The sequence below is a fragment of the Lepisosteus platostomus genome, chromosome 1, assembly GCF_059453375.1.
Source record: "Lepisosteus platostomus isolate fLepPlt1 chromosome 1, fLepPlt1.hap1, whole genome shotgun sequence".
Classification (NCBI taxonomy): Eukaryota; Metazoa; Chordata; class Actinopteri; order Semionotiformes; family Lepisosteidae; genus Lepisosteus; species Lepisosteus platostomus.
Genome location: NC_142611.1, coordinates 2,752,623 through 2,896,801, shown reverse-complemented (window position 1 = coordinate 2,896,801; position 144,179 = coordinate 2,752,623). Strand labels below are relative to the sequence as shown.

Genomic DNA, 144,179 nt, shown 5'->3' with positions numbered 1-144,179 from the left:
TCATTATCAGGGTAAAAAATTCAGACTTTTTAGAATTTAATTAATAGGGAATGTAATATGGAATTGTGTATCTAAAGACATTAAAAATGATATTCATTTAAAGATCGAAATATATGTATTTATATAGCTGGTAGTATTACTGTAATCCAGTTTGGATAACCAAGTGCACTTCCATAATCTGCAAATGCAAGAAACCTATCCATGTAGAAACCCCACATTGTTATGATGATTTTTCTATAAATCTTAAAATAAAAAACATGAAGTAAATATTTCACGAAATCCTCAAAGTATCCAGTTGGCTATTCTCCTCCTCCTTTTTATGCCAGAGTTTTATGGTCTTCTCTCCTACACAATGGAAATTAACTCTAGAATTCAACCGTGTTCTACTGTATCACCCCCAAATCCTTACACTGTCCAAAGATAAGAAAAGCCATAGGAAAAAATCGGATCACATTCATCAACCAGGCCACACAAAGCCAGTAAGAATTAGATGTTTTGAGATGGGTAAGGATAGGTAAGAGATTCTGCTGAGTAACCAATCAATTTTCAATTAGAATTCGAAGTCTCTTTCAGGTCACTGTTTATCTCCAATTACTTTTTATTCCTATCATGACCTAGCAAATTACCATGGAATACATTTCAGTATTAGGGATTACAATGTCATATTTACACCTGTTTCATCAAAAATTATCAGTCTTTAAACAATACAGTATCCCTCTATCTGAAAATTAACCACTGCCCTTAGCTAATTTCATTACCAGAGAAAAAACCTGACAATGGGAATACATGAAAATATTTAAACAGATTATTGTCCTGGTGTTCATTGTTCTCGCTGTTGTGCCATCACTTCATTTAAACCCATAATCACAATCTTCTGCATACTTTTACTATACTTATACATTGATATAATTTCATTAATAAGACTGCAGAGTTTTATTAATTAAAACATAAACACGAGTGTGCTACATTGACTTTCTTACAATATACATTTTTGAATATAGTACAATACAGTATTTGTGTCCTTGTTTTAAGGATGTCAAAATTCTCTCTGACATTAACCCTGGGGGCATAATGATTAAAACTTGCTAGCGACTCCCTGACTCCCCCCCTTGCCCTCTTAAACCCACTCCAAAAGTAATAGAACCTACTTCTGACCTGCTCAATCATCCTGATGTTCTTTATCCCTTTAAGCTGCATCTCACTCTGGAGAGTTATCTAGCTCTGCCAAAGTGACTGATCTGTATAAATGGATAAAAATATTTTATACGGATCAGTAGCCAAAGCTGACAACAAATACCCCTAACTAATCAGTCAGTTGTCCCATTCTCAGTCCACTACGAAAACTAGGAATCAGCCCAAACGAATCCCACGAAAAACCCATCGCTTATCAATCTCTATCCCCTTCGTCTGTCTGTGGGAATATGAACCAGAGTGAATCTGAACAAACCTTTTATGAGTCAGACTTGTCCCAAGTCCATATTCCCTCACTCTTTCTAAAGCATTGAGGACCAGTTGACAGTAGTGCAAAATATTTTTTAAATAATTACAAATTGACAATGGTAAAGGAAGCTACAGCTTCTAATTGGTCTTATATATATTTCGCCGCATGTTAATATGAAGTCATTTACTGTCTTTTCGTACTGCAATACAAACTTTAAAACTTTTAAAGGATATTTTTGAACAAGAAGTTTGAAGGATTCATTTTTTAAAGAAATAACTTCCATGCAATAAGTTGGAATGTGTGCCTCCCTTTCCCTGTCATTCTTCCTTTCATCATTTACAGTGTTTCTGTATAAAACCAGATTTTATTCTGGAATCTGTGTAAACCACAATATACATTATAACTATGGTGTGTAAGTTTAATTTCATCCACAGTTTATTTTGGACCTGATGCAGTAGAACAGTTTTAAATAAGTGATTTGTACTGAGCAGAGAAAAATACATTATACTGTAGATGGTTTGTGTTTTTGTCCCTTCAAGTTACATTCCTAGTTAAAGCCCTCAGAGCTGCATGATTCTGTACATCCATCTGTTTTCTAACTTCTTCTTCCAATTCAGCGTCGCGGAGGAGCTGGAGCCTATCCCAGCAGGCTACAGATGCAAAGCAGGATACACCCTGGACAGGAAACCAGTCAATCACAGTGGACTGAACACATCTACTGCTACATCTACTGCTAGAGTAGAGTAGAGTACTGCTAGAGTACTGCTACATCTGTTCTCTTTCTTTTCTTTTCCCGTTTACAACCGTTTTTTGTGCAATATATGCCAGGGACCTGTGCAATACATTTATGTATAAGTAATACATTTATATTTATATCTATATCTATATTTACATCTATATTTTATATTCATATGTGCAATATGATTTTTCTGCGTACTGTTCTGTTCTAGTTTGTTCTTTGTGTGTCCGGACTGTGAGTAACTCTTTTAGTGCTCCCCTCACTGTACTGATTGTATTGTATGTATTGTACTATTATTATTATTGTATCATTCGTTACACTGTGGCTGTGTTGTCTGTGTTAAGCTGCTGTTGCACTGCAATTTCCCTCACGGGATCAATAAAGTATCTATCTAATCAACCTACTGTACCAGGACGTCTTTGTACCGTGGAGGGAAATCAGAGCACCTGAAGGAAATCCACAAAAACAGGGGGAGAACATGGAAAAGACAACCGAGGAATTGGAACACATTCTTAGAAAGGAGCAAATTTTGCCTTGGGACCTAAAATCCAGCACTGAGTGGGTCTACAGGTCTAAAACAAGCAAATTCATTAAAAAAAGCTCTTGTAAATGAATGGTCTTCAGTACAAAGGGTTGTCTTACAACGTTTCATCTGACTCTGTTTTGGAGTTCTTGAGTGCTGCAATATGCAACAAAGGCAGCCAAAAGTGTCTGAAAAAACATTTTCAAATAGGAGCAAAATATCACATGTTCTAAACTTGCCTTGGGACCCAAAATCCAGCACTGAGCATAAAAAAAGTAGTATGTGAATGCTAACCCTAACCCTATCTGGGGCTTTGACAGAGAAATCCTGCAATCTGTGTCTAACGCCCTCCAATCATCAGAATTTAAAATGTTTCTCAAACCAAAAGGAATGTGTCTAAAGCAATCAATACCATTGAAACAAGCTCTTTAAAATCGATGGTCTTCAGAATGACAGGTTTTCTTACAACTTTTAAACTGACTCTGTTTTGGAATGCAATTCCTGAGTACTGCAATATGCAACAAAGGCAGCCAAAAAGTGTCTGAAAAAAAATCGGATAGGAGCAAAATATCACTTATTCTGAAGTTCCCTTAGGACCCCAAATCCAGCACTGAGTGTACAAACTGTCTAAGTAGTATGTAAATGCTAACCCTAACCCTACCTAGGGCTTTAACAGAGAAATCCTGCAATCTGTGTCTAACGCCCTCCAATCGTCAGATTTGAAAATGTTTCTCAATCCAAAAGTAATGTGTTTAATGCAGTCATAACCATTGAAACAAGCTCTTGGAAACTGACGGTCTTCAGTAGAACAGGTTTTTTTGGAATGCAATTCCCGAGTGCTGAGGGTTTAGCGTTGATTCACTGTGCTACTCTCATGAGAATCATATTTATTAAAAATAGGATTGTCAAAATAACTTTATGACAGATTGAATGTGCTTTGCCTTTCATGGAGAATTAAAAGTGTTGTTCTAGACAATATTTTATTGACATTTGATAGATGTGGTGACAAATGCTACTTCAAGTCTTTCGAAACTATTTTTTATTTGAAAAACCGAGTGGAGACTGTGTCATCTCTGTAAAAATCTGGTCTGCATTTGTTTAATGTTGTTCGCATTACTGTATGTACTTGCTTGAGAAAGCAAAGATACAACTCTTTAGATTACTTAAAAGATGGTACTTGAAGCAGCTCTCCTAGGATAAAAGGCACACTTTTTTAAAAATAGAGATGTACATTCCACATGGCAGTGGGGAAAAATTCCTACATCTCCCCTGAGCTATTAAGACTTTGAAGTTCAGTTTCAATGCAGATAAGACCGTCAGTCATTTGACATGTATCTCCTTTTGTGCTTTTTTTAGATTTCTTACCTCATTGAAAAGTTCTACATAAATGCTTTTAATTAAGGAAATTAAATTATAGAGTCAGATTATATAGTGACTTCTTAAGTAATTTTACTGAATCATGCATTTTCATTATGATTATCCCTATAATATGTTATGCTATACTTCTATGCTTTGGAAATATACTTCTGCTGAATATATGCCTTTCCTTTGACATGAACTGATTTCCTTCTTGCACTCTTGACAGAGTGCTTAATGCATGTCACGGCTAAGAGTGCATTTTTCAAATGATCCAAGACAATGTTGTAAGAAAGAAGATTTAATTGTAAAACATCATTCAATATAATTAGCTTGAATGTATGCCTTTATTTCTCTTTCTCTGTGTTTTTATAGAATGTTAAAGAGAAAATTAGGTCTGATAAAAAGAGCTATTTGTAATGTAATGTAAAATAAAATGTATTACACATATATTTTACATTTATTTCATTTCATGTACTTTTAAAATGGACCTGCTGTTCAGAATAAATTGTTATTTTTGTCTTTAGCTTAGCTGAGCATTTACATTTAACAGATTATGTGTGTTTTCTGTTTTTATTTGTAATATTACTGGTGCATTGCTGATATGGAACATAAGTAAGGTTACAAATTTGCCTCATCTGGCCCATTTGGTAGTCAGTAGCTAATTGATGCAAAGAACTAAGCCAGGATCCATATTATCCTGCAACTCAAAATGGGCAGCCCACTTAAGCTAAGCAGGTGTGAGCCTGGCCAGTACCTGGATGGGCAAAATTAAGGTTGCTGGAAGAGGCGTTAGAGGGGCCAGTAGAGGGCGCTCACCCTGCAGTCTGTGTGGGTCCTAATGCCCCAGTATAGTGATGGGGACACTTAACTGTAAAAAGGTGCCATATTTCAGATGAGACATAAAATGCGGTCCTGACTCTCAGTGGTTATTAAAAATCCCAGGGTGTTTCTTGAAAAGAATAGGGGTGTTATCCCGGCATCCTGGCCCAATTTTAAATTGGTCTTTATCAATCCTGGCCTCCTAATAATCCTCCTCTATGAACTGGCTGCATTACTCTGTTCTCCTCCCTACTGAGAGCTGGTGTGTGGTGAGTGCACGGTGTATTATGGCTGCCGTTGCAACATCCAGGTGGGGCTGCACATTGGTGATGGTGGAGAGGATCCCCATTACCTGTAAAGTGCTTTGAGTGGAGTGTCCAGAAAAGCGCCAAACATAAAGTGCAAAGAATTATTCTTATTACTCTCATAGTCATTTCGCAAAAGAAGCCAAGGGCATCAGATTCAACAACATACAGTAGCTAGGCACTTTGTCCCCTTCCTATAACCCTTGAGATGTCTTAAGTGCAATAGGAATTTTAGCTTTTAACAACTCGTGCTGCTGATTATTACGTCAAATGATGTGTATTATTGTCTGAAACATCATATCTAAGGATAACTGTGATTGTTTAAATATTTTTATTTGATCCACCTCACATTAACCTCTGACAGAGAATGGAAGCAAAACTAAACCTACAGTATGCTGTACATCATTTTCACTGTGAACTGTCACTTATGCGGCACTTATTATGCATTCAGCCTTCTGCCTTTGGCACTGCTTCTAAAGATAAAAACAGGACTCGTGCTTTTACACAAAGGGTGTTTGGGGTGTATAGAACAAGCTGCCCAGCCATGCTGTTGAAGCCAATGCCTTAGCTTCTTTCAATAAAACAGCCGGGTGAGTTCCTTAGCCATTACCAAACTAGACAGGCTGAATGGCCTGTAACCTTGTTGTTGTTATAGCATACTGTATAGTAAGTTTTAAAGCAGTTGCCTGAAATGACTGTTTCTCCAGACATACTCTCTGTCCTGTTACATTACATACAGTACATAGTGTGTAAGAGAGATGGCAGGTAGACTTTGTAAGACAAAGTTTCTGTTTTTACTCAAAAGACAAAGTCACAGGAATAAGTCTAAACAAGTAATAATTAGGGATTTTTAATACATTTTTTAGATAAAGTAAGGGTAAAATGTTTTTGACCTTTAATTCAGATTATAATTGACGTTCATCTGTGGCCCTGTGGAACTTTACCTAATTGATTAAAACTGTTATCACCCTTTTGTGAAGCAATATTATTCCCTTGTTTTTTCAGTTAAATTCATCCTAGGGAACAAAATTAAGACTCTGGGAAAATTACCTGAGTAAACATAAGGCTTGCCAGCATTCGAGTCTGCAGAAACAGTGCATGACCATAAACAGTGAGGAAAACAAAAGCTCTGTAAAAGCATATGTGCTTGTCCTTAGATGTTCTTTAAATAGATTCAGTGGTTTGGCATTAATAAAAACACCTCCATGTCTCTAGTGCCCTCCTGTAACACTCTCATCACCTGCTGTTGAAGACTATGGATCTCCAACATTTCACAGTAAATTCATGCTGAACTTGTTTAATCATTTTCTGTGGACTGGAGGAAAATGGCAAGTCAATTTAAATTTCAAATAGCACTTAAAAATCGTAGACAATATTATTCCCATTTTTTTTCTTTCCACATTCTTTTTCTCAAACATTATTTGAAGATTCTAACAGAATCGGAAAAATCCCTTGCTCAGACGTACTGTATCAGAACACAGGTAGCTCAGAATTTGAAGATCAGAATTTAGAATTCATTTTCTTTCTGGGAAACATCTAAATCTTAATTGGCAAATGAAACAAAATCACAAAGCAAAACGTAGTTGCACTTTATTGTAAACTGCATTATCGGTGGAAAACAGGATTGAAAAATATAAAGATGGAATTGTTATCAGGGGCACTGGGTCCCTGGGTTCAGTTCTGGGTGCAAGCTGCATGGAGTTTGTATGCTCCTCCACGCTTGCTTGGGCTTCCTCTCACAGTCCAAACACACTGGTAGGTGAATTCGCTTCTGGGAAAATTGGCCCTGGTTTGAGTGTGAGTCTGTGTGTGCCCTACAATTCACTGGCCTCCCATCCAGGGTTTGTCAACTGTCCCAGTTGCACCAGTTGCTTGCTGGGATAGGCTCTGGCTCCCCCAAAGCCCTGTATTGGATGAGGGAGTTGGGAAATGGATGGATGGAATCGTTCTAACCATATGTGGTTCCACAAGCCAGTCTAGAGATTCCTAACTTCAACAAACCCTCTCATCCCAAAAGGGCACTTTTGCTGTTGTGTTTTAGAGGCACACAGTGCTTTGCTTTCCAGTGATTTTTAGTCCAGCTTGCTCTGAAACACAGACATTTCACTGAAGACAAGAAATGAGTGGAACACATTTTGTACTATGAAATCAATAAGACTTGTAAATGATTTCTAGATTGAGGAGTGTTGGATTGCTTTTGGGATAATGTCCATTACTTTAGAACCCTGACCAAGCAGATATGCATCAGTCTGTTGCCACGTCTGGAAAATGCATGCCACTTGTCGCATCTGATACAGCTGTACCTTCTGCTGTTACATACAGTAGATAAAATCAACACAGCCATCAGTGAAAATCTACTCAATTAATGTTTTTGTCCATACATTACTAGTTTAGACAAGGGAGTAATCGTGGACAAAGCTGCTTTTGTTTGAAGATTTCTGTATTGAATTTGTTAGGGTGCTAGTTGGAGAAGAACTATTTCACACTCTGATTGGTGCAAATAGTACAAGTGTAACTGCACAAAGTCTCCCCTATTATCCTATGTTTTATATGTCTAATGAATTGCAATGCATTTTACAGTTATAACTTCTGTGTTGGAACCTATGTTAATTTGAAGCCCCGTTTACAGCTCAAACCTCTCATTTTTCTCCTATACACCTCAGCATAACCCTATACTAGTGCCACAAAGTTAGATTCTTTGCAACGGCATTTTCACTTGCATTGAAAAACCGAGATGCAAAACATTTGTCAGACACACGTTGTGTAATGTGTTGGGAGAACAGGAGCAGCACTAATAGAGTGTGGCACGCAAGTCTTCTTAAGAACTTGGCCATTAAGGCGGTGAGCACTAAAGAGCTCCTGCAGCAGCCTCTGTGCGCGACTTCATGAGCATCTTGCACTGTACTGCATTTAACAAAGACGCGGTCATGCATGGTTAGTAGATAATTATTTATTTATTTTAAGAAAATTAAAAAAAAACATGTATGAGGAATTATAAATAAAATAAAACTGGCTTATTTAAGAACACATTAAATAATTAAGTTGCGTATTAAACTAAATGGATGTCATTACTGTGACATTAATTTGCCCAGTTAACAGATTCCAGAGAAAACATTCAAGAGAAGAGAACACATTTGCTTCGTCAGCAAAAATACATCAAAGTATGAAATTACGCATCTCACCTCACACTTAATTCCTTTTCCAAGACATTAAATATAAATGGTGCGAAATCCAATATGATTTTAAGCATGCATTTAAGGAAAGAAATAATTTTGAATTGGAAACTTATAAACACTTAATTAATAACAAGACGTTTTTGACAAGAATTTTGTAATAATTTTGACAATTTTAAGAAAAGGTATAATCTGGTGTTAAATAGAAACTTGCTTCTTGAGACTGGAATATTTTTAAGATTCTGTTTGTACTAATGAGATCTCTTGTTGAAATATGAAATTATTTCAGATTAAGATCTCCAAAACTAAACCCCGAGAGTCAGATACAATGGTAAGAAATGCCTTGAGAGGAGTGAGGACAATAGGCATGATATTAAAACTGAGCTTAGTGCAGTTAACAGACATTTGTGAAGCTTATTGCAATAACATCGTGCACCATTTCACAATGTGTTGGAATTAAAACTACTTGTATGTCTTTGCTGTTTAAGTTTTCACTGTTAAGTACTTTGCTTTTAAAGTTTAATTTATCTTTCTGCATTTTGAAGTCGTAATGAGTACCATAAGTGCTTATTGCAAACATAACTTGTTGCTGAACACAACTGACTCAAAACTAAGAGCAGTGCCTAATGCAGTCTCTGTAGTTCATCAGTCAACTCCAGTGAATTTCTCTTGCAAAGCCAAATTAATCAGGGTCAATGGTCACTAGACGAAATTAACAAAATGGCATCTTTTCATTCGCAAACCTTACAGTGTGTTCTTACAATCAACTGAGCTACTGGCTATGATTTAGAAGCAGTAAGTCCTATTCTGTTCATTGTATGTCCTGCTCATTGGTTAAATTCCATTCCAGGAATCCCAGGAACTACAAGCGAAACAAACAGGACAGTCAGGACCGTTGTCACCGCTGTAGTTCAATTCTATATATATAAGACATGAAGCAGCTCCTCTAAAACGGCCAATTGCTCATTTAAATAAAACACTATCAGTGTGTCTGACTTTCTCTACCTTCAGTACACTGAGGACCTACACCATGTGTAACAATGTAGAGGAGATGAAAGGAAACTCAGTTTTTTAGAAAACCTTATATGTAACATTTGTTTATGTTTCTGATATCAGACCAGGGCTTATTTCAGTTGCACATATTGCAAACAACTTACAGAAGTTTGAAAGAATGCACTGGAAAAAAAGGTTTTCTGAGATATCACAGTTTTGGAAATCACTTTTGAAAATCAAAATGCTTTAAATGAAATACAGTGGATTTAAACATTTTTGTTTTACAGTTAGGTTTTTTTTCTTCAATAAATGCTTTATTTTGATATATTTCTTCAAAGTATCCTGCAGTTGCTAACATGGACAGAAATTGACTAAGAAGGGTGAATTTATCAGATTTTTTGTACAGTTTATAGATACATGTAATACACAGATATGGAACCAGTTATTGTGCAATTGTTTGACCCCACAGTCATTAATGCTGTTTTAATAATAGAAATATTAACTTTGCTATTTTTCTGTGACAACGATTGAATTTTGTATACCTCTATCTAGTCCCTGTGGAATTCTTCTTAGGATTTAATTAGAAATCCTGCAAGGCATTGATCAAGTCAACTCAGAGAACTGTCTCGAAATCAGTGGCGAAACTAATATGTGGGATACATCTAGAAAGAAAGTTTATGACACAAAGCATTACATATCTTTATGCAGGCTTTTCCTGTTGAAAATAAAAAAGGTATTTTAAAAGTACATTTCCAAGAAAAAAATACTTGTGAACAAAAAAAAAAGTGATCAACTCTCTGTTTCTTAAACTGCTTTAAATTAGCATATCCCTAAGTAATCTTTGAATAAAAATAATTGTAGTAACAAACATATTCTTTCTTCCACTGTTGTTAAACCTTGTTGTCATCAAGACTTATTCTGATGAAAATGTAGTTCAGTGTATAATACAGTTTGAGAGACAAATACGAAAGTAGCATGCCTTTATTTTTTGTAGTATGGTATGAACAACCAATATTATTGTTAAAATATACACGAAAATTTACTTCTAAATCTTTGGTTCTATTGATATAAAGTTGCCTTGTTAAAAAAAGAAAATATATAATCCCATAATACTTTCTGATATTAATTTGAAATGCAATATTTTGAAAGTGTCAAAAAATAAAGAAGAATAAACACATGACATGCACAGCAATATACTGCTTGTTAATTGTAAGGCAGTAAGAAATTATATCATACATTTACTATATGCGTTATAAAATATTCTATGTATAAATATTTCAGTTATGTTCTTTAAATATGAAGGAATATTTTAAATATTACATGAAAATAAATTCGCATAAGTGTTCCTGTCCCTTATCTCCCCATTACTTGACAAATCATAATAACAGCGAATCACCAAAAGCAGACCCTGCACAGTGCAGATTTTATCCAGAATGAACATGGAAACTTTTGAAGGAGTTATCCCGTTTGGCGCTGGGAACAGAATGTGCTGATGTGTCTGGCAGCAGAAAGAGAGGATGTACTCTCTGAGTATGCCTTATATATCATTATGACACATTTACACAAATATACTTCCTGCAGTGGAGAAAAAGATCTGACACAAGGAAGCAAAAGCAGAAGTAAGGCATTTACATTCTGTGGAAGGATGCACAAAAGATAACACGCAGAGACGTTCTACACCAGCTCTGCTTATTTTTGATCATTGAAAAATAGCAAGTATTTAAGACCATCTCTGGCAGGTTTAGAAGTAAGTGACAGTTTGAATTGTTACGGAGGGAGATTTATAGCTTATTGGGAAATAATGATGTACACCTTACATTTAATATACAGCAGGCTTGCATGACAAAAAGATAGCCTTGTTAAGGGTGTTGGAGTTTGCTATGTTCAGAAGCTGACACGTCTTTTCAAACCATGTGAAAACGTGTGGGCCAATTCTGAATACATGTAAAAATTAAGAAATGTTGCACAGTGCTGAAGTGTTGGTAATCAGCTTGCCTCATTTCCTGACGTGAGATTTTGACATCAGCATTTATGAAATACAGACACACCTGTTGGTCCAGACTAACTTTCTGAAATACTGACAGGAGAGCCTGATCAATTAAACATCATATGTTTTTGCTGTTAAGCAGAACGTCTGGAGAAACTCATGGGAAAAATAAAACATCAATGATCAGTGCCAACCTAGAACACAGCTGTTATATAATAACAGTTTTCTTAACCAGTGAAGGAAATGTATTCTTCTCAGTTGCTACCAGCAGGGATCTCATCTGTGACCTGGAAACAGCTTGTATTCCAGAAGGTGTCTGTTAGGCTGAGGGAGTAACACACTGTTCTGCAGTGGCATTGCTGAGTGAAGGATGTATAGTACTAAACGTGAGCCACACGGTTTCTAATTTGTCACATGTATATTGGAATTATATTCTTTTTTCTCTAATATAATCCAATTATTTTTTTCCAAAGAATATAAGGTCATTTGAGTACTTGAAGAAACCCCTGTGGTGAGTAGTTTTTCTAACCTTACTTACTAGTCAGTCTTAGGGAGATAAGTGCACAAGTACAAATACTGCAGTATAACATTCATAACCCTTTACCCTTTCTTATTAAATGTACTGCATTGTACTCCAAAAGCTTTTAAATGCAAACACCAAGGCATAGGAATTGCAAATTGCCTTCAAAATAATAATAATAATAATAATAATAGTGCTTTTGAGAAAAATACATAAATGCCTTTTCAACTGTCTGGATTCAAGAAATTATTTTAAATGGTTAACAGAAATTTCTCGAGCTCAAAGTTGTGCATTTTTGGTATTTTCTTCACAGTGATTTTTTATCGTTAAACAGAATCCACTTTCACTTGGTTGTTGTTGGTCATTAAAGGGGATGGCTTGCTCTTAATTCTTTCAGCTGCATCATTGGAGCTGTCGGGGAAGAAAATCCTTGCCGTGCACACCGACACGATGATCCTTTTATACTCTCTTCTGAAGTTCTGGTTCAGCAGTCCATAAATGATGGCGTTAAGGCAGCTGTTGAAGTAGGCCATGAAATAACTGGACACAAAGAGCCACTCTGGAATGATGGGCACGACTGGGTTCACGGCGACTGCCAGCCCGATGAAATTCAGCGGAGCCCAGCACACAGCAAAGAGCACAAACACCACAAACATGGTTACAAAATTCCTAACGTCATGCGGAGTGAGTTTGGGACGGAGGTCCGGTTTCACTCGTCTCCTGACTTGGATCACCAGAATCCATATCCTCAGATAGCAGTAGGTGACAATCATTATAGGGAGGATGAAGTGGAAGAAAACCACGGCGATGGTGTAGGCCGAGCTGACGGACTGCACAAAAGTGCAGGAGTAGACCCTCGGGTCGTATTGCAGCGATCCCACAAACAGGTTTGGCACGATAGCGACAACGGTGAGCACCCAGATGAGAACGACATAGCACAGGGAGTTTTTGTCACTGTACAGCTTATCATACTTGAGGCTGTGACAGATGTAACAGTAGCGGTTGATAGCAATGCCCGTTATGTTAAATATCGATCCGATGACGCTGAGCCCCATGAGGAATCCGCTGATCTGGCAGTGCACGTACCCCAAGTTCCACCCATTGTGGAAGATGGACGTGAGAACCAGAGGATATGGGTATATTGCCACCACCAGGTCTGCGACTGCGAGGCTCACCACAAAAATGTTGCCTGCAAACGAAGAAAACAAAAGATTGGATCAGCCATGAAGCAGGAGAAGCCGCCTTGCATTCGAGCCGTTTGTCTTGTACAGTGAGACCTTGCATAAATGATGTCATTGCAATGTTTCGGTTGTTTGTTCACGTGAGAACGGCCAAAGTCGAATGGACTGTATATTGTTAATTTACTTATATTTACAATAAACATAAATGATAAAGTTATTTAAATATACACGTTTTGTGGTATATAAATGATTTAAAAAAATACAGAGAAATAGTTGATCATAAGAGTGGTCAGACACGTCTTCTAAAATACGTCATGTTTGCCCGTCCTGTTTTTAGAATTGGAGTTCTATCATTCATGTTGTGATTGGATATCCTAAGAAATCAAGTTTTCAAAATAAGTATTATGGTAGGATTTTAAGTGGTTTCCTTAATATCAATTTTAACTAAACAAAAAGATTAAATAGGCATTAAAACATGCATTTATGTCTTCTACGTACAAGAAAAAAAACATTTACATATTAATATTTAACATTTAATATTTAAAAAAAATTTTCGTGAAGTTCACATGCACTACATCGCATGTATGTACACCATTCTTAAAAATGATATTACCGGCTACAGGAAATCCACAGTATTACACAGAATCTATTTTTAATCCTTAAAGTAATTTTCTTGTAATGCATATGTTAATTATTAATAAAATATTGTATAAAGCTACATACACCAAACCTATGGGCATTTTTTCAACAGGTGATGCCTTTAATTTTTCTCACTTTCTCTGCAGCTTCATCATTATTGCCTAAAGCAGACATGGACTCTGAAGACAAGCCGAGTAAATGGAAGAAAGGCAGAGAAATATATATACAGTAGGTCTCAATTGCGTTCACCTCAGGCGGGTTGAATCATTAATTTTCTCTCTCAAAAAGTGCACTTCAGAGCTACTAGTATGGAGGTCTACTTAAGCATTACTTTTTAACTCTGTGGTTGGCATAATATTCTAAAAGATGGCTTCCACAACTGAGATTGAGATTTTTTAAAAACTAAATGATAAACCATCTTGAGAATCCCAGAAACAAAATAGAAACGCAAATAGTTTTGCTTTCTAAATCACACTTCTAAAACTAAAAAATAATTAAAAATAGTTCAAAGATGTGGAGATCAGTCAGTACTTAATTTACAAAATGCAAAACTACAAATTAAGTGTGTGCGATTCATTGGACGCCTGTCAAAGCAGATGGAATCGTGGATTAGCATAAGCAGGATGGTATTCGAGCTCATTACGCCTGGGATAAAACTAACTGGGAGGAATTTAATATTCCAGGAAGACAAACAACCCCAAGCAATTGTCCAAGAAATGTTCAACTGTTTTTAGTTTTAATTTGTGCCTTGTGAGCCAAGTTTCCAGAAATTAATTCCTGTAGCAAATTAACCTTTTTCTTTTTTTGCACAAAGCTCAATAAAGGATACATCCAGATTTGTTCTAACACTGTACATTTTGCACACGACTATAGCCTGACAAGTACTGCACTGATAGTTTGTGACGTCCCCGTTTCCTCACCAAGCCTTGCACAGCTTAAATTGAACATTTTGTTCTGTCGTTAGCTGATTTTCTACACTCAAAGCTAATTAAGTTAATAAAACACTCTTTTAACATGTATGTAATCCACTTAAAATAAGTCATGCACTTATTTTTTCCCATTTAATCTCCAAAGGAAAATTATTCATTAACACAATAATTAAGAATACGTGCTGCATGAGGTTTAGTTGAACAGCACAGCACAGCCTGCACCCCCGTACAGCAGAATACACTACAAAAACTCTTAACACTACATTAGATTTCATACAAGGCTCTCAAAAATAACTAAGTAGGGGTTAAATCCGATGCACTGGAAGAAAGTTTTCACCTGAAGCCTAACCCTACAGTGGACCCTACTAACTCCTCTCACAGAGTTAAGCTGAAAGATGATATAATATGAGCAGTTGTGCTGTTCGAGATGACCTTCCTTCTCTGAACTCCCCTGAGTGAGCCTTGGAGCGTTCATTGTTTGACACAGATTTGTTTGAATTATTTTCTTACTAAGCATCCCAGCAGCACAACACACTGATATTTGTTGAAGCGACTAAGAGACGACGTAAACCTATGAAATGAGAAAGGGAAACATTATTATAGGAGATATGGGACAAACAAAAAATCATTGTGTGCATACAATTGATAAAAGCCTTTATCATATAAATTAATAAAACCTATTTCTGAAAGTAGTCATGTTATTACACCATTCCTACTGAAGCCCCTAACTTGTTTTTAGGAGACTGAGTATAATTATTTTTCGAATTATAGCGGAAACGCAGTCTGTTACAGTACTGATGTTTACGGACACTAGTGTACTGTTATGGCAGTATGACTAGTTTTATTTCTAGATGGTAATATGAACAAAACAAGGACATACTTATGCATTGTGTTGACAAGTTGTAGAATCTGGCTGGACAGTGTTTGCAGGGTGTTATTTGAGAGCGAAATAAAAGAGGCTGCTCTTCTATTTCTCATCATTCCCGACTGTCACGTCTTTATTCTTCTTTCGTTCCACAGCAGTGCGCGGTCATTCACCTCGATGATTATGAATTGAACTGGAGCAGGGGTTCTGAAGTGATGCCTTTAGCAACATGAAGCATCTGTACGTGGGGCATTCTAATTTTCTTGTCAAAGATGCCACACAGAGTTTTGCAAAGGGACCTTGGCTGACTTTAATTAAGTAGCATTCCCTTAAATGTGTCATCTCATTGCCTTCCTAGAAGGATTACAGACACCTGTTGTTTTAAGTTCAGCTAAGAGCACTAAAGACTCAAACCAAATTAAAAGGGGGTCTTAAAGGGAGGATACTATTTCCTCATGTTTATTTTGCTTCTCACATATCAGCTGCTAATCTTTTACAATCTTCCATTCATCCATCCGTTTTCCAACTTCTTCATCCGATACAGGGTCACAGGGGAGCTGTGGCCCATCCTGGCAAGCAGCGGGCACAAGGCCGAACTCAAACTGGATGGGATGCCATTCCATCGCAGGGCAGACACACACACACCAGAAAATAATTAACCTACCAGCATGTTTTTGAACCACTGGAGGAAATCAAAGCACCCGGACAAAGTCCTGGGAATGGGGCCTGTTCATTGTTTCAGCGTTTTCTTGCTTATTCCAGTAATGCAGATTCTTTAAGAGTCTATGTATACTCCAAATCTGAAGACAATGTGGATAATTGGTTAGCTCTATTTCGATCTTTGTTTTTGTCAGTTAAGAAGAATGTCAGCAAACATTCCTGTTGGCTATAGTAAAAAAATAATTTGAATTGCAGACTAAATACTATGGATTCAACTTCATTTTATGGAATCAAGTAATTTACATTGATAAATATCTCAATAAGAATTATTTTGTTCGCTTACTGTATGGTAAATCTCTTTTTTTAAAAAAGCAAATAGTAAATAATATAAGTTTTAACGGTGCAGAGGTTTTATTTTTTGTGGATTTTTTCTCAGCAATAAACTACTTACTCACTTTGCCCTGTTTTTAAAGGCTGAAGTGCATTCAACAACTGTCAGCAGACGAATTTCAGGGTACCAGTTAACAAATGAATATACTGTAACTCATTTGAGGTGTATAAACACAGTTTGTGTATGTGCATGTGACATTTGTATCCCCTTGTCCCTCCTGTCTTCCTGGGGGGGCTGGTGCACAAATAAACTTCAAAGGGCACAAGGTTTCCCCACAGCGGAAAAATGCAAAAACAGCTTTTATTTTCCCGAGTCCAATAAAATCCAAACAATTCCTATACAAAAGGAAGTTCAGAGCAGCTGAAACAGCCAAAGCAAATATATAAGTTCATGGGTTTCTTTAGTACTTAAAATATATTTATTAAAAAGGAGAGATGCAAAGCCATCCCTACCCTAGGAAGCTGAAATGTATAACTTTAGCCAGACTCAGTCACATCCTGTCATTCAGCAAGTTTAAGCTTTTAAAAAACTGAGATACAGATAAACTACATTAACTACATGATTAACTACAGCAAGTTGTAGTTAATCAACATAGTATTTGCTTCCTAAATCCTGTAACCTCTCTATGATTTAGAAACATTGTAACTATGAATGTCTCCCTTTCATGCTGAACTGGGCTCCTCTTCTGGAGAGCATGAGGGTTTTGCAGTCTTGTGGAGTGAATGAACATAGAAATAGAAATAACAGCAGCAGCAGTTTTACAAAACCCCGTCAGTAGAAATGATGTCAGGAGCATGATCAGTGATGTCACAGATCCCAGGTAATGGTGTGAGCAGAGTCACAGACCCAAGTCTACAGCAGCAGTGATGTCACAGACTTATTCTTACCTGTCTGGATATACAATAAGACCTGTTCATCTCAAACAAATCATTGGAAAGCCTGGGTTTTTATTTGTGACAAAATTAAACTACAGCTTTTCTGAGCATTCAAGTGAATGACTGAGAATTTACATATATAGCATCTGAAGTCTGCATTGGTTTTCCCACTTAAAGCTAAAAGCATGGCAGATTCATAAAATATTTTTCTGCTCAAATTGTTGAGAATAAGACAAACTAATAATCTCTTAAAATCACAAATGGTAAAAGTATCACATTAAAAACTGCTTCTCTTTGAAAAGTTAATAAGAAACATTAAACATTAAAAGTGATTTTAACTAGAGGAGAGACAGCTACTAGAATCTAATGCTGAAATCAAGCTCTGGCAAGCTCTTCAATGGAATATAATAAGAGCATACTCAAGCCAATTCTCCTCAACATTAATCCCCATAGAAGCTTAATAACTGAAATATGAGTATCATAGTGTTTTTCATTTTCACTGCTGGGATTTCATAGCTCTTAAACAACTTTTCCTATGCCGTGGCATTACTAAAAATCACTACCTTGTATGTTAACAATGCAGTTCCTTTGCCACGCATGTACAAATTCTTTGATTTTCTTTCATGCTGAGCCCGAAACGACCTAATTGGATCATTAAGTTGCTTAATTAGGACATGCTTTCTTAACCTCTGCAAACGATCATTTAAGTGTAAAAACAGCCAGACTGTGGTGAGATTGGACCATGGTTTCAGACCTGTGGGCATGTTTGTGTAAGAATAATGTTTTGTGGACAGGTAATTCATTAGTGTTTCCAGCCTGCTGTTGAATATTTTTAAGCGTGGGATGTACTGTTGATCTTAAAGCTAGATGCACTGGCTATAGAGTTAACCGACTCTGACCTCTGTTAGCTAAGCAACTGACACCAATATTATCACACTCGCCAGCTGTATAATGTGCCGAACCAGTCCTCTACTACTCTCTGAAATTATCTGGTCTATGACAGAAGGGTTACAAAGACCAGGTGAGAAATCGTCTGTTTATAATATCGGCTATGGATGAAGTGAGCTAGTAACAAAACTTTGAGGCTCCTTTCTGTTTTATTGCTTTGTTCGCATTGTAATTAAGATCTGTGACAAATAAAAGTCTGGGACTTTTTAGGGGAAAATTGATTTTGTTTTCGAAAAGCTAAACGGATACAGAACACTGGTAAAGCAAACAATGTTGAAATAGATGCTTTCAAATTGCTCAGGGTTCTATGAATTTGTTACTGTACAGCATACAGGAAACTGATGCACTGTCAAAATGATTCTTAAATCAAAAAGTTTCTCTCGGACGTAAAGATAGGTGCCCCACAAATTATTGCAGAAATGACTATAATGACCCATAGGACATCAGCTACTGTTTCAACCAGCTTTTGATACAAGGAGAGTCCAGGGGAGCCTGTGGTACCCAGTGTCTGTGCACATTCAATCAAAACTGTAACGGCTGCTGGAAACTACATTTTAGATGAAAGAAAATAACATTGATCCTAGGTTAAAGATCATATCAGACTCACTCTCTTATTCACGCTGTGTTTTTGTGGGACGAATAATAATGACATTAAGATATAAAGACAATATCTTTGTCAGTCATGGTTTAAGATTCAGATTAACACACAGTATGTCAAGCGTGGTTATGTCCATCCATCATTAGTAAGATTTATTTTATACATTGTCCTTAGATGCTGTGTCAGTTTCTCCATCAGTCTTTAGATAAGATTTATTGATCCACAGCTTCACAACTGAAGGATCTGAAACAGCTGAAGGTTTCAGACTGGAATCAGCCCATTGTTCACAATCACCTGTGGGATGTGCAGGCCTGAGTTATAGGATTTGTACGAGCAATCATAAGTGCTTTGACATATTCTCAAACTAGAATATTCTCATGACTGGGAGATCTTATCTGCATATCATCCTGACACAGCAAAGTTCTGTTTATTATTTGAATTATTATAAATAATTAAAAGACTCATATCATTTTGTGATCAGTACAGTCCAATTAAATTTCTTGTTCTGCAACATGGAATGAACTCAGTTTACACGAACCTTTAGCTTCACAACAAAGATTTTTATATAGAGTTTAACTCACAATGCCCTCAGTTCCCTGTCTGTGTGTTTTTGGGATATTCCATGTTAATCCACTCTTATGACATCCTAAAAAAGTAAGTTAAAAAAGCCACCTGCATATTTCTGCATGGATCCTGATGCAGCAGCACCCAAACTCAAAATCTGTGAAACATTACTGAAGCGACTATACTGTATATTTCCATGGTTCACTTTTTCCCTACCATATGAAAATGTATAATCCTGTAAAAAAGCTATTTTTCTCTTCCCCTGAGAAATTTTGCAGACAGCTATTTCCGTTGTTCATGCTTCTTGTAACTAGCAGTGCCAGCAGTAAAACTGATACAGCAAAGAACTGTCAGGGAATCTCCAATTCCCAAGTAAACGTACTGTGCACTGAAAGAAGCCGCCTTCTGAATCACATTTATTGCACATTAAGAACAAAACAATCCAGGGAAATTCCTCTTCCCATGACTTGTCGAAATCAGGAACGTTCCTGTTCCCACGACTTGATAAAATCTTTCATGCATTATCATGGGCCAATGTGCAACCATACCTGCGGTGTCTGTCTTAGCTGGCTGACAGCATGTGTACTGTACATTCACTTTTTCACAGGCTGTTCATTGGGAGAGTTACTTCAGTCTCCCTCGGTCTCTGTAGTAAAGGCACAGCTGGGTTCACAAAGAATTAACATGTATGTAAAAGTACAGTAAATCCTGGGACATGCTTTAGTTATTCGGCTGCCATCAGAAAAGTATTTCATATGCATTTTTGTGTAGACCTTTTATCAGAGCAATGCCTGTATGCGATACAATGTTATACCAGAAAATAAAACAAATATTAAATTGAAAACACCCTGTTGTCCTGAGCCCTGTGACACTGGAACTCTGTGGCTCAAACCTTTGCCAAGTTTATACAGTACGTCGCCTCAATTGACACACTCAGAGACTTCACCTGTTCATTGTGAGGTTTTGCAGTGTATTACTCAGCACAAATCACACAAAAGAAGCGACTGCACCAGCACACAAGGAAAGCGAGTCGTTGGAGCACCTGGTGTTTGCCATGCTTCTTGTGGAGTCTTTAAGGTATTTAGGATTGTGTGCCTTACATTAGGAGTTAGACTGATTGCAAGACTAAGTTGGAAACAGTGAGTAGGCGTTGTCTCTTTCTGTTCAGTTTAATTTTTTTATGAGTGATTTTTGACTTTTTTGAATGAGTAATTGTTGGGTAAGGGTAAGGGTAAGGTAAGTTTTTCTTGGCCTCTTTCAACGACTAAAGTATTTCCATTCTACATTCTACTAGAAAGTTAAAAGGCAATAGATGTGTGACTTTGGTTGCCTGAATTTCCCTTAACCATTTCAAATGGAGAAATCAATATTTTTCTCTTTTTTTAGATCACTTTATTTTTCTGCTTCATAGAACAGAGCTGTTTCTTAGGAAACAATGAACCAATGAAAAGCAAAAAGCATAACATTTCCCTCGAGCCTTAATTTTGACAGTTCTCATGAGAAAAGTCGTTTTCTTGGTTTGGAAACGAGGCGCTTCAAATTTTGTATACCCAAATATGCACTTGTTTCTAAAAGTACTTACACCAATATCCAGAGGGTTAGTTTTACAAAAGAGAAAGCAAAATGCTCATGTTTCTTTAGAAGGTATTAAAAGATTAACAATGTTCAAGACACATTTGTTACAGATGAGCTATAGACAGATTACCACTGAAAAAACACAATTTTCCTCCTGGCTAGGAAGGAATATTCATTAAAAACGCGTCTTTACAATATCAGTTTAATAGTAAAAAAATACTACAACTTTTTCTAAGGAAAGTAAAACAGTATCAACATAACAGACTATTGAAATGCATGTTTAGAACGGAATTAAACTCAAAGCATTTCCTATTCTACTTGGAATATACTTGAAATATACTGTAGAGTCAGGGAAACCTGAGGCAATACAACACTGTTAAAGATGATTCACTTCCAGAACGTTATAGAAGACCGATACTCCTCACCCACACAATTTCTTCACTTTAATGGAGGTTTGGTTTTGAAAAGATAGTGATCATCACCATTTCAAAAACCTTAACTGCTATCATTGTCTCAGTTACTGTATGATTTTACCAGTGTTCCAGCCTTCTGTTGAAATTATAATTAGCAAATAAAAGGGAACAAAGTCATAAAGCAATGCAACATGGAAACTGTTTTTTAACAGTTTGAGTCTCTTGTAATTAACAGCCTCAAAGCCTGCCTCCAAACTGAACTGTCTAAACTGTTTGAAAATCCAGTGTTTTTTAATGAAATGATGGCCCTACAAATTATTTGGACTACAAAACAATGTTTCTATTCCTTAAAAGCTGATTGGATTATTAATTAGATTATTCTTTTAACAAAGAAGACCTGAAAGAGCACTAGTTTTCTGAATGAATCCTTTAACGTCATATTTTTGAAACAAGTGATTGTTATGGAGTTTAAAGGTATTAAACCTTTTTCATAATCAGAAGGCCCTGAGGTTGTGTGCTATTGCACACAACCGCAGGGCCTTCTGATTACGAAAGGATTTATGGATATAATGTTAAGTTAAATACATCAGCATAAGTTAGATATGTCCATTCATATACAAAAGTACAGTATAATGGTATACATTTTAAATGATAAATATTATTGAATTCATTTTATATTTCTGGGCATTTTTTTATTACTCAAATGTATTATATCCAAAAGGACTAGTGGCAGAGATGTCTTTAAATGAACTCTGAAGAAAATTAAGCAAAAAAGAGACACCCAAACAGGGAAAATCAACAAAAACAAAAAATCTTGTTGTGCACAATGATTAAGCTGGGCTTTAGAGTAGCTCCAACCCCATCAAAAGATGTCAAGCTTCACAGGTCACTTTCCTATAGACTGCCGGAAATTAAAAAAAAAAACTGCACTGGGACAGTCGATGTGGAAAAATAATGGCTTTGTTGCCCCAATGATCACTGAGGATTAAAAGTAGAAATGTTTTACACAGATGTACATAAAGGTCAGTGGGGCTTTCTTCCTGCATCTCTTCCAAAGCAAATGTATTTCTCTTTCATTATCATAGGCGTTTCTGGAAGTGGATGTATATACAGTACCAAGACAGGTTTACTGGATACTTTCTATCCTTATTACAATAACCTATAGATGACCCCTAGTTTTCATACTGTGCGTCTTTGTTCCATATGAAATGGAGAGCATTTCTGTAGAAACCCCTTGGGTTATTTTTATAAGCGTAATCACGTTTTTAAGTAACTTGAATCAAAATCTCCATGCTGCAAGCAATTATTTTGTTTCATGCAAGCTTTCCTGCTCTATTGCCGCCTTAATTAATTTCACTCTGTTCTGCTGCTAAATTGTGGATCACAGCCAACTGCTTGGTTTTACACTGGAGTGATTTCAACTAAAAACAGTCTCTGTTTTTACATACTGTATATCCAGGTTTCACACAGAAGGAATAAACAGAAGTAATTACTATTTTTGAAAATAGTGGGCATACTTCCTTCAATTAAAATTCAGCATTATTTATAATTACTGTATGTGGTTCTCTAAACGCTCACTGGTAAAGCAATAAAACGTATCTAGCTTGCAGCCTAGTGTCAGCTTGATTTAAATTTTTTACAGCACATCTGTTCTGCCCAGCTTAGCTGAATTATCAACAGCTTTAAAGTGCATGACTCCATATTGGTTGCAACTAGGAATGCAAATCTTGCCATTTTGAAAGCATTTCTTTCCGGTTTAACAGATAAACAGTATGTACGCAATTGGATCTGAAACGAATTTCAAGCTATAGATTCTATAACAAATCCCAATTAAACGATTCTTTTTTGTTGTTTTTGTTTCGGTTGACTAAAATACTTTTCCAGTATAACGCTGTTCTTTTACTTCTTTTATTTGGTTATTTTTCCCCTTTAAATTGAATCACCAGTTTTTTTTTTTAACCGACTCTCTCCTGAAATTTCGGTTGTGTGTTTTTGTACGTCTGGGCTCACAGCTATAAACCCTGCGACCGCACACAGGGGAGAAAGAGGACATGTCCTCCAGCCGCTCGGTTTGTCACATGTCACAGGCCATGGGAGTTCGGTACCGACTGGAGAAGGGCCAGCCTCATCGCGAGCTGCACTGGGAGTCTCCAGGGGTCGCTGTGGCCCTGAGATCCGAGAGAGATCGGCTAGACTATTCCGAAGCTGCTCCTCGCATGCAGCGGTTCGAACCCGAGATCACAGAGCTCTGGATATGGCACTGCATGCTGACTCAGCTGAGCAGAATGACAAGGGCCCTCGTCCTCTTCTCACAGCAGGTCATTTTAATTACAAAATCAGTGTGTCGCTGTTATCGCTGCAAATGCAGGAAGAGCATTAGAAGAAATTTCAGCAACAATGTAATTTCATGATAACATGAATGGAATATCAAAAAAGGTAAGTTTCCCTAAAATATTTTCGTCTTACAAGGGATTCTTCATATCACAAGTCTCTCACAGTGATGAGACTACAGACTCGCATACTAAATACAACGTTTTTTATAGGTACACTTGTTCTTGTCAGATATGTAAAAACAGTCCAGGCCAGAGATTATGAGTTATAGCATCCCAATTATCCCACCATCTTAATCTGTGCTGTTAGATTGAGAGATAGTTTCTCTTTTTCTTTTTAGGCTCAGAAAAAAAAGGAAGAGATGGCACATAAACCAATCATTACACTCTTTAAATCGAGACCCTTAAGTTCCATCTGGTGCATGGAAGACAGTTTTGAGTTTGACCCAATCCAAATACAGACAGCAACGCAAGCCACTGTCATGAGACTTGGGAGGTAACTGTGGGATTATCGCGTCGCATCTTAATAAGGTCGACCCCCCACCTCCAGCAAAAAGAGCTGCAAATCAAACGCCAAGAAAACCTCCTTTGTGGGACAGGATGAGATCCGCCATCACCTTGAGCTGGAAGCAGTTGTGCTTTACCCCCAAGCTACACAGCCTCCTGCACACGAAGACAAACCACTGCATAGCAAAGCCACGCTTTCTCCCATTAATCTTTCTAAAGGAGAACTAAAAAAAAAAAAGTTTTACTCACAGGACTCGAAGCGCCAAACAACCCCCTTACCAGACTTGTGGTAAGTTTGGGGATGTATTAATGGAACCCTTGCAATAGAAACCCTTCATTTAATCATAAGATTAGCATCTCTTTCAAAGAAAAAAATACAAAGGTGGATAGGACATGTTTTAGTGATATTTCCTTGTTAGTAATGATAAGGTTGTGGGTGTAAATCCTAACTATCTTGCAGTAAGAAAATAAAATATGATGACCGTGCATCCACTTCTAAGAAGGGTTCAGATTGCATAGCATGGAGTACAGATAACAATCGATAGAAAATAATAAGAAGTTTCACAAGCCAATGTGGGGAAAAAAAGGAAATAATTCAAACAAAACGATTCAAAGAGGGATGGTTCCAAAGGACCAAACAGAAATCAGTTTCCTGCTGTTGTTTCTGTTAATTCCATGTCAAATCTTACCACACCAGTCCCCCGTCTATCATCAGTTTGACCTCCAGGTCAGAAAGGCACAGGCTCCCTTGGGGGTCTTGCCTTTCTTGTTTCAGGCTTCATATAAACCCTAAGCCGAGGTTACCAGCTCGAGCACAGACGAGAATGTCGAACATGAAGACATTTCCTACAAAACTCCTATTGAATTTCCTTCGCAGAGTATAGATCACCCTTCGGAGGTCAGTTCCCAGTTTCCCCGTGTGTGCTCTGCCCTGGGGCCGCCGTGGGCAGATTTGTACACTGCGAGCGTCCCGAGGTGGGTATGCTCTAAACACAGGCGTCTCCTCGTCTGCCTGTCTTATTCTGATCTTATTTGCAATGGGGATATTCTCTTTTCTGGTTGGCTGGTCAGACTGCAGCCAAAAAGCGGCTGGCAACTTTATTCAACCTGCACCGGATACTAAACTATTAGTACACAGGTCAAGAAGGATTTGAGGGAAACGTTAAAGCCAAGTGGAACACTGTTTAAACTCGATAGGAGTCAGTGGGTGAGAAGAAAATACAATGAGACAAAAAGTCAGAGTGAGGTTTCTGCAGTAGATTATGGATTTTTGGAGTTATTTTATCATGTGAAATATGACATATTAAATTTAATTCTTCCCTGTACATTGAGAAAGGCAATATGTCGGTTTTTAGCACAGCAAAGACCACAACACACAGCCTGGCTTAACCTAAATTGTTCAGATTTTATGGAAGAATTAGGTTGTAAATTGTCCTCCCAAGTTAATCGACCTTATCCATTTTATTTTAGCTTCACGGTAGAATGAATAAAAGAAAATATATCTTTTTGGACACCCTTATTAGTAGGGCAATCTCATTAATGCATCTGATGAAATCAATGTTAGGCACAATGGTAAAGGCCATGATGTTATACTGAGCAATGCTATCTCATTAATTGCCAGTGGAGCCTACGATGGATAGATGGGATAGACCTCTGGCACCTGCACAAGGTTTCACAGTACGGTCAAAGTTTTCATCTCTATGCATGCCTGTGTGCCCACAGTTGACCCTGCTTTGTTCCCATCATGAACTGCAATACGCTAACCTGGCAAACATTGCCCAACTCTTCTCCAGGTTTCCCTCATTTTGTCTCATAAGAGAAATGCCACTTGCCTGTGAAAAGAAGTGACCCTACTCGACATGCTCTGTGGCCACATTTCAGCCTCTCCTGTACGCAACACACAGCTCTTGTGACTGGGCTCCTTGACCTCTCTTCTACATCATTTCTCTTGCCATCTGTCTGGAGACAGAGACACCTGTGGCGTTTCGAGTTTATCAGCTGAGCAGCCATGAATGCAGAGGGAACGGCATTCAGCCAGCACCAGGCTCCATCAGTGACCTTGCATGACCTCTGCCACATTGGTTTGGCACAGCTGTCACCTTCAGGAAGCCAGAAAACTGCACACCAGCACACCAATGTCGCTGTTCATTGCTTCGGGCCCAAGGTGTCATCAGAGTGATCGCATCGACGCATGTTTTAATTCCTACTGACAATCCACCGGCCTGATGATTTGCAGTGGGTTGTTGCAGTGACCAACATGGCAGAGAGGCGTGGAATGCACATGTAAGCCGTATGCTCACAACACATACTCTCTGTAAATTCGCTGAGCGTGTGGGAAGTCTGCTGCATCAGTAAGAAATATACGCTATTGCATCAGTTTCTATTATCATTTGTAACATTTTGTTCTTTATACCCCTATGCTTTGAATCTCCCTTAAAATGCTGCTTGCTTAACTATATTCCAGAAACTCATAGATCTGCGTTTTGTCTGTAATCCGTCCGCTCAGAATTAAATAGAATATGTTTCTGAAACAGGCGGTACAGTGGCTAGCAATGCTACCTCCCAGAGCTGGGCGTAACGGATGTCAGAAGGGGCGAACCGTGGAGAGGCAGGAGAGCGGAAAAAGACCCTATGCGTAGCGGCGAGACAGGGGTTAGCCCGGGCTCAGCAGTTCAGGAGTCGTAAGAAACCTGTGCCCTCAGGCAGCGGACGTGGGGCGACCTGGTGCTAGGCAGGCCTCAGGACATCCGAACGTCAAAGCTGAGCGAGGAGCAGAGCAGAAGCAGGAAGTAAATAGGCTCCACAACAAGACACACCAGAAAGACATGAATAATCACAGGGAACTAGGAACAGGAGAGAAGTAGAGTGCCCTCTAGGTGTACTGGGTGTGATACTGGGGTCCTGAGTTCTATTCCTGGGGTGCTGTCTGTGTGGAGTTTGTATGTTCTCTGAATGTTTGCATGGGGTTTTTTCTAGGTGCTCTCGTTTCCTACCACAGCGCAAGGACATACTGGGGGGTTAATTGACTCCTGGGAAAACTGGCCCTGGTGTGAATATGACTGGTTGCGTGTTTGTCCTGAAATGGACTGGTGTCTTGTCCAGGATGTATCCTGCTTTGCACCCGTTGCTTGCAAGGATAGGCTCTGGCTCTCCTGCTGGTTAAAGCAGTTTAAAAAATGGATGGATGGATCTCTCTGCTCTAATACTTTGAATACTTTACTTTATTTCAGAAGTATTACATTTATTTACATTCAGCTACTAATCTGCATCAATAACTACAGATCTTCTAGGGCATAAGGAATTATCCCTTTTAATATCTTACTTCCCACTGGATAACCTCCAGTTGTTTTTGGAAAGACACCAAATATTTTCCCTCTTAGGTTGTTAAGATCATGCCAGACACAGTATTACCAGTGTGTATTTATTACTCATGGGTGTAACTTCTTATCCTGTTACTGTCTGTCACACAAACCTTCCTTTCTAAACCTAGGAAATGCTGATTTCAATAGGGCAGATTTTGCAACACTATCGCAGGATTTCAGTTTACTAAAACAAGAAAAGACTGAAAGGTTTTAGCGAAGGCTAATTGAATATCAGTGAAGACATGACCAGAAAACTAAGACTGAGCACTGCTGTAATGCAGAGACAGGACAACAGTCAGTATACAGTATAGAAACTATTTTAATTGGCTAACGTGGAACTTCAAAAGTCAAAGCTTGAATAGAGTGTCTCTCCCATAACTGTTCTTATCAGGGCCACTAGAAACATAATGCACATCATGCATTTGGGCCTGGAGTAAGACTTTCTTTGACTAAAACACAATTTAGTTTCTTTCACTGTGACACCTACCTCCAGTGCATGTCAATATACCCAATGCTCTCTCATAAAAATATTAAGGTCCTTCATTATAGCTAATTAGTCAATTAAAGAACGAATTGTCACTTACAGGAAACACTTTACTGGAGCAGGCAGAGAACCATACCATCTTCAGTAGTACACTAGATAAATGTCACCTGCCAACTACTGTCTATTCTTTTCAACCTGTGCAACCTATGATTAATACCATTCATATAAGGTAGGTTGATCAGCCATTTTGCTTTCACCAGATCTAGACTCTTCTCCCCTGCACAGAAAGGGGTGACCCACTAGAAAACTGCCGTCATCCCTGCTCCTACTGTACGTGCTCTCTGACTGCCTCAATCCAGTGCAGTTTTCCTTGGAGGGAGCTGGCCTGATTGTCTGACCTCATGTCACATCAGGGAGACTGGAACTTCAGAGAGCCACAAGACCTACTGTACTCAACTGAGCGAATAAAAAAAGAGACACAAAGAGACAGAGCTTACTGCCCAACTTTAAGAGCACCTATGTTGGCGTGCCGATGGTTACTGTATGTGGGGGGTCACCGGTTTGTACTTTTGGTGTGAAAAGCAGAAATTGTACTCCCGTAATTTCTTGGTAACATGTAAAGATTCTATATTCTAGCTAATGGGGGTTAGCCAGTTTGACCCCCTGTCTCTTAAACACAGCGCTGTTTGAGAAGCCTATAAATGACTGAATTTCCAAGCGGGACAGCTGGCCCACACCCAGCAGCTTCAATCCCAGGACGCGTCAGCAACCAGAACAGGGTTTCTGACCTGCCAGCAACACCTGAATGCAGGAGGAGTTCACTTCGTCATCTTGCATCTGGGAACTAACACCTTTGAACTCTATAAAAGGATACATCTGCGCTCCCCGTAGTACAGCAAATAAGATTTTGCTACTGCTGGGCTCAGTTACAAATTATGGTCCACACTGGATGCCTTCGCACAATTAATAAAGGTTTTCAAGACTGTGAATCGGTCAGTGTCATTATCGCTGCTTTTCAAAGTATTTACTCCACTGATAACCGATAATATCCTGTTTGTCCTGCAAAGTGTTTTCATCATGTTCTGTATGGGAAAAACTGCTTTTCCAAGTTTAGTTTTCTAAATACGCTCTTCATGTCTCTGCGCAGTGAGTTGAGAAGACCCTTGAGGCAAAATAGATGCTGTTTGCATACAAAGGCTATTGTATAATACAGGGACCAGAGATTCAATTGCTTAGGAAACTGGCTAAAAAATGTCCTTTGGAAAGGCATTTCATTTTTGGTCAGTCAAAGGAAAGTTTAGGTTAGATCAATTCCATTGTAGTTATAGGGAATGTAACATTGTAATCTACTGTATATCTTCAAGTAGAAACCGATCAACCTCATTTAATTTGATATTTGATGAGGCTGATTTTAGAGGAATATTACACATTTTAACTCCAAGGAGACAAATCTAAAACTGCCAAAGAACTTAAATTAGATGTACATAGGGCAATGGTGTGTAAAGTGTATGACAGTGATACAGTATGTAGCCTTGAGGTATCCTTGAGTGCCCCATGTTTCTGGTTTTCATTCAAATTTGTACCTTAATTAGTTAATTGTACAAATTAAGTGGATAAGAAGACATATCAGATGTGGTTTCCAGGTCTTAATCAGGTACTGAGTGATAGGTGTCTCTAAACCCTACAGGAAAAGGACTATAATGATGCAAGTCTAGACGTCTATAGCATAGCTGTATGTTCCTTTTCTGACAGAGTGCTCCAGAAGGCCTTTGGGTTGGATTTTGATGATGTAAACAGGAAAATAAGTATTTGATGTGTGTCATTATGGTAAGAAGTTGTTGAAATGTATTTCGCCCCTTGGTTGCTGCAAGTCACTTCATATTAAGGTATCCACTCAATAACTAATTAGAACAAACAGCTCAATATCTGAGTGATAATCTCAAGATCCACTCGATTTAGTTTTCTGGGGCTTAATCCTGTGTTGAATTCACTCCTATTTGCAATGAGTGAAGATATCACACAGACTATTCTTACTAGTGTAAAGACAGGCCAGCCCATTAAAGTCATGAAGAGATGTTTGATGTTGCTACATGACCTCATGCCATCATGTGCTTTCTCTCATTAGTCTCAGGGTAGCAAACCCAGAGTAGATCAGGATCAGTCTGCAGAGCTGTCTTTCTTTTTAACACCCTTGCTGTCTTGCAATCCAGTCGAAGTGGTTATGCAATGTTCTTCCAAGCTAATTTTGCATGCAGTGAGCACATTCAAATTAATAACAAAATGGCTTCTATCCTTCTGGATGTAAAACCCTTACATGACCCCAGAAAAAAAACCAACAACTGCACAAGCTGGAAGTAATTACTGATGTGAACAGTGCCTGTGTTTTCCACACACCTCAACTATCACTTCTTTTTTTACTAGTACATTGTATTGCAAGAGCACTGATGTAGCTTTTGTCTGTTGTGCTCATAGAAATGGTTCACATGCAGAGTAATACATCTGTAAAAACGTAAATACCTACAGTATGTCTGAACTGATCATTGGCAATACACAATTTGTGCAGCATGCCATCAGCGAAAATCCAGTAGAAATCAACCTTTTTACTTTTTGAAACTAATTTAACAGTTTGTTGAGTTTACAGTGTTTAGTATATTGCAGAATCATTTTAGGACGAATTGTGAAGCTCTTTTATCTTTTTTTTCTCCACTAACATACTGGTATTCGACTTTGACACAAGTACATGCTTGAAAGGTCTGTTCTTCCCTTATTATTAATGCATTGGTGCACTGAACATGAGTTGGAAAATAGAAGCTGGTGCTATTGAAAGTGGTTTTACATGTTGTTTATCCTGAATATCAACTGTCAATAACTCCAGTTACTAGTAGATATAAGTATATATTTTCCTCCATTCAATTTTTCATTTTGTGGGCTACAGACTGTTGTTATGCCCCTAAATAAGAGGCCATCAGCAGACCTGGCTCATCGACAGGCAGACCACTTTGGAATTATTCTAACGTAACAGCAGGAATGCTTAGACTGAGTTATTTACACAGACAGGAGGTCATGATGTTTGAAATCTAAAAACTGAATTTGTTTAACAGCTGCAATAATAAACAAAAATGGACTAAAAAAAACAAAGCCTTTTTTGTCATATATCCATCTGCAACATAAACATTGCATATGTCGGACTAACCTTATGCTGCATAAATCATTCTGCCCTGGACTAGTAAAAACTTAAATTGTCAAGAAAATTACCTACAGACTACTAACTAAATGCTTTTGAGGGGAATTAAATTGATTGAATAATGCTAATAAACTGAGAACATATTGCATATTTGCATGGTACCTAAATGTTTGTACTTACCCAGCAGAATTACCCTATTCTGTATCTTGCGTGCAGTGGACACTGTCTTGAGTATTTCTGCACCTGGCAATATTCTTTCCTCCCTCTCCGTGAGCAGTTCTAATCGTGTTGAATTCCAACATTGTTTCTGAAGCACGATCATCTTTCTTCTACCTCTAAACCCGTCTGTTCCCAATTCACTTTTTTTAGCTCTGCCTCATTCCTACACAGTCTGCTATGCAGAATTAAAGCACACATCAAACATTATTATGTTATAGTTACAATTTCTCAGTGATCCTATCACATATAGGTTTTAGAACATGTAGTTGCACATCAATTACAGGCTCACACGACACCTAATGATTTGTTTGAACCATTCTAGTCTGCTTTTCGCTCTATTTATAGTACTAAGACTGCTCTTATCAGGGTTGTAAATGATCAACTTTTTACATCTGGCTTGGAAGCTGTAAGTATCCGTATGCTTCTGGGTCTTAGTGCAGCTTTTGATACAATAATTCATTCAGTGCTGCTCGATTGCTTGCAAACCTTCTTGTCCATTACTGTCTTTAACTGGTTCTTTCTTGTCTGACTGGCAGGCAGTATTTGTTTCCCTTTGTTCTCATAAATCCCCTATGGCCCCAGTCAATCATGGTGTTCCGCAGGGTTCAGTCTTGGGCCCATGGCTTTTTGTTATTTACATGCTTCCTCTCGGTCAGATGAAATGCAGACAAGGTCTTCAGTCTCATCGGTATGCAGATGATACTCAGATTTATACTAATCCTTTTCCCACTCCGATCTCCCGCCTCCATCATTTATCTCTTGTCTCCGCGAGTTCAAACTCTGGTTGACACCAAAATTCCCTGAAGCTACTGTAAATAGTGACAAAACAGAACGTTTACCGGTGGGCAGCAAATCTCAGCTGGATAAACTCAAAGGTTTCACAGTGATGGTGGATGACTTCCCCCATTCACACATCAGCTGTAGCCAGGAATCTGAGAGTCACAATTGGTCCTCTCCTGTTTTTGGAGTGCCAAGTTAAAAATATGATTAAGATATCTTTATTTCACCTTAGAAATATTACCCGTATTAGGCAATTTCGATCAATGTTCGACACCGAGTGTTTGATTCACACATTCATAACACCAAAGGCTTGATTTCAGCAACTCTTTTCTCTATGTGCTCTCTAACACTCTTCTCAGGAAGCTGCAAAACTGTATGTCCAAAGATCGGCAACTACTGTAGATTACGAACACACACCAGACACTGGCAGCATATCACTCCTACACTTAAGTCACTACATTGGTTGCTTATAAAGTCATGTATTCGATGATATAATGTTATTGTTGACTTTTAAGACCCTAAACAATCTGGCCCCATTGTACATCTCTGTGTACATCATGTTTACTTTGCCTCCTGTGGGCTCCGCTCAGCTGAGGCCAGTCCTCTGCTCACTGCGCCTGGGACTAAATCTCAGACTTTTCGTGACACAGTCTGCTTCTCCTGTTGCTGCTCCACTGTCATGTTATGACCTTCCTCCAACTCTGCGACACACATTCTTTGACTCTGTTCAAGTCTAAACTCAAAACTCACCTACTTATTAGGGCTTACGGTATGGCTGGTTGCTCTGTATGCTCCTTTTAAATATTTTATTTTACTTTTTGTTTTCTTTTTCTTTAGTGGTATATAGACCATACTTGGTTTTTGAAAGGTGCTTTATAAATAATGTAATATCACACCTTCAGTACATACTGTACCTCTCCAATCTCATTACTCAGTAAAATACTTGCAAACATAACTGTATTACTTTTCGGCATACACCTACAGTGTTGTTAAACCCCTTAAAGTCTATTTTCCAGTTTTACCCAATGACAACATTTTACAGCAGTAAGTTTAAGCTTAAAATTGTTTCCCAGAAAACCAGAAAAGCAAGGAAACTAGAAAATCAGCAGTTAAATAAAATTATTAAATTTTTAATAGCTCTTTGGGGTTAGTACAGGCGTCAGTAACCATTGCCTCATTTAATGATATACAGATCCTCTGAAGTTTTCATTTGTGGACACAGCTGCTGGCTTGTGAATAGATTATGTAGAATATAAAAGTGGCTCTTGTGCTACTGCTGAAGAAGATCTTTTAAGAACTTCAGAGGGAATATGGGAAATATTCTACTATATGTTGTCCAAAAAGTGAACCCCCTTAATCCCGAGTTTTTTCATTGCTCACACAGTTTAATTAACCACAGATCTGTTGGAGTGCTTGACTGCTTTATTGCTGCTGCGCTGAGCGATGTCATAATTATCAAGTTCTAAATGTCAGATTGATATGGAAGTAACGGGACAGAGAGCTGACATCACATGACAGGACCCCCCCGCCGCCACACAAACCGAGACAATTCAGATCGTGTCCACAGCTCTGGACTTCTGAAAGAGTGCGCCCTGCATTTCATATTGATGGATAAAATCTATATCAGACCTCTCATAAATATCATTGCTGATTTCGGTAAAAGCCTCAGATGAAAGTAAATCCTGTCAAATTCCTTTTCCCTTCAGCTGACATTTCTAGACATACTGTACAGATAACTTCTCCACCAGATCAATGGAAACTACTGCGTGTACTAGCAGAATAACTACTGATAAGAACAGCAGTAATAACGGTCACAATCGTGTCGGGTATTAAGGAAACGGGTAGCCATTTACTTATTAGTAGCACCAATGAATAATTTGCAATTTAAAATCAGTCTTTTACGGTTTTGCTTGCTCAATCACTCCATCTTCTGTTTGTTCATTTCGTCCCGTGTTACTTTTTGGGGGGCTGGGGGGGAGTACTTTACCTGTTTAACGTTAATATAAGAAATTCTTCATAATAGGAGAAAAAACATATCATGATCCTGAACAGCACTATGTGCTTTAGCGCCGGTTTAAGGCAAAATGACAGGTATTATGAATAGGTGATGTCCAGGGGAAGGACAAAAAGACGTTATTTAATGACAGAACTGCTTAGTTCGTGTATTTCGGTTTCCAGCACACTCTGCTCGTCAGCAATGTCTCGCCATTTCTCGATGTCAGCGAAGTGATGTTGTCGCATCTGGCCGCTGGGCTCTAGTTTGGGTTCAGCTACAGTACGACGTGCACAGAAAATGAGGTTTTGTATTATCAGGTATCATTACAAGGGTAGGGGGGGAACATGCGCCCGTCTTCGTCTTCACGCTTTGCCCGGTAGGTTTATTGTGTTTCTGGGCCATATTATGAGATGAAACCTGCGCTTTTCTAACGAAGACACCCGTCTTAAAGGATTGCATCTTATCGCTCGCTGTCCACCGCACACTTGGCCATTGAATTAGCGAACCCTGACATGTTGCCCATTGCTTCGCTCACAGATGTGCCTCCTGCTCCCTCGCTGGAAATACGCGCCTATGACATTTGCTCGCCGATCACCGCTTACCAAACCCGTCAGCATCCCGCTCCGCTACTTGAGAAAACACAAAATCGGCGACAGCCTTAACTACCCTAAAACATGCTCGGCAAGCACCCCTCGTTATCTGCACGGCCACATCGAGTTTGACACACCACGTCTTCCGACAACGGAGAGAATCTCAGGTATACGGAATGTACAGTACAGTGAAAGTGAATAATGCATTAAGAAAACTTTAATTTTACGCGTCGGAAATCTTGTACCCATTTGTTAGTTAGCTCTATGCTTGGTAAAACAAGCGCTTGATGTTTTTACTCGGCATGTTTATTCTTTTTCTGGAAAACAAAAAAAGAGCTGCGGTTTCTTAATTCGTTTACTTCTTTCTTCCCCCCATATCCGTCGTCATTAGCATCAGTTCGCAGTTTTGGAATTAAAAATCTAAATTATTAGCAAAAGGAAGGAAAAAAAAAACACTTTACAAAAATGCCAAAGGTCTTCCCCACAGGGATCTCCGGAAAACCCAGTAACCATCCAGGAGGAAAGTTCATAAATAACGATGTCGAGTACAGTTCATTCGCAGAACATTTAAATCACGAAATAACATCATACGAGATGACCATTACTTTTGAACTTGGATAGCCAGTAAACCGGAATGTCAAAGTCTTCAAACGAACTCAAATGAGCCTTCAAAATCGCATCATCACCATCAGCATCATAATAATAATAAACAGTGCTTACAAAGTCACAATTAAACTGCAGTATCAACATTACAATTCAATGGCGAATTCAGGCCTGCCACATGAAGGTACACCTTGCTAAACGTGTTACCCCCTTACCTGCATTCCTTAGTTTCTTGTTCTTGTACACGGAGAATATAACCAAAAGGTTTCCCAAAATATCAACCACGATTGTAAAGATCAGAAAGCTGCCCAAAGTCGTAGCGACCCAGGGGGGGCGATTCAAAGTTAGCTCCCGGGGGACCAGTGAAGTGGTGTTCAGATAGCTCCCATTTATTCTCATTTTACCTTGTCTACTTTACTTTCTCAATCAGCAAAAGAAATCATGTGTCCCGCGTGTCTTCTAAGATGTGAAATCAAAGCTGAGGCGTTGTTCTGCAATGACCTGTTCCTGTCGCCATGGTGTAACTTAAATCCTCGGCTTGCCAGCTAACTTTTTTTTGGGGGGGGTTTCAAGTGCACATGTTGTCGGAGACTACACTGTTACAGCTTTGTGTCTGCCCATCACACTGTTGGTATGTGACATCCAGCGCTATCCTCTCGGCTTTCTTCGATTTGTGATAGAAGTGGAGCTGCCTAGCACCGGGGAAGCGCTGCCCCCTTGTGGACACAGTCGGCAGATGCCGGAGCGGAACCCTATTCGCGTCTATGAATTCCTCCAGCTACTGTAGTTCACTCTTCTCCACGCCCAAACCACAGATCAGTAGTGATTCGGGTGCTCGTTCAGTATTACTTCACAGTCGCGCATGCTTTATGCATTCGGGTATTGGTTAATTCATTCGTCTGTGGCAGGAAAAGAGGAAAGACATGGAGAAAGTACATGGAGAAAAAATACCAGCTGTAATCTACTGTATAAAGAAAAACAATCGATTTCTTTTAGGCTATTGGAAAGCGAATAACTGAACAAAACGAACTGCAAACACCTCGTGTTTATTGTTATTAGCAGTAAATATAAAGACAAAGAGATGTGTCAAAATTGCCCCGGGTTGTAAATCATAATTAAATAGCTATGCATTGAATTTAACACGTTAGAAAATGTGAAGCCTAAAGTGCACGATTTCCATGAATGGGTGGTGGGAATTTTTAATTCTTTCTAACGAGACATCATCTCAGCGTCACAGTCAGCGATTGCCACTAAGAACAATGAGGAAAAGGGTATCGGCAGTAAACCTGAAAGACTTGCGCTACCTGGGCTGGTTCCGTGCGAAACACATCTGCCCCACGGTTCCTCTTCCAAACCTGAAACCTAACATTACAATACGGTACACGGACTGCTCTGAACACGGACTGCACGACTGGCTTCCAGTAAAGAGCGAGTGTACAGGATGTCCGATTTCCATCGGATAGAGATGCAAAGGGAAGAGAAAACAGTTTACAAGACGACGTCGCGCTTCAGATGAGTTCCAGCAGGGTCTGCCGAGTCCCAGTGTCCCTCCTGGGTGATGAAAACCGAGCTGACTCTTTGAAGACCCGAGGACAATCGCAGCAGGCCAGTCTGACAGGCAACTAGAAACTAGAGGTACCGCAAAGGGCCGTCGGTATCAATAGCCTTCACGCAAACCAAATCGTGCCTCTTCTCTCAGTGGAACTAGTAAAGGTTTATGCCACGCCGAAAAGACAAGAAAAGAAACACGACGTTCCGGCTGTGGAGCCTTCTCCGACTCCTTCTCTTTCCAGCGGGGGATAAACCTTTACTTGTTCCTGTGCAGCCTACGCATGCAGACGCAGCTCTCTGCTTGAAGCTCTCCTCTCCCTGTTCACTAAGAGCAAGAGCTAAGCGTACTGAAAGGTTTGTCGGGTGTTTTACTCACAGCAAATGTGCCTTAACGCGCCTGGCAGAGGGCTGAGCTCCTGGCCTCCGGACGAGGGGACGGAGACGCGGAGTCGAGGAGGAGCAGGGATCCAGGAGACAGGTGAAGGTGATAACTGGATGACGTTTAGTAACTTTTTTTTAAATGTAAAGAAATGACGTCAGGGGCGATTGCGAACGACTGACGGCTGGGTCTGATTGAACGTGGCCATTTTCTCCCCTCCCGAACTTTCCCTTATAAACTCCATTTTCGCGGTGGCGGGCATAAAATGTCAGGACGAGCACAAAGGGCACAAGGTTAATCAGTTAGACAGTGAACTGGAAACCACAGGAGGTGAGGGAGTAAGTCATCCATCACGTATAGACGAAAACGTCAGCCCCTCACTAATTAACTTACGTTAACAGACAGGGAGGATCTCCAGTGCCCAGGCTTGTGCTTGGATACTGGCCCACTGCCTCGGCTCGTGGGAAGCGAGGACAGGCTGCCCCGGCCTCTCCTACTCACTGGGTCAGAGATTCTGTGTACTGCCTCTTCTCAGACTGGAGGAAGTGAGACCTCCGTTCTTAGTGGCTCGAGTGATAAATAACAGGTCTTCCTCTTAGAATCTCTTACTCTTCCCTTGGCAGCCTGATGCCTCCAAACCATTCCTTATAGAAGGTATCGCTGCACCTCTTCCTTGACAGATTCCAGGGACCCAAGGCACTGCCCCTCTTTCCTGTCTCTTCTCTGTCCTCTCTGCGTTTCTGTGCCCTGTACACACTTTCCCAAGCAAGTGTGAGGATGCAGGTGGGTGTCCACGAAGGACAGTGTATGTAGGCTCCCGAATGTCAGCTGTGTATTTGTTATTGTGTGAAAACAATAAAAGGTTGGAAAGAATCAGTGGGGTTAATCTATACATTTTATAGTGTAATTAACGTTTAACTGTGTTATGTTTTTTCAGCAAATAACATACATTTGTAAAAACAGCTGCATCATTGTACCTTATGACACTTTTTTATTTTCCCTTTCAGACACCAAGGATAAGACAGCTAAAGAGACACTAATTGAGTAAAAACAACAGTAATAGAAACACTTCTTCTTTCCCTGAGCCTCTTGTCTTTAAATAAAGCTTCTACACTCCTGCCTGCTTCTGGAGGCATTGCTGACTCATTTGGCAACAGTGTACAAATATGTTTATTGGCTTATGTTTGATGTTTTTATGACACACACGATCTTCACCAGAGGAGGCAATACCGTTATTTTTAATCAATTGGGATTTTGGTTTCTCCTCTTCGGCAAGGGAGAGATTGTCCACATGAAGAATTTTAATAACAGCAGGTATTTCCTTCACGCGGTGTTCAGCACAGTCCCTTGGCATAAAAACCATGAAGCAAACCCCATTTCCTTTTGGGAGAACAGCTGTATCGATAATGTTCTTTCCGGGCTTGTTTGAAGGATGGGTTAGCTGTTCCATATACCTACCCTACAAGCCTAACATACAGTAAACCAGAGTTTCATTACCCCGCAGGTTTCACCTTTTTATTCATGGTCTTTCTGCACGTTCTCTCTGCACAGCTCTTGCAATCACCAAGCTCTCTGTGATCTCCCCTCTCCTCTGTGATCGTTACTGCATGCCTGGCTTCAGTGTCTGGCTGCTGATTGGATAGTGTCTCTGCTTCACCTGCTCGACAGCCCACCTGGGGCATAGACTGTTATGTTATCAGGCTGACAGTGTAATGTCTTGGTTAGGCTATCATCTGATGGGAGATTTATGCTGTTAACATTACTCATATTAATATAAGATTTCAGCAGCCCCAAGAGTCAAATCCTATTATGTGTTTGTCAAAAAAAAACAACCCACAGTAATATAAACACTTCTTCTTTCCCTAGGCTACCAAGCTATTTTTCTTTAAATGAAACTGCAACTCTCCTGCCTGCTTCTGGAGACGGGTACAAGTTAATAGGGCCACACTGAATATTCTTCACAGGATTGCTGCCTTCACAAAAATGAAGGAAAGATTAAAAAAATGTTAACTGTGTACTTTATTTGTTGCAATGCATTCATTTAAATGACCTAAAAGTGCAGAAAAACAACAAAAATGTGCAAAGTAGACAATTTCAGAACTCTGCAGTCAGGCTCAAGTTTACTGATGTGGGAAACCAGACAAAAGTTCACAGAAGTACTGTACTGTATGTATCTCATATTACATTAACAAACATCTTACTTGGAACTTAAGAATTTTTGTAATGTGCTATAGCTTATGTAAGCATGTTCTGTGAAATGACACTTGGCACTTTTTCTTGTATAAAATTAAATTTTATTTTGTGCAATAAAATGTATCATGTTGTATCAGGTGTTTTCTGACTTATAGATATTTAAAGTAATATTTAAATTAAAGTGATTTCCAAAGCTATTGTGATTTGATTATAAGGAGACTTGAAAACAGTGCATTATCATGTCACAGACTTATTTCAAATCCGTACAGAAAGCTTATTTAAATTTTCAATAAAAAAATGATTTTGCTATAGCTATTTTGTAACCTTCTTTTTTATGCTATCATTTGGCTTATGATCTAAGTCATCTAGCAGAGGCCAGCAGGGAGATCCGATCTCAGTTAACAGGTTTTGAGTTCTGCTGGAAGTTCAGTGCTTAGCCTCTGAAAGTTCATGTCTCTGTAGGTTTCAAACATACAGTGGAGCTGTTCTCTCTTTGTTTCCTATTCAAGGGTCATTAAAAGCCATTTTACCACACAGTCTGATCTCGTCTCAGTAGCCAAGCAGAGCTGGGCCTGGTCAGTACTGGTATAGATGGGAGGCCTCCTTCCTGTATCTTACTCTGTTCCATTTGCTTATACTCATAAGCTCTGTCTGCTCTTAAGGAACTGTGAGTCAAGGCCTGCTGTATACTACTGTATGTGTCCAGGGTACCTCAGAGGTTACAGTATTGCGGCAACGTCACTCTAAGCAGTTATGGTGCACTTAAAGATTTTATGCTCTAGGTCTACTATCTTTTTTCTATGCATTTCAATTATTATTAGTGGTGTTCTACTCAGAAGCACAGGCTGCACGTTCCACATCATTCTAATGACATAACATTATAATAAAATTGCATTAAATGAGCTCTTCACTAATTGCCGTTGGTGATCAACGTACTGTACTTGTGTACTTAGGTCGTACCGTCTCCAGCTTTTAATGAATTCACATGCATTATCAGAGGGAGATTCCGTGTCATGATCTTTAGGAGGATACATCGTTGAGATAACAACTTATACCATTCGTTGAATTTCAAATGTAAGGTTAATGTATAATAAGAAAGTCAAGCAGTGAGGTAATGGGATAATATGCTGTACCGTTAACAGGGATAAAGAGGAGAGAAGAAAGCAGCTGTTTAACTGCCGCAATGAGAAACCAAGATACAGAGCTGTAGGCTTGACTTAACCAATGAGACTACAACAGATGTTCAACTGCCAATATTTTTAGCAACACCTCCAAGAACGTAGTATCTGAAGTCACTTCATGATAGAACGAGACCTTATTTTCAGACCAGTTTCCTGCCTCGTTACATAAATTAGACAGGGCTTGAGAAATATCCTCAATGGCAATTGTCCTGGATCCATTAAAAATAAATAAATAGGATAACTACGGCTCTTCAGCAGGAAACACTTAGGATGCAATTAAAATATTGCTTTTTTAATAGCTGACATTAGACACCAAGATCTTCACCCCAGTTCTCCTTGCAGCCCTGTGTTTTAGTTTTACTAAGTGCTTATTTTACTGTTATCTGGTCCAGCAAGTGTGAAGCTTTGCTTTTTTCGATTACTTTTTTTCCTCATCATGATCATTATCATTTCACCGGGTCTATCGCCATAACAACGATGACAGAACAATGCTCACGCAATTCCAAGCGACTGGCCTCCAGAAATGTACGAACCGCCAGTTTTTCACATAATACATCCATCCTTCTCCACCAGCCTCGTCTTCCTACTTCTCTTCCTCACAAGCACACAAACAGCATAATGAATGTAAGCAAACGTTGCAATCATATACAGTATGTTCAAACGTAAAAATGAGATATTCAGTCATGTCTCTTTTAATGAGAAAACTCATTAAAAACAGGGATACTCAAATGCTGGTCAGGGCATCCGCTCAAAGTTCAAGTGCTTCCTGAAGTAAAAATGCCTTTGCAGGTTTTCGAAGCATTTTTTTAAAAGCACCAGCACTTGGGTACTTGGCTTATCCTGATTAATGGCTGTCTGGTGTATGAAACTTTAAAACTTTGGCAAGACAACAGAAAAGGTTTTCGTAGTAGAGTGACTCTGCTTCAATTAAAGCTCATCTTATTCATTTTAATAATTAAGCCAATAAAGTCTTTGAGAGTCCAGTTAGACTGAAAACCCCCTAGACAGGTCCAGATCCTGACTGAGGCCTCTGATATGTGTATAAAGCGATAAATATAGCTTAGATTTACATACATACCTTTACGTTAAACACGTGGAATCTAAAAAGAAATATTAATTTAATAAAGGCCTTGCACGCCTGTTAGTATTTGTTTTTTAACAAGCATATTTGAATTTCACCCTTCAAGTAACATTTTGTGCCTCTACACACAGTATAAAGTTCTAAATTTGATGTAAAAACATAAAAATCACGTCACTATGGCGACGTCGTTCTCGGCATCTTTCAGGTCGAAGGCGCTGAAAACAAACCGCCTCCGAGCCTTTTCTTTTTTACAGAGGAAGCAGCGCTCTAGAGAAATAACCACGCAATAAAACTGCGAAACCTGGCCTGCCACTGTTGGTTACAGCCAGAAACGTATTACATACCCTTAAGGGACTGTCAAAACATGTCAGAGAATTAAACTATTGTCAGCGTCTAACAAGAAACATTGTCAAACCTTGCTCAGAAGCAGTCCTCCTGCTCTCCAAACCAGCAAAAATCTGTTTCATGCCAAAGGTACAGCAGTGTTTTCTTTCATTTTTCCCCCTGCATGGTTATTAATATCACGGCATCCTAGGTGTATTTATAGGACAGGGATGTCGAAAAGATTTAACGTGATTGCTAGTTAACTTGAAGGAGTCTCTTCCTTATTAGTAGACACCCTTTTTCATTTCTGGAAATAGTGTCGGTAAAGTCAGCATGACTAGATGCGAGGATCCAGTCTATAAATTTGTTGGAATCAGACACTCGCTCCCACCCACAGACGATTCAGAGCTTTTGTGTCTGAACAACGGAACCTAGGCAGAGCAACATCGACGGTTAAAGATTCACTGCAGTAGCCCTGACACATCAAAATAACAACAGCAACAAGTTAATGAACACTAACCTGAGGTTAATTGATGTACTGTAGCTGGCACCGCGGAATGCAGTTTGTGCTGTATGTTGAGCGATTGTACTGTACATCTGACCTCAGTGCCACGGTTAAAATGCGTAATTTATTGACAGGAGCACTGACGATAACCAAGCAGAATGCCCAAGTAAAAAAGATTAAACGTGTCATTTTGGGGAGGAGGTTGGGGTCGTCATGCTAGGACGATTTCTGGTATATCGATGTTTAAGTCTAAAGCTGGACTGAAATATTTTCTAAGCATTCCAAAACAATTTTCCACTAATTTGTATCATTCACTCGGGAACACCACAGTCGCTGCTGTTTCCCGTGCACGCTGCACAGACTGGTGAAATGCACCAGCTGTTGTACCTCCGAGGGGAATTACTGTACCTGTTCAAGTCAAACTTTGTAACCCTCGTCTTGTCTTGATAAAATGCTCCACGGTGTTGCACCGCGTGCCCATGTACTAGATGGGACTTTATTTGAAGCAGTATAAAACGTATACCCTTCACTTTGTCAAGGCAACATTTTTGGAGTTCCACATCCCTGAAGATTTAAAACACTTCTACCGCGAATCGCGAGTTTAGTGAGTCTGGGTCTGTGACGATGATACACTACCATCTTGTGGCGAACATTCAATACAGCAAGAGCTCATGATGCTTCTCACTGTGGAATACAGTGCTGTGCATGACAGTTATCTGCAGTATAAGAGAGGCAACACATACTGTGAAAATAACTTTGAAAATAATGGGACCGTGCCTTGTTTTCATTTCGTGTTTTTGTAATGCAGAATTTTCTAGTGGAGAATGAAGACTTTCATATGCCTAGCAACAAGGTGTACTTTCAAATTGTATTGATTATCACCCAGTCAATGTATTTTTATGCACTATTTGTTGTAAATGTTTTTTTTTTCATTTTCCTAAACTGTATTACTATTTACAGTTAAGAAAGCTTTTCGCATACATTTAATTATTCCTTGAAGTGTATGTCGAGCTAAACCTTCAGTACCATCACTGTATATAATTTTGATGTGGTGTTCTCTATGAAAAAACAACTAGTAGTCTTACACACTACTGATAACCAATGCAATTGTTTCTATACTGTACGTCTCCAACCTTAATTAATTCTGAAAAAAAAATCCCAAAGGAATCATCTCCGTTTTCAGCTGTTGACCTTAAGAGATTCTGATCATTATTAATTTGGAGGCCTAAGAGTTGTGCAAAATATAATTAACACTTCAAAACACAAAATTAAGGGGACAGCTGAGGTATCAGACACAAGGCGGGAAGTCACATTATATACCTTATCAGATGCTACTGCAGAATGAGGAAAGAGCAGGGAAACCAGAGTTGGCTGATCAAATGAAAAGATTGTGCTGTGAGGCTCGACCTTACATTCATGGTGTCATCTGCAAGGCTCTTACGTAAAGGACCTGTGTACATTTTTCTGCAAGCTCCAGGTGCTACTCAGAGGTTACCCTAGGGGGACACCCCTGGAACTTTGGCACCGACTCCCAGAAGGCTCCACTCCAGCCTCACAAGGACTAAACCAGTGAAGCACTCATTCAGAGTGCACACTGACACTGAGCCCGGGTCTCCAGCCTGGGTCTCCAAGATGCATTTCAATGTTTGTATTGCCTGGGTTGTACTGGATTACCTGCAATGAGTCACTTCCTGGATGTGGAGCGCTTCAGGCTGTTTCTTTGGGGGAAACGACTTATACAAATGGAAAAGAATCATAATTGTTATTACTTTAATTATTCCATTCTGTGTCTCAGAACGTCTCTCTTTTGGACAATACAGTCCCTGATTCATACCAGAAACAGACACGAGAAATTTTGGATGAGTATTTCCAAGAGGACGGAAACTTGTAGGAAGAAACACAATACTACACACAAGAAAATGTATCTCACTATATAAGCTCTCACAGCTTCAATTCGGAAGGTTAATGATAAATTGCCGAATGTACATTTGTCACATTTATAGCCTTTGTTTGCTATAAATGTTGCAGATCATTGCCATTTATTACACACTTGTGCTGTGAGATAATGTTTTGGCTTTCAACAAAGGGATTTGAAGATCTTATACTTTTTACTTGGGCAGACTGTGGCAACATGTTTAAGTGTCTCTATACAGGATAGAAGAATGTAATTAGTGGTTTAACTTCCACTTATCCATTATTAGTATGCTGAATGCTTTATAGTTTGAAACACACCTTACCTGGTTATCATCTAATAGAAAAGAGCATACTTCTTCACTGCATCTGTTTTAGAAGCTAAGAAAATAATTGAACTACCCCTCCACGTGGTCCTCAGTGTACTAAAACAAACCATCTGTGGAATCCCGATGATGTTTTCTAGACCGTCGTTACTTTTGACACTTTCTAAAAGTTTGCCAGCTTTGGGCTTTAAGCCAAACACAATTTAAGTTGGTCTTGGCATTCAGTCAAGAATTTTCATTAGCTGAAGTTAACCTTTTGAAGATAGGCAGAGTGGAGCAAGGGTTACACTTCAAAGGAAATCTTTCTGTTTACTGCAGTCGCCAGTGACTGCAATGTCGCCTGCAATGAAGGTCACCGTGACATTTCATCTCACAGGGTCCGTGCTGTTCATGAAAAAAGAAAAACTCTCCCGTCACCTCGTCTTGAAATCTTCCCCCCGGTTCCCGTCCTCTTGGAAGTACCTCTTTGAAATTTCTCGTGCCTGTTTTTGGTATGAATCTAGTTTTGGTTTTCGAAAATCTAAAACAGTCTCTCTCAAACACATTCATATTTTTTTTCTGGCACATTTCGAGATAGAATTAATTTTATAATGGCTCCAATAAATTGGCATTATGCAAACAAGATATCAAAGAACAAATAACGTTCCTTTTCAAACCTCAGGCTTTGTTTCACAGGTTTTTTTTATGCAATGAAAGAAAGCAGCCTTCTAAAAGTACTGCCCAACCTCCCTTTGGAAGAACGCTTATTACCTCATTATAGCACGAGGCTTTTTACCTCCCTGATTCACAAGAGAACGAGCAGACTAATACCAACAAGGCTTGGATATTTACAACACTGCACCACGCAGGGGCAAGTCATTCAGATCTATGACCCTGGAAACACGCGACTGAAAACTTTAATAATGGGGGTGTCTGACTTCCCATACAGCATTTTGCAACTAGGTTTCTATACCAGCTGTGTGCCACATAAAAAGATAACTCTAATAATACAATACTTTTACATTTTAAGATGTAAACAAACAATACATATTTTGGTTTAGTGGTTTAGTGAAAGATACTCTAAGCTCAGGATCACAGCTGGAACTCTGAGCTTTCCTCATGTCCCATGACAGACAGACAAATGAGTGCCTGAACAAGTGAAAGTGTCTTAGTTTTCACTGATATTAGTCATATCTGTCCACTGATCTGGCAGTTTTAAATAAAAAGGGTGAATTTCCATATAAACAGACCCACCACGTGGATTTTTAATAGCCAGTATCTGTTTGGACAAGGAATTTGGTACATCACATACAGCAGCTAGTATTTAAAAAATAATAATCACAAGTACAAGTTGAAATGATGGCCAATAAGGATTTGAGCATTTTGATTATAGGGCCAGATCTGTTTATATTAATTATTGCTGTATGAGTTTTACATTTCATTATTTTTTAATTAATTTTGACCAAATTATTTTATTATGGTGAGCAGAGTTTAGTGTTTACTTGTTTTTTGTTCCACCCCGTCAGTTGAAGTTAATTAACACATCTGATCAAATCTCAAAACATGAGTTTCATTAAAGGTGCAGTTAGTCATCTATAAAAAAACGCAGAGTTTGGTGGAAAGTATTACACAGTTAATTAACTAATTAGAGCAATCATGTTCATTATTATTGTGTAATTACGTAACGGAACAAAAACCAGAAGACACCGGGTCTTAGGAATTGGCTTAAAAGACTGATAATGGTACGATAATAGGTATCTTTCTAGAACTGAACAAGTAAAGGTTTCTTTCACACTGAAAAGAGAAAAAAAGAAAATGTTTTGGCTGTGGAGCCTTCTTCAGGTGTTTTCTTTTTTCTCTTTCCAACAGGAATAAACTTTTACTTGTCCCTTTGCAGCCACCGCATGCTGACGCAGCTCCCTGCTTGAACTCTTTCTAGAGCTCATTTTCTACCGACAACGAGCTGAAACAACGTTTGAAGAACGTTATTACATGGCTGAACAGATGCATACCTGCTACTGATGGAAACGGGCACTGTGACCTCCTGAAACAGGAGATGTAAAATGTCAACGAAAAAAAAACACATCAATGATTTTTATAGCTCCATGGGTAGCAAGAACTTGTTTAAACACTTTTAGTCATACTGTGGTTTGAAAAGCATTAAAAACACATGTTTTTATTAATAATTTATTGCCAGTAGGAAAGAGTGAGCTAATGGCAGTACCTGATAAAAACCTTTACAAGACCATTCCATCTCTCACACATACAGACACTTTTAAAAACCTATGCCAAGGATGAATTCTGCACTATAAATACATTGGGTCCCATGTTTGTTTGGAAAAAAAAAAGGTTTACAGCTTCAGTTTACAAAACAATATTAAAATAATACGGAATGAAAGAACAAATGCAGTCACTCATTTAAGACCCTCAATTATCAATGTTACACATACACAGACCGTATCTGACAAGCCGTTTTTATCGTACGTGTTTATGAAAATATTCAGTGATAAAGTAAGGCTGATATAATGTCACACCACAAAACTGTTTTTTTTTTGGGAAAAAAAAACATAAAATATCTACAAAACCTAGTAAAACTTGAAATCAAAACTGTACATTAAAATTTACATAAAACGAATGAGATTTGTTTTTTTAAAAAAAATTAGTCTCTGCATTGTTATAACTATATAAATACAGATATCGCTTGATTTTCTCGTTCACAATTGTACGCCTGTTCAGAACTCCTTCAAAGTTTGCGCAGGATGACGAACACTAAGCCAATGGCACAGCCAGTGAAAAATCGAATCCGGTTTTCAGTTCCGTGGGAGATGCTGCAGGAGATGCAGGGACGTGCGGAGTGGGAGCTGCATGATCCAGTGCCGCCACAGGCTTAGCGAGAACAGCTCGCAAGCAGTCTTTGCAAAAGAAGAGAAGCGCGGGATCGACTACCCTCGGCGTTATCGCGGGAATCGAGCTTGCGCGCGCACACGCGCTCGCGGGGGTGCGGGCGTGTGCGGGCGCGCACGTGGTGTGCGGGCGTCGTTTTTTTTCCCGCTCCCTCCGCTCCAGGCACTTTCGTTTTAGGATACAGTGTCAGACCTCGGTGTGCTGCTGGGAGTCCAGCGGGGGAATGGCCACGTCGTCGAAGTGGCCTTCATCCCCACTTTCGTAGTCGCTCATCATGACCTCGGACTCCTCGCAGCACGCCGACATGTCGGAGCAGGAGGCCGTGGAGGTGTACAAAGACATCGACATGTTGTCCACGCTGGGCGCCTCGAAATCCCGGCCGTACCCCAGGGCGTACGCGGGGAACACCCCCCTGTAGCCGCCCGGCCCCACGGCGGCGCTCTGGGCGTCCGGCAGGTCCGCGGGGTAGTGGTGGCGCGGGAGGTACTGGCCGAGGCTGTAGTGCGGCGGCCTGCCCCGGGCGGAAGAGCCGGGGCTGCCGGAGGGGGGCGTGTCCCCGGGGGGCTGTACTGTCTCGTACTGGTCGGCGTACTCGGGCAGGGGGGGCAGCTCGTCGCGAACGGGGAAGTCCTCCGGGGGCGGCGGGAAATCGCTCTCGATGTCGTAGCCCCCCGGGTAGTAGTCAGTGTCAATTACGTTGGGGTCACTATACAGGGGGGCCGGTGCTTCCACAACCTCGAACTGTGGGAACTCCTGGATCCCCGGAAGCTGGACACTTGGCATCCAGTCTGAGGTGTCCCAGTGGTAACCTGCGCAATGCAAGACAGCCGTCAGAAACTCTTCTTTTTGATATCTGAAGCACATATTAAAAATATATATATGTATATATATATCGGTACTCTGATGGGAGCCCTACTGTCAGCTGATCAGGTCACCCATATGAAGTACGACAACACAAATCTGTTTTTATTTCAAGATTCCCAAAATCATGCATCATCATTATCACACCAGTGTGTTAAGCTGCATTAGTTCAAGCTTGGGAACACAACTCCAGTGTACAAAGACATGTATTGAAAACTTAATCTGCAGACAGCTGATAAGAGGAGCAGTGAGCCCACCTATGCCTGGTTTTCAGTACTGTTGGAAAACTGCATTACAGGGTGTGTGTGATCTGGGTAACATTACAGATGCCATTAATGACAGCCTTGCACTGGTTCAACAGTCCACATCAAGATCTCTTTATCCTCTACCTTTTTTAATCAGAAGTGATTTGACAGGTTGAGTGGAACAGTGGTTAAACAATGCTTAAAGCTGTATTTTGTTTTACTTGAAACCACAACACCTACTGCGGCCCCTTGTCTAATCAACACTGTTTTATTCGCTACGGTAAGCACATAAGCACATTACAGTGAAAGGTGAGTGAGATTAGCATCGAGCACACAAAGAAATTCATGCAAAAGTCACCTCTTGGGTTCTTGAGGTCATGAGCCGCGAAAGACTCTTTAGACGGCAGAGAAAGAGAAGAAGAAAACATTTCAGGTCCAGCATCAAGAGATAATCAGGAACAGGAGAGGAAAACACGAAGAGAAGAGGCCTTCAAACCTCTGTTTATCACACTCCCGAATGACTGAGAATGGGTTCTGCCATTTACTTAATCAGAGACTTATACAGTCTGAACCTCAGCTGTATTGGGCTTCTCTCTTCACCAAGTGCTTTCGACACCAGAATTAAATATTTTTTGTATGTTGATTTTAGCTCTGATGCACTGATCTGTGCTGTTATTCTAATACTGACTCCAGAGAGCCAATGAAAGCAGCAGCGCGAACCAACACGTACTGTAATTGTTGATTTCTGAATAAGTAAAGGGCACATATGAAGCTTATTCTATGTCACAAAACTAAAGACAGCACTACACACAGAAGACCACAGACAACTATGTATGAGGTAAAAAGAATACCTTCTCTCTCCACCGAGTCAACAACAGAATTGACAAGGTGTATTACAGTCACTATGGAGGCTAGTAAAAAGGTAGGGAAGGAGCAAATAAGAAATCTACCATTAGTACATATTCTTCAGTAACAATGGAAATCTTACTTAGTTGGGCTATAAAAATTGAAATCAACTGAAATATGCAGTACCCATAAATTTTCCTTTGCTTCACTGGCAGTATTTCTTGATATAAATCTAAACTTTTCCAATTTTACATCAAATACTAATGGGAATCTATACTACATGTCTGGGTTTTCACAGCTAATCACAACACAGACTTAAAACATAAGATGAGGACTTGTCTTATACAAGGTAACATACACGTATACAGCACTGAGATGCTCACAATGGTATTTACAGTACTGAAGGAAGAAGCCGCAAAATTTTCCAGGATAAAAATGCCTTTCCTCAGGTTAGTATGTGTATATAGCTGAAGGTGATTTCTGGCTGACCACACAAACATTCCCAGTTTCACTTGTACATCTTTGATTCCTGGCTTAAACTCATGAGGCCTGGGCCACAGAGTACAATCTGTCCAGTGAGAGAGTACCCATTACTGGGAACCCAGCGAACACTTCCTAAAGACCAAGGGTGATTTAATGTGAAAAACAATTAGTTGAGTTATAGGTTTTGTCATAACACCTGCACTCCAAAAATGTATTTATATAACATGGTCTGCGGATTAAGGGGTCAATAAAAGTACACATGTACATGACCATATAACCACAACAGGAAGGGAATACAATTCCTGTGCAATGTGTGCAATACTTTCTAGCTGAAATGAAACATGACCTTTAATGTAACAATGATAAAGCTGGTGCGGCAAAACCTTTTGTTTTCTTTTTTTTTTTGCTGCTCTCCAAACATCTGTTCGCTGCTTTGATTAATTTCCAAAACGTCAGTTAAAATGATCATAGGACCTTTAAATTAGCTGCACGGCAAAGCTTTGCCAAGATCCTTTCTAGTGGCAATGACAAAGTTGACTTCAGGATCAGATATTGAGAACATGTGCACTACGCATTGTTTCAAGCAAGGATGTGTGCTGTGGGACACAGACAGGAAAAGCTTTTTATCACTGGAGAATCTCAGAGCCTCTTAGGCAACTTCCTTCTTTACCGGTGTAAATCGGACTTACAAGCAGCCCCTAGTTAAACCCTGCTCTCGTTCTGTGGAGAGATTTGATCCATATGGGAGCTGAAGCCGCAGCAAAGGAAGAAAAAGGAACAAATGACCCATAGTCACCTTTTCATATGGAAACATGGTTTTGAGTGAAATGAGGGAAAAAGTTTCATGTAACAGGGATAAGCTTAAAGTGAACCGGATTCTTTTGGCAGCCAGAATTTCTTCTCAATTTAAGGTATTTGCTGACGATGTTAAAAGGATTTAACATGCTTAGAAATTTCTATTATTTCAGACAGCATAAGGGAGCACATTTCCTTCAACACATTATTTTAAAGTTGAGTTACAAACTCTTCTACACCTTCCATAGAATATCTTATGGATACTTTGCTACAGATTTAATATTTAATATTAATTTAATATTTGACCTAGAGGAAAAAAAAAACTTTCATCCGTTGGTAAATCTCTAAATACGTACCATTGTCATCACAAGACTCTGACTGAAAGGAACTGAGAGATTGGACTTCTGACATGCTTCCTCGCGTGTTGTATGGGTGACAAGCACTGTCCTCCACTGGTTTCTTTGACAAGCAGGGATCCAGATCAACAACTTTAGCTGGAAAAGGGGATCATAAAAAATTCATGTTGGGTGACAGCTTGCAGCAGAACAGTTACATTTATTTATTACAATCATTTTTAAATGTTCCCCCTTTTATATTTCAACTGGCTTTCAAACTTAGCACTTTAGTCCTAAACTGATTCAGGTGGAGCCCAGACATTGAACAGTACCATGACATGGAGGGACAGACAGACTGTTAAAAAAAATTCAGGGTTCAAATGCACTACATGTGTAATTCCTACAAATATTACAAAGTCAAAGTCGGACTTTGTTGTAGTTCTGCAGTACTACAGAAATAGGTACATTGCTTTCTTAAAAACTAAGTACAATGTCTTCTTTAATTTTTAACTGGAAGCCAATAAAATAATCGTACTACGACTTAACTAATTTTTTTAACGGTATTCTCACAAACATACTGTGACTTTCTTTCCGTACAACATACATTCCTAATCCTGAATCAGGTCTATTCAGCAGAATTTAAGGCAGCCCTCTGCAGAGCACATCACCAATCCATCTCGCTCAGTCTTAACATTTAAGGAGTAGTACTAAAGGAGGCGACATCAGTCACAAAGTAAATAATTAATAGGTTAAGACAGCAATTAGTTCAATCATAAGAAATGAGAGTGATTCAGGCATAAATCATTTATAATGGAAAACACATTCCTTCCTGACATCAATCGTCGGTTAATTAATAATGAAGACTTCATTAACAGTTTCCCCCTTTATGCATATAAAACTCGAAAACAAACGTACCGTCATAGTCGTAGTCCCAGCTGGGCTTCTGAATGGAATCGCTGTCGGACGGAGAGTTGGAGGGGGGGGGAGGGGGGAGATTGGGAGCCACACTGCAGACAGCCACTGTTTTCCTGTGCCCATGCATGGAGTCGGGGTTGAAGGTGCTGAACTCCGGGTGCTCTGGGATGGCAGAGCCCTCAAAGGAATTCCTGTCCAGGTTGTTCCTGGAATCGCTGGGTATGCTCGGGGTGTAGGAGATGGGGCGCACGGGAACTTGGGGAGGGACGTCCGAATACACGTTCTTGCTCAGCTTGGAATCGAAGTACGGTCGCTGCAAGAAGGAGCTGGTGACCCCAGCTTGTTTCTCCTCCTCCAGCTTGGGCTTCCGGGACCTGCACACCCGCTTGCGGAAGACGACGAAGAGCAGGACCAGGACGAAGATGCTCACCACAAAGACTATGATCCCTACGACCTCTTCCAAACCGATGTTCCACGAGGTGGAAACGAACTCGTTTTTGACCAGCACGGCGCTCTCGCAGAGCGCCCCGCCGTATCCCAGGCTGCAGTTACAGCGGTAGGAGCCGTAGGTGTTTTCGCAAAGGCCTCCGTTCGAGCAGGGGTTTTTGACACATTCGTCAATGTCATTGAGGCACCTGGCGAGAGAGAAGACGGTTTCGGCGTTCGGTTTGGAGAGCAGGGGAGGGGGTGGGGGGAGAAAAAGCTGCATTTAAACAAGCAGTGTACGCATAAACTCTAAGACAGATACCTACCTTTCCCCATGAAAACCGGGCTCACACTCACAAACGGGACCATCCAGACTGTCGATACATTTGCCACTGTTTTTGCAGGGATTATCTTTACAGTAGGGGCCCAGCTGGCACCTAGAGACACAGACAAACAGAGGACTCGGGTCACAAACTCACCGCAAATCATTTTTGAGCCGGCAGACGGACCTGACCTATTCTTAGAGCTTAAAGCTTATTTATAGGTTTGCAATTCTTCTACAGGCTGTCGTGCCCAGTCTTCAGATGGTAGGCCCAAACAAGACAGACAAACCCTGTAAAGTTGTTTTTCCTTTTTTCCCCACAATCCAATGACATCTCATTTATCCGAAATCATACTTGATGAAACAAAGCAAGAGCTGCAATATGGCTCAACAGACTGAAAGACAGTACCTCTGGCCGGAATATTGCCCCCTACATTGGCACACGAAGTCGTCGTGGACGGGGATACACGTTCCTCCATAGAGACACGGGTTGGAAGCACAAGCACTCACACCAATTTCACAGTGTGTCCCCATGAATAAGGCGCTGCATTTACAGAAGTAACCTAAGGAAAAGAAACACGTTAACATCTTGCAGGCAAACGCAGTTCTTTCGGTCCTACGCAAGGGGATACCGTTTTTTAAAACCGGCGTACCTCCATTCGGGAGTGAGGAGCAGATCCCGCCATTGGTACAAGGATTACTGGAACAGCCTTCTGCTGGGACCACGGTGCAGCCGGGCGCCACGTCCACCATCTCTTCCATCACCGCGTAGGGCCTGGGCTTGCTGCTCAGAGGAAGCTCTTGCCCGTTCAGGAAGATGGACTCCATGCAGCCCCTGAGCCCGCTGCTGACCGGCGCGCTCCTGCCGTGGCGCGAGCCCTGCTGGCGGGCGTGGCCCCCGAAGAAGACGAAGTTATCCAGGTTGAGGGTGCGCAGGGTGCCCGGCGCTGTTCCCGAGGCCGTGTGGACCCGGTCCAGGACCAGCTTCGCGTAGTTCCCGTCCACCTCCAGGGACACGGAGTGCCACTCGCCGTCGCTGACCTGGATGCTGTGCACCGAAACGATGCCTGGACCGCTGCCGCAGTCGAACTTGTACTGCAGTCGACCGTTGCTGATCTGAAATTAAAAACCCAAGGAACTTGGTTCATTCGGACTTGCTGTGGGAAACTCTCGTGCTTCCCTGGGCTAAAAGGGGCTGTTAAAATAGTAGTATAGCTGTCCACAACGTCCATGTGAAAACTTTCTACCGAGAGAACGTTAAAAGTTTCTATACTACATTATGATCGTTTGCAAAAAAAAAGTTTGAATCAGTCTTTATATACCTCCAGAATACTGTAGTCAGTTCCTTTTGCGTACATTACAGTTGCATGGGTCGAGTATGTTCTTAGCTTCAGGGAGAGCTTCATTTCCTCCTTGTTTTCACTCTCCGAGAGACGGTACTTGACGTAGCTGTTCCCACTGAATGTCAGTGAAACACCCCCTAAAACAGCAAGAGCAAAAGGTTAAAGAGGAAAGCTCATTTAAAACGTGCGCATGTAATGTTACCTGCGGAAATTGCCCTACCCAATGGAAAAACTAGAAAACACTGGATTAACACTTTACATTTAAGAGTCTATGATTTTCACGCCAAACATTTTTAAGTCATACCTAGCTTCCATTGAATGCATAACCAGTTAATTCACTAAATCTCAATATATATTTATATTCTTCTAATAGGATTTTTCCCTATTCCTTGTTAATTAACCATGAACAGACACCACAAAACGTTGCCTAGTTTGGGGAAGCAAAGCAATGCCTGCACGAATCAGCCTTGAAATGTAAACGGCAAAGGCGATCTCTTTCACTTTCGAGGTTCTTTCTCAAGATTCGTGAAGCAGAGAAAGATTCTTGCTGCCTCGGAACAAGAAGCTGCAGCTGATCTTACCGGAACACTTTCCATGTTTGCCGTCCGTGCACACGCAGCTGTGTTTTCCTTCCTTTGGATCAGCGACACACTCGGTACCTTCAGGGCAAGGAACGCCTTCACAGAGCTTGCTCAACACAGGGCATTTACCAGCTGCAATGGTACAAAAATACATGTACAGTAAGGGAAGAAATCTTTAATTGCAATGTAAAGGTAGTCACCTCCCTGGCGTGACACTAGCTCACCTTTACAGAGACACATCGCAGACCTCTGATGCCGTGGGGTGACGAAACTCAGCCTGGCAGTGCTGTAGGTTGACATGACATTCTTGTCCAGAGTAATTATTTCATCACAGAATCTCAGGGGACACTCCAGCCCAGAGCAAAGTTTCTTAATGACTTTGACAATTCGCACACCAGTCATCTCCTCGACGAGCGCGATGGAAGTGTTGAGCTTTCGGTACAGAACCTCGTGTGACTGGTAAGGGCTTCCTGACTTCTCCATGACGAGCAGCACGTCCAGGTGAGAGGGAGGCTCCGCGGGCTGCAGGCTGACAATCTGAATGTCGTGTCTTTTCACCCCTGCGATGTTCCTCAGGGCCCTCTGGAAGTTGCGCCAGTAGTCCCCAATGAACTCCTCCGGCGCGATGTTGGCGAATCTAACCGCAACAGAGTTGTTTAGCATCTGCTGGGTGACTTGCTTAACGTACACGTTGATGTTGGCAGCCACAGTAAACCTTCCATCTGTAACCGTGACATTGAGAGGATAGTGCCCGACATCCAGCCCTTTGCTGGCTATGAGTTTCCCATTGGCGCTTGAGACAGAGAACAGATTCCCAGATTTAGACACCAGGCTGTAAGTCAGGGTATCATAAATGTCCTGGTCTGTAGCATGGATCTTTCCAAGGACTCCCCCAGAGTACTCATCCCCATGGGTGGTGATGAAGACTTCTAATGGAAGAATAGCTGGAGGGTAAATGCTTTCTTCAATGACTTTGATGCTGATGAATGTGGATGAGAGCAGTTGAGGCTTTCCGCTGTCAGCCACCTAAAAATAGAAAAATAGTTTCAAACAATTTGCTGCTCATGAAAAATTCCTTTAGAACTAAAAACACTGATAGTAGGTAAATCTGTGACGAATTTGAAACAACCCAAAATAAACCCAGGTCATTGGGTCTGACCTGGACCCCTTAGAGGTAGTGGCTGAGAGGAGAATGGTGTCCAAACTAGAGGCCATCATGGACAACATCTCCCATCCCCTCTATGACAGGCTTGTAGAAATGAAGAGCACGTTCAGCAATAAGACTGATTCATCCACGGTGCGACAGGGAGCGCTACAGGAGGTCATTCTTGCCTTCTGCCATAAGACTGTACAACGCATCCACCTTGCGTCTGGGCAGAGGCAACATTGACAGTGACCTGTTTCTGGACTGAACACATCTACTACTACATCTGTTCTCTTTCTTTTCCTGTTTACAACCGTTTTTTGTGCAATATATGCCAGGGACCCGTGCAATACATTTATGTATAAGCAATAAATTTATATTTATATCTATATTTACATCTTTATTTATATTCATATGTGTGATATGATTTTTCTGCGTACTGTTCTGTTCTAGTTTGTTCTTTGTGTGTCCGGACTGTGAGTAACTCTTTTAGTGGACCCCTCACTGTACTGATTGTATTGTATGTATTGTACTATTATTATTATTGTATCATTCGTTACACTGTGCCTGTGTTGTCTGTGTTAAGCTGCTGTTGCACTGCAATTTCCCTCACAGGATCAATAAAGTATCTATCTATCTAAACAGCAAGCACTGGTGCCCATTACACTTGGAATGGTCTGTATAATTAAACAAGACTGTGTATTTGTCATCTATGAGAAGACTGTCAAAACTCTTTGAAGTGTTCATCAATGTAACGCAGGTTCAATCCTGAAGCTTTCTTTTCGACTTCTGATGTAAAATCAAATGGCTAAAAAAAATCATGCGCTGCTATAACAATGTTCCAACAGAAGAGGGTGCTTCAATCATCACATATTTTTATAGCCACGGTAATCTTTCATGAATTAATACAACTGCCCCCCCCCCCCGTGAGTAAAAGTACAAAAATAAAAGCAAAATTAACAACAACTTGTTGCTGGCATCCACCAGACATTTATAGTTAAAAATACATTAAAAAATGCACAGATTTTCACAGCTAGAAACAAAGGCAAAACTGAGAGTGTGCAATTTTCTTCCTCCTAGAGATGTAGATTTAAAATATGAGCCCCCCTGTTTTGGAAAGAAACTCAGTCATACTAATCTCATCAGACAGCACTGTGCTTTCTGAAGCCAAAAATGTTAAGAATTTGGGTTTGTAAATTTGTGGTCTGGCAGGGGCACGATTTTAATGCTTCACAGAATTATTCAGGACACGGTGCCTTTCCGGACTGTTTGATTTTTATATTAGATTCGTATAGGAATTCCTCTTAAGAATTACATTTTAGGGCACCAACTAGTATGGCCACCATAAAAAAAAAACTTTGTACAGCTTTCTGAAGGGTTGCACATTTGTTTCTCTTTTTGGACTGCTTATATCGCTGAATGTGCACAACCAAGGCTGTAACTTGCAACCCAAAAACTGACTGCAGTGCGCAGAGGGGTTTATCATTTTCTTTACTGGAGGAGGTGGAGTGCCAGAGGCCATACCTGAACGTGAAGGAAATAGTGGTCCTTCATTTCGCGGCTCAACGGCATGGAGGCCGTAAGAACTCCCTGCTGGTTTATTTCAAACGCATTTCCTTCGTCTCCACTGGTGATTACAAAGGAGAATGGGGGACCGTTGTGAGAAGCGTCTTTATCTGTTACTAATAACTGCAGCACTCTGGCACCCACGGGTCTGTTCTCCTGCAAAAAACACAAGAAGGAAGATTCAGAAAACGCTTTCGGATACACATCAAGAACGGAGATGTACACCGCACCCTCGATGGGTTAAACATATAGTCACAATTATCAGTAGACATTTTAAGTACACAGCTCTTAAAAATACAAGCCCCCCCCCCCAAGGCCTTTAAGGCAAGATGCGTTTACCTGGATGATGACACTGTAGTTGGCTTGTGAGAAGACTGGCGGATTGTCGTTCACGTCTGACACGTCTATGTTGATGACTGCCGTGCTGGACTTGGGGGTATTTCCATTGTCCGAGGCGACCACCGTCAGCGTATATCCCGAGATCTACAAGTAAAACCCAGGTTATACGTCAGGTACTGAAACAAAGCGGGACAGCATCCAAGAAGTGCTTCAACCTTTTACCCGACGATGCCCGAAAAGCAACAGACGGAGCTCAAGGTACATAAAATGAACCCTGGGACAGGAGCTGGGGATCTGATCAGCTCGTTGGGAAAAGAGCCCTCTCACCTTCTCTCTGTCTAACTGTCGCTCGAGCTTGACCTCCCCTTTGACGGGATCGATGGCGAACGGGCTTCCCTGATTCCCGTTGACGATGGAATAGCGGACGTGGTTGTTGGAGGGCCCGTCGGCATCGTCTGCCAGGACCTGAAGGAACGACACAACCGTTTCCGCAATGAGCCGCGAGGAAAACCGGGACCTGCTTCAGCAGAACATCTCTTAACACGGGTGTTCCCGTGCACACAAAATACGGATTCTGTTCTCAAGAGAAAGAGAAGGGCCGAGAACTCAGCAGTGTGATTCAAAAACCGATATTAAAATCTAATTTCCCGACAGCTCATTTAGGAACTGCCTTGTTTAAAAAACGGGAATCGTGAATTACTCTCTATTTAGAATAAACCTCAAGGGATTTCCCCCCCCCCCCAGCTTTGAGAGCAAGATTTATTTTTTTTAAAACAATTCCGCTATGAAAAATATTTTAAGTAAACGATTACATTTTCAATTATGGTTATATATTAAACTTCTATTAAGCTCTGTAGAAAAAAATAAGCACATACGGCAATAACGGTTTTCCCCAGTTCAGCATCTTCGCTTATAACTGCAGAATAGACCTCCTGGTTGAAGACTGGACTGTTGTCGTTTATATCTGTCAAATTAATATTCACTGTTGCCACATCGCTAAGAGAAGGTGTGCCTCCATCGGTGGCCTCTACTGTGAGATAGTACTCGTGGGACATTTCATAATCCAGACTCTCAATCACAAAGATGTCACCTGCAGACGTGGAGAAAGAAAGAAAGCAAGCATGGGCCGGCAATTAAACAGAGACTTCAAACAGTCTATCACAGAGACTACCCCACCTGGCAGCAATTATCCTTTATGTCAATACATCTGCTACGGTCATAATGGCAACTCCAAAACAGGCCGTTAAGAGGGCATACCCGTGTCGGAGTCGATGCTAAACTTCCCGTGTTCGTTGCCACTGATAATGGAGTAAGAGATTTCCGCGTTCACTTCAATGTCTCGGCTTGCGGCAAAAACTTGAAGGATCCGGGTTCCCACGGCGACGTCCTCGGAAACGGTGGCGATGTACTCCCGTTGCTCGAACACCGGGGGGTTGTCGTTGATGTCCAGCACAGACACGACCATGGTGCAGACCGTGGAGAGCCGGCGAGGGGAGCCCTGGTCCGTAGCCCGGGCCGTCAGCGTGTACACTGCCTGCACCTCCCTGTCCAGGGGCTTCTCCAGGCTGACGACGCCAGACTCCTCGTCCACCAAGAAGTAGCCATTGGCAGAATCGACAAATGAGTACAAGATATTGCTGTTTTGGCCTGGAAAACAAAAAAAGAAGGTGAGAAAAGATCATCAATACGTCTCGTTTCGCAGGGCGGGTAACACATTTAGATGTGTGGGAGTCTCCTAACTGATAATGTGCTATTCACTCAACACTGCTTCAGATAATCGTTTTGTATTCCAGATTCCTATAATGTTGTTTAAACCATTTTTAAACAGAAGTGCATGTTTATTCCTCTGTGCTGTTACAGCTCAGCTGTATTTTTCTTAACAACTTTGCTGGAATTTTACTAAGTGCATTGAGCCAAACCACTCCACAATCTTTACTCCTCATCAGTAAACAGCCACAAACAAATTCTGTTGACTGTATTTCACAGCAACTCCTAAATCGATGTACACGTTCAGGCCCAATGAGTTCAGCTGCAATTAGAAAAAAAAACCCATTTGGCTACGAACAGAGAAATAACCGTTTATAGTCATGGTTGGTCTATGAAGTGGTATCTGTGATAAGGAGGTTTACACGGGAGGAAAACTGTGGCAAGATAATGTTGTTGTCTAGAAAGAGGAATGTTCTCCATAATTTACTCTTATCACACATCACAAAACGTTATTTTGCCACTTCATTCTTTCCTTTGTAATCCCGGGGATAAGGTTCGGCTACAGTGGCGCCATCCAGACATTCACAAGTAGTGATGCAAGTCAGCCGTCACCCTTTTAGATTATCAAAGGAAAAAGTGGAGCGTCAACGTTTCATCACCTGGTATAAATATAACCAGCTACAAAGCTTACTAGCACGGCAGTGGCAAACCACTAACGCAGACAGGGAAACAGTAAGTTCCAGGTATGTTCATACACACACTTATCTATACTTCTAAACATGTCCAGTAGATTCGATTAAATATTATGTCGGACTTGAGCAAGAAATAATGAGATGACATAAAAAAAGACTCATGAAAAGAAAGGCTTGATCCTTCATTTTATATTCAGAATGTTTTTGGCCTTATAAAGTGCTGTGTATGTGTCAGAAACATTAATCTGTCACTGGGGTATGACAAGAAACAAATAACTAACACCCATGGACTGACTGGGTGCTGTGGGTGATGTTTATTTAACAGAGCGAGTTTTCAGCGGTAAATGTACCACAACGGAAAACACTGGCAGATGTCATTTTGTGACGCACATGATTCAAAGAATTTATCTCAGAGTCTGAGCTCAGGACCAGAAATATCAAAAACTCAGCGGAATTGCTAAAAACCAACAGATTTTTCTGCTTAGTACCTCATTAACTCTCTCATTGGGGAGTTCAGAGTGATTCATCATGCTAGTGTTTTAGCAATAATTAATGTGTTTTATCTGTTGGATTTCAGACTGCTCCAGTGTACTCCTGCAACACAGGACTTGGGCACGGACGAAACGAATACCTACTGTGCTACTCAAACAGAGGTCCACTGTTACACAAAGAGGGTCAAAACAGTTAACTAAGGTCTGTTACAATGTACAACAGCATTGGAACTGGTGATATCCTTAGACCTGACAGTTTTTAAGATAACATCTAAAATGTATTGTTTACACTCCTTACCATTAATACTACTGTGACATTAAACTGGTTTGTTATATAACTGATAACATAAGGACTTTCTTATCTAATACACAAAATAAAACAACTGCACAGAATGCACTATTCCCTGGAATTTAATTATTCATTCTACAGTAAATATTGGCATTTTTATTTGCACTGTAAATACCACTGATGATACACATGGCATGATTAATCTAATAATGCAACATTTAATTTGGCTCTTGGTAAAACTGCTCAGTGCAAACAATCTCATATCCCCTGATGACTGATTCACTGCATTTGTGAATGGGAATGAGAGAGAAGTTCAATAAAATAAAAAAAAAGTCTATTGCTGCTCCTTGAGAATGTAGATTTGCTTAGAATATTAGTTACTGACAAAGCAAGAAGAACTAATCCCTAACCAGTTAACTGTGAAGGCAAGAAATATACAACTAAATTGAGTTTTCTGCTTGGTGCATGCTGATTTAGGGCTTCAATAATGTCTATCAAACCATAGCACATCACACTGAAACATGCAATCAATTTTAAATTCCTCTGCGTTGTTTTTAACGCTGTTGACACCTGCAGTTATTTAGCTGCATTTAGAAAAGATTTAACTACAGACACTGTAGCATATACAGCAAACTTGAGTCTTAATTTTAATCGCTGAGCCTACCATTACGATGTCACTCTTTTCTCATTAAACTTCCCTTTATATAAAACAACATACAAGCACGATCAATCTAAGTGTGATGTGATCACTATTTAATCTGATTGTGTGATCCGATCACATAATAATACACAATCACAATCAGACTGACCACTATTCCAATGATGGCAAGACAGGTGAAAAGAAACACATGGTGTACTCCAGTTAGTGCAAGAAGGCCAGCTATCTCTTTTTTACACTTCAAGAACAAAAGAGAATCAAGTGCCAAAAAGATACATTGAATAATTCTCTGCTGCTGTAATCACTGCTAAACAAGGTCAGACTCCTTACCCAGTTTAATCAGTCCAGATAAGGGCATCCAGACATATCTCAGAATTTAAGGAATGTCTTACTCTGGCATGCTGATGGAAATTAACCTCTTTAGTCTTTAACAGGAAAGACTATGGGGGGACATGTAACAGGTATTCAAAATCCTCATGGTTAGTGACAAAGGCAGCGAACAGATATTTTCAGAATGAACTTTGAAACATAAACCAGATAACATAAGTGGGAAATTTGGAAGCATTCCTGATTTAAAACTGGACCCGAGAGGAACTTCTTAATGCAAAGAGATGCAAACAAACTACCCAGCCCATGTTGCTGAGGCCGACACCCTGTTCTTTTTCAGGAAATGACTGTATGAGATACCTGAATCAGGTATCAGCTATCTACCAAGGAAACTATATGGGCCTCCTCTCATCTGCAAACTTTCTTATGTTCTGGTGCTCAATAACCTTATCAGGAGATGCAGTCACGGACGGCGAGAAACAGAAATGTATTACCAACTTGGGAAAGACAGTGTAGTGCAGTGGTTAATACTCTGGACTGAGTGTGAGTTTCAAATCCCAGGTGGGGATACTGCTACATTACCCAGATTGCTCCAGCAAAGTCAACTGAATCAATGTGTCCCAAACTTTTACTAAGAGGAAACAGATAAAAGTGCCAGTCAGGTAAATATCCATCTGCTGGTTAAGCTCATGGTGAAATGTCCTTCTCCCACCTAAAGAGCTCTTGTACTTCTGTTTAACACGTACGTGCACGTTCAACACTTACAGTACGTAGAACACACTTTGACACAAGGGGCTACACAAGACAGACAAAACAGGTACAGTACTCTTTAAGCAGGAACACCCTCTGACCTATGTCAGCATCCGTCGCCTGCAGCCGGGCGACAAACGTGTGCAGCTCTGTGTTTTCGAACACTGTGACGGAATAGGGGTCCGCGGTGAACTGCGGCGCGTTGTCATTCACATCTTCCACGGTCAGCACGACGTCGGCCTGGCAGAAGCGATCTCCTCCGTCCACGGCTTTCACAACCAGGTGGTAAACGTCCTCCTTCTCGCGATCGAGGGGGAGCAGTGTCCTGAGTTCACCTGAAAGAAGCATCAAGATGAACACTTCAGGCACGAATGCATATGAACACTGCTCCACACAGTTAGCGTCTTGAACGCACTCTCAGTAGTTATTTTAGCTTGATTTCACCTGTCAATGGACTAGCGGGAACTTTAAGGGGAAAAACCGAAACGTTTTGTTACAGCTTCACGTTTTTTTGGTGGTGGTGGGGTAAAAGTCAAACTTTTCAATTCAGATCGAAATTTAATTTAGTGTCACGCACAAAGCTCTCTGTAAATGTGGACAAGTTAATATTATTTCATCTTAATGGCTAAGACGCACAGAGGCACCCAAGTAATGACTGTTCAAAGAAATCCAGTACAGAATGGTTTGCGGCTAAGAGCAATTTTAAGCAGAAGACAGTTGCCCAGGGAATTGCATCCTTAAGAATTCATTAGACTGTTTCAGGAAAAAAAAACACTTTGACAGCCCTAGAAGTAATAATCCTGCTTTTCTACATAGTACATCTCCTGATACATTAACCCCGTCGGAATATGCTTGTATTTTTTTTAATTTAAGTTGGTTAACTCCTATATTCCTAGTCATGCTATATCGAAGTTTGATACTTTTACAGCAACCCATTGCACTACCCTGTTTTGAGTCTACATTAAAAAAATGGATATTGACCTGATCTGATATTGATACTGAACTGTGAATTTTCGATTGATAGCTCCTTTTACTTCTGCGGCACTGTTCATCCCCACCACTTCCTCCTGCAGAGAACACGGATCAGCAGATCGGCACCAGCAGCCCCACTGCACTGTGGCCAAACTGTTGCACCAGGTGAATGAAGGGGGGATTTCAAGGAAGGCAGACTGTACCTTTAAACCTTGTTAACAGTTCACACCTCTACTGTTCAGAGCAGTGCCAAGGGATATACAATGACCAAGTAGGCAGGACCTCAGTTTAATGTCTCATCTGAAAGACAGCAACTCTTCCAGCATAGCGTCCCTGCCCTCATACTGGGAGATTAGTTGGGACATCCTGTTTCAGAGGGAGGAGTGCCACCTTCCGTTTTAACTTCAACAACTTACACCACCACTTAAAAGTCTCCTTTCCTTGCCTTGCCTGGTTTTAAAAAAGCCTGACAAGTTGCTTTTGTTAACAATCCCTCTTGCTGAAAAGCTGGTGGGAACCGAGTGAAAACCTTAGCTTGCATCCTACAACGCGATGCTTGCAACTCAGGAATCGAGATCACAGAGGTTTGGTCAGCAGTTCCCAAATCAACAGCTTCAAATTACAGACCGTAGAGAGCAGCTGGAGTGAAATCCAGAGGGGAAGCAACTCTTCTTCAGAGTTTCAATTAACAGTTCCGCTCTGTCAAAGCGGGACATGTTGTAGGTGTAAGACTAAACAGAAGGTAAGAGTTGGCACTGATCTATTATAATTACACAGAATAGATGCCTTCAGCATACACGCAGCCTCTTTCTTTGCCAAAGTCTTATGAAGGATTATTGAAGACTGTGGGTAGATGCTTGTTCTGGTTGCATATGCTAAGCATATTATTTAAAAAGAAACTCCACACCGCAGCGCAAGGCTTGTATTGAGACAGCTCTGCTAGAATGTACTGAGCAAAATTGCTTTTCAAAATCCAAACATTTGTCATTCTGTAGGACCTTCACTATTTTAAATGTCGTAGTAAAGTATAAACTTTACTAATATTAATGTAACTCCCACTTTATTCTATAAAGCTATACTATCATTTTGTTAGCGCAACATGAGGTTAGCATCATGACAGCAGAAGGCCTAACTGACTTTCAGAAAAGTCTATCAAATGGATTTTTAATCTGGATGGTAAAGACAGTCAGCTGCATATTACTGCAATCAGTATGCAGGCCATTTGAACCTTGTTCTCCAAGTGTGCATGCAAATGTTAGTTTCTTTGGAAAGTCATTTTATAACTTAATTTATAAATACACCAGCAAATCTGTCAACCTACAGGCAAACAAGAAAATTCATAAATTTTCCAAGCTGTTTAGTACATTTATAAATAAACCAGTACATTTACATAATTATTTCAGTCAATCTAAATAAAAATCAAGGACAGGAGATTAATCAAGCATTTTTCCAGTTTTCATTAGTTATTAATTCAGATGAAACCTAAAATCTGGACGAATCCACAACCTTCCAAGTGCACATTCTTCACATTCTTTGAATTTATTCCTACTCTTGATACAATGCAACAAAGTTAGTTTTAGCAATAAAAATTCAAATACATTCAATTTTACGTATAAATAAATGTAAAACTTTTTTTTGCGAAGTATCATCACTGGATGAAATAAAAACCACCTGTCCAAACAATCACTTTTTTTCAAAACGCAAAATTCACTCCTTGTAAATAGCAGCAATTTGATGATTTTGAGAAAACATCTTACATAACTAAGGATAAAATCTTTTTAGTGTTCCTTTTCTATATTCAATAGCACACATTGGAGAAAAGCAGATGGAAACACTTTATGACGACAATATTTGGTGAAACAATACGCCACCAATTTCTATAAATATGCTTAGGCTACAGACATTACAGAGAAAGTGATGCACAAAGTTTTTGTTTTTGTCTGCACCAGCCATTAAGTTCCTGTTTCGCCTTAGATAATACCTGCTGCTGCATGATGGTGAATGTTAGGATTTACATTGAACAAAACAACTTACCAGTATCTACATCTATGCTGAACTTTTCTGATCCAGTCCCAGAGAGCTTATAAGAAATCACAGCATTTGAACGGATATCAGCATCCGTGGCAGAAACCTGAAGGATGAGCTTGCCTGAAGGTGCATCCTCTGGGACCGTCTCAGTGTACAGTGTCTGGAAAGTACCACAGGTTGTGGAAGTTAAAATGGACATACTATTAATATTAGAAGCATTTAACAAAACACATTTACGATTGTAATCACCGCAACATTTCAAATGTACATTTGCGGTGATGCAAAAGAACGCATATCTTTCCAAATACTGTATATTGTGTGAGGAAATCTTTCACGAACAATGTAGATTTAAATTGATCAAAACCTTTTGTCGATATTAGTAGTACGTAGCTGAGAGATTCATCCTCTTTGAATACTAGTAAAGCATGATAAATGTATTCCCCCCCGAACCAGATTTCTAACCCTTGAGGAAAAGTGATGTAAATTCACATCTTTTCCATGTGAAAACCAGCAGAATGAATGTCATCCACAGATATTCCAACCTTTGGAAACAAACCTTTTCACAAACAGGGCTGTTGTCATTTGCATCAAGGACCTTGACCTCTACCACAGCCTTTGCCACAAATGTCCCATCAGTGGCTGTGATATTTAAGAGGTAATTGTCTTTCTCTTCTCTGTCCAGGGGCTTTCTTACAGAGACCTTCCATTCATTCTGAATGTGTTCAATAGCAAATTGTCCCAGAGGGTCTCCGCCTGAAAAGTCAATGGAAAAGTGTCATTCAAATGAATGCCACAATTTAGCTCGTATGTAGGACCAGAGAAGCTTATAACACGACTGAGGTCCCTTTAAAGCAACAGAACCTGAAGGGCTGGGAGAAACTGTTCAACTGGTTCAGTTAATCCAACCAGCAGCTGTTTAGCTTGTTAAGAGCAGAGTTGGAATGAAAATCAATGTCAGAAGCCCCAGCCCTTCAGGACTGGGACTTGGCGCCCTTGAACTGCAGTATCAGATCTGCAAACATTGAGGACACCTATTTATTTGTTGTTTTGTGCTCTGCATTTCATCCGAAATAAGATGCAAATGTCCACTTCTCATCATAGGCCTGGATAACGAATTTGACATCATTCCAACCACACAAGCTAATTAGCTTCAGGGGTTGCATTTTCCTAGTTAATTAGAGTAATTAAGAGCACTATCCTCAAACGAAATAAACTCCAAGCCACTATGATCCATCTTTTGGATTGTTTCCAGTGTTTACATACGAGAAGGGATAAGCCTGGACCCCTCTATTTTATTTAAAACGTTTTCCTATCAAGAACCGCTGCTCCTAGCCCACTCGCACCTATTCCAAGTCTCCCTGACGCCTGGGTACAGAATCTCACGACAATGATTACCTGTAATGTAGTAGCTGACTTGTTGGTTGATTTCTTCCGAGTCGGCGTCGGTGGTGCTGAGGATGGCGATGACTCCGCTCGGTGGGGGGTCGTCCTCGCTGACAGTCCCCTTGTAGATCTCCGCGGTGAAGCGTGGGGGATTGTCGTTCACGTCGGCGACAGTCACCTCTACCTTGGTGCTGGCGGTCAGCTGCACCTTCTCTCCTCGATCAGAAGCCACCACAGTCACAGAGTACTTGCTCTGCTTCTCATGGTCGAGCTCTTTGAGTGTTGTAATCCATCCGGTCTCACTGTTGATGGCAAACAGCTCCAGGATCTCCTCCGTTTCTTGGTTCTGATCCAGGCTGTACATAACCTGGCCATTAGTTCCAGAGTCCACATCATTTGCTCTCACTTGAATCACTTGAGTTCCCCCAGGTGAGTTCTCCACTACAAATGCCTTATATGGGTTGGACTCAAACTGAGGGCTATTATCATTGACATCCTTTACTTGAATATTTATTTCTACAGTGGACACAACTTCATTACCTCCGTGGTTACTCTGCGCTAGCAGTGTAAGCTGGTACCATTTTGTAGTTTCGTGATCAAGGTTCTTTTCGAGTTTCAGCCTCCCACTGTCCCTGTCAATGACAAAGATCTCACCTTGGTTACTCTCTGGAGTATTCCCTTTCGCAAGGCTATAAAACACAGGCTGTTCACTCTCTGCCTGAATGACATCAATCTCTGATCCAACAGCGAGGTTTTCAGAGATTGCAAATCTGTAGTGTGGCTCCAGAAATTTAGGCACTGGCTCTTCGGGGGCAAGAATTCGGATATATACTGGGATGATAGATTCCCTTGGAGGGTTCCCAGCATCCTTTGCCCTCACATAAAAAGCATAGAGATCATTTTCAAGTCCAATTAAGCTTTCTTTGGTAACGATTATACCGCTGAAAGGATGAATTTCAAAATTTTCTTCTACGTTTTCCAGGTCTGCTTCAATGGTATAAGCAATATCAGCGTTGCTTCCTTCATCTGCATCTGATGCTGCAATTTTAACGACTGTAGTCCCCCGTGGGACATCCGATGCTACGTTGACCCTGTACTCCGCTGCTCTGAACTGTGGGGCATTGTCATTGACGTCGGTAAGAATGACATTAACAGTACAAAACCCCACCTTTCCACCTCCATCTTTTGCCATTAGACTGATTGCGATCACCTTCTCCGCTGTGTTCTCACGATCCAGGCTCTCAAGGGTGAAAATCTGCCCATCCTCATTGACAGAGAATTTGTCCCTGGCAAAGTCGTTCACAATGTAATAGGTGATGTGTCCATAAGTACCGGAATCCTCGTCTGTTGCCGTGGCTTCGGCAACCAGTGTTCCAACGGGGGAGTTCTCAGAAAGTTCCACCACATAATCAATCTGATTGAAAGAAGGACTGTGGAAGTTTGCTCCAATAACCGTAACCCTGACCTGAGCCGAGCTCCGAAACACACCATCCGACACCGAGACGTTCAGGTTGTAAGAGGCCTCCATCTTCTGCTTCCGGTGGTTGGAAATGGCAATGACTCCGCTCTTCCTGTCTATGTCGAAATTCTGGTTCTCGTTTCCCGCGAGGATGGCATATTCGAGCTTCCCGGCGTCCGAGCTGTCGGCGTCCGACGCCTGCACGTGTGTTACGAAATGCCCGCGGGAGGCAAGCTGGCTGACAGTTGCCTCGTAAAGCTGCTGAGTGAAGACTGGAGGGTTATCATTTAGGTCGGTGATGTGCACTGTCACGGGTACATCGCTAGTTAGGGCGGGCACGCCACCGTCCACAGCCCTCACTAGCAGGTTGTGCTGTGCTCTTTTCTCGTGGTCCAACATTCTGGCTGTCACTATAACCCCACTCTCGCGATCTATGCTGAAGTAATCGGAGTTCTTTCCGTCTTCTAATAACTGGTACGAAACGACTTTGTTGCTACCAGAATCCGAGTCCGTAGCAAATACCTGCAGCACCGACGTGCCAATTACAGAGGCTTCTGAAAGCCTAACGTTGTACGACTTCTCTTTAAACGCGGGAGGGTTATCATTGACATCTTCCAAGATAACGTCCACAAAAACTTCAGAGTGCGCCCCAGTTAAAGAGTCCGTTGCTCGCACATTCAATTTGTAGGCAGGGTGTGTTTCGAAATCCAGCAGAGCAATTACGTGTATGACTCCGGTGTTGAAGTTGATCGAGAACTGCCTGAAGGGGTCTCCTTCTGTGATGCTGTACACTATGCGAGGCCCTTCCAAGCTGCTTGCCTGCACGTGTGCCACTGGAGAATGCCGCTGAATATTCTCCGGAATTTCAATATTGTAAAATGGTTTTTCAAACACCGGCATGGCCTTGTTAACTACTGTAATTGGTACTTCAACCACTGCGGAAAGGGCTGGTTCTCCTCCATCTTTGGCCACAACAGCAATGACGTACTCGGTGGCCAGAGATTCCTGCTCAAAGGGCTTCTTCAGTGTGATCTCACCCTCAGGACTTATCTGAAAGTACTCGTGATGTTCTTTCAGGTGGTAGTGAACCTCGCCGTTTCTGCCGATATCTTCATCTACCGCCGTCACCTCCCTAATCACATGGCCGGCCTCAGCGTCCACCTGCACTAGAGCGTAGTACGGCAAATTAACGAACTTTGGTTTGTTGTCGTTCTCATCCTCCACTGTGACCTTCACGAGCACGTGAGCAAGTCCAGCCGACCTCTGCTCCTTGGTCACTTCCACAACTATCTCATAGACATCTTGCTCTTCACGATCAAAGGGTATGCCCGTGGTGGACAGGACCCCAGAGGTACGGCCAATTTTAAACCTTCTGTCTGGATTTAGAATCGTATAAAATAGCGGCTCATTTATTTGGTGGCCTACTGATGCAATAACAGCAATACTTTTGGGCTCCAAGGAGTTCTCCTGAACTGAAGCAGTGTATGAGCTCTGTGTAAACTTGAAACCACTTTCCTTATTTTCTCTCACGTTTATTTTTACGGACGCCGTGCTTGCAAATTTTCCATCAGAGACTCTAACAGTGAGCTCATACCTGCTTCGCAAGTGGGAAGTGTTCTGAATAGAAATGACACCCACATTTGAGTCAATCTTAAATTTTTCTCCTATGTTGCCATCTGAGATGGAGAAGATCATTTTTGAATTTGGTCCAGAATCAGCATCTGTAGCGTTTAGTGCAATAACTTTCACTCCTTTGTACGTTGGGAGCAAAACAGATGTTTCATACATTTCTTTACTAAACAGTGGAGAGCAGTCATTAACATCAACAACCTGAATTGTAACATTGGCTGCGGTCTCAGCAAATAAGTAAGGGGCTCCCATATCATGGACCTGCACTGTGAAATGGAAAATACTATTCTGCTCATAATCCAGGGTCGTTATAAGGCGAATAGCTCCTGTGCTGGAATCAATAGCAAAATAGCTGTGGGCAGATGGTTCAACAATTTGATAAACCAGCATAGCATTTGTTTCTCTGTCAGCATCTATGGCTCGGATTACAAGCGGTGAGTTCTCTCTCGTTAAAACGACGCTGTTCACTGGAGCAGCTTCGCTTATCATCCCTAAGAATTCTGCTTGCGTGAAGACCGGAGCGTTGTCATTCTCATCTCGGAGATGAATCAGGAGGGTCGCATTGTTTGACAGCCCAGCCATGTTTGTGCCCTGAACTGTCAGCCTGTATGAAGGCACAGTCTCATAGTCAAGTGTTTTTTGCGTGATGACAACGCCGGAGTTTGGATTAATGTCAAATACACCGTCGAAATTCCCATCCTTGATTTCATAGAAAACAGATGACTGACTTGATGCTGAAACTAAGCCAACAAAGCTCCCGACCAGTGCACTTTCGCTGACTTCTGCAGAGAACTCCTTTTTAACAAACCTGGGTTTTGCATTATCCGAGATGGTGACAGAAATGTGAACAGGTGTCACCACACTTAGCGGAGGATGGCCTTTATCTGTTGCTTTCACTGTGAGCTCAAATTGATCCTTACTGCTCTGATCAAGCTCCTTTGCTACTGTAATAGTGCCAAGAAGGGGATCGATAGCAAACGAATTTGCAACATTTCCTGTAAGAAAAAAAGAACTATTACCGTATGAAAATCAATGCCTGTTTTTCTTTTGAATAACCATGCATCTCTACATTAATAGCGCCGTGTAATTTATGTGGCCTGATGCTTACAAATTAAATTACAACCATGAAGAGATTATGCACAAAGCCAAAACTAACAGCTTTCATTAGCATAATTCTAATTTCTGAGTGACAATTGCAACAGATTTACTCTTGCTATAATTGTGTAATTGCACAGAATTTAGTTCCTTATCGTTTCTTCAATACAGAAGTAATTAACAGCTTTTTACACTGCCGGGTCCTGAAACTAATCAACTACCACCCCCCTTCAGCTGTTTGGTATTCCAATCCTGTCAGCTTCGGAAAGACAGTTGTTCTCTAGCTGTTTTACTTCAATTAGCTTTAGTCATTTCAAATATCTAAAAAATGCGCATTCTATAAAACAGCACTGCCATCAACTATGCTATCCACCCCCTAATGCTGTCATTTATCTTAAACAACAATGGTGGGAAAATAAGATGCTATTTCCCATGAACTCCTACAGACAATTAGATGAAAAGGGACTACAGTGCTTCACTGCATTTTCTGACTCATACTTCACACTACATTTCCAATAACCCATTCATAACTGATGCATGTGGGACGCTAAACCCAGACGCCTTTTGGCTGACCTTTGTCACAAGTGACATTAGTGTAATTCTGTAATTCATGATGTACAAATGCTTCTCAAACTCTTTAAAGGCTCTATAGAGGCACACGTTTTGTTTGATGAACTTCTGGCCAAATTCAAGACCAACCTGACTCTATGCTGTAAACAATCTCCGCGTTTTCTCCCTGGTCCCTGTCCAGCGCGGTGACCTGCAGCACCGCAGATCCCACTGCGGCTGATTCATACACACGGCCTTTGTATGGGGAGCTCGTAAACCAGGGAGCGTGGTCGTTGGCGTCTTCCACGTCGATGATAACTCTGACAAGGTTGCGCTTCACAGGAACGTCCTGATCCCGAACCTGAAGGCAAAAACACAAAGTTACAAAGCTCTAAGGGAGGGGATGGGGGAGGAGGGTAATCACGTCTAAAAAGGAGACGTAACATGCAACATTTCAAGTTTTTTTTTGTTACCGACTATTCTGTGTGCGTCAGTGCTACACATCAATAAACATAGAACAACAGAATTCTCCAGCAGAAAAGGAAAAACCAAAGACAAGCTCCGATGGATTTGAAAGGCAGAACTGAAAGAAGTACGAAAAGATCAATGTGCTCTCACAACAGAGATCCAGTTCAGTCAGGAAAGCTATGCTCAATTTAAACATCCAGTTGTTTAACAGAAGTGGGGAAGGAAAAAACATACTATTTCACAACTTACCATCACGGTTAGGACATGTTTGTGCATGGTCTCATGGTCCAGTTTCTCAGCAGTGTACAGTATGCCTGTTCCTGGATCCAGGCGAAACTTCTTCAGGCTGAAGGGATCTGTGCTGCTTTGAAGTGTGTAGATCAACTTGTTCTTCTCATCTTTGTCAGTTGCACTGATCTGCAAAATCTCTGTATCCGGCACTGTGTCCTCCGAAATGCTGACTTCGTATTTTGGTTGGGAAAATTCCGGCCGATGGTTATTTGTATCAATTACTCTGATAAACACCTGTTAGGTAAAGAGACAAACATCTGAAACACTTCCTGTGATAGCTCACAATACCAATCAAAATGGGGAAAAAAACTAATGTACTGTGTATTGATTTATGGTCCTTTAAAGGGTAGGGGTATTTTAATTTACTATTTTTTTTAAATTAAGGAAACAAAAAGACATGACTTATCAAGTGGAACCACTAACCACTAAACTAGTAGGCAGAATGCATCCGAAAAGGCACATTTCAGAAGAGTTCAGATAAAGCAGAACTGTGAATGAACACTCTGCAACAACAGCTGTTCAACCTAATCAGTCAGGTTAAATGGATAAATACTGAATCAACACATCTGTCTTCGCAGGCACGGAAAACAAAACAAAGGAATAAAAGACTTTGTGAAAAACTTGCGATCAATCTAATGTAATATCCACCAGCAAACTACATTGTGTTGCAGTGATATTATATACCTTTCCAGAGCATACAACCAACATCTAATAGTTCAAAAGTATTAAGAAAAAGATAGAGCTCCTAATGTGGAAAGACAGCAGGTACAAATTCCTTCAAATCCAGCACACATACAGCTAAGCTTGTTTCCCCATGTTTGACACATAATCCCTGTGAATGAGATATGACTAAAGGTCAGGTAATACTCAATCCACAGCCAATCTAATCATATTCGCTATCTTGTACTGGAACGGATACCCAAAGCTCCGGGGGTGCACTGTCTCCCCCAGACTCCACTTGATGACCTGCGTGATCTCCTGGAGAAGGTCAAGCCTGTTCAAGCCCAGAGAGTCCACATACTCCCAGTCAGGGAAAGAATAACCCACTATCCACGCAATGCCTCGTGGACATAACCTTGTCAGGCAACAGCAGCAGCTGAAAACCTTGACAAACAGCATTAAGGCTTCATGACATGGCCAATCCAAGGAATGAGCTGTTCAGATAGTCCTGCCAGGGAATTCCATAGAATAATCAGCCACAATGTCCGCTAGCTGTCAAATGCTGAATTTAAATTCATATTGCACATGAAACATTGCAAGAAAAGAAGGGCTTGGCTAAATGCAAGCTTATTTAAATGGAAATCAGATTTAACAAAACTTCACTATAACATTTAATAAAGTTTCATCTGCTTTTCCCTTTTATACTATAAAAAAGTGATACTGAGTGACTTTCTTGAGTGATGAAGTGATGAAAAGAATGATCACAGACAATTGTATTATCAAAACTCGTTCAAAATGAACTATTTGTACTGAAAAAAATATGCATGCGATTACTTAAGCAAAGGAAAGCAGATGATTAGAGGGAGAAGGGGAAAATAAAATTTAAATCTACACATTTTTTTAAATCTCTCTATTTAAAATTGTATGATTATTTAAAGGTGTTGACAACCCCTAAATGAGTTTCCACAGCTGACTAGGACTCGGAACAAAACACACCTGCTTCGAACAAGACAATAAGCATGATATGCTGAAGGCCCTTTCTTTTAGTGAGAGAGACATTTCTGAAATGGCAGAATTCAAAAGCTCACATTTTCATGTGTGAAACACACTAGCAAAGTAAAATAAGGATTCAAGTGCAGATTCAAAGAAATGGGGTGCCGCTTACACTTACATTATCTGTTATTACATAAAGCTGTGTGAAGTCATGTCTTCTAAGTTTTATAAGTACAAGTTCTCCATCATTACTGAAAAGTAATCAAGGTTTGTATTGCCAAGTACAGCTACAAATACGTATTAAAAAAATTGCAAAACCTTTTACAATACTACTGCACAAGACCACTTCCCATATTCTTATGAAAGACAAAAGTGCTTACAACGATACACGATAATGGAAGAATGATAACACCTCCTTTAAATGGCTTACAAGATAATACCCTTTCTCCTAAACCATTGTAAGTGCACTACAACACATGTACCCCACCTCATGACATTAATATCAAAAGAAGGATCTGCTACGAAGTCTATTTTCCATAAACATTTAATTAGCAATTCAATTACCTGGGTGCTGATAGATTTGGTTCCATCTGTTGCCTCTACTGTCAGGTTGTAATTTGATTTCTGTTCTGCATCAAGGGGTCTAGCAACAATGATGGTTCCACTGCCCTTGCCCACATCAAACCGGCTGTCATAGTTGCCACCTGGTTTATGTAATGATAATTGACAAAAGCTTAAGAGTCATTTCGTAGCATGTAGGTACAGAAAATACAGATGCGTCGAAGCTCTGGGTGCAACTGCACCAGAAAATTCAATGTAAAAATAGTCAGGACACCTTTAAGAGAAGTATACTATAGAAAAACGTATATAACACAAACTTTGCCAAACTTCATTAACCATTAACTATTTTTTTATGTGCATGCTTCTAAAAAAGAAAAAGAAATGCTCTTGAAGCACTTTAAAGATAGGATATAACCAAATTAGGCCATAACGTATAGCTAAAATAAATATTTACTTCTGCAAAAGCAGGTGTATGTTACATGCTGCATAGACATTACAGAGGAATGGAAAATAAGATTTATGCAGGAGTCAGTGCTTAAGTTTTCACCTTTTTTTTAGTTTGTGGAAAAGGTTAAGATACAGTGCACCTCGAAGGAATACTACAAAGTGTCACAAAGCAACAGACAAGATCTCAAAAGATACAATGGCTGTAAATTATGAGATCTCAGCAGATACCTTCTGCTGTACAGTTCAGGTCACAAGCCATCTGAATGATGTAAAACACTTCTTTAGCCTGTTTCCCTCCTTGTACATCCCAAACACAATCCAAAAGAAAGGAAAGGAAATTGGAAAGCGGAAAAAAACACACAGAGAAACATGTCAGTCAAGGGCAGGCTTGTTAGGAAGAGGAAGAGAAGGCAAGTTATAACAGCAAAAGATATTAACTGCACAAGAAAAGTAACACATCATGCAAAGAGAGCAATAAAGAGGTCAAACCAGAGATCACCTCACATCTTGAGATTTATGAGGGATTCATGCCCTAATGTTTATCATAAAAGACAATCTACGAGGTAATGGGAATGTCCTCTCTTGCTCTGAATTGAAGAGAAAATCAGCACTCTGGCATAAGTAAACCGGGCCCCGTGCTTAGCGACTCCTTTCTTACCGGTGATGTCAAACCAAAGAGGAATGTCGGGGGGCTCATATGTTATAACGCCAACCATATGTGCGATGGGATCGCTCTCCATTACGGAGAAGGAAAAAAACGGCTCATCGAAGGCCAGGGGGTCCGCGGACGGCGGGGGTTTAGAAATCCATTCGACATGCAGCCGGCAGGTGGAGGACTTCTGGGGGCGGCCGTTGTCCACAGCTTTAATCTGTAACGGTATAAGAGGCCTTTCATTCGGACATCGAACTGCGACCTTGTATCATTAATGACATGAGACACAATTACAGAGATATCAGGCATTAAAGGGCTCCCAGTCGCACATCTTGGGTCTAGGCTGGAATACAGAACAACGAACCAAAGAGAAGGAAATGTACAACATGCTTTTACCACTCCTGAGAAAGCATAATGAACACAGATATACAGCTTTCTAAGGTAACGTACCGTAAGAATGTCATAGTCTCCAGCTGAAGAAAACTTCTTGGAGGACACCAGCCCAGTTTTGGGCTCAATGAAGAACTTGCCCTGCTCGTCGCCTTCCTCGATGCTGTAGGATATTTCCGCGTTGGGGCCCTCGTCTTTATCGGCCGCGATCACCCTGTACACGGGTTCCCTCTGGACAGATCTCTCCCGGTCGGGCTTCTCGCGCTCTGGGAGTTTGATCTTGTAGATCTTCTCCAGGAACTGAGGTTTGTTGTCATTTTCATCCAACACTTTCACCACCACTCTCACCACAGCGGATTTTGGAGGAATGCCGTTATCAAGAATTGTGACCTGTGACGATGAGAAACAAAAGAGCGACAGTGAACATTACTATACCATTTTATTGCTTACACTTTTATAGCGCCTTTCTGGGCACTCCACTCAAAGTGCTTTACAGGTCATGGGGACTCCCATTGTGAAAGAGGTTCAACTCCCCCGTACTTTTTAAAATTAGGGTAATAGTTGGACCTGTAAAAATCTTTTTATTGAAGCACCAGGGAAGAGGTCATAGAGGAACCCGAGGAACAGTTAAAACATCTAAGATCTAAGATACAACAAAAACTCTGAATTTGACTTCTGTGACACGAATGAGATAATCAAAAGCTGGAGAAGCGCTCCAAGCCACTGAGCAGGAATCTGAATTTTATGGACACCAATGAGGTCTGCATGTGCAGAGCTGCAGAGAGTGAGTGTCACGCAGTGCCTCTGAAACCTCTAGTGAAATATGGAGGTGGTTAACATGTGGTGTGGGGAGTTTGGAAAACCTGTGGGAATTAACAGAACTCTTGACAACAGAAAAGTAAGAATAAGTTCTCTAATGTCATGCTGATCCCTTCTGGCCTCACAGAGGTTTCCCCTCCTCAGCAAGGCAATGATCCGAGACACACGGCCAAAACAGAAAGGCACTATTTGCCAACAAAAGGAACAGCTGGAGCTCTAAAATTACTAGAACAGCCACCAAAATGTCCAGACATAAACTCCATTGAAGCCACCTGGGATTATACAGAAGCTGAAAAGAACAAAGAGGCTATTACAAACTTAGACCAATTCAGGACTGTTCTCCAAGAAATCCAGACAGAGATAACACAGGGAATAATTTAATAGTACACCAGTAGAATGCTCAGAAGACTACAAGCTTAGCAATATGCCAAAGAGAGACATACAACATTTAAAAAAATGCTGTGATATGATATAGTTTGGCTTGGTGCTGGCTGTGGTGTTTTGTTTATCCACAAACCAACACTTTTACATATGAGAATACATGTTTTCATAGTAGTGCGACTGTATATAAGAAATGTCATTTCACTTCCTATTTATCACACACCTTACAGTCGTTTTACTCTCAACTTTTTGATTCAGAGGAACTTTGTAATTCTTAAAAAAAACACATCAATCACCATTTAGTTCAATATGTCTTACATTTACACAGTGTTCTATTTAATAGCATTGTACTTTGTTTAGCATGTAAATATTTTTTACCATGACTGCACATGTAAGCAGACAATCAATAATAAAACTATTAACCCATGGGAATACAGAAATCTAAAACCTCCTTACAGGCCACTGGAAGAAGTTTAAGATAACAAATTTGGAAATGTCTTGACCCATCTCATCAGGAAGTTCAAAGCTAATGGAATGGTTGTAACACGACTAGGAATTGAATGTAAATAGTAATTTATGTAATCACCTAAGTACTTAGTAGTTGCTTTAGTACATTATATGCAAACGGGTGGTCAGTCAAAGGGCAATAATTGCAAACTTTCATCAGGAAACAATGTCCCTGCGGTGACCATTCGAAGCCGGGCACATGACTCTGCCTGCCGGTGCCTGAACTCCTTGGCAACACAGACAGAAAAGACACTAAAAGAATCTACCAAACAGCAACTGAGCGACTCCCAAGTCCAATGGCACCACATGACAGGGCCGCTGGATGAAACAACTGAGCTTTTTTTAACAACGTCAGAAGTAGCCTGATTAGTACAGAAAGGCAAAGTTCACACTGAAAAATAATGCATTCCCACATGTGAAAAACAGACATTGATCTGTTCTGCAATTAGTATAGCATTTTTAGAAAAAAGGGCAATTATGTTATTTCTAACAACAGTGAATACTGAAAGTGCACTTGCATGTTTTTTTTAAACTAAAACCAAATTTCACCAACATAGTAACAAGGTACAAACACAACTTATGAAGCAGTGCAGAAACAAAGGTAGTTTACAAACACTGTTATCATCATTTTTAGTAATCAATGGCATCAAGCTTCCAAAATGTGTGTAAATGGGTTCACTTCGAATTGTCTTCTGGTTTGTGCATCACTGTTGATATGGAACTGATCAATGTTTGGATAGACTCTGGAGAGAGTACTAACATACTATACAGACAGTAAAACATTGCTGTTCATATTTAATGACATCACCGTAATGTAGCATCAAATTGTATTTTGTATATAATGCATTATTTATGACTTTTCTTTCTCTTCTTGTATCTCTTATTTTGAGCACACCACAACAAATTCCTAAGAACCCAAACGTTTTAGTTTGGTAACGAAGTTGTATTTGACTTTGATGCAGTATTATAATATTATATATAATATGCACTAATGTTGCACTTAAGCCCAGGCCCAAAGCAAGAAGGATGAATGATCACTGGACCAAGGTAAGGGTGTCAAAAACATTCGAATGAAAAGCGAAATGTATACAGCCTCTCTTTTTTTGGGCTGTGGATGTAGTTGAGCATTTTTTCCACTTCGAAATTCCAAATGTCCTTTGGATCCATCTTATCAGCTGTTCAAAAGCCTTCTCAGACTAAGTGATACAATATGCATTCTTTTCCTGCCTTTCTCGAGTCGCTGAAAGGATTTCTACTCAATATGAACACCCTTTTTTTTTAAAGTCTAATAAAGCAATCATATTGCTTTTCCTTTATGTTCGATCCATCTAAGTTAATCCTACACATACATTTAATTGTCTCGTCAATTCAAACACATTTCTTAATAATGTCAGAATATATCATGGTTTTTAAAGTGAAATACCATGCATACAAATGGTCTGTTGAACATAAAGCTAATAGTAAGTTACTGGTGCAGCACAACAAATCACTATATATATATATTTAAAAAAATGTTTTGTAAATGTCTTTATTTTTGTATTACTGTCTGTTACCTATTTCTGTCCCCCTGCACTGTAAGGCTTAAAAAGAGGGGGGGGAACGAAGAGAGAAATCAAGTAGCTTTTCGCACCATCTGGTCAGTATTTCTACAAACACAATTAGTCAGATAGCTCCACACCATTTGGCACAGGCTGTGATTAACACCATTCTGTGGTGCTGTTTTGGAACAAACCACGACTGTTCCAGAGCTGCTAACACGGGACTAATTAAACATGACAGGGCAACTTCTAGACTACGATTCTCTTTCCAGGGGTGCAGTGGGGCGTCTCATATACGTATAAGAGTGAAGACAGGCTTTTGTAACCAAAGGGAAGTGCGTGCATATTGATCCGACTACGTGTCTTTGAGAAAAATGCAGACCTTCAACAGGGAAAAAAACGTCCATTAGACAGCTCTGTCGCGATGGGAAAAGGTACTGTAGCCAATGATCAGAAACATTAAACAGAGACAAGGGTTTTACTTCAATATCTCCAGAATACTTTGACAACCAAGGATCATAATCTAAAGGGAGACAAACGACTATTGTAGTGATTACAGATGCTTGCAAACTCTCAAATGTTATTTCTGACTAAATAATGGACTTGTTAGGAAGACGGTATTCATTTTATGATGAAATAAGTTCTAGCGTGGAGGGAAAAAAATCTGTAATGAGAAAATATGAAGTGTGCTCTAAATTGGCACTACAAATTTTATTCACATACTAATGTAGAAATTATTTCAGACTACATATTTTAAATTCATAATATATTTTCTAAATATTTGAATTTTACCAATACTTTTCTCAATATTTAGCAAATATACAGTATATTAAGAGGCAGTAGAAAATGACTAAAGTAACCAGTAGTATTTGTCCAATTTCTCATGCCTCTCAGCACATACTGTATATAATGGACTGTAACAACAGACAGACATGATAAGCACTACCTGACAGAGGCTTCTCCCAGAGGTAATTACTAACTGCATAACTGCAAATGGAGATATGACAGGAATTTTATACAAAGTATAGTCATTCCGTATTGGAAATGGATTGTATTTCATGTATCATTACACTGAGACAAACTGCTCATTAAAATCTCAGACATCTCCAAAAATGAGGGAATCAGCTCCTCAGACTTATTGGGATATAAAATGAGCAAGAAGCTTTACGCACAGCAGTTCAGCATGCGCGCATTATTCAGATGAGGTAGACTCTAGTGCTATTGTGATAACCTATCATTCTAATCTGCCATTTTATAAGAAAATGTGCCGTTACCCATGCATTACAGCCTATGCATCTAACAGGGCCTTCAGTGTGAAATTTGAGGATGAACTCATTTGTCCACAGAGAATTCAATTCCACCTGACTGTGGAAATCCACTAGAAAGCAGTACAAGCACATAGATATCTGATACTTCAGCCACATCTTTACTTAACCTGAACATACACAACAGTAGGTGTTGAAAAACGGCATTCAACAGGAAGCTGGGAATCAAATTAAACCCTGAGAATGTAAGCATCCTAGTCAGTGGGGAATTCTGCAAGCCTAGAAATGTTAACAGCATCTTTCATGATGTGGGCCAGATCTTGGTGCAGTACAACATTAAGCACACCACAGTCATGCACTACTACAGCCGCCAGCGCAAATCTGCAAATGCTACACAATAACACTGTTGAACACTGTGTGCACAAAGTGTCCCTGTTAGCATCACTTTAGGTGTGTAACTCTCACGGCTTGCTGGCACAGCTCTGCAGGAGCTGTGTGGATCCTCTTAAGATCGGTAAGTAAATTTTAGTTCCAGAAGCCAAGCAAGAGACACAACTTATCTCACTCAGCCAGCCAGCTGACTTTAAAAGTAACATTCTGACTGTAACTTTAATAAAAAGAACTGGAGTTCTGTTTATATTCTCTATTTATGCCCAAACTACAATGCACTCATCGTGTTGTGTCAGAACACACTGTAGGAAAGGAAGGACACCACTGCTCATCACTGCTGTAAGCATATGAGATCTCTGGCTGCATCATTAGGATGTGCAGTTTCCCCAGAAGGTGTACAGGAGGGGGTCCAGGCGGATGAGCACTCGGAAGCAGTAAACATTCCCAACCTCTTCTCTGTGTCGGAGATGGCCGTGAGATTGCCAGTCCAATACTCGGAGCTTACTGTCGCTTCCCCATAGTTACTGGTTTTCACTAAGTAATAAACAATGCCATTTACCTCCCAGACAATTGCCTCACAAGAATACATTTGGTAGTGAGTGACTACTCGATTCAAGGATCTCATCCTGTTTCTTTAAAGAAAACAGGGTGTACGCTTCAGTAACATGGCTGGGTACCTCATTCCAGCCCCTCACAATCCTTCAATTAAACAGCTGTCTCCGGCTTTCGGCTTGAAATGCACTTTCACATAGTCTCTTCTAGTTCTGGCATTCACTGTTGATCCTACAGAAGTCCCCCTGATTAAGCGTCACGGCCTCTGAGAATTTCAGATCAGGTCCAGTTGCAATCGCCCGGGTGCGAGACTAAAAACGCTCAGTTCTGTAACCTGTCGGCGGAGGACATTCCTTTCCCTCCAGGAATGCATCTGGTTGCTGTCTGGACTGATTGCAGTGCAGCAATATCTTTATAGCAACATATTTCTGATAGTAATGTAATGTGCCGCACACTGTTATGACTGCCAAGGGAACAGGTTGTGAAGTTTTTATGCTAATATTTTATTTTCAACTTTTGTTGAATAATGGTGAGGATACAATGTCAAAATAATGTGCATGGCAATCTCCACACCAAAAGTAAGCTCTCATGTCAACTGAAGTGACATTCAGCATTTTTCCCCATTCCTGAAACTCTTCCCCTGAGCAAGTCCTGAGTCATAAGCTGTGAAAATCTAATAGAAATTGACTACACTTAAATAAGATGGTTTTACAATGTAAACTTAAAGAGACAATAAAACACTTGTTATTGAACAGTCAAATCTTACACAAGATACCATCATGATCGTGTTCTTAATTATCGTAAGTTAAAAAAAAACATCTTCAAATAACAGCCTACTATTCTATTTTCTGAACATCAGTGGATAAAAATAAAGTTCAGGATCTCCATTGTGATGTACAGTACAAGAAAGTAGAAGTATACAAAAATAAGGCTTTGCCTTTGTTACAATACGACAAAAAAACACTGTGTTCCATCCTGGCATTCCAGTACTTAATTTTCCTTTATTTGGTAATATACTTTGCAATGTTAAACTTGTCCCAGTGGTTGCATAGCAACACACTCCCAGAAGGAAGTCGGAAATGGCGTTTTTGTGGACTCCATTTTGGTTCAACTTCCTGCCTTCGGCATGAGTACAATATAAAAAATGCACTTACAAAAACAAGTGCGAATCCCCCGATCTTCCAGATTACAGGCAGTTTTACTCTAAGGAAGGCTAAAGTCTGCTGTCTTTTCCAAAGTTCAAGAAATTGACTTTACATTTACTCGAATTAAACATCAGGCGGCTGAAGGAAGGCTATCTAAGGTCTTTAACATATTTAAGAGAACAAAGAAGGTTGACTTCAATTTAGCAAAGCTCTCAGATATATAAAGGAGTTTGTCATGTAATAGTGGCACAGCACCTGCATATTATGCATTGTGGGTTCTCTAAATAGACAGTGCCTTTCTATTTCTAACTGCCCGAATTTCTTTTAAGTGCATCTTTTCTCCACATTTAAGCTCAAACGTAAGCTTCGCCCTAGCAGTGTAGTACAATTAAGCACAATGTTCATGTTCAGACTTATTTCAAATTAAAATTTCCTACCAAGGCATGTTGCCATTCTTCTTGGAATGCGAACTATATTTTCTTTCCCGAAAAAATGTGTGCTAGGGAATTGATTTAGGCAAGAAAATGCATAATTTGCAGAGTCAGTGTTTTGGTTCACTATATATTTGGCATTTTACTTTCAACTGTATTTTCAATGGTTTCAACTGTTTTCATAAATTCAGAAAATAAATTTCAGCCTGTTTAGAATAAGTGACATACTAAACACTAACATAATCTCAAGTTGACTCATCTGGCCACCAAATATCCTCTCCTGTTGTACAGATCTTCTAGTACAAGGACTTAAAAGTTCCACCTTTTTGTGGATGTAAAACACTTCTCCAAAAATTTGGTAATGTGCTTTTTACATTGAAAGTCACTGGTAATTCCTGGAAGGAGGCTAATGTTAGTTTAAACAGATTTTCAAATATTCCTCCCTAGAAACATATTTTACATAGGCTTTAAAAAGTAAATGCAAGACTAGATTGCTTGTATACATTTTGCACTTCTTTAGATAACCAGTCATTTCTAAAAGGGAAACCAATGTTTTCTAACCACAGTTTAGAGGCCTGCAGCACATTTTGTTGCTTGTGTATTAAGCTGGTTGGTAGTATGATATATAATATTTTGCATTATTAGTGTATTAAAACAGTATATGCTTGCATTGAGCAAACTGAAGTTATAAATACAGTTATACAGGAAATACAGGAAATTAAAATTCACGTCTGCACAAATAATATAAGAAAATAACAGGCTTCATGGTCCTTTTCAAACTTTTAAAACAAATAGTTAATTGGACCATGAAGATGCGTGTTTCTTACAACAATAAAAGTATTTAACAAGCAGTCAAAATGTAATTTAACCTCACCATTACATCCCCTCTCCTGGAAAATTTCCCAGAAAGTTCAATTGTCAGATCGATAATTAAGAAAAAACAACAATATACTATACTCCCACGTTTCCTTCTCAAAAATCAAGAATCTAAACGTTTCCTCCTCAAGAATCGAAATCCCTGAATTGTTCCTTTACTCTCTCTGAATCAACTTTAAACCCGTTGAGTGTCCGGCTCCTGGGTATATAACCCAAACAACTAAATACCATGATTTCAATCAGAGAAGTGAGGATGAAACATTCATAAAACATTCAATATAAACAAAAAGAGTTATCCAGGAATCCCTGAAATCTACAGAAAACCGACCATAAAGTGGGCAAGATTTAGCACAAGAACTAAAAAGGACCTTACTTCAAGAATATGTTCCGCTTGCTGCTCTCGATCCAGTTTCCTTGAAGTAGTTGTTACCAGACCTGATGAAAGAAATGGTAAAAGCGATTAAAACATTTTACAGCAGACTTCATCACAAAAATGCAATATGGTTTTCTAGATGAATTTTTTTTTAAGATTAACATTACACTTCAACCATCGCAGTACCGAGCAGCAGAGCCTTTTCTTTTTACGCAGGCTTCCTGATCATCCCTGCTCATTTGCCTGACCACCACTTACACTAAAAAATAAATTACTACATCAGAACTGATCGTGACGGTTTTAAGCCTTTTCCTTCTTTAAACTATCACTTCTAAAATCACAGATGATGGGATAAATATTAAAAAAACTGTTCAGTTAGGACACAGATTTAAATATTCCTAGAGGCAGTGGTATTTCACACCATTCATAATTGTTTCTTTTAAGATAGTTGTGAAAAAGGCATCAAATGGCCTTTTAAATTGCCTTTCCTTTGATCTTCTCCATGGATTTTCTACTCACTCAGCCAGTCTCTCATTATTAGATGCTAAATACCGCAGGAACTTGTTAACAGCACTCAAATGCAACAGAAAGATATTGCTCTCAGGTTTGCTCCAAGCTGAACAAATGTTAAGTAAGGAGGTGCTGTGATTTTAAGTAAAAGTCTGCAGCCTTCAAAGTTAAATAAAAACAATGCTGCAAAATGTGGCGCAGAGATCAGGGCTCTGGTACAAACACTGTACCATAAATGTGCACAAATATGAATCACTTTGGATAAATGTGTCTGCCAAATCAATAACGTCAACCATAACACTTCCAGCGAATGTAGTGCTTATAAACCAAGAAGACAAGTCAAACAAAAAGAGCTAAATGAGAGCAGTACCGATTTAAAACAGCACATGAAAAGTCAGTGAAGCGCCTTCAAAACTGTATGTTGGAGTTAAACATACTTAACCAAACTTGTTTAAGAATGTGCATTTATTCCTGAAAATGTTATTCATCTCTTTTTTTTAGAAGAGCAAGCTACACCATGTATACCGAGCATGTTGCTGCCACTTTAAATTTAAATTTAAAGTTATTATTTTCACTCCCAGTTTAATTGTAACCTTGCAAGAAGAGAATGCAGAATCGATGTGCCAGCCCTGACCGCATAAGAAATCTTTTACTACCACACTGCATCTGATTAGCATAAAAAAAGGATTTCCGAAACCCAAGCCGATGGGCACATATGCTAAGACAAGAATAGCAAGCCACAACTTACAACTTTGTAAAAATAGTACTGCGATTTATTCCGCTGAAAATAAATGGCTTATTTTTTTTCTGGAAGTTCCACATACGCTTTAAAAATACAACCCTAACTAAAATTCACATTTTCATTTGCAAAAGCTGGAATACCATCGTAGATAAAACATGTTGACGAGGCTAGCCAAATACAATTACTAAGCAGGTTACAAAAAGGTGCAATATCATTAGGATTAAATACAAAATTAATTTGAAGTTCCAACACGTGCATTACATTTTTAATTACCATTTTATTCTAAAAGGTGAACCGATTTTAAAAGATTGTCTCGTGCTTGACTCCAAAATATTTTAAAAGTACTGCTCTTTAAAGAACTCCAAAGCCCATTTTATTAAAACCTCCTTCAGCCACAAACAGATGCAGACATTTTTAAAAGAAAATGCACTTACATAATTTCTAAAAATCCTCCAACGTATGCAAATAATTAATTCTCTATATTAAAAACCTACTGTTAGATTTGCTTTAAATATTATACGCTGATAAAAGATAACACAGCATGATAGATTTTATTTGCTTTTACTGCTCGGGGCAAACAGTAAAACCATGTGTTAAAGTGTGCTGTCTTTATTGCATTCATTTCAAAACATTTTTCAACATCTAACAAGAGGCATGTAGTCACGGTAACAGGAGACAAAGAAAGCTTAATACCCAGTCCCCGGGGACTGCCCAGAAAACACACAAACTCACAGCACTCCCGAGTTTCACAGAACCAGCTGTTTGCAAAATACTAAGGATTACTGATCTCTGCAACTTTTGTTGGAACGGTCAAAAGTTAACGGCTCTGTGAGAGGTATACTGTAACTCTCAGCCCCTAAATTTTAACTGCCAGAACTGAAGACGGTTGCTTAAACTAGTCTTGGTGCCTTCGGCTAGAAATGTGCAAGGTTCCTTGTTTATCCTTTGATGTTAGGATCTCAGGATAATTAAACACTTTCAAGAACACACAGCATTTGTATATGCATTATATATATATACAGCATAATGATGCATTCAAGCATACTAACACAAAAGCACAGTGATTCTTGCAGGTTGCATCCACATACTCTCATCAAACCTGTTATATACTGTGTAGGCTGCCGCCCCCCACTCCCACGACATATTATCAGCTGTAAGTCAGCTTCATTATGGGCTAACAGAAAAAAGATGCAAATGCAGAATTATCCTGGCACTTAACTAACTGTTGCAAAGCTGTTGCCACCACACTTTCTTCTGGTTCAAGAATAAATGTGTGACATGTAACAGAGTAAGCACTTTCCAGCTCAGCTTTCACATTTATAAAGAAAGACCCAATGCATTCATTCAAAATTGTTAACAGAAAAGCACCGAGCTGATGATTGCAAAAGTTGCCTGTCTTAGCAAGTTATAGAATTAGTAAGGGTTAAGCTACTAGCCACTCCATGTGCAAATGTACAGGACCTGATAGATCTCAGTGTAGAACCCCCCCCCTTTCAATTAAATGCCTTAAACTTTTTGTACAGAATTTGCACAGAAGCGGCTGTTGTTTAAACTATACAAACTAGCACGGCACACTTCCAAAAATATTGACTCTCGTGGTAAATACGGCGTATTGACATCACCTATAAATATTCCAACTTGAACCCATTACTGACTCATCAGGTGGCTCTCCCAGTCTTTAAACCAAGATCAGTCTATTTTCTAAAATTACAGTTTTTTACAAAACCATTTTTCAATGTAGAATTATACAAACGACATACAGATGACATCAACTGCAAAGAATATATGGATATGCCAAAAATAGTCAAAGATGGTCAACATCTCATGAAGTACAAAAACTTACAGACATAAAAAAGAAACAGCACAGCTTACTGCAAACTGTTCTAATCCAAACATATTATTTTAGCAGGAAGGAATTCCACACATCAGACAGAACCCGGCATTCCATCCATCTTAAATATAGGGAATGGGTTCCTTTAGGCCACACTCTACAGCTTCCATGGAAATAAATTCAGACAGTTCATTTTACTCTCTTTGCTGCAAACTTTGCATTTCATTCCTCTTCCCAAAATGAAGCATTGCAGAATCATGGATACTCTCGAGCAGTTTTCAGTGCTTTCCACTGTTTACTGCCAAAAGAACAAAGGCATAAAGGAAACCGGAGCATTAATGAAAACCCATTAACCCCCAGCTGTGTGATTAACAGAGGAGAACAGACGGATATCCATATAAGAAAATTGGCAATCAATATTAAAAGCAAAATCTCAGTGTATTCATACAATAAAATGATTCTTTGTAGGTTTATGTTGGATAAAAATAAAACACAATATTGAACCAAGAAGAAAGCAATGGAAGAAAAAATAGGATTTGCAATTACTTCTGTAAGTAATGAAGTGAATCGAAAGAAAGTAAGAAAAAGATTGCATATTAAACACTGCAATTTTAAAGTGTTTAAATAAACTCTAAAAATAATGAAGCCGACATCTTAAAACGTGCTGCCAGACTGATCTTTTTAGAAAGATGATCATGCATACATGAAAGTCGTGGAGGTTTCTAAATTACAAAGCGGTTTAAACAGCACAATCACAAGCAATACACACACACACAGTATACAAAAGTACAATACATATACAGTATTACAAAAAAAGCATCACATAAATGCAGATTCACTTAAATAGAATTCTGGAAAATGTGGGCAGATTAATCAAATTGTGCAAAGAACTCAACACGCAGCTTCATTAAAATGTACATCTGCATCCCAGTGCTTAATAAGGGGTCAATTTAGAGGAAACCACTAAATCCTTCTGGATTTGGCCTCTTCTTCTCTTTTGCTACACTGAAACATTGCACAGTAGATTAAATAGTGCAATAATTCAAAACCACACTTAAGTCTGCATTCCTCAACTGAAATACTCAACTATAACCATATTATTAGAAAACTACTACAGTATATCTTTATGCACGTAATAGCAATTCTCTTGTTAAATGTAAAAAAAAAGGCAAGGTGTGATCTGACACTTGTGTTTTACAACAGATGTATTTAAATCCATTTAATCAGAAACAACAGAAGAGCAGCCTCACCCCATGAGTTTTCTTAACCTTCGTTTGGGATGGCTGTGGTTCACTGAAAACTGCAGGAAACTGCAGGAAGTTGTTGGAGGTAGTATCAATTTCCTATTTGGGTTTCCGAGCTCTCCGCGGGGTCTTTGAAAACATGCTGACATTGTTCTGAACACAGAAGGCGTTGCTGAAAACTGATATGAGGAAGCAGGATGAGGATGATTTGCTGTTAAACCCACTGGCTATGAGCATTTCACTGCTTTTCATGTTTCTCCAGGGATTAGTGATGCATATAAACCTGACAGAGAAATCCATACTCGCATGAATTGCTGAGATATTTCTTTACAATTTACTACAGTGACTAGGTCCCTGCTGCAAGCATATTACAGGTTCACACTTCATTTTCATAGCCATGAACCTGGGAGAGCTACTCTCTTCTTTCAATTTGGTCTTTACTTTTAAAATGCCCCACTTCTAGGGGAGACAAAATAGAGTCTGTTTTCATACACTGGTACATTAAAGTTTAATACCCGAGTCCAACTACAGAACATAAAACCAAATAGTCTTTTGCCAATTACAACACTGTACAGTAAGAGAACGCTGTGGCCACTTAACTCTGAGCTACACTCTCTACTGGGATGCACTTAAGCATCCAACAAAACCCCTTTTTACAGACTGCACACAACTCCGCCACAAGCGAAAAAACAACAACTAAAAGATCCCCATGTAATTGCAAAGGTCAATGTCCCCAGATTTTTAGACTTGTAGCATAATGGCAATATAGGAAGATAATGAGCCTCAAGCTGATGGCAAGATGTTTGAACTGTATCATTCTGGACAATTTAATTCTTATGCAGGAAGGAAATAACTTCAGGAAGTTATCCTGATTCACTTTTGGCTTAGTTTATCATATCTGCCTGGAGCTGAGAAATGACTCGGTCCATGCTAATACTGTGCTCTCAGCTGTCAATTTAACACAGTGAAGATCATGCATGCCTGCATTAGAGGCCTTCAAAAAGACAGAGGAATAACAGTTCATCAATGTTTCCTATAATCCCAAACATTACAATTAAGTAGGTTACCTGCTGTCCATAAAAATGACAAGACAGTTTTACATAGATATGTTTTATTCAAACCTGCCCTTTTGTCAGTTTAATCCTCTATGTACTGCTCCTTCTGTTTGTGCCTTTCAGCATCTGTGAGCTGCATACAAATGAACTTTCATCCCACTTAACAAAAAAGATATGCTATTGTTCAGACTCTTAGACAAAAAAAAAAGTCCTGAAAGTCCGCCACAGATTTTTCAAACACACCTTCAAGCAAGACTCAAAAATCGTCCTTGAGAGCTTGACACACTGCTGATCTCTGATCACCTCAAAGGGCTTTATTAAACAGATCCCAATCTTAATCGCCTGGTGTATGACACATTCAGATGCATGCTTCTGACATGCTGGCCACTGGCCACATGGCAGCACTGTGCTCCAAAGAGCTCCCCTTTGAAAATGCTAAGGTATGTGGCACAGAGCGTCGCCTATGCCTCACCACAGTCACCGAAGCGCAACATACGTGAGCAGCATCAATGGCATGCCCGACAGCAAAACCTCCTCCCGCCAAGCTGGATGGGCACTCCCGGCGCGGGGCTGCTCGGCCTTGACGCCAGGAGGCCCGACATGAATGGGACCGCGGCACACGCAGGCAGAGAGGTACCGACATCAAACGCGGTTTTTCAAACTGCCCCGAAAGGTGCCAAGATACTGATTCGGCCCATCCGCAAAAGTCTCCATCGTTTGGAGAACAAACGAGGGAAACGTGATCAGAACGGGAAAGTGGCAGCTGCAGTGTGGAACGCAAGGCTTCGGAGGCCTGGGAGCCGCTGAATGTGCCGAGCTAAACGGCTGGTTTTTTTCGCTCCTAGATTTACTGCAGGAATGTTCGGGAAATAAACTTTGCTGGCCCGACCCGTATTCTTTTCTTTAATCAATGAGAACAAAGGTAGTCGACACTTGATTTCAAAAAAGATTTTGATATTAAAGAAAGGCACTTTCTGAAGCTCAAGATTTTGGGGCTTAAAGATTGATCTTTTTTGTGAAGTGTGACGAGCTTGTTTGCAAAGCCCCTAGAAATATGTGAAGAGGACAAATGTGACTCCTGCAGGTCTCTGTTAATGCACACTGGTGCCGTATTCGGTCTTGGGTAATCCGAGAGAGTTTCTCTCGCAACAGAAAGATGGCGCACGCCAGTGTAAAAACTAAAGGAAAATTCTAAATCTGTACACGAGCAGATATCTAATGTGCTGCATCAGTTCTCTGCAGAGCCACAAGTCTGCAACCAAGAGTTGTTTAGTAAAGCCGCAACAACAAAAACACCCAGACTCTGCGGCTGCTGGCAAATCTAGGACACAAACAACATTCTTGTTTTTCTCAATAGTTTCATAAGGCAAAAAAAACAGTAAGAGGTACAGTTATGTCCTGAGCTTGAAATCATAAACTTTGAAATCTACCTTGTACCTCGCTTAGGGTTGAGGAAGTAACAGACAGCTTGCTGCCCAGCCATGTTGTATATCGATGAAAGCCGATACCCGTTTCATTCAATAACTGGATGTAATCCTTGGATCAATTAACTTCTAACTACCAAACGAGTTAGACGGTTCCTAAATGTTCCTAAAATTTTAAATGTAGTGGGTTTCAAATAAATTCAAACAAAAAACAGCCCTCTTTAGGGATTAATCAGAATTATTTTGATTTGCATTAGTGTTATGTAACGCTTTTTAATTACGATCAGGTGAAGCTTTTGTCACATTTTCTTTTAATCGATTCATCTTTCCACCTACACTATTAATAAATCAAATAACCTACCTGCGTATTATGCAGCTGGTAATGTCATATTTACTTATTATTTGGTCTTTGTTGAATTCTGCTCTTTGGCAGGCTGCATGTAGAATAAATTGCATTTTCCTTTTAAACACTGATAAAAAGACCTTCTACATTAATGTGCTAGAGTGTTCCCTAGCTCTGTGAATAGTAATGAATAGTAATTCTATGCAGCTTCTTTATAAACTGTACATTCTTTTTTTGTTGTTTTGCTTTCAGCTCTCGTCTCTTATATACAAGGACCAGATCCAAAGAACAAGAAGGCTAACACAGGAATGTGTGGCTCTCGACATCACTGCCCAAACCTTACTGTGCAGCAAACGAGCAAACAACAACACTCAACGAAACACAGCCCACTTATTCTGCTTGTGCCGGAAGCGATTCAGGTGACTGTAAACGTTAATACCGTACTGACATGAAACTAAAATATTTAGATCACAATTAATTTCAAGGTCAGTCTTGCAAAACCTTGCTGTGCAGTGTGCATTGAAACATCTGCCAAGTGGAATAGAAAAGAAAACTCCAGAAACCCGTGTGTAAACACCAGTTATTGACACAACTGCACAGTTGTGTAGCAGTGAGACTACATAAAGGTGAATGATAAAGAAATGAAGGCTTTCAGTTTTATCATTCACCTTTATGTAGTCTCGCTGCTAGTAACCTTAAAACTTTGATTCATTTTAAAGAGATTAAATTGTATTTCACAGCCCTTGCCAGTAGTGTGCTGCAACAGGTCACATACGACGACAGCCTCAGACAAGTGTGTGGCTGCCTTCTACTAGTGCAGACACAGAATTTCCCTTGTTTCTTCTGGTTCTCAACCTACAATGGCTAAACGTTCAATAAAAAAATACAATACAGCCGTGATAGGGCGGAGCGGTGGCTCAGGATCTGCGCCTGTGGCTGGAAGGTTGCTGGTTCAAATCCCACAGCCGGCAGAGGAATCCTACTCCTATGGGCCCCTGAGCAAGGCCCTTCACCCCCCCAACTGCTCCAGGGGCGCCGTACAAATGGCTGAGCCTGCGCTCTGACCCCAAGCTTCCCTCTCCCTGCCTGTGTGTCTCATGGAGAGCAAGCTGGGGTCTGAGAAATGCAAGAAATTGTACAGGGCCAATAAAGTGATATTATTATTATCACACGAGAGCTGCGTAATAACTATACACCGTGATATCTGAAGGCTCTACAGCACATTCATACATTGTTTTCTCCTTTCTGCTTCCAGGGTAGATTCATCTCTGCCCGCTCCTCTGATCCAGCGCCCCACTCGAACCCCTTCATCAAAGAGTCGACTCATTTTGTTCTGTGTAATTACCCCTAATGTTACCAATTCACCACATGAGAGACCTAACGGGGATTCTTCGATAACTCCTGAAACACGTTTCCGCAAGGAAGAAGAGTGGCTTCATTACCTCCCAGCACATACTACCTATCGCCAAAAACACTCTGGATCAATACTTCATTCTCCCTGTTTTGGTTAATGACGACGTTGTTAGTCAAGAATAATGAATCCCGGAAACAAATTGTATTTAACACCCCCACGTCTCAGTAGAATCGTTGTCCGTAATGCGTCTTTATTAGAGGAGAGCAGGAAGTGTTATTTCTTTGGGTGGGTCTATGACAGAGAGCTCCAAACCTGGTAAATTATCCTGGTAAATTCTCCAACAAGCTCTCAAACACACAAATGGGTTTTACTCATTCAACAGTGCCCTGAATTTAATGTACGCATTCAGTAAAGAACGAGAACATGAATGATAAGTGACAATAAGTGATAATCTGTCATATGAATATATTCTACTTTATGATTAGACCCAAATCTGTACAGAATGATGCTCCTTAAATTTCCTCTTTTGTAAGAAGTATATCTAAAATAAATATCTTTGTCAGTCTGTAGTACTGAAATATCACATTGAATTGTAGAAGACAAGCTGATTTCCTTTCTCAGGATTCTGGAGGTAGCAGAAGAATTTTAATTTATTTTTTAATTTCTCCTCTGGTCCATCTCCTTGTTCACAGTCCTTTGTACATTCTTCCAATGACCTTGCCAACAGAAAATATACTGAATTTTTTATTAGAATAAAAGGCTCCACTCAGGCTAAGCAGGCTTGTTCAGTGTGCAATATAATTTCAAAGTTGATCGCAGAAAACATTTTGAGCGGATTATACTGAAGTACAGTTTTTATCCTGAATTCAAAGGACAGCTTTAAATACTGATTTGTTCCATCTATAATCTCAATAAAACAAGAAAATACAAACTACTACAAATACGATTTTTTTCCTTCAGCACAACAACATTAATAAGGACTTTTGTGAGACTGGAGTTTAGTTATACTGCCTTAGAGTAATGTTCAATCTGTTTACATATTTTCACATACATAAGAATTACTTTATGCGTTCAAGAATAAAGTACTAGTCCTAATAGTTAATCAAGGACTATTAAACAGACTAATATTCTAAACTATAATTTTTAGTGTCTGTAAAACAATAAGGCGTACTGAAATTTCGAAGAAAATCATAATGGAGGATACTTTTTCTACATCAAAATAGGAAATGTTTGGGAACCACAAACTGCATTTTGCACCAGCCGGTAACTGTCTTGAAAAGTCTGCTCTAGGATTTCATTTTTTTTTAAAAATATCATTTACAGAATTAACTTTCCTGACTTTTAAAGATAACTAGGTATTTGAAAAAAGGGCCATGTTCACAAAACGTTTACACCGGGATTTTTTATCATACTTGTGGTAAAAATGACGTTAGGTATGTATGCTTCTAATTACATGGATAGTATGTTCCTACAATACTGCCAGACTGTTCTACTCTGAGTTACCTTTGAAAAAGAACTGGTAGAGTACACCTGTTTCATAATTTCCCCTGGACCTCCCAGAGCGACAAGCACATACAGACGCAAATGGAATGGATACTCGTTTTCTGGGGCAGGTCTCTTAACTAAATGGACACCTTTCCTTCTGCCTGTTTACAACATGCTTCCCTTTCAGGTGTATTTTTAAATCAAAGGTTTATTTTTATAGAATTCTGAAAGAGCATTTGCGAGCCCATCTGTTTTGTCATTTTCTCTCCCCACATTCTCAGCATTACAGTTGCACACTGCGGGGTTAACGTGCAAGAGATTTCAAAATTTAAATGATTATTTAATTAATTAAGCTATATTTTTCAGGATTATTTAACTGTTTAAAGTTAATGACATTTTTTTTATACACAAAGATGAAGAAATCTACATACTGGGGATGATATGTTATGACTTGTCCCATGTTAAAATTTGCGAGACGACGATTCAGAATTCATGCCTTCTAGGACTTTTTCTCTTCTCTCGCCCTGTATTTAAGAGATGGCAGGAGCATATGTTCCCTACCGAGGTGGCTGAAGCACGTATATACAGCACCTTGCCATGGGAATCATGTTCTTCACACTGTGAAGTCCAGAATGCCAGCAACTGGACTACAGCGTTAAAACGTCCAGCTGCACAGGACCCGCACGGCACCAACAACCCAAAAGAAAGCTCTTACCGGTCTTAGGGTTGATGGTGAAAAAGCCCTGAGGATTTCCGCTGGTAATCTTATAGGTCAGCTTGTCGCTGGAGTTGGAGTCGGGGTCAAAGGCTTCTATCTGGATGATGGAAACATCCTTCAAGGAGTTCTCCATGACTGAAGGGTAATATACCGGCTTCGCCGTCTGGGGTGCATTATCATTAACATCCTGCACCTCGATGTAGACCTCAATGAAGGAGGAGAGGGGCACAACCCCTTGATCGGTAGCGTAGACCGTCAACCAATAGCGCGAGGTGGTTTCATGGTCCAAAAGTTCTTCCGTTCTTATTATCCCTGCAGGGATAGGAAAAAAAAGAGAAGAAAATGTCACATTTCAGTTACAATACAGTGCGATGTGAAACAAATTCAATACACAGTGACATTGAAAAGGCATTTTCACAGAACATAGCAAAGAATTATTCATCACATCTTCAAACTGCTTTTTTCGTTCTGGGATAGATATGAACTACCTATAAAGCAGAGAAAAGGGGCAAAATTAAACTATTAAACTTAAGAAAGAGGCTTTTTGTCATGTACAGTATACAATGATAATGCATACAGATTAACATACAATAAGTACAGAGAGAGACAAACTGGGGTCAAGAACTATAGTGTTCATTCTTGTTCTGCAATCCCCAGAATCACTAATATCCTTTGATCTGTGAACAGATAATGGTCTCCTCGTTCTCATCATACTTCACAGTTTGATATTTGAAATGTCCTTCTTTTTCCGCTACAAGGAGACTATGAAATTGAGAAGGGTGTGTACTGCAAGAAATGTGTTTAGTTTACTCAAGCTCACAAAACGTAAATTTCAGGTAACACATAAACATCTGCAAGTGCAGTTTCCCAAAATGTACACTGCAGTTCAGCTATATAACTTAACACCATCTTGTAGGCAACACACAAACAGCTCTGAGCTGAACGGCTTCACTAGGACAAGGAGAACAACTCCGACATCAATATGCAGAATGTGTTAAAGAGGAGCAAGCTGGGTATTAAAACAGGGATATTTGCAGTCCAGTGATCAGCAAGAATAGACAATAATATTGTCTGTAATTCGTACATGGCGTTTCCAAAACCTTAGAAGCAAATGTATTAAGGAAAACTATATAACTTTCAAGCACCCTAAGCCGATTTAGCAGGTAATTCATACCAGCTCCTTAGATGCACAATTTTCCTAGAATAAGATGACACCAGCCACCACCAATTGTCTAGTATACTGTCATTTCCTTACACTCTGAAATAACGTACAATCCTGCCTTCTAAAAGAGGGCATCAGGCATCTCGCCTTCTAGTGGATCTGAGGATCGACTGAAGTGAAAAGTCTGTATCCCTTGCAATCCATACATGGAATGTTCACCCTTTTGAGAGGTACTACACTAACACGTCGATTTAAACTTCTGCTAAGTATCAAGAGAAAAGTACCACTGTCTGCTGCAACAAATTCCTTAAGTTACCAGGAAATCACTTTTTGCAGGTGGTGCCATGACATTTTATTGAATGGACTTGGCAGGGCTGAATGTGCCGATTAACATCTGTCATCAAGAGGGCTGATCAATGCAGGGTCTCCTGTGCAAGTCCCAGGCGTGCAGCTTGCATGACCACAGCAATACAACAATACTAAGGAAACAACACAAGTGCCCACACGTGCGATGCATTCTTGACGTCAAGCTGCACATGAGGTCTGGTGGGATTCTGTCCCATTCCTCTCTCCAAGCCTGGACAAACACAAGCCTATTCTCTGGTCCCCAAGTCTGAGATGCCAAACACAATCGCAGCTCACCCACAAATCTTCAATGGGGATTGTGTCTGTCCAAGAATCGGCATGAAGATGTGCACTGCCCTGTGGAAGGTGGTCACATCAGAATGAGCCCCCAGGAAGGGCAGCAATTTAAGTCCCAGGACTTGATCAGTGTGGCTCTGTGCAGGCAGGCTGCCACCCGTCACTGCAAGAGGAGATGTGGAGAGACTTGACACTCCTGTCCAGACTGCCACATCTGGCCCTCCTGGTCTATTATTCCCCAAACTAGCACACAGCACATAGAATGCTGGTTCCTTCTGGGGGTTTTCCTTAATGGGGTTTCAGATCTCTCATTAACGAAGTAATTTAGTGCTTATGTACCAGTCACTGGAGTTAATCAATCAGTTAATGAAAATAAACATTTGATCAGCAAACAAAAAACACGTTTTACTTTACTAAAAACCCACATGCAGGAACAGAGTGATAAGTTTCTTTTGATGCTCAGTATATGAAAAAAAAAATGTTTAGCTTAATAACACTTCAGGAAATCATGAACTATTCAGCACTTTGTTTACTGAAACTATTCATTTTAATCAATAAAAAAAAATCACAAAAAGTCGTTGTGAAACGAATCTGTGCAGAACTGAATGGCTGTTGGGCTCTGACGCGGGTGAGAGTCTTGCACGGTTTGTGTGTGCGACATGCTGTTGAGTCTTCTGAAGAAGGGCCAAAAGCTTTCTACTCTTCGGTGTGGAATTAACTTCTCTTTGTAGCCCCAATGCAGCTCTTAACTCAAACACCTTCACTCACGTACAACATTCTCCTCGGAAGTATGGATGTGAGTCTTACCACTTCACTATGGTAAAAGGGACTTCCCAAGTGATTCACTCAAAAAAGGAGTGGTCCCCTGCAGTATACCACTAAACAGGTCAAAGATCAAGACAGTGCACCACAATGCCACATCCTGTATCATACAGTAGAGATAAGACCTGCCCATGTACTGAAGAATTTCCAGTTGCTGTATCAGCATTAGTAATTTTTTACCTCTGTGACTCATATTGCTGGGCTGAACATAAATATTTAACTTTCGCTTCTAAGAAATTATGTCCAAGTCACCCCTCCTCCCTGTGGGTTTTCATCTAGGTTTTCCAATTTTGTCATTACATCTTTAGGATGTTAATATTTATCATCGTAGTGACAGTTACATGCAAACTGTATTTTAATTAAGTCTATATGGAATATGATGAAGGGGAAAAATATACAATATGAAATGGCCCAGATTATAAAAATTAACACAGTCTTCTGTAAAGACTCGGTTAGGTTTGTGCATTTGTACACCACACTTGAGTAATGAAACTTAGAATTCTGCCATTTAGTACAAACGGTTTACAATTGATCTTATATAAACCTCGGGTGACACTTACAGTAATACTAGAGGTTTTAAGTACATTTAACAAATTCCTCTTTTCAAAAAAATAATTCCTATGCAAAATGGTCAGAGATAGTATAATGAACACTGAAACCTACCTATTTCACCACTTGAACTGATATTCTTTTTGAAACAAATTGAAAACTTTGTTTTAGCTCCTCTTATAATCGTTTTAATAACGGGTGAATGAGTGAAGACTTAAGTCCACCGTCTATAGTGCTCTGCCAGAGTAGTCTTACAGAAAAGCGTGGTTTGTTAAAACGTGCAGCACTGCCAGGTGGTATTTTCTGAAAACTTTGCTTCCACCACTTTGAGTATTGGTGCTGATTTTCAAAGACTGCATGATCAAGCAAACCCATCAATGGTGAGAATCTCAGACGCCCCTGCAGGAAGCCAACAGGTGCAGGGCACAGTTGTTCCCTATGAAGAGGAGGGAAAGCGTTCGAAAGAAATCAGTGCGGTCAGTGAAGTGTTTCTGACACGGGATCCTTATACTAAAATGAGAACGGGTTGTTCCCTCAGTGTCCTCAGTGCAAGAAACGAGAGCCTTATTGGTGCGAAGAATGTTGTTGCTCTGAAACATACAGGGTGGAAAACATCAGTGAGTAAGAACAACACTGCAGTCCAGGGTAGCAAAAAATTAACAAGTGAACAATTAACAGCCAGGATAGTTTAGACAAACTATCCTCAGGCATGCCTAGGGTAATTAAAACAAATCTTCAGAGCAATCTGTCAAAGTCCACAAATGTATCCCATTTCATTTTAGATTCAATTACAAAGAGCAGAAAATGACCACCAGGTCTCCATCTTGTAAGATAAACCCTACATCCTCCTTAGCGGGAACACAATATTCTTCAGCGTGCTGACTTAAACATTGGAATATTTATTAGTTTACGGTCTCAAGGGTGAACAGCCCATCCCCTCCCATATTACAAACTAAACATCCTGGAGGTGATAGCTTCAAAGTCATTTATTGTTTGATTTGTTTCCTTCATCAAACATGTCTGCCCCCATTGCCACTCCTGGCAACAGAGACAGTGAAACATTTATCAAAGATAAGCTTCTCTGCAAGAGGGTTTGGGGACTTGCAAGTCATGCCTCTGTTTCACTCAATCATTAATGCTTGATCTCTCAGCAAAGTGTAAGATTCTACACAGCAATTAACCAAAGGCCGAGCCAATGAAACGATATGCAAGTGATAGCGGCAACACATTTATGACATCCATAATATTGGACCCATGTACATGAGTCACTTCCTGGAGTTCAAAGAAAGCGTTCACCCCCTAGTGACACTCTTCCATTTAAGATATTGCATATTGAATTCATTTCAAAGCCGACAATCGAAACAAATTAGAAAGCCAGAAAGATTACTCGTTGTCAAAAGAGGATTGCAGTTTGTAAAAATCCAGCCTTATCCTCTGCACACATTCCCCATACTATTTGCAAGTCTGCTTCAAATCTGGGGCAATACCTACTTTCAGAAAAACACATTAACACAGGATAATTTTAATTCCTAAAATGGCTTAGGCATCTTTACGGTTATTGTTCTGTAATAATTCCTGCTTCAGATTGCACATAACATACATACACACATTCAACTCTTCACAACATTCAACACAGAAGCCATTACAGAACTCAGACATCCTTGATACCTGCCAAGCGAATAAATAGGATTCGTAATATCTACACTCCCATCATCAGCGATCTCTACCCCTGGCAGCACGTGCAATCCCAGCCATCACACTTGAAAGAGTCGGACTTCGAACTGAGCTAGTGCTCTTGATTTGTTTCAATAGCCTCCACATTCCTCAGCCTTTCTAGGCCTCTTTCCTCCCGCTTACATAAACTTTCTCATCAACTTTTCCAGTCCCAGTGACATGCTTTAAATTCCTGTGCTACAGAAAGCTCGCTGTAATGAAACTCCACAGCTACTCCCAAATCCCCCAAGTTTTACAGTTATACAGTTTCCCAGACTTTTCAGTCTTGAGCATCAGAACATAAAAACGCACTTCTCAGTCCTCGTTAGTAGTATTTGATAGGACCTGAAAGTCGGCAATCTGTGTTCAACAGAAAACCTCAAAGCAAACATCCCCACATCCCCACTCCTCAAGATTCGATTCCCTAACCTATACATCACACAGCTCAACAACACTTCAAAGATGGAGGCACACATATTGTGAAAACCATGTTACCTAATATGCCATGATCTAATGGGCCTGAAGCTGTTCACAACTTTTCTTCGACATACATTTGCACCTGTTTAGACAGCTGGCTATTTCACTGGGACAGCTCAGGTGAAGTACTTTGCACAAAGGCTCAACAGCAGGGTCTCACCTGGAATCTCAGCCTGCAGCCTTCCTTCCAGCTGCAGGTCCTGAACCCTGACCATCACACCACACTGGTGGTACTGGGGTGTGACAAATGTGTGCATGATAATGTGGTTACATCACCCCCTCAAAACACCAGCCTGACATCCTCATCCCTGAAGTCACAAAGCAACATGCGGACAGAAGTACTCTGGTCCCTGGACTCCTATTTCTGAAGTTGTAATGTTTCAAAATGTCTTAGGATTTAGGGGTGTGTAATGGATTGTACCACTGAAGAAATTAACTCAAGAGCTATCAAATTGATTTAGTTCATTCTTATAGCACTATGGTGATTTCTGTGATGAATACTCAGAACCCAGAAATCCCAAAGGTTTGTAGTTCGGATAATGATACTTATCCTCATAAAACCACAAAACACATAATGGATCAACGGCCTTACATGAGCAGAGTTTCATCCAGTTGATGCTTCTAAATACTGCGTAGAGATGTTAGCTGAAATACTGTATATCACTCACAACAATAAAGACATAGGATGAATACTTATGCTTGCTTCATTATGGAAACACAGTCATGAAGTTTCTAGATTATCACATCTCACTATTTAATAAAATCTGCTTGGCTTCTTACAGCCCATGGTGTAAACCATTTTGTAAACTGTGAACAAATATTCCATTTACAATGGTCATCAGGGAAATAAGGAATTCCTCCAACACAACAGTCTTGACAAAATCCACAGCTCACAGCCGCACGACTACAGCAGGGGATGGAATGACCAGAACTTATTACAGTAAATCTTATTCTGTGCAAGTGTTATAGAAAACAGGCCACAAACTGTAATCTTTACTGACAATTTTCCTTCTGGATTCTACTAGTTATCATACTGATTCCACACTTGTCTCTGGTGTTTAAGCAAAATCTATCCATCTAGAAAATGATGCACAATTCATTTTGTATTTCTGTTCTAAACATCTCATGCTCCCTTCTAATCACTTATATTGCATCCCTAACCATTCACAGCGACAAACGCTAATCCCATATTATGTGAGCAATGTCAAATAAGGTGCACTTTCATTAATTAGTAAGTAATTAGTAATTAGGGGCGCAGTCATTTCACTACTCCATCTTTCGACATGTAATCGCTGGACAAGACAAGTCAGGGCCACCATGGATACTAGCTGCTATGCAACCCCAAAATGTAGTCAGGCCATGTTGCATTCTACATGGGAGCAAGACCACAAACTACATTTCAGAAGTTGGGAGTTAATTCACTGCAAGTCACTGCATGCTTCTACTTTATGTATTGTATTTTAGTTTTTTTTAACTTTCAAATGTGCAGTTTTTGGAGGTCTGGGTTCATATGTTTTTCCTAGAAAACCAGTCTGAAATGTCCCAGAACCTGCTCCTGCACACAGTACTTTTCTGAGGCAGTGCTTATTGAATAATTGCATTTTCTACTAAAAAGAAACAGTGTTACTTCTCACATATGCAGGGATAACAATGTCTGAGGAGATGTAATTTTAGTTCTTATTTTAAATGCAGACACGCAGAATTTCATAATGTTATTGAAATGTTTGCCATGAAAAATAGGTCTTCCTATAACCAAAATATTCTTGAAGCATTGAGTATCTGACAGTTATTCCTTGCAGATCTGTGGGTTTTAAAATTAGATGAGGAAATCAGTTAAAAGCAGGAACTTAAATTTTACTTTCCATGGCTATGCAAACACCTTTCAAGATTCATTTCTGAGCCTGGACTATTAAATTTGAAAACCACTTCCTGGTCAACAGTATGCTATTAGACAGTCTTTTAAAGATAAAATAATATACGTTTTGTATCAAGGCACTGTTGCACATCGTTAAATGGGATCAAGAAAAACCTCTTTTCCATCATCTAACAAATGAATTGAAGTCATTGTAATGTTTTCGGAAATATCTCTTTCTCATGCACCATTGTGTATTCTAAAAACAACCTCTCTCCCACCAACAGGGCTCATGTGTTATTAGCAGGCAGTGGGCTGCTGGCACAGGACCCGGCTGAAGCCTATCCCTCTGCACAGCACACCTCGAAACGGCGCCGGGCCGCTAGTTCAAGATGCCACACTGGGAAAACTGTGAGAAATCACATCTGCTTCAAACAGCCGAGCAGGGTATTGGAATGTGCATACGGAGACTCAGCCACCATGTCAGCCCAGGCAGGAGAGTGCCAAGAAAAGCCCCAAAACATGTATTATTTAAGGGGATTAATACAGACCTGTCTCAAGGTGCCTGCATAGTTAAAGCATTTACCCTATAAGCATAAATCAATGTTTACACTGCTTGTCAAGTCCACATGCATTATTCCCTAATCATTTTTATCTTGGACTAGTTGATGTGCCCACAACACACATTTACTCCGTGACACAGTCAACCTCTGTTGTTTCCGTTTATTGACCAGGTCTGCAAGTTCATTTTGATTTTATGCAGCATTAACAAAAGCTGATATATATATATTCCTACACTTATTTTCTCACAGAATACGAGAAGTGTATTTGCTCCTTAAAATAATATTTTTTTAAATTAGAATTTCTATCTTAGAATTATTTTATCTATTGACTTGAATGTTTGCTGGTTTTATCTATTTACTTTAATTTTCCCTGGGAAGAAAATATACAAAAGCCAAAATTGGAGGAGACGAGCAACACTATAACAGGCACAGCAGAAGCTGCAAAAGAACTTCAAAAGGTTTTGGAAAAACATTTCAGATGGGAAAACATCAGGACAGTTTAATGTAGACACATACACAAGTATTACATGAGGCAGCAAACACAAACTCCAAATACAAATTGGGCACTGAGCTTGAAGAATGAAGTCGTAAAAAGGAAAGCAGTGTGTATGCCAACACGCTTTATTTGCATGTTTTACACATTGTTAGGATATAAATATTTTAATTTGCGGAACTGAAATCAAGGGATGTTAAAATTGCACGATACGCCATTAAGGCAGCGCTCATTTCCAGACACCTTGATACTAACGAGACGTGGCTGCGCTGGAAACAGTCCAGGTACATTCCCAGACTCGGAGGAATGGTCACAGAAGACGGCTCCGGGACCCGATTCAAGTATTCAAAACACCCAGAGGCACGGACGGAGCAAACTCAACGGACTTCTTCAGAACCAAAAGCGAAACGAGAACCAGGACAGAACTGGGAACTAAGGGGAAGTGTGCTTAAAGCCCGAGAGCAAGCCGCCGAGAACAGGCCGGCCTGCCGGGTTTTGGAAGTCGGAGTCACTGATTTTTTTTTCCCCAAATACCCGGATGAGATCCCTCAATCAATTAGCGACTCGGAACCAAACAGGCTAGATGGGCTGAAGAGCCTGAGCTCGTGTGCAAACTTTTTTTTTTACCCTCGTGTTCTTTAAAGCATGTCCTGAGGCGCGACGTGGCGCTGTCTCCGCATGGCGGAACAGCATGACCCCGTGCGTCCTTTCAGGCCGGTCTGTGGGCTTGAAGGCTCACGAGAAGCCCCTGCACAACAATGAGGCTGCAGCATTAACATAACAAACAACTGATGAAACACAATAAAACTATTTTTAAACAGACAGGAATGCCCCTAGACAGGGAGATGCAAGCAGTAATTATCTCCCCATGAAATACAAGGAGCATTTTTTTTTTTTTAATGGGGGTCACATTCATAATAAATCTCATAAACAAGTATTGTTTGAATGCAACAGGGCAAAATAAATAAAGCAAGACTCACAAGCTCACTGCCTTGCAGGTGAGAAATGATGCAAACCTACTGTACGAGCCTTGAGATGCTCTTTAGCAGATGATTAGAACAATCTTGTAAGGTAAGAAATTCAAATATAATTAGGTATAATCTTCAAACTTCTTACCTGATCTTGAAACATGTTCACGGTTGAACTACACCTTACTTAAGAGCTGCATGTTTGTTTCAATGTATAATGTTAAACTTGTTTTTACTATATTTTTGCACATTTTAGGTTTTCTTCTATCCTGCTATATATTCCTTTTGCAAACTGAGATTTTTTTTTAACTTTTCATATAGAGTCCTATTACTTATTGCTTCTTTAGTTCGTAAGAATTTCCCAGTGCACAAAAAACTATTGTGCTAGTGCTAGTTTTCAGTTCTTGTCTTATTCCATATTGGAATAATTCATAAGCAATATTTCAAAGCAAATACAATTTGACTGTAGCTGTAAATTCCTGACAGAAATGTTATCAGAAACATGTAGGCTGAATGAGTTGTGCACGGGTTAATTAAAAGCCTGTAAGAATCACCACATGCACTTTTTACATATTGTTCATTGCAGTTTTTAATCTGTTCTAACCCCCGATTATATGCGGAAATTGCACAAAGTTAAAAACTCTTAACTGGATCCCGGTATAGCAGCACAAAGCTTTTAATGTGCTCTAAATACCAGTGTACTTTGTGCATCGCAAATGCACAATGAAAATGTGCCTGCATCATCAAATTAGGATGAACAGCCCAAAACAGTAATACTCAGGAAGCTGGGGTTTTCCGATTCATCACCTGACGTTTAGGTTATAATTTATGTGATGCTGAGAATGGACAGTTCAGTGACTGATAGGAGTGATGCAATTAGAACATGCCTGACGGGACTATTGCAGAAGGTAGCCCATTAATTCCAGTCCAAGTAACCTTTTGGGACAAGCCCAGACATCTCCCATTGTCACCCCTCTGGATGTTATTTTAACAGCTCCAGTACATGTCTGTGAGCTACACTTGTTGTAGATGTCAAAGCTTCAATTTAATATTACATGATTATTCGGGAGCAGTTACCTCCTACCCTCAGGGATTCTCACTGGGTTTTTTTTTGTTTTTATGAAGAAGAGGTCTGCCTTCTGCAAAAAAAAATAATTACTGACTATAACCCTACACTGCAACTACCAGTATTCATGAAATACTGAAAGCAAACGAAAAGAGCATTCTAAGAAACGGCACAAAAACAAAGCAAAGATTCTAAAGGAACCCGTGTGAATATGTACACAGTTCTAAAAATGGTCTTTTTCAATGTCATGACAACAGAGAATGCAAGTTATACGAGGAGGTGTCTTTGCAGCGCAAGCTACTTTTAAAAAGTGTGCTGTGTGCTCTGCATTTAGCACTCTCCAATCAACTTTAACCCCCTGCACATTCCTGGCCCGGTTGCTCAGGCAACATTTCTCAGGCAAAGACCATGTGGACTCGTGCGCTTTTCCAACTGGACTAAAGGGGGTCACGCTTCTGGCTCGAGCGCCGCATTAAAGAGGAACGTGGTCAGAGGCCGTTACTTCAGTTCTCTCAGTCTCCCAGGAAGACACCAAGGCCAGGGTGCACTTCAGCAGCCAAACATGGAAAGACACACCATTCAGCACATACCTCCCTTATCTAGCATCGCTATGAATCAGCCTACCTCTCATTCATAACAGGAAGGGCAGTCTAAGGGCAGTGCCTTTGGATGAGGCAAATCTACCAGCGGAACTTTGTTGCTGCATGTCAAACTATTTCAGCTGCCTGTACAAAGAGCTCTTTGAGCCCAAGGTCTGCAAACAATACGCAAGGAAAAGGGCAATGCCTGCGTGCGTCTCTTTCTTCATGCCCGTACAGCCAACTGCAAGGCCAGCTATTCCGTGTAAACGTCATTAGGGCTTTATGAGGGACTTTCTAGGTTTTTCAGCCAAATTCACCCCGTGTGCATGAGCTCAGCGCAGCGGCCGTCCCTTTCCCGATTCTTTAAGAGCCCCGGGTCAAAGGCTCAAGTCCAGGTAATTTAATCTGAAATCGTTTCCCCATTGTCATCTGTCACCGCGAGCGGCGGCCCACAGGACCCTGCCGACAGCCCCGGGAGCGCGAGCGGGGCCACCCGAGGCCCGGGCTGTGGCCTGGCCAGCGGACGCCCCAGACGGGGGACCCAGAGTCAGCACCTGGGTCGCCGCTGGCCCGCCCCGGGTGCGACCCCAGCGGGGCCTGGGGGAAGGGACCGCTCGGTCTGGTGCGGAGGCCCTGCGGCGGCCCGGCGGCGGTCTCTTGCCAGCACGACAGGCGAGCTGCGAGACACGTAGACTAGCTCTTTCCAAATTCCCCACGCAATAAAAAAAAAGTCAGCCATAATAACTTCTGAACCACTGGTCCAGTTAAGTCGCGATCTGAATTCCACATTTTTCCCCCCAAAAGACTACAGACCACAGAAAACACTAGACTATTTGAAACTGTCGTTTAAAAAGAACATTCTTGTTAAATGGGGAAAAAAAACTGCTGGTGTCCTGATTTGTAATGGAATGATCTGCTAATTAAGACCGGCGCATACTGGATGGGCAGATTAAAGGCTGTTCCAACAGAGACACTGTGCCTTGTGGAGACGTACTGTATATGTGGAAAAGGTTGCTGGATTTTGGCAACTGCACAAAAATTCGTGGCATGCCTTACTGATCTCGGGGAGAAATCATCACAACAAGATCTGAGTCTGAAAGGACTTTGAGAAAACACTGCAGCAAAATACAGATCATTCTCTCCCAGCCAAATCAGCAAGCACAGATCGCCTGTTCTCCTATTTGTCTAACACAAGGAGTCAGCCTAGCTGCTGGCTAGCCAGTTAGACTCCATAACAGGTCTGGGCTCTATGAATCAGGATATCAGTACACTTTCCTGCCTCAGTGCCTGACATTCTTTAACGCTACTGCCCCAGCCGCAACGTCTGCACACTTTTTCTGAACACACCAAGAACAAATCTGTCCTCACCCCCCCTCCCCCCAGACCTAATGGAAGATATCCCCCTGATGCCAGATCTGTCCCTGCTGCCTGTAAAACAAACATCCCCTGCTAATTCTGTGACTATGGAAATGCTACAGAATTGAATGAAGTGCTTACAGGTATCTGCACATACTATGTGTGTAATAAGCAGGCTTTATATATGGTACAAGCCTTAAACCTACCTGACTTGCTGATATCACGCATTTCATTTCTTGTGGCAGTCATTCCTTTAAGCCTTCGTCTACCCTATATTCACTCTTTGAATGTACTGTACTTCAAAATTTAGCAGTCTTTCCAGTGACATGTCAGTTAAGTTATAAAGCATGCTTGTCTGTAAAGGATGTTTACTTTTTCCGGTTTTATGCTGGGCTTTTCCTGTCTTTTGTTTTAGTTTTGATATTATTTGGTATTAGCCCTTTATTTTGTTGTTAAAGTACTGACATGTGGGCCTCTGACAAATGGACAAATGGGATTATACTGTATAAAATTTCAAAAAGAATCCCCAAAGCTCTCAAAAGGCATACGATTAATGAAACACTTATACAATATTAATAACTAGGGTGCTGGGATAGAACACGAAAACATTTATCTCCCTTAATGTTTTAAGAAAACATTTTACTGTAAAAACTACATTTCCAAGGCATCTAGGGCATTTAAGTGCTGAACAGGACTTCTGGCAGTAACGTATGTGAAGCGAAAGAGCAATGCACCAAAGAGCAAAAATGAACTTTTATAAGCACAGGTTATGGAAAAACGTTTCCCAAACAGGAAGAAAATCAGCCTTCAAAGTGAGCAGTAAATATCTTCGAATTTCCACATTCGTTACATCTCTGCTTTCTTGTCCTTTAGTCTGCAAACCAATGCAGCAGCTGCTGCCTGCAGTAAAACCCAGACCTCCGCAGATGTGCGAAGCCTTCTCTCAGTACCTCCCCATCGGGCTGTACGGAAACGGAGGTGCTGTGGTATCTGGCACTCAGAACCACTACTTATTTTTTTGCCTCGCTAGCAATTTCTAAACCAGAGCAGGTTCTGGGTGCGCGCTCTCTTTTTCACATCGATTTCATGCTGGGAGGTGGTCTTGCAGCCACATGTGGGTGAGCCTCGCTCCCCACTTCTTGAAACTCCCCAGGGAGAGGCGGGCCCCGGGCGTGTGGAGATTAGCACAGACCCCGGCTGTGTCCCACACAATGCAGCCCTGAGCAGGTCAATCCCATCCTGTCAGTCGGAAGGAGTCACTGGGTAAAGTGGGGGCTGGGACTTCTGTGTACATTCCTCATCACCTCCCTTTCATTTGCTTCACAAGCCTCAGAGCCTCCTGAACGGCACACCTGTGGGGAAATGAAAAGACGCGGTCCCCTCGCTACGCAGATGGTCGCAGAGACACCACTTCTGCTCTGCAATGCAGCCTCAGCCAACCTGACTCACGGCAAAGGTTTGACCCCATGAAAGGCTGTCAATGTCACCTCCACTCTTCAAGCCCAGAATCTGTGTCCCATCCGCTTCAGAACTTTCAAGAACCACTACTCACTTTGAGAACTCCACCAGTCCTTTAGACTCCCAACTGAAAACTGGGAATAATAAAAACACCACATCTTAATGTTTAAAATACGACACCCGAGAACTATTACAAGGTGAGTGAAGAACCCTACAGATTAGGCATGGTCAGCTCCCAGACAACCTGCTGAGCTCCATTTGTTTGCACCGAGAGGCCTTAAACAAAAGAAAATCAGTATCCTGCAAGCCCTCTAATAAACCAGCAGCACAATCACTATAGATCAGGGCCGAGATAACGGCCGACAGATGGCTCAGAAGGCAGATTGTTACATGTGTTCTTATGTTGTCGCATTAAATTCAGAACGCCTTTTGATAAATCCCAACACGTCCGTGTTTTAACTCTGCGGCTTATTTTACGAGCATAAATGACAGTGCACTTTCCTTTAAATGGTATTTAGAAATCATCCATAGTCAGACATTTTTATTATGTTATTGCAACCCAGTACATATCCTAGTATTTTTCTTCTTTAGTTTTTGCTTTTCAGCAGGGAATTAAACTCTACTTGGCTCTGACATCCTGTTCTACAGACAAAATTGTAGGGTCCTGTTAATAATAAAATGTTTTTGGATTGGCTTCCTGGAAATATGCCTGAACAAGAGTTTAGGGTCAAATGAAACCTATTTTTACTTCATCTATACTGTAAACTTTTCTGCCTGCATCAGAAGCATGAATTGTGTGATTTGTGTCAGAGAAAAGCGTAGATATATTTTTAAAAACACCTCTCTCAGATTAGCTCTTGTGAAAGTATTTAGACCCCAAAAAGTGTTATTTTCTCACTTGGACCAGACGGAATGCCACAAGCTTTCTGTGACAACAGAAATTTAGATTCCAGTCTATTTATTTTAGTCTTTCAGCACACAGGTGTTTAAATCATTCTCAACAGCTGAAAGTGCAAACCATACAGAGTGGTGATGTCCCAGGGGCTTCAACCACAACAGACTGGGAGAAGCCAATTGTTCCAATGATTTTTAAAACAGGTACAAAGCTTCACTCCTTATGTCAAAAAACGTCACCTAAACTGCCATAAAAATAGCTGTTTAAACTGTTTTGACAGCAAACAAATTCTTAAATACATGCTTAACAGTTATAGACAAGACTCCTTCACTGCTTCGACTTTAGATCCATCCAACAGTCTTAAAATCTGGGAGTATGGATTAAGATGCTGACAACTTTAAATAGTCAAACCAGTGCACAACACTAAAAATAAAAAAAAAATCCTGAAGACTGGTTATTTCAAAGGTACTGGAAACATTATAGAATGCATGTTTCAGGATGAAGTAGTTAAAAGAAACCTGACTTATTCCTTCTTTCACTAAACATTAACTTACACCAGCGGTAACAATTAACCTGCAAAACTTGGGAAATGTATTAATTGTTCAGGGATAATGGCCTTGCTGGGAATTATCAGGATCTTCCCATCTCATGAGAACAGTGTCTGCGAAACACCTGCCACTGTCAGTTCTGCTCTGCTGCAACATGATTTTTCAGATTCTCTTCAAAATACCCCCCCTCACCCATATGGCTTTTTAACAGCTCCAGCCAAGATTCTGCAGCTCTTTCTCTGCTGAGCGAGGAGCTGGTAGACACAGAGAACACGACGCAATGCTGCAATGCTAACCCAACAGCCCACTTCTCCTGCAGTTAAGACCTCCACTCAGCATGTGGAAACTTCTTGTTTTTTTCCCCTTTTGCTCCCCGAAGTCTCCCTGCCATGGGATCTTAAAATGACAGGGAAAATTCTCATTACATCTGCACACACATCTAATGATGCTGAGGTTTAGCAACCTCTATTAATTAATTAACAATTTATGCTCAGTATTGCTAAATCCTACACAATGGAACAAGTGCAAAACCCTGGGCTTACAAAGGATTTCTGCGCACACAACACAGAACCAACAGCCCAGGGTCTGAGTCTGAATGCTGCACGCAGAAAACACAGAATCCCAGACGCTCTTTTGCTTTTGAATGAAAAAAAGAAAACCAGTGATCAATGGCGTAAGCACATTTGTCAACTCCTTCCCCCACGCCTGAGGTCGAGACGTCTTTGTATGCACAAGCAGCAAATGTTTTGGATATCTACACATTTGCAGGAAACACTTCTTCAACAGTCCAGTGCTTGTGCAGCAGTTATATTTACAACACGACCACCTCCAGGCTCGAGGAAGACGCAGCCTGTGTGGTACGATCCGCACATATTTTGAAGAGAGACTAATGTGTGGCGTGAAGAATTATCATTCACTTTCAGACAGTCTCCACAGCCCTTTATTTCAATTCCAAGATTGCTGGTTTGGAATTTCACATGCAGGTCCAAGAGACGGCTGTCCCTCTTGCTAAAGCCATTAATTTACTTCTGAAAGAAACAGGGAGGAAGCTGTAGGCTTCATAGCGTCTCAGAATACTACAATCAAAGCGCACTTTGTTGTTAATTAAGAAGCTGTTAATAAATCCACTTCTTCCATAACAGTTTCAAATTTCTTCTAATTGTCCTCTTCAGTTGGCTGCGTTGGACGCGTTTCAATATCTATACTGAACAAAAATGGTCCCCTATATGTGCTACAAAAAATTTAAAGAAAGACAGGGTCTGGCTTGAATGTATTTTAGAAAATGTATTCATTCATTGAAATAAAGTATACCTTGGCTTGAAATACTGTATGTTCGGAACTTACTGAACTTACCATATACCTGGGTACACAAATGGTTGCAATTCTTAGTCTCTTTGGATCAAAGCATCACCCAAATAAAAATATAAAATCATACATTTCAGATTATAAACCTAATGGTAGACCGAACCAAAGCTCACAACATATAGCCACCCCAATAAAGGACAAGAGCCCAGCAGCTGGACAGGAACCACGTCAAAGAGTTATCAACTGTGGTTAGGAACTGCTGTCAACTCTAACACATGCAGTCAAACATCATTTATTGTAAACAATTACTCGTTTTTCATCAAAACCAAATGATACAGACAGAACCCCAGATCTCCATGAAGTAAAACTATGCCAATCCAAAGGTGAGTATGAACACCTGATTAATCTTGAGTTTCAGTCTGGATCCGCAGTGAAGCCAAGTCAAATAAAAACCTAATCCAGGCTTCTTCTCTTTCTCTGCCCTGCCATTGTGTAATTGCGTACATAAGCAATACCAATATACTTCCTCTCATTTCATGCAATTAAGTGTGAGCTGATAAGCTATATATTTAAACAGATAAATTATAGGATGGAGGTAACTTCCCTGTTATTATAGTCAGTCAGAAGTTAAAGACTGATCTAATTTGTATTCACAATGGTTTCATTAGAACAACCAGATAAAAAGTTCTCACCAGGGAATCATGAAAGTCAGCTCCTGGAATTCATTTGTGAGCCACAGCTTAATGTTTGTGTAAATCAATGCATTTCTATCAAAATCATTTTTAACCTAAAAGTATCGCGGCTTAAAGCAAAATAATTTCCAAATATATTAATTCCTGCCATCACTTTCCTTTGATGAGAGATTTAAATACATAGTATAACTCTAAGTCACTATGAAGACAGTGCTTGCTATTTTATATTTAGTCAAAAACCTGAGTCATTGAAACTTATCAATTCATTGATGACTAACACAATGCTGCAATAAACATAAAACACACAACCATAATTGAAACTTTCAGGCAAGCTTTTTTTTTCTTTTCAAAAGCTAATAAAAGTTATAGATTAAACAACTTAGTTAAACAGACCAAGGCTCAGGAAATGAGAACCCTGCCTAAAGTTTACTTTAAATCTGACTTGAACCCCTCTATTTAAAAAAAACAATGCACCTCTTGGAAGTTAAAAATGCTTTTGTTTACTCGTGAAAACTAACACCAAATAAAGTACAGAAAGTAAACACCCCTGTAGATTTCTCTGGAGTTATCTCCACTCACTCCAAGACACCATTCTCCAAAAAGAGGAGGCTAATCCACAGAGACACACCCAAGCACATAGACCCACCTGGCCACTCTGTGCAAATACTGTTTTTCCCATTTCACAGGCAGAAACACTTCACATATAAAATGGTCACTGCCATGAGCCGATGTTTCCATTTTTGACCCATTTTCTATTTCTGACCAGACCTTCATTTTGAGCCTTAAAATTCACCTTGAAAAGTTGTCAACCTGTCGCCGCCAATTTAAATTTCAAAAAAGAAAAATTAAAGAAAAAAATCATGAAGCACATCTTACCCGTCTCTTCGTCGATCTTGAATATCCCTATGCCCGAGCCATCTCGTATGGAGTAGCGCACTGTCCCATCTCTGCCTTTATCGTCGTCTCGCGCAGTCACTTGCATCACAGACGTACCAACCGGCGCATCTTCTTTTACAGATCCTTTATCCACAAAGGAAGAGAACGAAGGGCGATGCAAATTCTCATTGACGTCAACAATCTCCACTTCCACGTAGCAAGTCGAGGACAACGAAACCGGCTTCCCCTTGTCTTTGGCCCTTGCTGTGAGGTTGTAAAACTGCCTCTTCTCGTAATCTAGGTTTTGCACAATTCGCACCGCTCCACTCAGTTTGTCCACATCGAAGTTTCCATCCCCGCTGTCAATCAGGCTATAACGCACTTGGCTTGCCTGCCCCAAGTCCGGATCATGGGCCTCTAGCCACATTATGACGGTGCCGACTGGCAGGTCTTCCCGAACTTTCACACGATAGTTTGAAGGAACAAACCTGGGTGGGTTATCGTTGACATCTTCCAGTGTTACTTTCAGCAAGACTGTTGATAGCAGCTGAGGCTCTTCAGCGGCCTGGTCCCTGGCTGCAATCTTCAAAAGATAAACGGAGCGCGCTTCACGATCCAGATGGCCTTTAACCTTCACGATACCCGTCTGCTCATTGATCTCAAACTTGTCCGTGTCTCCAACAAGGGAGTATCTGACTTCCCCATTGAGGCCTAAGTCTCTGTCTGTTGCTTCCACCTGAATGATGTCACTTCCCACCTCCGTGTTTTCACTAATTTCTACAGAATAACTATCTTGCAAAAACCTGGGGCTGTTATCATTTGAATCCAGGATAGTCACATCTAAAAGACGCCACGAAGACTTCTGAGGTATTCCAAGGTCATAGACCGTGACATTAAGAGTGTAGTGATTGGCTGTTTCTCTGTCAAGTGGAGCATACACCATAAGCCAACCAGTTTCCATTTCGATGATAAATCGGCTGTCACTATCTCCTCCTGAAATTGCATAAACCAGTTTTCCATTGAAACCAGTATCGGCATCTGTGGCACTTATATGAAGAATCCTGGCGCCCACTGGGAGATCCTCCTTAGCTTCTATGACATTTGGGAACGTGTCTGCAAACTGTGGGGCAAAGCGGTTAACCGAGTGAACGTCCAAGAAGTTTTCGTCAGGTTCCACGTGGTTGTGAATCTTTGTGCCTTGCAGGAGTTTCTCTGCCAGCATTTTGGCAACTCCAGTGTCAACACACTTTAAATGAACCGGCTTCCGACTAGTTACCATAGTGATATTCATGATCATGGGCGGCGTCATGTTCTCCCCGTCGTTAGCTGTAATATGTAAACTGAGAAAAGAGACTTTCGCCCCTTCCCCGTCGACTAAAGACTGCTTCAGAGAAAGCACGCCAGAGTTCGGGTTTAACTCGAACAGGTCGAGGTCATTACCGGCCTTTATTTCATACCGCACGAGCTGCAGCTCATCAGCGTCGATGGCAGACAGGGTAGTTATCTGCTCGCCGACCCCGAGGTCTCTCGGGACGGTCACTTCGCAGTCTACGTTCTCAAACAGCGGCTTGTTGTCGTTCAAGTTGTTTAAAGTGATTGTTACGGGAACCTCGGCTTCGCGCCGATAAGGGAAGCCCCAGTCCGAAGCGCGAATTTTCAAATTGTAAACCCTGGGCATCAACTCGTAATCTAAATCTTCAGAGGTGCTAATTACACCGGTAAAGTAATCAATCGCAAAAGGCCGGGGGTTCAAATTGGCAATGCTGTACGTCACATAACCATTTTCTCCACTATCCAGGTCAGTGGCCCTCACTGTTAATACACTGGTACCCACTGGCACATGTTCATCCACGCTGGCTTTGTAAGATGTCTGGAGAAACTCGGGGGCATTGTTATTCATATCTAAGACATCAATAACAACTTTAGTCGCTGCCTTTCTATCGCTGGTCATAACTTCCAGTTCAAACTGGGGAGTCAGTTCTGCTCGGATTGGACCAGCCGTTGTTATTAAGCCCGTGTTTGGGTTTATAGCAAACAGATGTCTGTGCGCGTTGGTTTTCAAAGCATACCTCAACTGGGGGTGCTCTGGCACGGCCGTTACCATCACAACGGGGGTGTGAACAGGAGCAAATTCACTAAGATTTACCCTGTAAATGGCCCGTTCAAATGTAGGAGGCCCTGCTTTGAACTGCGGCGAGGCGAGATGAACTACTTTCACAGAGGAAAACTGAGGTGGGCTTCCTTTATCCTTGGCCTGCAGAGTTAGATTATATCCAAAAGGCCGGCTCTCCCAATCCACTTCTCTGACGGCTTTTATTTTATATTCCTTACTGCCGGGGCTGGACCTCAGGGCTTTAAACTGCTGCAGCGGGTCTCCCGCCACGATACTTAGCGAGGCTATTTCCCCGTTGGGTCCCTGGTCACCATCTTCCACAGTGACGACCGCGTACGTGGGATCCCTGTCGGAGCCCGAGGGAGCCAGGGCGACGGCGGTGATGACGGGCGCGTGCTCGTTGGCCTGTTCCACACGCACGGTCAGCCTAGCCATGCTGCTGACGCCGCTGCTGCCGTACAGCTTCATCCCCCGGTCCACCGCCAGGATCTCCATCTCGTACAGCCTGGCCTCCGAGTAGTCCAGCTTGCCGGTCAGCGTCACCACGCCGCTGGTGGGGTGGATGGCGAACATGTCCGTCCGGTCCCTGAAGCTGAAGTAGTACTCCCCGTTCGTCCCGATGTCGGCGTCCGTGGCCATGACGCGGGAAATACTGGTTCTGAGGGCCGTGTTTTCAGGCAGGGAGACGCTGTAGGAGGTGGGTGAAAACAGGGGCCTCAGGTCGTTTGTATCAAGAACTTGCACGTCCACCCTGGTGCGTGTTTCAGCACCGGTGCTTCTTTCGGACGCTTTGACTGTAAGCGCGTAGTGGTCTCTTACTTCCCTGTTAAGAATAGCAGTACTGCCTCCTTTGGTCCTTATCCGCAAGAAACAGAAATCTCCCAGGAAGTATTCTTCAGCCTTAAACAAATTTTCATTATCTCCTGACATTATTTTGTACCTGATTTCCCAAGATGGCCTTTTTATGTATATCCCCATTTTGACTTGGCTTTCTAAGTAGGTCTTTGCTGCGGAGTTCTCATATATAGTGGCATTATACACTGCGTGTGTAAACTGCAAGGGCGGTGTCGGCTCTATCCTTTGGTTCCCCGTGCAACAGCAAAGGTGCTGCAGCAGTATTGTTAAAAGCAGCGGAGTTAAGTGCTTCCCCATGATGGCACGATTCAATCTTCACCAGACCTCCTGAAAAGCAAGGAGAGGAAGAAAATTATAATTCTGCATGGCAACCTGTGCAACGACAGAGGAGATGCGCAACCATGTTTAGGAAGAGCTGGGATCAGGCTGGCTCCAGCTCTTAGAATGAACACAAGCACGGGTCTTATGAATGTATTCTTCCTTTTAATTCTAATTCAACATGTTTTTTTTTTTTTTTGTCGGACAAGCTCCTGCCGTTTCTCCTGTCGCGGAGGGGAAAAAAAGCATCCCAAACATTTTTTCCCCTTGCCCAGTTTGCCCACTCTCTGGAGTCCGATTCTTTAAATAAGAGCGCTACGCTACAGCAGTTTGATTTACCCTTGATTTTACGGGGAGCTTCGGTGCACTCATTTAAACTTGTGACAAGTGATAGTCAGGTTGATTAATGAAGGCTGTAGTAAACGGGGGATGGAAAGACGTTCTATGAAAAAGTGATTATTTATTCCAACCCATACACGTTTTACTAATAATGCCCCAGATTTCTCTACATTTTCAATATCGGTACTCATATAAATAATGAAAATGAGGACTCAATCACTTGCAACTAATAGAATGTTTTTCAGAAATTACAACACACGAGCATCTACCACTGAAGTGTGGCATCTACAGTCTGCAGGCTACCCAGCCTGACCAAGCAATGACTGGTCAACTGATTTCAACTAGGAAACTGCCTCTTTCGCATCAAGAAAAAAACTTTCAAACTCTACACCTAAACAGACCGTGATTTTGATTTGCTTATTTGTAAGCAATCATTCATCATTCAACGGTAAGTCAAACACAAGACACTTCAAAGACTTGATTTTTTTTTAAACTGTTTTTATCAGGCTCTTAAATTACACCTCTTAAGCAGATTCTTTGATCTGTGCTACACTAGGCAAATAGCCTATTGACTATGATCGGCAACTTGTTTTTTAGGGAGTGGGTGCAAGTTGGTAGAGTTTAAGTTTCTCAATAGTAATGTAACCTTCAGTCTAACTGTAGTTGTAGCAACACTGCAATATTTTTAGTTATCTTTATTTTATTGCATAGTCCTAATACAAAAATGTCTTAGACGAGGGTATCCTGCAATGATTTAATCTGCAATGTTTCTTCACATGTTTTAACCCCAGTAAGTTATTAGGGGAGTATTTGCTGTAATTATCAACATTCAAAATGCACAGATCATTGCTGAATGAAATAGCTGTCTGTGGATCTCCTTAACACGGTTTTCGATATTCTCTAAAGTCAATCGCATCTCGTATATCCTACAATTAGCAGGTATTTCTTTTTTTACTGTCGTGCTCTATACAGTTAAGGGCTGAACAACACACTCTAAATCGCGACATTAAAATACATTGCGAATGAATAATATAGTCTTCTATTAAAATACAATTAAGTACACCACAAAACAAACGAAAAGCATAAAAGCCATTTTGCACCAGGAAAGAATGCAACTAAAACGAAGTTTTGAGAGTTTCACCAGCACACAGATTTTTATTTTTACGTTCTTTATTCGTGATCGGATTACAGTGAGGATCCCAAGAATCAACATCCGGTTACTTTCAGTTTAATTCACCAACAAAAACTTCAGCAAAACTAGCTTACGCCTTTCTTTAAACATCCCATCTGTCACGTTTAGAGGTCCGCGAAATCTTAAAACAATGCATTCAATAACCCACTGGAGCCTTACGACTGGAATCCGTCTGTCCCCTGGCAATGTTGTAACCAAAACGCATCAGGCAGAGCAGAGCTGAGAGTGTTACTATGTAAAGAGGTATTTCATACCTACAGGGCACAAAATGAAGAAACACCACACCTTATGTTTGATGACAGGACAAACTCTCTCTGAAGAAATCCATCCAACTTGCACATAGTGGCAGACTAAGTATTTCAGAACCGTCTTCCAGTAGAATGGGGGCAGTTGTTACGGTGGGATTTAAACGCCTCATTCACAGAGCGTGGAAGATAATTAAATGTTAATTAAACTTTTAACGCTGAAGAGAATTCTGTGCTGTTTTCGTAGAAAGAAACAGTTGCTTATCAAATAATTCGAAAATGTGCATTAGGGAGAGTTAAATGGCAAATATTACACGCAGTATCTTATTAAAAAGGCTTGGGTTTTCGCCCGTTTGCATCTATACTTTATGAGCTCCACATATGGCACTGATAGAAAGACGCAAATTCGGTGAGGTTTTTCTTTTTGGGTTAATTTTAATCTTCCCCCCATCCCCCCGACTTGGGTCCATCTCTATTCAGTTCACGTAGACACTGCTGCCATGAGTATACCAGATGTATACATTGTTCAAAGACATTCTTAAGGAAAAAAAAAACAACAAAAGAACTAAATCTGAACAGTCGTGCTTCGGGACGCTTTGAAGTCTTCAACATCAAAAACAAACCTCCGCTTCAACTTTTTTCCCCAACTTTAAACCGTGCGATTACCGTGTATCGCACACGCTCTCGGTAAAGGGGGAAAGAACTACAAAGCACAGTCCTGCCTAGTTCTCCCAGCAATTACAAAGCGCCTCCCCCCTAGGCAAAGACTAAAACTTTTGAAAAATAACCCGAAAGACTACAAAAAAAAAAGAAAACAAAAACCGGCCCGTTAAATCGGGAAACAACAGACCTTTTTTTTTTCTTCCTCATTAACTTCTCCGGTCGGGGAGACAATCCTGCAGTTTATAGGGTCCCGAATCCAGCATGGTCACTCTGCGCGCACCCCGCTCCCGCAGCCGCAAGCCCGCCTGGTATCGTTCCGCGCGGTGCGCCGCCCGGATCTACTTACGCCTGGCATGAAGATTAAACGAGCCCTTGCGCTTCATTTTTCCAGCTTTGAAAGAAGCGTGCTCCCTTTGATGTTCCCGGCCCGCCGCCGCTTGAGAGGAGTCATATTATTTTCAACTAGTGGTTTCTGTGCGTTATTGATGTAAACACCGCGCAAGCACCAGTCCCGGCGCTTGATGTCGCGTGTCGGCGGATTTTGTATTTCCTAACAACAGCAAAGCTGAAATACTTTTTCCCCCCCTGTACTTGTTAAACTGGGAGAAATGTGGAGCCCATCGTTAAAGACTGCTGTTTCATCATTACTGTATAAGGGTGACTGTGCTTTGTCGCTTACCGCCGGATAGTCAAAATAAAAATGCAGTAGCGCAGGTAAAGGCAACTAGCAAGTGGTGTCGGACACGGTGTGCTCTTCACATTATGATGTGCGGTATTAGAAACTGCACTGTATCGAACCGTTTAGTACAAACTGCTTTCGCCGTGTAACGTGTCATGCCAAAACAAACGGTAAAAATCAGCAGTTAACAGGCAGTACTAACAGCCTTGGTGGTGGACATGATGTGCCACAGCCTTAGTGTTATAATTAGGAAAACATGTCAAGTATTTTGAATTTCTCGTTTTCCTTGACCTACACCTTTTCAGGATGCCCTTTATTTATCAAAAGACCTGCAGTTTACACTGAACTATTTCAGAATTAATTGCAGTAACTGTTTGCTTTCGGCCTCATGCTACTTAGTTTTCTTTATTTGCAAACAGTACTGTCCTTGGGGTATATGTGGGACACCGTCATCTCTACAATGAATCTTGATTTAACCAGAACCAATCCTCACTTGGGGACCGGGGAGTGCCTGCGTTCACAGCTCGGGTTTCCTGGAGCAATCTGCGTGATTTTACTTTGGTCAAGGGTACAAACCGCTTTGCTACTCCGGGTATGTAAGCCCACGCAACCGTGGAGCAACAGTGAGTCTACCAGCACTGCTGTAGTAACACCGCCGAGATTGGGTATCGGATATTTTGAGATAGCCGAGCTCAGTCTCTCCAGCTGCACCAAAAAATCTCGTTTCCGTGGAGGTGTGGTCGTGTGTCTGCATTTTGTGTGTGTGTGTGCAAAAATAAAGGACAGGTTTCATTAGCTTTTGGGGATCTGCGCGAAGACCAGAGGTCACCACTAAATTAAGATCCGTCTGGGGAAAAGGTTGCCCACAGACGTCTCTGGACACTACGCGACTCACAACCTTACACTGTAGCGGACGGTCCTCTTTAGGAGGTACGGTGTGCTCGGAGTTCCTCTAGATTATTATTAAAGATGATGCTTTACTCTCCTTTGATTATTATTATTATTATTATTATTATTATTATTATTATTATTATTATTATTATTATTATAAATCATAATAATAAACTTGCTCTGTTTTAATTTGAATCCCGTTCGTTACACTGCATGTATAACTAAATAGACGTCAGCGTAAAAAAAGATATAATTCGGGGACTGTTTAATTATTAATGTGCATTAATTTTAACAAAAATCAATATATATACAGCACGTGAATGGATCTCCGTAGTGCAATTTTAGTTCTACTTCTGTTTTTAAGTACCATATCTACATATAATTGTGATATACTTATCTTTTAGGGTAGCCCGTTCAAAACAGACTTATTTCTGGCACACGTGTTATGTGTCGTTTGGAAAGGGAATTTTATTTTATTGTTTAACTTTAAAGCTCTTTTAATGGTAGTTCTCCATTGAAAAAAAAAACGGAAACCGTTTGTTCAAAAAAACTATTGTTTTTACTTAAATTGTAGTCTGCCCAAAAACCTTTTACATATATACAATTTAACGATCGTGGGTACAGATGGCGCTGTCTCACAAGCCTACATTGTACCGCCAATCTACAAGGATACCTTTGACTTATTTATGCTAACTTGTGTTTTTTGTCCAAAATAAAAATAATCTACTATGAAAATCATTGGCTTAGTTTTCGTCTTCATATACACATACAACAGCACTTCTAACAAAAATGCAATAGTACAGATTTGTTGTTGGGTCTATAAGTACAACATTTCAAAAACAATTTGATCTGTTTTTATTTGTTTCTGTGCGTGTTTTCTTTAAAACTACGCAAGATAAAGACACACATTTTATAATAAAGGCCATCTCTTTTCTCTTCCTACTTACCAGACCAGCTGGATTGAACGCCTCTGTTCTTAAGTTACAACAGTTCAGATATATCCCGAGGAATGCTGGCAGATCAAGGACGCAGACATTTCTTTCGGATAGTTAAGTCAAATATCAAAAAAGAAATCCGCTACCGGGAATTCCAGATTAGTCCCATTTCCACCGCCTCCGAGATCCACAAAAGCCACGTTTTACTGAAAAGGAGTCGGATACATTTGAGTCCGCTTGTTAGGCTTGTGTGCAAGCTTGGCCAACTCTGAAGTAGACCGGCAACACTGTTCCAGTTCCACTCCGGGATGCCTGGGCTCCAGGAGCTGTGATGTCATCAATCTCCAACTCGAGTTTGTCAGCTCCTGCGATCCCCCGTCCTCTGAATCCGACCAAAGGCGCAAATCCGCAGGGACAGTGTTTCTTAAACCTTTGGAAGGAATGAAAAACGCGCATTTAGCGACGCAACGATCCCAAACCTTACTCTAGAAATCCTGACGCTTTAACTCCACGTACTGTACACTGAGCTTCCTAATACCGATACTATGTAACCTAATACTGAAAACGCTTTAGGCAGGCGGTTTTCTATATTTTTCTTGCTGGCTTTTTGAACTTCAGATCCATTATGTCATGCATTACTGTAAGGGTCCGTGAATTTTATACGGACGCTTTAGGAAAAGGGTCGCTGTCGTTTTCGTTTTGCTAAAACGATCGTGCAAAGGTATGAGCACAAGCCGGTAGATGCGCTGATATAATTGGAATACTGTTGCAAAACAAATCTTTCTTTGGATGTTAAAGAGCGGTAATAATGAAGAGCTCACCACAGTTGAACACAGATCAATAAGAGAACGGAATTAAAAAGAGACGTCTTTTAAAAAAAGACTCCAGGCAGCCTGAATGAATACAAGGCTTTGCTCCTCACGTGAGACAAGAAAATAGACATGTTAAAAGACGAAATAAAAAGATGAATGAAATGCATTACTGCAATTTCCAAAATTAACCACATTTCTATGATAGTGACTCTTTAAGAACTAAAGTCTAGTCTATAGTGGAAATTTTACTCGGTGATATGTGCATCACTGCAAGATGGAAAAGAAATGCTGAAGATTTTTGACATATTTAATTATGAGCACGTAGCTTTATGAGTTGCACATAAAATATTACAAAGCCTCCAAGTATGAAGCAGTGAGTTTTCTCTGTGTGTATATCTACTCCATTCACCTGTTACTAAGCCAAATTAACTGTACAGTATATCATGTTTTGGACAGAAATACGGAGTAAAATTCAATGAACACACTGAAAACAATGGTAGCGTGATTCGTTCATAACGGCAGTATTCTGATTTCTGTAAGTGATATGGAACAAAGAATCGCTCCTTTTGAGAGATGAAATTAGCACTGCATTGTTCTTCAAAGTATGAATATCAGTAATTGCCTGTAACAATCCAATTATTTTGTTCTCCAGTGTGGAAAAATATTTCAGTTTTATTTGAAAAACTCATATAATTTAATTTATTAAATGGAAGTTTCCAGTATTATTTGACATAATGATTTTATTATTATTTTCTACAGACATAGATTTAAAGCATTAAACTAAATGAGTTAGTAATTTATAGGAATTCAAAAAATGTGCAAAAACAGTCAGGTAGCAAAGGCACAAGTGGCACTGTGATATGAACCAACCATACAAGGAGGATTAGCATCTATTTAAAGGTAGGCATAGCCGAGCATTGCCATTCACTGCTGCACTACCTGGGTCCACCTCAAGCAGACCTCAACAGGGGTCCCTCTGTTCATGATTTGTGTCCTGCCATATCTATCAAAACAGGGCTGGGGGTCCGTAGCAGTAGTAATGATCTTCAGAATCCAGATACCTAAAAAGCTGTTGAGGGTTTCAGAGTTTAGTGAATTGCGATGGAGGTGCCGGGAGAGGATTTTCATACTGAGTGTTAACAGCAAAGTGAGGCGTGTGGCTGCAGCTTTGTAAGTGCTCCAGCACACACCTCGAAAAAAAGGTAAACAAGATTGTTTAAGTGATTAAACCATTAAAGGTCCCTGTTCCGAGTGCATATCGAGCCCTGAAATACAGAGATTGCTATGCTGAATCCGGGTTGTGCTATTAGCTACCTGTGACCACCAGAGTCCCCCGAGCGATGGTGCACAGAGCCTGAGCGCCTGCGAGCTCGAGAGGTGAGTCACAACTCCCCCATGTACCGCGGGACTGTACCTCTCTCAGTGGTGCTCAGGCACATGGCCTGCCAGCACTCTTTTCAGAGGACACACGCACTCCCTCTTCATCTCTCCCATCAGTCTCAGGGGCAGACGAGTGAGTCAGCTGTGGTGAGGGAATGAGGAATGCTGCCTGGACGAAGGAATTTAAAGTTTTTTTCTGCAGTGTTTTAAGGAGAAGAAGGAAATTGTAAACAATAATTCCATCCATTTTGAGTAGCTGCTCTCTTCTAAGAGAGTTGCGATGACCCAGAACCTTACCCAGAATGCATTTGACACACGGCCCTAGCATTAGTCAGCAAGCAACTACTGCATAAAGATTATTTGCAATTATTAGAAAAAATTAATTCCACAAAAACAATACAGTGCAAAATAAATATGCATTCTGAAACTGCAAAAAAGTGATTAAGTTGACAATACCATAATGTGTTTAAAAAAACAGGTATAATATTTTCAGTACAGAACCAGGTTTTATTCAGCAATGTTGCTAACTTTTCTCTGAGAAACACTAATCAATTGTGAGTGATAATGTGTCAGGATATACATTACATACTATTTTGAGCTAAGATTTAGAATGAAAATACATTTTGAATGGCCTTTTTTAATGTGTGGGTATTGTTTAAGGTGTGGACTGTACTTATGTAATTGTTGAATTTGTTATACAGGACATACCTACAGTATGATATAAAGATTGTTTAGGATTTGCAGTAAGAAGCAGGTCAAAGATTGTAAAATTTGAAGACAGCTTTTCCTGAAGTGTTTGGTCGACTGTCCAGCTTCACAAAGGATTCACGGACCTCATTCACTCTTTGCCTAGAATGTCCTTTACCATGATGTGCTGTAATTAAAAAAATGCATATGTATATACTGTAGGAAATCTATTTATCTTTTCAATTGGATGTAACAAATACCATCTGTCATTGCTAAATAGGAACACTGTGTTCAGTGGAGGGCTATGAATATTAGAATGGTAGTTATATATCTCTGAAAGCTTCTTCTAAATGTGCCATTGTGAGATTATTTATTTTAAATCTTTGCAGAGAATACAATTCTTGAGGTTCTGTGCTGCTGGCTGAATGAAATACAGAACTCTTAAGGTGATTGTGATATTACAGCTTGCAACATTATTGTCACCCCCATTACTGTTTTCATCTGGAGAAGATGACTGCATCAGTAATTAATTCGGAGGAGGAAAATTCAACATTATGATTTTCTTCTATGCCACGGGGCCTGAAACAATGCATTAAACCCAGCAACAATACGCATCAGAGCATTTCTGAAGCCACCAGCGCTTTTATGGTCTGGCGGAAAAGTTAAACCTTCATCTAAAAAATTCTCAAAAATGAAATGTGTGCTTATTTTCTAAATGTAATGGCAGACACTTGAAATACACCCTTTGGAATAATTATTCCCAATAATTGAACTTTAGGATAATTCATCATTTCATTTTGAAATGAGTAAAAAGTGGTAACAAGCCAGTCACATAGTCTTAAATTTGAACCTTTGGTGTTATTATGTGTAAGGAAAAGAAAAAAATGCTAATTGTGTCTCTTTGAAATTGAAAACATTTTGAGAAATCTTAAACTTTAATAATAATACAAATATTTGAACAGTTCAATTTGTTTTATTCTGATAACAGAACCATACATACAGTACATATTATTTCCTTCACAAGCTATCCATGATAGTCAGTACAAATAGCAACACTCTGCTTTAAGTATACATTAAGTATAAGCTGGTTGGTATGAATTAGGTATTTTATCTGAGCTCACAAGCACTTACAAAATCTCTTATGGCCACTTTATAAAGCTTTACTATTTGCGGACACACTTTGGCCCAGATGAAATCAATGCTTAGAGCCGCCCACCATCTGCAAATTATAGCCCACTTGCTTGGTGATAGGCTCCCATTGGGAAGAAGAAATCAGCCGCTGGAGAAGGCAAAGCTGTGATCAGGTACTCCTGTGATCAGGAGTATGTAATTTCTGATCAGCAGGTGACGGGCTTTGAGTTAACCCAGGCCTCATTTCCAAGAGCACCGCCCAAAAATACCTGATCAGCTAAGGGATTTATACAATAAAGTCCTACCAGGTTTTTACACTTTACTTCTCAGTCATTGTAATGACAGGTAGTCTTAAGCAGGCTGAAAGTAACTAATATGTACCTGACAAAAACATGCAAGAGTTTGAGATGTATTTAATCACCAATAAATGCCTAAAAGGAAATGATTAACGTAAAGAGTGACTGTAGAAATGTAGCAGGCAGGTAGAAATGAAACTGTCAGCTCTCTCACCGTTTCTTTTTCAAAATGTATTTCTTAGCAGGTTGCACATTTCCAATGTTTGTTAAAGGTAAGAAGAGGAACAGGTATTGTCAAGCGGGTTTCAAATCATGTGTTCAAAACCTCAGCAATACACACTCAGTCAAGCAGAGTTAATGCCCATAATTTGATTGCACAGTGTAATGATTAATTATACAATTAGTTTACTGTGAATCCCCTCAATGCCATACACGACTGCCTGATGTAAAGCATTTTGAACACAAGAAAGGCACGCAAACCGAGGATTTTAAAACATTAACTGTGGAAGAATAAAGGGCTTAGTGACACAAAATCCCTAAAACAAAATGCCCGAGACCATAATTAGACACGGAAAATAAATTAAATAAGACACAAGTATTGCTGAATTATGACAACTATAGTGCTGAGTAAATCACCTTCCATGATAATAGACTTACTGAAATTCTGTGTGGTTTCAAGAAGGTAAGACCATCAGAGAAGGTTAGAAACAAGTCAAGGCCATCCAGCCCATTTTGGCAGACATTCCAAGTTGGTTATTAATAGTTAATTGAGTGAAGCATCTCATCCAGGCGTTTCTTGGTAGAAGCCAGGGCAATGGCCTCAACAGGATGACTGTGCAGCTTGTTCCTGGCTCTCACGGTCCTTTGCGTTGGGTTAAGTGCCTCTTGTTCTTGTTCCGACCACGGACAGAAGTCCGTGTCGGCTCTTGTAGAAGACCCTATGTGATGCGGTAAGAGCTGGAGAAGACAGGAGGCGTGGTATGGGAGAACACAGGGGTGTAGTAGTGCACAAAATGATAGTGACAGTCCGCGAGACGGTGAACAGGGGGAGAACGGCATCCGAATCCAAACAGGTCCAAGGGCAGGTCAGGGCCCAGTCCGGGAGTCCAGCGGCGAGTAATCCATCCTGGGACGCGACAAGGTTAAAATCCCCGGGAAGGGAGAAAAAACGAACACGGGCAAAAGATGGAGGTCCAGGGGTGACGGGGCGAGATCCTCCAGCCCCCGGGCTCAGGGAGCGGGAGGTGTCGGGGATGAGGCCTGTGCCCTCAGGAGACGGACGTAGGGTTTCCTGGTGCCAGGCGGGCCTCGCGACATCCGTACCCTAATGTTGAGCCCCGAGGACTGGAGGAGCTGGTCTTTAAATAACAGTACACATACAGTAACAGGGTACACCTGGGGAAGCTCAGTCACAATCACAGGAACAATAACGGGAGTGGTGGAGCGCCCTCTAGGGGAGGGATTTGGCCGTGACAGTTTTCTGTTTTAAATGCATTTCCATATACTGTAGGTTCACGTACTTGTGCCCCCTGGTTCATGTTTCACTGTTGATTCTGAAGAAGTCCATCGGGGTGACTTGTCAGTGCCTTTGGGGATTTTGAATGTTTGAATCAGATGCTCCGTAATCTTCTTTGATTCACTTCTTTTATCCTTCCAGTCTAAAAGAGTCCTTTAAGCCAGGGAGTGTATCTGATCCCTCTTCTCTGGACTGATTCCAGGGTTGAAAATATCTATTTTTCGCAAAATGGCAACTCAAAGTGAACAGAATATTCTAAAGGAATGCATTGCACAATTTGAACATAACATCTCTTGATGTCATTTTTAAAAACTTTAACAGTATATCGTATATATGTATTTATATCTTAACTTTACTGGCATGAAAAAGCACATTATTACTTCTCTGAATGGATGAAAAAGACCACATTAATAGGCAACATCTTCAAGCTCAGTGTTTCATATCTGGTGTTTATAGTTTACCTGTATTCTCTCTGCGTATAACACTCTGCACTTCTCTACATTAAATATTGTACGTGCCAGACATTTGACTCATCATTGTCAAAATCTTTTCATTTCCTTTGCAGCTCCTAGAATGTTTGCTGATCTCTATGTTTTGGTTTCATTTGCAAAAGTGTCTATACCTGAATCTGGATCACTAATATAAGTTAAAAAGAACATCTGATCCTAATACAGATCCCTGTGGTACTCCACTAGTTATATCACCCCAGTCTAGGCCTCCACCATTTATCTGCACTCTCTGCTTCCTATCCATTAACTCTGAACAGACCTCTAACAGATTTCTCAAGCAAGACTTACTGTACATTTCTAAATTCAAGCAATCAGCCCCCTAAAACCTTACTGCTACAGAGATGACCCTCTAGTTTTGTTCTAATTATCATTTCCATAGCCAAACAGCATATGTAAAAGAACAAGTGATAGGTTTATTCCATACTGAAAAGAGAAGAGAGAAAACACAACGTTTCGGCCGTGAAGCCTTCTTCAGGTCTCTGCTCTCTTCTCTTTTCAGCATGAAATAAACCTACTGTATTACTTGTTCCTTTGCAGACTACGCATGCTGACACAGCTCCCCACCTGAACTACTTCAGTATACGTGAAATACTGTATGTCATTGGTCTACAGTGTATTGGGAGAGTTTTGTGTCAGTTTGTTTTTCGGATGGGTGCTAATGCATTTTCCAACCAGAGGGTATGACCCTTGATGGGAAAATATCAATCAATGACAATCAATCGTGACATTCCCAGTCCTGAGTGACTGTTAGAAGAGTTGTGTTACTGGCCTATGAGTAACATCATTGTTTGTCTCTTCTGTACTACTTAACGTAGGGCTTTGTCTTTCCACAGCTCCGTCTTTCCACAGCCTGAGGCTGTGACTGTTCCGACTTTTTCCTTGGTAAGCAGTGAAATGTTATCATAACATTTTATTCATTTAGCTTCGATTGATTGAATATTTCCTCTTTTTTATTTTCAAGGTACTTTATTGTTACTTTCTTATTGGAATACTGAACAAATATATTTTTGGCCTTCGTTATAATATTGTTTTCTATTCCTCTTTCCCAAATCTTTTTCTTTTTTGCCTGAGTTTGCATTTTATTGTCCTCCGTTTATTTAACTACATGCTGATCTTATTGAACCACCATTCACTTCTCTAAGCCATGCGTTTAAAAATAAGGGACCCGAGCCAAGAAGAGACAAAACTCTAAAATAAAACAAAAATAGAATCGAAGTTGCGAGGGAGTTTAACAAAAATAGTTATTTTACACAGTATCACCCATAAAAAACAGCGAGGGGAGGGCCAGCGCAGCAAAGCGAGCCGGCAATTGTCAGAATTTACCATTAAGCTATATCAAAAGCGAAAACCTGTTCTAAACACTTAAATAAATAAATATAGGGCAACAGAAGCTACTGTAAAAACGTAATGTGTTAGGTTACCTACATGTGTTTCCTAGCCTCACAATCTCAAGTAGTAGTTTGATACGATGTTTGGCTCAGGAGGTGTCAAGCTACTGTAGTTCAAGGATTCAAAGATTTGCTTTATTGACCTTCTCCGCATTCTGATTGTGTTTTATTGATTTCAATAAAATAGATTTTTATTATATATTGATTTAAATACTGTATATATTCCATATGTATCTGTACGCCCACATGCTTCCTTCGTCTCTCCCGGTTCTGTACACAGGTGACTGGTTCCCAGGTCAGAACAATGTTCAGAATCGAAAACTAAGAAATGTTTTAAATAATAAAAAAGTGTAGTTTTCCTATGTTCCTATCTGGAATTTGCACTCGTGTTTACATAGTTTATTCACAACCCAATTAGCCAGACTTTGAATGTTTGCTGTTTTTATTGCTTTCAACTCAGCATATTTGTATATCGGAGTAAAAGGAGGAACGAACAGTTGAGAAACATTTCACATTAAAGATATCTGACTAAGGATAATAAAATTATTTAAAGTCTCGTTTGGTGTGATTCAAAAACAGTTTTAGAATCTATATCTATATATTCAGCATTTATAGAAATTAAAAGCTAGCGAGCGGATTTGAGACAAAACCAAGAGCAAGGAGAAGTGGGACACGGTCATGTGAGTTCTCTGTGAAGCTCTTCAGCGTTTTACAGACTCTCTTCACCACCAGAAACAAGACCTGCCTGCCACTGGAGATCTCTTTCAGCCTGGGACAATAGCAACTGTTTCTGCGAGGATAACCGGCTTTGTTTCGAGAGCAGGCAGCGATTGTTCGCTCCGTGTTTGCATTGCGGTTCGACAAATCCGCCTGTGGGGGAAAAAAAAAATCAAACCCAACCTTTCGACGGGTTAGTTTAGTTCAGAGAGACACGCCGTGTGAAGATGGGGACGAGGAGAGAGGATCCTGTTACAATTTCGGTGCATAAACTCCCCAAGTTAGAGCACCGCACCCACAACCCAGAACAGTGACTGTTCTCATTTAACTTAAGAACGAAAACGATCGTTTGATTATTTCCTTTTTTTTCTCTTCTGACGTCCGTGTACAATAGTTTTGTGAAAAACCTTCAAAAGTTATGATTGTACGCTGGTGGACAAGCATTATGAGATCAGTTATTTCAAATATGTAGTGTTGTTTTTTTTCTATAGGCGTTTCCTCATGTATTATTTCCTGATCAAACATATGAGGGATTTTAAAGTTTACCTTCAGTAATCCAGCTCTGGTAAAAGGAACCTGGATATTTTCTAAATTAATTTAAGTATCAACGTCCTTGATAGTATTGGTCTTATTTTCTAAAAGCATTTTTAAAGCTGTAAATCAATTTTCTTCTGTATTCTTCTGAAACAGGTCTCTTAGTTTGTATTTAAGTCACTTTAACAGCATGTTACTTCGGAGAGTGGGGCATGCAGATTACATGTACAGTATATAAACTACTATGCTTGTTTGTGTTCCACTGTGAAGGGATTAGGGAACAATTTCGCGGTTGTTTTTGGGAGTATTTTGCCATCCTGCATCATCATGCAACATTTCTGAGTTACTGAAACTTTCGAAACTTTTCTGTCTGTGGAAAGAATATCATCCAAATAAAACTTCACTGTTAAAGTAACTGTAAATATTGGAATAAACATAAATGTTTGATTTTTAATGTAATTTCCTCTAGCAAATTGGTAACCTAAAGCTGTGATTTATTACTCGTATGGGATAGAAGAGTATTAAATGATCAATTATATTAGAGGGTTACTATGTAACAGGATAAGTTCATAAGCAAATGATCTATGTTGTTCGGAGCAAAGTGTGAACATGCGGTTTTATAGGAGTGCTCACCAAATCTACATCTCTCAGGGTTTTTTTAACCAATGCTATAGAAGAAATAACTGATTTCATTCAAGTATTGTGACATATCAGATATACCGCATATCCTAACATTCATTCCTATTTTCTGTCGGTATGAAAGACGTGTAAAGGTCCGCTTAAAAAAGAAAACACTATTAAATGTTTTCTATAAGGTTTTGCATGTTTGGATTTGTTTAACCATGTAACAGAGCTGTGTGTTTGCAAAAGAAGCAACAAACATAAAGGGGGGAAGATCCCATTTCAGATAGACATATAATCTGTCAGTCCATATGAATTCTGATCATTCCATTTTAAATTTCTATTTGGTTTTGATATCACAAACAAACAGGCACTAACAGCTGAATTGCTGTATCTGTTTTGCTTGAAGTATCCATTCTAAACACCAGATACCAAGTTCGACCAGTGTTCTCATTTCCACCCCGGAGAAGGGCACAATAGGAAAATATTGAATTACTCATTTTTTTGTGCTTATACTCTTCCTCCAGTTATTTGTCCTTTCCCTTCTCATTTTTGTTGCATAGAGAAAAATGATTATTCTCTGCCACGTATTGTGTGTTTTTGAAATTCATTTACTTATCTAACAGTAACATGCTGTTTCTCGGGTCTGCTGAACTTCGTCAATAACCCAGGGCAAGGCACAATTTTAAATCACATTTTAGATATCTGTGGTGTTCTTTCTTTGCAAAATAAATTACAGTCAAAATCACAGTACTCAAGCTATTCCAGTGAGAGAACCTTGTATTTTTCAAATCCCTTGACATACCTGTTAAAGATGAAGGAAAATCAATGTTCATTTCTAAAAATGGACGATTCATGAGGGAGGCATGTCAATGTAAATCCCCTCTCAACACATTTATGCACTTTTGTATGAACATTATAAGAGTTTATTTCTACAGTTTACAACTGAAATGCATTTTAAGTTATACATTTCCCCACAGATTAGCATAGACATTTCTATGAAAAAAGCAGCATGTACTTTTAGCAGGAGAGTGAATTTGCAGATTTTCAGAGAAAGGTAATAAACACAGTTTTGCAAATGGAGGATTGTGTTGTAGGTGTTAAAAAGCCTGCAACAATGACACAAAAGTAAAATATATTAAACAGACAATGATGAAAAGATAAGCTAAAAAATGAACTTTGTGTCTTTGTACATTTTCAGTTCTCTGTGCGTCTGCCTTGTCAAATTCTTAAAGTCAATCTAGAAAATATACAGTAGTTACACGCTGTGCTGAACTGTCTACAGCAAGGATGACCTGAAGCTCCTCCGGGTTAAGAAAGTTAAGAAACTTTCTCTCCATGTATCACGTCTGCAGAAATCTCAGCGGAGTTCAAGCCATTGAGGTCTCACTAAGTATCTGAGCCTCTCAGTTATCCTGTCGTAGAAAACAGTGCTGGTCCCTGTCCAGGACAAGTCAAACAATCATACTCTTAGACGGTACTGACACATCCTTGAACAACACATCTTGAGGGAATGTTTCCTCTGAAGTCTGTAAAGGGCAGAGCCACCTCCACCATAGAAATATTCAAGTGTATGTAAAGAGGCGCCGCGCTGCACCAGTTATAGAGGTGACGTCACTACCCTCTGAGATCTAGGCAGTGCGAAGCTCTGTGGTAGTGGAGGGCTGCTCTTCTGAGGCGGTAGAGTTATCTGCTGTCTAGGAAGTGGCACTGTGCACCCTGGGAGCCCGACAGGGATCGAATCCCAGCTAGCGCAGGGCGTGCTGCACTACGCACAATTCCCAAACCACAGCGATATATTAGCATTTATAAGGAAAAAGTTATAACTGCATAATGAAACTGTCACTCTCAGTGGTGCGCTTTGAATTCAACGTCTCACACTATAAGAGGTGAAGCGTCCATTTTCAGAGTTAGAGAGCTATGAGGGGAGACTTTATTTGAATTTCTGTACGTCATACCATTGTCACCAACATACATTGTAATATGCTTAATTTTAGATGTCATCTGGATAGTATTTCTGTAAGGTTGCTCACATGACTATGCTAAGATATATTTTTGATTTTTAAACAATTATATTCACACATCTTTTAAGTTCTAGACATTCCTTTCCCTCCTATATTTATCTCTTTTTCAGTCATTTTGCGGCCTCCATTCATGTACTAATTACTAGATGTCTCAAAGCCATTAGCTGTGAACCTAAAACACTTTTTAACCGAACGCCAGCACTCCAGATTTTGATGGCTAAGTGCACAGAACTCATAAAACATTTGATTCCCCTGGGAGCTGAGGGTTACCATCTTTTGTTCATCCGTAAGTAGATCACGATGTGTGAATCATTGCTCCACAGCTGTGCCACGAGTGAGATATAATAAAAATGTCAAAAAATCATTCACAGATGGTTTAAGTCAGAAGGCATGCATCAGCATTTATATACAATTTTGCTGTATACAGCACAGTGTTTCCAACTCACACTCTTAGACTCTTTTTTGACACCACCATTCAGCATTATCCTGGGTTCTGACCTTGAAAATGGTCTTGGCAAATTCTCCATGAACTGCTAACTTCTGGCATCTCACATGCTGCTATCTTTACTAATTGTTTGCCTTTTATCAGTCTGATATCGTTCTTGTTTTGTTGGCAAAGTACTCTATCATCATAAAATTGCGGGTGTGATCTGTTCATGAATATATGTTACTGTATATACTGTAGTAAGAAGAGTAAAATATTTATTATACTGCAAATATTTGCATGTTTATTAGCCTTTAATGAATACTATGATACGAAGAGATCACTTTTAACTGAGTTAAAAAATGTCCTTCTGTATGAATGACCAGAGAATAACTTGAAAGTGATAAGATCATGCTTATCACGGTAACAAAAAAATCAATGCTGTCAGACAGAGTGAAAAGCAGTTTCATCTATGGTATTCATAAATGAGAAATAAGACATATAAGGCCTGAGCAATCTACTGTTGCTCATTATTGCGGGCAAAGGAAGTGTTCACTGCTGTACAATATTTTTATTCTAAAGATGTAGTATACATCCACTTTTCTTGGAATACAATGATACTCAGCTCTGTAGTTATTCTCTTCCCCTAAAGACACTATTAGCTTGAGGAACTTTCTTCACAATACTTTCCACTCTGTGAGTCTCTCAATAAAAGGCATAACTTGTGACTATTTTAAAAATGAAGGGGTTATACTGTGAGGCTATTGCATGTTTATGTTCATACCTTAAGATAATTTAGTTAGAGATTTTTAAATCAGTTTTTTAATCATAATTAAATATGATTAAGATTTATAGATTACATTTTTCATCCAGTTGCTAATTCATAATAGTGCATAGCATCTTAAGACATTAAAGTCACAATACAAATTCTGACTTTTCTTTATTATATTTTTACAGTCAATACTGTCATTTTTTTAACACTTCATTTTCTTAAGCTAAAGATGTAAAATTATTTTTTTTATACACTTTATCACTGTATTATTTGCTTTGTGATTATGGTTCGCTAACATTGTCTTCAGTAAATAAATGCATTTCCTGAATGAACCTCTAGCCTGCTTTGTAATTATTAGTTCATTAACATTATACAAATGTGTTATCATCACAATCAATTATGCCTTTATTAATTAGAAAATGCATCCCATTATAAGGAGAGACATTATAAAAATGTAACAAATCTTATTGGTCCCAATAATCATTTGTTGCATTAATATAAATGCTTTTCAGTGTATACTGTACATACTGTACGATTAAGTCTTAAAACATTATTTCATCTGCATCTAGATATTAAAGCTTTTTTGTCCACAATTTGTTTTTACTAGGATAGACATTCCAGAAAAGCAGCTGCACTCCATGTATTTCGATAAGTATTTCAGTGGATTCTTGGAAGGCAGAGACAAAGGCCTGGTTTTTAATCCCAGCAGAGCCACTGGAATCCTGTTATGCCCGATAGGCTTGTGGTGGTCTTGTGCAAACCAATCTAGAGATCACAGTCTTTTGTAAAAGGCCGCATGAATATTCTATGTAAAGCAATGTGACAGGGTGGTCAAGTCCTAATGCCATAGACCTTCTTCAGTGAAGGGATTCATCTAAATAGAGAAAGGGCATTTTGGCTGATTATGTTGCAAAAGCACAAATCCAATTAGCTTCTACCTGGAAGGGACTGCACGAGAGCATTACTTTTTTCCTGATTATTATTTTTGTGTGCAGTAGTTAAGTCATGGAAAAGAAAAAAAAAAGAAAATGTGAATTATTCTTCTTATTCCCCAGAAAACAGGACTTTTTTTTCTCAATATAATAATAATAATAATAGTAGTAGCAGTAGTATTAGTTGTCAAATTGACTGATTGTGAAGATACATAAGGAATAATATTGATCGAGCATTAAACAAGTTCTTCTAGTGGCTGATCAAAATGACTTATACATATTATTACAGCAGGGCCCCTCTCCGACAGGGGCCTGTCGCAGCTGTCAGTACCTCACAGGCACTCAGCGATCTTCAGCGGTGGCCGATTCAGATCTTCCTAACCTGGGCACGTTGTGTACTGCTGCTCGAGGAAACGCAGTGAGCAGCTGCAAGAGACGCACTGCAGCCCAGAGCCGAACTGCCACTGCCTGGCGTACTGTTCTCGGCCCTGTGCCCCCTACACGCCACATTCAGGATCCCAACCATCCCGGCCACAAGCTGTTCTCCCCCTCTGTGATCTGACAAGCGGTACCGCACTGTTAAAGCACGGACCACTAGACTCAGGAACAGCTTCTATCCCACTGCAGCGCACATCCTCAACAGCTGCTCACTGCAGGGACTTAATACACATTTGCACTACCCACTTTTTACATGGTCTGCCATTTTTTTCTTTTGGGGTCTCACTGCTACATATGTATTTATTTCTCCACGACGTATTTATTGTTCCTGTTGTCTACATGGAGTGGTGTTGCCTGTTGTGCTCTGTATGTCCGGAGAGATCAGCGCAATTAGGAATTCCAATGTACGTGTGCATATGGCAATAAACTACTCTACTACTACTCTACTCTCTCCAGGCACGCAGACTAGCTGACCACTTCTTTGGCCATGCCTTAAACGTTCGTCCACTTTACTTTCAACATCTTTTTTACTACTGCACTCTTAGTTTTATCTGCCCAAGTGAGAAGGATCAAGCTACCCAGCCACGTTGTTGAAGCACATACCCTGGCTTTTTTTCAAGAAATGACAGCTTAAAATCCCTGGAACAGATAACTACCAGCTACTGCTGAAAGAGTGAAATGAACTGAAGGGCTTCATCTCATGTGTACAGTACCTTTATTATGGTATTATGCTTAATCAGTCAGCTATTTCATGACTTTTATGTAGTGATAATTTCTAAGTTTTGCATGAAACATATCTCTCTAATGATGGATTTAGTGACACAACCTGTGACTGTTAGACGGAGGAATACATGTCATGTATCCATCCATCCATTTTTAACCTCTTTTTCCAATCCAGGGCTAGAGGGGAGATGAACCTTCTCCAAGCAAGCGATGGGTCCATGGCAGGGCCCACACAGACACACACACTCACCTGGAGGAAACTCACATGGACACGAGGGAAAAACATACAAGCTCCATGCAGATGGCACCTCAGGAATTCCAGCACTGCAAGGCAGCAGTGGTAGCCACTGTGGATTCTGCCACCCATGTCATGAAGCAAATGATTGAATATCGTATAAGACACTAAACAGGCTTCAGTATATCCAGACATCCAACTAAAAGCGCAATTGTCTGTAAATTGTACTGGCACCCCTTGACATTCTTCACTGGTTCTTTTGTTTGCAAGACACCGCACAGTCTAACTGCATGTGATTTTTTTAGGGCATGTTGTATGAGTAGAGTCCAGCTCTTAATCTGAAATCTGCTGATCCAAGGCGTCTTACTCTGCTGAAGACCTGGCACCACACGTTGTGTGATAGCATCTTGTGTGGAGCTCACTGACCAAATCCATTAGAGACTCTGAGACTGTCCACTCAAAACTCACTTAAAGACCTATCTTTTTCAATAACACATCATTTAGGTTTATTTTAGGCTTTCTCTGAGTCAGTTTGCTGTGTCTTTTTCTTTTTCTTTTTTTAGCTTCTGTTATGTGGATAGGTGTGTTTACTGGTGTATAGAGACTTTTTCTCAAAGCAACAATAAATTATAACAAAAGGTTATTAGAATGACCTTAATAGCTGCAAATATAATGAAGCAGCACTTATGAAACCAGAAACACGCAGTGTGAATGTGTTTGAACATGTACAGTATATGGATGCATACGTACATAGACATTTACAATCTTATACAGTGCTTTGCTGTCTCATATACCACAAAATTGGATTACTTGTAGTATTTCATTACACATACAAACTGAAACTACTTAAACAAGTTTGCTGTAATAAACACAAGAATCTAAATTATCTGATTTGCCCCATTAGAATGTTAGTTTGATCTACCAGCAAAATAATGACAGCTCAAGACAGGATAACAATATGCTGATGTGACTCAATCATCCTGTGTGATTTATTTCTTTATAGAAATACTTTATTCATCTTGTGTTATTTCAATTACCTTGTCTGTGTATGAATGTATGCTTTATATGAATTTATGTCGACTAACTGTGTTGGTCTATTGTTTGAGTGAGTTGTCAGATAATCTGTACATCAGATGTGAATACAGAGTGTTCAGGAAACCTAGACATGTCTGAGAATCTGGATCTGTTCTGCAGCTGTGATTAACACCTTCAAATCCCACTCAATTGAGAAAGCAGCAGACATGGTAAGACTGCAATGACAAATCTATCTCTAATAGAAATATTTAAACATGAATACAGGGACTTTTATTTCAGTTCAGTACTGCAAGTACTGCTACTTTCTTAAAATAATGTGCATTATGTTGTATGTTGGTAGTAGTTATAATGTTGAACATTGTAAAATTGTAATGAGAAAAGTAGTACCTAACAAGTGATTCCGAATGATATAATCTCACTAAAAGGTGTGCAACATCTGTATTGTCATTAGTGATACCAATGAATGAGTAGCAGCTTTTTCCCCATCCAAGTAAACTACACTACAGGCTACTTAGCCTTAAACTGCTCATGCACAAGGTAATTTGGTGTACCAGCACTTAATTAGGATTAATTATCACAGAAGAAATGATAAATGACACCATGCAAATTTAGTGTAAATAAGAAAACAGCTTGCCGTATCTGCCCTCCAATTAATAAAAAGTTTTGTTGTCAAATCCATGAACTTTTGCTGCTCTTTTTTAATCTATGCAATGCTGCCTTAACAACAAAACACACTACTGTCTGATGTGAGCTAGATTATCACTCTTAAGTTCAAAAAAGGTTTGCCAGACCTTTTAATAACGATGATTAATTAAGGAAACTGCAGAAGGCAAAGGAATGCAATCTTTTTTTGACCCCTGTATTTTTCTATTAAAGAAGCATTTACTGTAAATTAAAGCTGCTCACTAACTGAAACACACCTCATTTTAAAAGCTTTTTCTGCTGTGCTCTGGAGCTATTGCTTTGCATACTTTACTGAACTCACATCATCTACATTTCTGTATTACCTGTATGAAATTAATTGAAACCATTAAGCTCTTTGTTTCTTACAACTGATTGATGTTATAGGCTGACCACTATCTTTTTATTACATTCATCTCTCTGTAAAACATTTGATTAGATTTGGTCTGGTTCAAAAACTGTTCATTTTGAACTGTATTGCCACTTCTCAACATGAAGTGCTGTGGTTCATATCCACCCAATAAAAAGGCAAGTACAAACACAACTTTATCAATGACTGGGAGACTCTGTGAAATACTATCAAATGTGCAAATTTCCTAAAGCTCTCCGGGTTTCATTTGAGTGTGAGAAAAACTGTTAGTGCTGTTAGAATGATGGCAGAAACTGATTAAAACTGTCAAAAAGAATATCAGAAAGGTGAATTGGATTAACCTTTTCACACATACAGTACCTGCATCTTCCTTTACATTCCAGGAAAGGTGCTGTTAGGTTTTTGTCATTACATGTGGATTATCACCTACTTTCCTTCAACACACAACAGTCCCTCATGAACAATTTTGAGGGAAATTTAAAGCAATGACCTAAATAATCCAGCCTATTTTGCTGAAAATATATTGACTATAAGATTTCTCCTTTATATGCAAAGGGGAAATCTTATAGTCAATGTATTTTCAGTGCTAAAAACAATTGGTTATACAGTAGTGGCAGAAAGGTGAATGTAGCTGGCCATCACATGCAGGATGATTTTGCATGACATTAATGACAGTTTTAATTTTATGCAAGTGAGTGCATTAGTATTAATAACATTAGAAGATTAGTATTAATATGTCAAAAGTCCTGGATGAAACAGGGGTAAAAATGGTGATTAAACCACTTCCCTAGAAATTATTTTATTGACCAATTACCAATATATTAGTGCATTTAGCAGTCTTTATTGATAACCATTACTTGTGTACCTAAACCTTTCATAGAATACAAAAAGACTACATGCATATTCATTCAGACAAGGTGTTGCATTCAGACCTTTTTTATATTTTTTGCTTTTGTTTGAAATGTAAAGCCTTTACTTGTCATAAGTAAACTCACACATTAGTCTTGGAACATAAAACAACCGCCTATTTTAATATCACAGCCTATTTTTCTCCCTTTTAGATTTATATTTTTTTCTGTAGGAGTAAGGAAATAAATTTCTGACTTAAAGCCCTGAGTTGCAATGAAGCCCATTAACAAAAATATTTTCATGCAATTCAAATGTTATCTCAGGACTTATCTTATCTCCTTATCTAAGGAGAAAGAAAAGGTTTAATTTAGGAGTATTTCTTGGTTATTTTTCTATATCGCAGTTAAAAACCAGAAGAGACCATGTTTCAGAATGGTTTGTGTACAGTATACAGGTTGAAGTTCCTGTGACAGAATAAGTTAATGTTTTATAATTAACAAGGACAAGAACTGCACTTTACTTGTTAGCTGTGTTTTAGAACATAGTATCTAATTGTTCCTTTGTCTTTGAAATTTAAATGTATAATGTAGTAAATAGGCAATAATATATGGCAAGAAGCACATGATCTCTGGATGTTTCTCACTGACATTTCTGTTGCTGACAATTTTCCAGCTACTGAAGAACTGATGTAAACCTATAGAAATATGCAGGACTGAGCAACATGCAAATATCCTGTAATTGCTTAAGTCCTCCTCTGAACCAATGTATTTCAATGCACGATCACGTTCTGGTGTGCCTGTCATCTCTTGAATACTCCCAGTCCAAAACAGAAATTGATCATCATACCATTCAATGGGACCTGGGACTAATTAAATATTAGCTCGATGTCAAGAGACAGATGGAAAACAATATTGCCTTGGAGGCTAAAATAAATAATATGAGTTTTATTCAGTATTGCAACAGCAAAGGAATAGTAAACTCTAGTTATGTGAGTGTTTTAATTTACTGAAAGAATTAAAAGTTGCTGCAGTAAATTGCAAGAGGCCTTTGATAACTGTTAGGAGTCAATTAAACATATTACACTCTAACACAAGGATTCTAATATACAATGTGCAATTTATTGATGCAGCACCAAAACATGCATAATATATACCAACAAGTGTAACAGAATATATCTGTGAATTGATCTGCTGTGGTAAAAATTGTTGATCATTCATTGAGGGATTACAAAGACAATAATTGATGACATCAGATTTAAAATATTTCGACTATAAAATGTTTTATTGTCTGAATTGTATGCTTTATCAGTCTCATATCGTAAATTTAAATTCATATCCACAAAGACAAATAAATATACATTTATCAAATACTGTAGGTTTGCTTCTGGCAAGACACTGAACTTCAGTTTTTAAAACAGTCTGTGCACAGTTGTCTTCTTGGGTCCAGCCACAGGTAATACAGGTGAGAGAATTTCAGTTTGTCCTGTCTATAGCTTTTTACTGAATATGCTCAGATATTCAGAATGTCGACCAAAAGAGTCCAACGTATTAGTTTTGTTGATGAGGTGAACATAACAATTGGTTTGGGAAACACAAGATTTCTTCTGTTGCATATCTTGGGCAGCATTCTGTTCTTTACAAACTCAATTTTTCGGCCTGGCGTCCTGATTAAAGTTGGAGTCCTGACATGGACTGCTTGCAGTCATGTTTTTGGGAGAGTCAAATTCCCAGTTTAGATGGAAAGAGAAGAGGAGAAAGCCAGCAGGCTAACCAACGAAATGAGGTGTGCACTGCTTTTTAAAGCAGGAAATCACAGTTGGTGATCGGTTATGAGGTCATCAGGTGTTGTTATCCATCCTGCGGGACAAAGTAAAGGTTCTCAGAGATAATTATAGGGAACTTTTAGACAAGGAAAAGGAAAATACATAACTGAGGATAAAACAGACTGGGCAAATAAAAGGAAGATAATGCAGACAAGTAGAGATACAGTTCGTATAGTACATTTACATACAAAAATATGATGTAAAACAATGAGCTTGAAGAATCTGCTCATGCAAAGACTTAGGTATCAGTTGACATATTATTAACAAGATTTGAAATCAATTAGATCAATTAGATTGGATGAGATGGTTTAGACCCTGAAATGTTCACAGTCTGTTGTCATCAAATATGGCAAATACAAACTAGCACATACAGAGCAATATACTCCAGATTAGTGAGAGTGTGTGAAATTTCAGTGTTGTGCCAAGAAAGTGATTGACATTTTTTGCAGATTTCTGAAAAAATGCTATAATTGGGTGCATTTGAAGAGAGACAGTTTAGTCTTTAAGAGAAGAAAACAGAAGACGCTAATTATTATTTGAATTATTTTAATCCAACCAAATGTTGTCGTTAATTGTTCAGGAAAAGTTCAGTAAATATCATATTAAAAATTTAGTACAAATCATTGTTAACCTTTGGGGTTCTATGAAAATGACAACTGCGTCTTCATCTGCTTACCCCTCAAGATAATGGAGCTAATTTTCTCTAGCTATTTCGGTGGGAATGAATTGGGAAACACAGAAAAAAACTTCCATCATTCCATCACAGAAAAAAAGAAATTCCATCATTAGCTGAAATGTGGATTTAACAGGAATAATATGGATTCTGTTCCGGCAATTGAACATGGACAAAGTCTTTGCTCTCTTGCGGGTATTCTGTGTCAGTGGGGGTTTGTCAGCCTACCTTTCTTTGCTTTGTAGAGATGGATAAGGCATGTGACACAGCTCCTCAAGCCCTCTTGTGAGAGGTTCTATAGGAATACAAAACTTCTACATGTTAACTGGTCCTTAGAGAGAGAGCTGTATATATTTTCTTAGCGGCATCCAGTCATGTTTGTGCAAGTTGAATTCTGGACTTCACCAAGGGTGTGTTGTCTCCTCTCCTGTTCATAATTTATATGAGCAGCATTTGGGTCTTAGCAGTGTTCATGGTCGCAGTATGTGGATTCTTCAGGAAATGTGATTCCTTCCCTTCTCTGACTGTTGCAAATAAAGAGATCATCATGTTCTACTCTGTAATGTGTCAAAAAACAGTTCTCTGTGTGTGGTGTCTAGACCCAGCCAAACCGTTTAGTATAATCAAGAAGAATAGGTCATAGAAGACTAGAATCAAGTCTAAAATGCTACACCTGGCAAAGTGTAGCCTCTAGGAAAAGTAAAAAGTGGTAAATACCCATTTAGAGTCTACTCAAAATGTTTTCAAGCTTAAGCTTAGTTGCATATAACTCTCCACCAGTAAAATAACATTAACACTAATAGCTATTCAATAAACAACAGTGGGTAGTCTCATTCAAAATTCATGGTTCCAGGCAAAAATATTAACTAACTGTTATGACCCAGCTTGCTGTTGGAGTTCACCTGGGATAAGTGAGAAATGGCTGACTGAGAGAAGGCGGGTTTCTTGTCTTGGGGTATCAGGTTTTATTTCTTGTTATTCAGCTTCTGTGGTAGTGCGTCTCAGTGGCAGAGCTGAGCCTAGTGGGAGCTCAGTATCTCAATGACAGAGCATCTTTCCTGTGGCATTTCCGGAACTGAATAGGGAATCTGGATTTACTCTAACTAATTAGAAGATAGGGTGCCGAAAGTGTTTGAATCAGAGGCCCTGGGGAAATGTGCTTGCTTGTGGGAAGGATACAGCTGAGGGCTGCGAGCCGCTGTAGGTCTGGGCATGACACTAGCTAAATAAACAGAAACAAGTTCTGTATGTACTGCAAAAAGGCTTATGTGAGGAATTGCACAGTAATTTACAGTGTACATTTTTCACAATATCTCTAGCGTATAGTTAAACAGAACATTGAAAAAGATCCAATGAACACTTGAGTGAAAAACGCTCCTCTTAACATTGTTTTTCACAATCATGGGTTGCTAGTAAATACAGTGTTTAATCCACAGCATGTTTCAAGAGTTAATCATATGACAGCACTCAAAAACACCCACACGTACATCCCAAAGGCACTCATAGCTGTCAGTTCACTTTTACAACCTATGAATAGAACAGTTGCTGCAAACAACTGTACAGTGAGTTATGTTAAGGTACTTTTAGGTATGCAAATTCTTTGGTTTGCAGAGTAATCCAGTGGTGCTTAGGTTTAAAGTCTCTGTAACAATAAAAAGCCATTCTTGTGCTTTTATATTCTGGATAATTCCTTGCATTTTTCACATGAAAAGTATAACTAAACAATTTCTCAGAATGACACAGTTAAAGATACTCCAGTATTTGAGGTGCTTTGAAAGCAAAGTACCTGTGTTCTTAAAAC

At 40.1% G+C, this 144,179-nt stretch overlaps 2 protein-coding genes and 1 long non-coding RNA gene across 13 annotated transcripts; 1 reads left to right on the top strand and 2 right to left on the bottom strand.

The window, feature by feature from the left end:
• Positions 1 to 8,121: 8,121 nt before the first annotated feature.
• LOC148677495 (melatonin receptor type 1A-A) lies at positions 8,122 to 35,951 on the bottom strand. Its single transcript, XM_088640431.1, has 2 exons — positions 35,768 to 35,951; positions 8,122 to 13,048 (listed from the first exon to the last, which is right to left on the bottom strand). The coding sequence occupies exons 1-2, from the start codon at positions 35,949 to 35,951 to the stop codon at positions 12,186 to 12,188; spliced, it is 1,047 nt and encodes a 348-aa protein (XP_088496557.1). The 3' UTR covers positions 8,122 to 12,185.
• Positions 34,560 to 39,794, top strand: LOC148677494 (uncharacterized). 2 transcript variants are annotated; one of them, XR_015940228.1, is made up of 3 exons: positions 34,560 to 34,735; positions 37,482 to 38,265; positions 38,490 to 39,794. It is a non-coding gene; the product is annotated as an uncharacterized LOC148677494 (long non-coding RNA). The 2 variants fall into 2 exon arrangements; XR_015940220.1 differs by having other exon boundaries at positions 34,569 to 34,735; positions 37,482 to 37,587.
• A 7,361-nt stretch (positions 39,795 to 47,155) lies between these two features.
• fat1a (FAT atypical cadherin 1a) lies at positions 47,156 to 122,335 on the bottom strand. 10 transcript variants are annotated; one of them, XM_088639469.1, is made up of 30 exons: positions 121,822 to 122,333; positions 113,580 to 116,874; positions 95,559 to 95,873; positions 84,856 to 84,917; positions 76,639 to 76,968; positions 76,195 to 76,405; positions 75,765 to 75,833; positions 75,093 to 75,232; positions 72,834 to 73,109; positions 72,267 to 72,477; positions 67,397 to 71,467; positions 66,558 to 66,754; positions 66,008 to 66,161; positions 63,103 to 63,336; positions 59,345 to 59,734; positions 58,963 to 59,177; positions 58,415 to 58,552; positions 58,088 to 58,231; positions 57,707 to 57,904; positions 55,263 to 56,064; positions 55,039 to 55,170; positions 54,437 to 54,594; positions 53,768 to 54,230; positions 53,524 to 53,677; positions 53,119 to 53,229; positions 52,367 to 53,001; positions 51,473 to 51,610; positions 49,844 to 49,903; positions 49,351 to 49,386; positions 47,156 to 48,695 (listed from the first exon to the last, which is right to left on the bottom strand). In XM_088639469.1, exons 2-30 carry the CDS (start codon positions 116,842 to 116,844, stop codon positions 48,073 to 48,075), a joined length of 13,932 nt encoding a protein of 4,643 aa, XP_088495595.1. In that variant the 5' UTR covers positions 116,845 to 116,874; positions 121,822 to 122,333; the 3' UTR covers positions 47,156 to 48,072. The 10 variants fall into 10 exon arrangements, 9 of the variants coding, with proteins under 9 accessions (XP_088495595.1, XP_088495763.1, XP_088495676.1 ...); XM_088639637.1 differs by lacking the exon at positions 121,822 to 122,333 and adding an exon at positions 119,488 to 119,655 and having other exon boundaries at positions 113,580 to 116,871; XM_088639550.1 differs by lacking the exon at positions 121,822 to 122,333 and adding an exon at positions 119,492 to 119,655.
• Positions 122,336 to 144,179: the final 21,844 nt, after the last annotated feature.

Bases quoted from the DNA above. Each gene is read 5' to 3' on its own strand.
- LOC148677495 (XM_088640431.1), bottom strand. From the start codon at position 35,951: ATGAGAATAAATGGGAGCTATCTGAACACCACTTCACTGGTCCCCCGG. The intron at 13,049-35,767 runs GTAAGGGGGTAA...CTTCGTTTGCAG, and splicing joins CAAGAAACTAAGGAATGCAG to GCAACATTTTTGTGGTGAGC.
- fat1a (XM_088639469.1), bottom strand. From the start codon at position 116,844: ATGGGGAAGCACTTAACTCCGCTGCTTTTAACAATACTGCTGCAGCAC. The intron at 53,678-53,767 runs GTACGCCGGTTT...TCTTTTCCTTAG, and splicing joins CTCCTCACTCCCGAATGGAG to GTTACTTCTGTAAATGCAGC. The intron at 48,696-49,350 runs GTGACTTTTGCA...TGCATTGCGCAG, and splicing joins TGACCTCAAGAACCCAAGAG to GTTACCACTGGGACACCTCA.